Below are 144,179 nucleotides of genomic sequence, written 5' to 3' on the forward strand. Positions count from 1 at the left end.
TTCTGGAACATTTCATTTAAATTAGATGTTCAAACTTTATAAATGGTTTTAATCAATCAATCAAGAACATTAATGCAACAAAATAAATATTTTTAGAGTGGAAGGCACAAATGCCACTGGGGACACCCTGTAAAGGTCTACCCGGACTACCGGACACACAATAAGACATTAATAGTCTGAGCTCCCGCAGGCCCTAAAACCTACAAGCACATTGCCCGCATATATGCCTAACACCAACATTTAGAATGCATTATTAAAATGTCAGGTCTATTGGTTTTACTAATAGTATTGCCACATAATCAACTAACACAACTTTAACCCTTCAATGGCAAATCTTTCATCAAGATGAAAGACTTCAAGAGTGTGCCAAAAACATAATCTTTTTCTGACTTTCACTATTATCATATCATTACTATTTGGTTTGCCAATTCATCAATTACAAATAAGACAAAACTGTAACATTGAACGGAAATCCTTTTTTAGCCCCAAATAGGGAGAAACTGGCCTTGGGTTACGTATGTTGTGGTTCATGGAGAACCTGGCCTGACGGCTCGCGTTGGAGCAGAGTCGAGACTGATTTGCATATTGCTGTTACTAACTGAGGGAGCATGATAAGCAAAATAATGATGGCCTGTGATTGAGCACGAGTAATAACTGATAGCAGCGATTAATTCAAGCATTCCATCTATCATTTTTTGTATACTTCAGTGTTGTGGGATGGGGCATGGTGGTGGACCACACTGATTGAAAGTCATTGTAGAGAGTTACTTGGGGGAATATGGAACAGATGTGATGACTATTAAGCAGATTGTGCCACCCTTTGCCCTAAGTAGACCCCCACAGCAGTAGGAACAGTTTCTCACTTCTTTAAAATACTAATGATGTGGCCCTTATTTTTGAAACCAATAACAATCAGAGTCGGGAGTTCTTATAGTAAGCAACAGTGCACACTGCTACAAAAGTGAGGATTCTAGTGAGGAGAAGACAAAATAAAAAATTAATTACCTAAGTTAGTTTGAGCAGTTCAGAGAATGTCAGTGACCTATGTGCTTACACTCCTTCCAGTATTGTCTGTTGGTAAACTCACCCACAATCTGCAATTAAAACTGGATGGTGGGTATTAGTCTTAACTAGCAGCCCCAACCCCTGTCAATTCAACACATTTGACCAGGAATAGCCTTGAAGATGCAACAGTGGTAAGGTCCACTATTGCATCACTGACAGCTTTGTACTTAATGGACATCAAAGTGAGCTAAGAATACTTTGGGCATTAGGCTTTCCTAAACCCTTGCTCCCCTCCTCCCCCTGGGCCCTATCTTAGGACACCTGAGTGTCTCAGCTGGGAAAAAGCAAAAAGGCCCAGCAGATTCAGAGAACATATTTATTCATCATTTTCCATACTTCATGAAATGTTACTGCCCAAATGGGTGAACTATTACCACAAAGTCTCTCAAAGCTTGTAGAAGTTCCCACAATGACATCTTAGCTGAGCAGTCACAGGCCTAGATCTGTCTCCTCGGATAACTGCTCAAAGAATGAAAATTTAACAAATGTTACCTTCTGAAACAAAGGTTATCAAACACACAAATGAACAAACAAAGATTTCAAAAGATTGCTTTGACATAGTTGATGAAGATATAATACAGCCACCTTCATTGAGTTGTGGCTGTTAAAGATAGCATACTCAGTTAAGTGAAACTGCAGGAGCAAATCACGCCATTTACATGATGGTACATATATTCTGCATCTAACCATTTTTCCACTAGGCTTTGATGATGTTCTTATCATTTGGGACTGTAATGATGAAGACGCTTCAAACTTCATTCAATAGGTAAACAGGGAAGACCAGTCCCTTCCATTTACACACACTTACAGTTGATCCGAATTGGCCTTTCTAGACCTTAAATTCATTCCTAAAGATGGAGGTCTATCATAAACCAACCAAAAGATAAGGACTCCTCAGATTTGACAATTGCCATGCCTATTCATTAACAAAATACATGCAATATGGATTATTGCTCAAACTAAGATGGAATCGTTCTGAAATTTTAAAAACAGGCCCAGGAGTTACTCTAAAAGTTAATATCTATATCTATAAAATAAATTCACACAATCTCAGAAAAGAGCACATAAGAATCAGACAGCACTATTGGAAGATCCCAACCACTCAACCAATGAGTGACATACCTGTGTGATTACATTCTCCATATGTTCTAATTCCATCAAGAACAATGTACATGCACAATGCAGACATCTAACCCAGATAACATGGCCTAACAGGCAACACTTTCTCCTTTATATTGAGGTAGGAGTTTGAGACACATGATGGTTCATACAAGACTGTCACACAAAAGCATGTCAGCATTGTGGGGTCTATTCTAACGTTTTTAAGGATTTCCCAGACATATACCCAGTGTACTTGATCAAAAGCCTTTGCTGCGTCCACGGCCACTAACGTCAAAGCCAATTTCTGGGCGTCCTCCATATCAATAATCTCCATCAACAAATACGTAAGCTCATTAAGTTTCCTCCCCGGGATAAATCATCTTTGCTCAGAGTGCACAATACCCTTAATGACCTGTGCTACTCGTGAAGCTACTATACCTGAAAAGATCTTATAATCAGTATTCAAGAGCGATATTGGTCTATACAAATCAACTCTTAATGGGTCTTTGTTCGGTTTCAAAATTATTTCCACTCAGTGCAACATAATGGCGCTGCTCATTTTGTCATGTACTTTACCTGAAATGCATTGGTTTATGAAGTCAATCAATAAATATGCAAAATGCTGAATCTACTTGGCACTCTGAAGTGACTGAATCAGTACATTATTTGTAAAAAAAAAAAAAAACAATGCCAGGGCTCTCATCAGGATTCCACTGTAACTTGCACCACAGATTGCTCCAGCCATGGTGCCAATGATAGCAACAACACAATTAATAACCATCACACTGCTACAAGTGTGACAATTTAGACTATTCCAGGCCCTCAATGTTATAAGAATGGCCTAGGCGGCAGGTAATAGTAATTTTTAATGTTTACTGAATAAATAATTGACTGTTGTCATTGTCATCTCTAAATTAAACTGACAGCGACCTCTTGTGGCAGATTGTCGCGAACCCCCATGTTAACAATTATGTGCCGGTGCTGAGCACCGGAAACCACTGCATCAAATTAAGCACTGGACTGAATAGATCTGGAAGGGCTAGAAATGTGTGCAATGACAAGCTTGGTTCTAGGAGTATAGCTAAATCAACAGAATATCTGAGTAATGTATGCACAAGTTGATGTAACAGATGTTATTAATGTGTCTCAAAGTTTCATGCCCAAAAATGTTGAGTCAGTGACGAATGTTCTATCAATAGTTCTGTTCTTTGTTGGGAAAGGCACAATGGAAGTCATCAAGACAACGTTAAGAAGATCCCCACATGTCTCCAATGTGCAATTTAACTGTTAATGGATGACTTTTTTCATAAAATTGACAAACTATTTGAAAAACCCGATGCCATACCTGGGTATGGCTCTGTTGCTAATATGGTTTATAATGCAGGGTAAATTGTTTATAAATGCTGTAAGATGTGTGGTAAAATGAATGCCACTCACGAGAAGCTGGTGGGAGAAAGTTATATTAAATTGAATAAGAGCTTTGTTAAAAGCAGAACCTTTTAGTGTTATAGATAAAAAGTCATTTTGAAATATTTCAAGGAAATGTTTTAGAATAAATTAGGGCCCTGATTTGCAAACAGTTTGTAAAATGGGTTGGCCACTTTTGTATCTTTATTTCTCCTTGTTTTTGTCTCTTTGTATGTGTGTTACATTCCGCAGCACACATACATAACAGGGAATAATCCTGATGGAATTGTTTATCTGCAGCAAGATATGCCTTCCTGCACAAAAGCAATCATACCCAAAATGCAGGCATCCCTTGTAGGTGCAAGTGTAACTGTGTTGCCGCTAGGCAACTACAAGTGCACCATCACAGAGAGAGAGCTGAACAGGGCCATATCTATGTAGATTTCTCTCTCTCTTCTTTGTGTAATGCAGCACAATTCAGCAACTTTCCTTGCTACATTGCCTTGTGTGAAAGCTTAGTAATCTGTGCCTTGGTGATGCCAGTGGATGTGAACATGTGATCATACACAAATGTTGGCATGCCACAGTTAAAAGCTAAGTGCAGACTGTTTAAAGAGAATTATGGAATGGTTTGCCAAGCATGTTGAAACAAATGTGTATGAAACAAGTTACTGAACCAGTCAAATGTTCTCAATGATTTTCCTGGTAATCCCAGGAAATGAAAAATCTCTGATTTGAGAATTCGGACTGACATGAAGTCTTTGACTAAAAAAATCTTGGTAGAATGGCACCTCTACCGAAACTTTCAAGATATTTTTCATAAGGTCAGTAATGTTGTTTTCCCACATCCAAGTTGCTTGAAGCTTATGGCAAATTTGAACTGGTTTCACAATCATAGTCAGTGCTTTATTTGCAAATGAATGAGTGCTGGTGCATGAAGCTCTGCACACATGCCAGCAGCCAGTGGAATTCATTGTTGGTGCACTGAATACCAAGGCTGATTAGTCTTGATTCCACCTCATACCACTTTAGACTACTACCAGACACTCCCCACCCCTTTATTTCACATTTGCAGGATCCTACCTTTACCCTTTATAATGGGCTTTCCACTTGTCTCTTCTCCCGTCTTTCACCCTTAAGTGTTCTCCTCTCTCTTACTCTAGGTTAAAATAGATATGGTGCACAAAAATGAGTTTCGGAGGCCCCCAATGGCAACCACCGGCTCATGTTAATCACTGATCATAGTGCATGACCATGTTTGCCATTGTTGGGGGAGTATATGAATATTATCTTTTATCTGTTGACTTTTTGTATGCAGCAGCTTTCCTTCAAAAAATTATGCACATTTTCTTTAACCACTTCCACGCTAATGACAAATCCAGCTCGTCATGGGCGTTACCTGCGCTGCGCTCATGACGAGCTGGCTTTGTCATGTGAAGTGGGATTTATGAACATTCAGTGCACAGCGGGAAAACCCGCTAGCGCTGTAGTGGTTAAAGATGTTTTATGCCTACGAACATGCTTACCAAGATAAAATAACATATGTATTTGTAAAGCGCACGTTCACCCGTAGGTATCTTGGCACTGAGTAACAGATGTTTATTGTTACCCAACTCAATGGTACTCATTTTATCGACCTCAGATGGATGAAATCTGAGTGGACCCTCCGGGATTTGAACCTTTGCCCATGAGGTTGAACACAGGCCCCTGCAGTGGAAGCATTAGTCCACTGAGCTACCAGTCCCAGCTGATAAAGTTGTTCATGAACAATGTGGTGGAACAGAATTAGACAATTATATGTGGTTTGCTTGATTACTCGTTGGTGTGTGAAGGAGTGAAGCCTTAGAACTCTTTTTTAAGGCAAAGGCAGGACTGGGAACCCAAAGCAGCCCTTGCAAATTTGAGCAGAACAGCCCCATATAGTGAATAGCGATCAAGTTCAGCTAGCGTGCCTGACCACTATAATGGGATGTGGGGGCGTGCTTACTCCAAGAATAGTTGGGAAACATTGCAAAACAGTACATTTTACAACACATTTTTCATTATATATTCAATTGTATTATTTTTAAATAATAGTAGATGATAAACTTACAGTGCACCAGGATATCGCAATCCTTATTGGGGCTCTTCAATTATTTCCCTAACTATCCCCCTACAGCAGTGACTCTTGTCTCTCCAAAGCCCCTCTCTCACATGTATTTTATTTGTTTTACAGCTGATCTAATACAAGTGGAGAGTGTTGGGGCATTTTACAACACAAACACATACAGAAACAAAATCATATGAGTGTAAATCAGTGTATGGAAAATGTTACATAGGGCTACAAAGTGTAGGATTCATATGTTATCCATTCAAATTAGCATTTTTTTAAGAGTGCTTGGTCTAGGGAAGCACAGACTCAGAATGTAACACAAAGGTCAGGATTGACTTTAATAACAATAATTCATTTCTACTCAAACAAACCCTTTTTAGCAAAATTATTATATTTGGAAGACTGGGACAAAAACACTTATCTTTCTAACCTAGATTACAATTGTAACTTATTAACTGCACAGTAACTAAAGGATCTGTGTGACAAAAGCTGTAACACAATCAGGTATACACGTAAAATACTGTTCTGTGATCAGCACTGTACATGCTCTTTGCAGCAGGCATATTAACCCTCTGCATTACCTGAAGGTTAAAACTGCCACTAGACAAGACTCCAAACTCTGTACATTAATCACCAGCGTTAGCACTTTTATTGTTGCATGAAATCTGTTGGATCTAAAAGGAACTCCATAGTGGTTTTAAAATTGCTGCACTGCTACCAAACCAACCACTAGTAACAATAGTGGCCTCTCCACCCTTCCAGCCTCCCGAGGAACTGCCTGATACCCGCTACAGTGCATCTGGCCTTAGTTAGGGCTATTCAAAGCATAATTCATCCTTTTAATGGAGATAATTGATCCTGTTTCTTAATCCCTTTGAATATAATGACAGCTTTGTACCTGGGTTTTCTTTCTTACTGACCCACTTCGAAGTCCATTTAGTAAAACCAAAAGATACCGAGACCCCAATCCTCAAAAACATTTAGGAGTATGATAAGTAGTTCTATAGGAGTATATTTTTACTTACACTTGCATTCATTTACAAATCAACCCCAAACATGTAGCTACCTCTTAGAAAAAGTTAATATTCTGTGAATATTCCCATATTAGATATTTTAATGTCAATTCACAAAGACTTGAAGGTTACATCTACAAAACCTTTGATTCCCAACTTACCAAATTCAACTTCAACACCATCCTCACACCATGGACATCTGCTGCTTGATCACCACATGGAATCCTCTCACCACACAGACCACCACAACCATCATACCCTCCAGCCACTTCGAAGTACTCACGGACTCCTGCCCGCACCTCTTCTTCAACTTAAGAACTAAAGAAATCAGTGCAGAACTCGCCAATATCCTCAACACCACCACCAACACTGCAGCCTTCCCTGACAGATGGAAACATGCCGAAGTCAGGCCGCTCCTGAAGAAACCCTCTGCTGCCCCCAGCAAACTCAAAATCTACCACCCCTTCTTGCTGCTTCCGTTGCACTCAAAAAAGACTTGGAGAAGGCCATCAACCACTAGCTCACTGAACACCTTGAAAAAACCAACCTGCTTGACGACTTCCAATCTTGCTTCTGTGCCAACCACAGCACTGAGACAGGCCTCATAGTCACCACCATCATCTGATCCATCCTTGACCAGGGTGAAACAGCAGCCCTGGTCCTCCTTGACCTCTCACCTACATTCGACATCATAACTGACAACACCCTCATCAACAGGCTCACCGCATTGACATCCAGGGGGATTCTCTAAAATGGAGGGCATGCTTCCTCACAGGATGAACATAAAGAATCTGCCTACCAACCTTCACCTTGGAACCCAAGAGGTTAATCTGTGGAGTACGCCAAGGATCATCCATCAGCCCCACCCTGTTCGACACCCTCATGGCATCCCTCACTAACATTGTCAGAGCCCACAGACTCAACATCATATCCTGTGCAGATGACATCCAGCTCGCCTTCTCACTCACCGAAGACACCTCCTCCACTAAAACAACCTTCGGCAGTGCCATGAACAGTGCCGCCAACTGGGTGAGGACCAAGTGCCCAAAGCTCAACACAGACAAAATGGAAGTACTAATATTCAGGAAGAACACCTCCCCATGGGACAACACCTGGTGGGCCCAGAGCTTGGACCCACAACAACAGATCATACCTGCAACCTCAGCTTTGTCCTTGACTGAAAATTCACCATGCAGTGCCAAATCAATGCAGTTGAATCTCCCTGCTTCCACATCCTCCGTTTGCACCAAAAATTCTTCAGATGCATCCATGTCATCACCAAAGAGGCCATCAACCAGGCCTCGTCACCAGCTGGCTAGACTATGGAAAAGCGCTCTACATCAGTATTACCATGCAACTCCTCAAGAGACACCAGACCATACAGAACACTGCAGCTAGACTCACCCTCAACCTCCCCAACTGGAACCGCATCACCCACCACCTTGGAAAACTCCATTGGCTCCCCGTCCAGAAGAGATGCTGGTTCAAGATGCTGATATGCCTACATGGCAACACACAACCAGGAACCAACATACATCAACCACCGCCTGAACCTCCACCAACCCACCAGACACCTTCCCTCCACCTACCTAGTACTCTCACAGTCCCTCATTCTACTACCTCCCCACCGAGGCCTGGAACAACCTACCCCTCCACCTACGTACATCACACTTCCTGATGGAATTCAGAAGGGGACTCCAGACCTGGCTTTTTAACTGCTACCAGTGAAACCGCAGTGCCTGAATACCCTCTGGGGTGATGAGCAGCACTTTATAAATACTGATTGATTGTCCCCACAGTGGGTGGCCATTCAATTCTGGCTCTGCTTTATGCAGATAACACTGTTTTAATTGCTCGTACAACCAAGGAACTACAACAACTTCTTAATCCTTTTATCGATTGATCACACGTGATGAAGTTTGGACCACCTGAAATGAAAACTGTGACATTTATAGTAGATGGTCACCATATTAGTCAGGTGGACAAGTTTCGTTAGCTAGGGGTTTAGTTATTAATTGACATTCACTCAAAACCCATAACGTGATGGCTTTTAATAGAGCAATGATTAGCATAGGTGATTTCTCATGCCCGCCGGGGCGCACCCACATAAAATCAGCCTTGCAAATTTACAACGCTATTGTACCCCAGCTATGGTAGTGGAATTTGGGGTTATGGCTCTGTAGCCCCAAATCAAATTGCAGAAAAAACATTTTTAAGGGTGCTATTTGGAGTCCCACAAAGCTTACCCTATGAAATCTTGCATGAAGAATTGGGATTTTGGTTATATAAAGGACCAGCTTTCGGCTCTGTCCCTGAAAACTTTGGGCCATATTATCAAGAAAGGGCGTTACATTATCGTCGCTTTTATCGGCAGGAAACTGCCTCTAAAGCGGCGATAATGGGCTTGATAATATGCCCTTGTGAGTTCCCATAGCAGCCCAGTTTAACACCAGAACCTGGGCTGCTATGGGAATTCACAAGGACATATTATCAAGCCCATTAATGCTGCTTTAGCAGCAGTTTCCTGCCAATAAAAGCGGCGATAATATATCGCCCTTTCTTGATAATATGGCCCCCTGAGTCTTAATTTGGACAAATGAGGAGCTTGGTCTTAACAGAATAATTGTTTAAGACTGTTTGAACATGGATAAGCCTTCCTTGATTCCTTGGTTGGGTTATATCTACCTTAATATGAAATATTTAAGGAGACCTAAACTCTATACCAATCATAGTACTAACCAAACATTCTGTGCAACACGCGATACTTGTGGAAACTGTGAGTGGCCTGATACCCTATCTGACCTGGAACTTGTCCTGCCATCAGCGATGTCTATTGAAATTTTTTAGGCAAGATTTATTTTCGCGACTAGTGACTTTCGATCACAGCAGTTTTAAGGACTCGATGATGCCCTTATGTGATTGCAATGATTGCAATGATTTTTCAGTCAATGACACTTTACATATTGTCATGATTTGTGCGAAATGTAATCATTTGCAATTTAAATTTCTCTGTCAACTCCAAGCATTTTAATTTACCCGAATTAAACCTGCACTATCTTACTTACAGTTTTTAGACACACCCACAGTGTGTTTTTTCTCTCACATTATGTTTCTGGGGTTTTAACGCTAGTGTAATTTTTAACCTAAGTTGATGCTGATTCTTTACTCAGTTTTATGCTGTGTTTGTCTTTTATTATCTTTTTTTATCGAATAAAGAATGTATTGATTGATTGATTGATTGATTGATTGATACTGTAAGAGACACTTTATGTACTCCAAGATGCCATTTTTAAATAGGCCCCTTTGCTTTGAGGGGCAATTTGCACATTTGTTTTAACAAGGTCAAACATCTAAGCATTAAGGCCACCTTCTGGCACCCTCTTTAGAATCATTTGTATGCAATGCCAAGTCCATGCTGGTGTTAGAATTTTTAAGGTTTTGAGGTACCAGAGCATATTGTTCACAAACGACTTGTGAACCTAGATGTTAGCAGAACTTACTGGTAAAGCCTTCTGAAGGTTGGTTTGTTTGAGTCAGAAATTGTTTACAGCATCCATACAAGAGCTAAAGTTCCTTTGGGACAAATGCTCCTGAAAAAGCATCACAACACAGCAATGAAACAAGCACAGCACAGGCCCTAGGGAAAGCCAAATATGGGCCAACCAGGCAGGGTAATGAAGGATGTGCTGATAGCACCGCTGTACAGCAGTGGCTCATGGTGGGAGTGTTGCAGGGTGGTGAGGTGGATTACATTGCGCACGCTGCATCACCATTTAGCGTTGCAGCGTGCGCAGTAAAATGAGTTTTGTTTATTTATTGATGTACTTACCTCCATTCGGCCGTATTCCGTGGTTTACTACCCCCCAACCTGGTCCCTCCCCCGCCTACCTCCCCACCCCGCAACAGTCCTCAAGTAACTTTCAAGAAGTGAGAAAGGCTCAGGTACAAGGTATCCACCAAGAACCAAATATGGGGACAATGCCACATGATTTATTGGCACAAGGGAACTGTGATCAGCAAAATCAGTTTGTTAAACATTTAAAGAAAAACGCACCCAATGGCCAGCCTGCAAATTCTCTTCTTACTGTTTTTCTATTAGCCCAATGAAGGTATCTTCCTGCTAGGTACTTCCTCCTTGCCACCAGCAAGCCAAAAGGTGGTTCAGTTTGAGGAAGATGGGACCTTTAATCACTGGGATTTGTGAATAATCAACTGTGAAATGGCTGAGCAAATATAATGCATTGTAGAGTCATGACCCTTTCTTTACACGAGATTACCTTCCATTGTCTTTCTTAGACATTATTTATACAATTCAACAATGTTACAAAGCATATTTTGCAGTTTCAGTATTTTCATCCCCCATCCTAGGGCACCGGGAAAGAGGGTTATAAACTATGTTCTCCCTGCCCAAGCTGACAAGAGCTGCCATCACATATGCAATTCAAGGAATTCTGTGCGCATGATCAAGAGACAGGCAATCGGAGAGGATCCATCTGTTCAGCTTGAGTCCCTCCGCAGTGCAGAACTTAATCCAGTATTTCAAAGGTCCAAGAGCCACAATGTCACCTACATATTTTATTCCAAGCTTCTCATAGACAGAGATGGTAGGGGTACTTTTAGGGACCTGCACTAGGCCTCTTAAGAATGGATTTTCTTCAGTCTGACTTGTATTTATCCTTTGTGGGCCCTCATACCTCGCTGCCAAATAAGACCTTTGAGACACATTTAGCCTGATAGATCTCAAGTAGAGTACGTGGGTGGCGACCAGGAGCTCAGCCTCTGGGCAAAGCTAGCCACTGCTCCTAGAGTCCTAGCAGGTTCACACATCCTCCCCCTAATCAAGGGCATGCTATCTCTGTTCTGAAGCACCACTGCACTAACCCTTGGGCGCATATTGGCAAGTAAATGTCAATGTGCTCCCTGCATCCACCCTCTGGTGTTGAGCATAGAGGGATATTTTTACTAACATTTTACACCATGTTTGCATCTCAAAAGAGACACAAATCAATGCAAAATCTTTTTATACCTATTTACTTTTCAGTGCAATACCTGTTTTTGCACTGGAAATTCACTTGAAAGTAATGCAAAGCAGCACAACGCACTATTTTGCATTACTGAGCACCAATGATTGTTCCATGAGTGGTGCATGGGCATTCCCATGCAACCACCCAAGGTTTTACAGCAAAAAAGTGTGTCCATTTCAAATAGGCGCTTTGAAAGAGAAATGCTTTCAATTCTCCTTTCTTCTCTGACTTTGCATGTCTGCTGCGTTGTAACGCACACACACACAAAGTGGGAAAAGTTTTAAAGTTAGTGTAACCATGGTATTTTGAACTAGAAGGGGATCCTTTCAGTACAAAACCTATGCTAGACACCGTTGTACTATGGTGCAATGTTCTCTCCATGGTGCACAGCACTATATTCCTGCGATGGCACTAGTGAGAGGGGAGGAGAGGGCCATATTTCTCTAAATATGGCACATGCTCTCTCCTTCTCACGCAGCGCACCATTTGGAGCTGCTGCATTGAGTTTCAGGTAATTCTGAGTTGGGATTTAGAGCATAAGACAGTAGTGGGTATGCATGCAGTGTGTTTTCTCTATTGAGCCTAAATAGTAAGTAGGACAATGGATGCTGTCTGATCAGGCCTCCTCCTGAATATAGGTGCAAATTTTGAATCGAACGTGCAGCCTCTGGAACAGCGCTTATGCAAAGAAACCTTGGGGCATATTATAAAGACAGGCGATAAAATTATCGCCGTGCTTAAACGGCGATAATGGGCTTGATAATATGCTCTATGGAATTTCAATTGAAGCCCATGTTAAATGTGAAGGACAGCTAATATGGGCTTCAATTGGAATTCCATAGAGCATATTATCAAGCCCATTATCGCCATTTTAGCTGCAGTTTTCTGCCGCTAAAATGGCGATAATTTTATCGCCTGTCTTCATGATATGCCCCCTTATCCCTAGTAATTGTGAAAACTGTCTGTCAAGAATTGAACCCTGCGCTCTGAACTCTATTTTTTGGTCGGCTGGAGACAGCAAAATTCCCAAATAGTCTAAGGTGCGCCTAGGACTTCGCGTTAAATATTGAATAGGTTATTGTGGTCTGCACCATCTGAATGTGTCCCATAGATGTTATTGACACAGTAATTTTAAACATGAAAAAGATCATTACTTGGTGCCTATGAACTGGAATTTGGAAAACATACCAATAGCATGATCCTTTTTGCTCTGTGACAATATAATATATTCATGGTACGGTTTGAATTTTGCCGGTTTTAGGACGTAGGGTGGTAATCACAATGTCGTTCTTGCCAATAATCACTATTGAACTGCAATTACAATGTAAATGTCACTGTGTTTGCTTACAGTCCGTGATTATCAATCGACGGGGTGGTTTAAATTATTTACGCAGCAGTAAGTATTGAGTAACCATTTCACAGCGCTGTTCTTGTAAAGTGTGACCAGATAACAAAACTCGCAATTGACTTTGACACTTTTATAAGTGCCAATTAACTTTTTGTTCATTTTCTTTTTTATTGCATAACAGGGAAAACCTATAAATTTCTTATGAGCCTTGCATATTTTACTGCTTTTGTACTGTACAGCAGAGCGTCTCTGCTCAATCAATTATCCAAATACATGCCCCAGAAATCCATCTCATGCTCAGCCCTATGGGAGCGAATTAAAAACGTAAAACTAGCAAATCCTTTATCCAGAGGGCAGCAAGGGTAATTTGTGACTGTATTTAACTACCGAGGCTATTGGTGCTTTGCTTCTATATCCTGTTCCTCTAGCTTCTTTGTAATGTTTTGTAGGACCTTGTCAAGGGATATTAAATCATACAAAACGCTGTACTCTTTAGTTCAAAAATTCAAACATTGACTTTTTCACCCCCGAGTCTGGGCTGAAATCCAGAAATGCGACTGAGGCGCATTAACCCTGATTGCTGTAGAAAATTACATGTAAAATATTTTTTCTGTGGTTGCAGCATAAAGTCTGCACTACAGTATTTACGTACAGAGCTGCTGGATTTCTAGAATAAACACTTTTGGTTAAGGACACGTAGTTGTTGATTATCCCTCACAGCAGCCAATAAACACACACTAAAACAAAACTACATTTCCCATAAAACCATTGACCAATCAGTGGCCATCAGCACCTATAATACAGACAACTCACAATGACTCTTCCTCTTTTCTTTGCAAGTCAAAGGTTCACACACATTAAGCAAGAACCTGAACATTTCAACTTGGACAATGCGACAGTCAATCCACTAGTCCTTTGAGCATGATCCAATTGAATAAACTCTTCAAGCACCAGGAAAAATGTCGAAAACATCAGAAACAGGAAGATTTTGCACCTTCAGCACCAGATATGTTCAACTCTGCTTTTGGTCAGGACCTGAACAGTGAAAGGCGACAACTCTGTTTAGCTGAAAGAAACTGGAGACAAAAACCATTGGGATTCAATCTCTCAGTTCTCCGGGATGAACGCTAAAAATACAAAAACGCATCTTCAATGAAAAATCTGCCTTCTTCTGAGATCAACTGGTTGTGCTCAAATTACTCTCCAGCATGCAGCCGGCATCTCACATCTCTGACTCTCTGCTGTGATGGTGAAATATCTCATTATCTCACCAATTTGGATCAAAATCATCAACTCCTTGCTATCTAGAAGCTCTATGCCAGCTAACCTCAAACTCACCCAAGTCACCACCCCTCATCAAAAAAACAGGCATGGACTAGAACAACCTTAAATAACTACAGACCTATAACCAACCTCCCCCCTCCTCGCCAAATGTAGGCTTGTCCAACTCAACAACCATATTGAAAAATACAACCTGCTTGACACCTTCTAATCTGGATTCAGGAAAGGTTGCAGTACAGAGACTGCTATGCTAAACATAATGGACGACCTACAAAGATCTTTGGTCGGCTGCCAGGCATACCTCCTAATCATCTAGGCTGCCATTGGCACTATCAACCACATCATCCAGTTAAACACACTCTCAGAACAAGCAGGTATCAATGGGACTGTCCTTCGGTGGGTCTCCTCCTTTCTCAGCAAACTCGCAGCTAATGAGCCCAACAATTCAACCTCACAAACACTCCCAAGGAGTCCCTGAAGAATCAAACCTGTCTCCCATACTATTGAACCCATACATGGAACCCCTTGCAATGATCCTGTAGTAAGCTACAATAGACTACCATCTATATGCAGATGAAACCTAACTCTACATGAACATTTCATCAGTCAAAGACATCCAGCATCTTAATAATAATCTACTCACAATTAAAGCCTGGTTGACCAGCAACCGCCTCAAACTCAACCCGAGCAAAACTGGGGTTGAGTCCTCATCTATTCAAAAGAAAAATCCTTTCATGTAGAATTCTGGCCTGACAACCTCATGGCTTTAAATTGCAAACTGTCCAGCTGCAACTCAGTGAAATGCTTGGGGATTACATTCAACTTCCACCTAAACACGAAAGACCATATCAATGCCTCTGCAAAAAGTGCATTCTACATGCTAAAAATATCGAAAAAGTCAAACCTTTCATCCCAGTGAATACTTAAAGAGCGTGGTGCAATCCTCAGTCTTACCCAAGCTAGACTATAGCAATGCAATGGATACAGGTGCCCCAAAATCTTACCTAGCCGCCCTGAAAGCCACTCTCCATGCTGCGGCTAGACTTCTATGGGGTAAAGGCTCTTTGAACACATCACTCCTACCCTCAAACAACTCAACTGGATACCAATCAAGGCTATGGCCATGCTAAAAACTGCCTTCATAACCCACACAACACTCTACAGTGAAAAGCCAATCTACCTCACAAATAAATTATCAAAAGCCAGCCAAAAGAGACCACTATGAAGCTCAACCAGACTCTTGATCCCTCCAAAATGTAAGAGAGAGAAGTCGTGCTCCTGCTCCTTCTCTGGGAATGCTCTTCAACTATTTCCCTTACTATTCCCCTACAGCAGTGACTCTTGTCTCTCCAAAGCCTGGAACTTCCTGCCCTGGGACCTGTGGGAAAATCAACTCTTACCTCACTACAAGAAGAAACTAAAGCTTCTCCTCCTCAACAAATACCTAAGCCCACCTTAAAGCTCCAGCCTAGTATGCAGGCACCCTCCCAGCTCCCTCAAAATAAACCCTGGGGTAATCTGTGCCTCTAGTTCCCCCTCATCGATAAGAAGCCTTACCCCAGCTACCTCAGACCTACTTCTGTTCAGACTGTTTTGTTGCATTCATTTCTACTATGTGTTTTGCTGTTATTATTTTACTCCACTGGTAATTTTGTACAATTGCAGTTGTGCTCTGCAAAGCGATATGTATTTTGTATACTGTAACTACCTCAAAATTGTACCAGCATTCTTCCCACAATGTCCTTGTACACCTCGTCGCATAATGTCACTACATATCTATTTGTACCCCAAACGTATCTTACATATTTCAGGTTATGCAATTTCATACTTCGTATCGCTCATCACTTTCTATCACTATGTATCTGTGTTTACTCCAAATGTATCTCCAGCATGTGCTGCTAACTCTGTGAAGCGCTAAGATCTCCTTATATATATATTTTTAAATCATATGATGCTAAACAGATAATTTGCCTGGGAGAGATAATCCTTGCCACTGTATCCTTAATAGAATTGAAAATTCTTTATGTCAATGATTGAACACTTTTCATTCTCTTTCATATGTCTGGTCCGAAGGCTCTGATTAGCTTGTTTGAAGCTAATGCACCACCACAGATGCAACATTTACAATAGATTTAAAGTAAAAAAAAATAAAGTAGAGTCTGATGACCAATCAGCAGCTCTCATGATGCCCCCAAAACGAGAATCCAATGAAAATTATTTAGATGCAATAGCTCCATTTACTGAATATGCACCAAATATAGACACATCCACTCCCGCTTCAGCCAGCAATCATTTGACCCATCTTGCCAACGTGGTGGAGGCCAGTGGACTAAAGTTTTTCTGCAAAGCAATCAACAAATGCCGGAAGGATCATATCGAATTGATCAGGTGGCCATCACATAAACTTACATGCATTGAACAACACATAACTTTAGATTATCAGGAAAGCTGAGATGGGTAATACATTTAGAAAAGGTTTTTGTGTGCCTTGAACATTGGGAAGATACTCCATCTGAGGATCACATTCACCCTGTAATGTTGAGAGGTTTGGCATCTGAAACTGCGACAATAGACAAGCCAAAGAAGAGTAGGTGGTTTGGGTGACAACTGCTTACGTCATGGAATAGAGTTCGCTGGCCAGACTTGTATGAATCTAAGCACCAAATTGACACCCAATAGAAGAGAATGACGAGGCCTTGGGGGATTTAAGGTCTGGATGCCACACATTACCCTCCAAACTAAAGGATGCTCTCCAACAAGTTTACCATCCAGGGAATTTTGATCAAAAGAAATGACCGAACAAAAATTGTTCAGAGATCGATAAGCAATGCTGTCTGCTGCTAAAGAAGAAAAGAGGTTCATTACCTGAGATAAGACTGACCCCTGGGATCAATACCTTATGGATCACACAAACTGACACATCAGTGCCACACCAAAGCATATCGTTTTAGGTGCTGGAAGACCAAGAGTGGGCAATCCCCATTTCAGCCTGATGTGAAAGGCCCTGCAAGCTGAAGCATCTCTTGAAAGATGCCACACCATGAAACGAAGAGTCCTTTGCAGAACCAAGGAGTGAGAAGTTCCTGCATCAGAGGACTTTGCACTGGCAGATTACGTGAAAGATCCATCAGAGATGGGAACCAGGACTGAGAAAGTCAAAGAGGCATCACAAGGATCATATTCGTTATTTGAGCTGCCATTCTAGGAATCATTAGGAATGTAAGGAAGGCTTACAATTACCTGTGACTCCAGTACTGATGGAAGGCATTGGTCACTAAGGCCAAAGGGTACCATCTCCAACTGAAGAATTGGGGTAGTTGAGCCTTCATATGCCTACACTGCATGAGTACTAACTGGGTATTTAGAAGAGTGTATCAATAGTATGTAGCTAGTTAGAGGTTTGTTCAGATAGTGCACAAAATAGTATAGCTGTACTTGTGTTAGTAGCTAGACCATTCCATAAGTTCATGACTCTTAATTAGAATAATTACAGTATTAAAAAACAGAGTATATAGTGCTTAGGTATTGGTGGAGTTATAGGATAAGTAGATAGTGCTGGATGGGTGATTGGAGAAATGCATGGGACAGACAGGAGGATTCCTACAATGCATAGGTACTAACTGGGTATTTAGAAGAGCATATCAATAGTTTGTAGCTGGTTAGAGGTGTGCGTGCATACTGTACAAAATATTTTACCTGCACTTGTATTAGTGACTATGCCATTCCTTAAGTATACGACTAATAACTGGAGTAATTTTAGTGTTGTAAAGAAAGTGCGTGCTGAATGTATAAGTGCTTAGGTATTGGTGGAGTGATAGGATACGTAGATAGTGCTGGATGAGTCAATGGAGAAGTGCATGAGCCAGACAGAAGGATTCCTAGACTGCATAGGTACTAACTGGGTATTTAGAAGACGTTTCAATAGTATGTAGCTGGTTAGAGGTCTGCATGCATAGTGCACAGAATATTGTAGCTGTACTAGTATTGGTATGTCTATGGTTTCGAGAATGGTAGTCTGTATTTTAGGGTGTGAGGAGGTGCATCAGATAATCACGTGGATGATGTTATCAGTGATGTCATTTGAAATGTCATCAGTGATGTCAGCAGTGATGTCACTGAACATGGCAGGAGTGATGTAATATGTGACGTCATCAGCAGTGCATTGCGGGGGCACGAGTTATAGTTAGCACAACTAACTATAACGGCCGAAATTCTCTTGTTTTGTACGAGTGAAATGTCAAACTAACTATGACGTCCATGAAACCTGTGGTTTTTTCAGTGAATTTCTGATATACACACACTATCCCTAAATAAAGTTCTAGCTATTATAGTTCCATTCCATACACAGCTCATTTGAGATGTTGAGTGATGTCATGAGTGATGTAACTGACCATGTCATGAATGATGTAATGTCTGAGGTCATTAGCAGTACATTGCGGGGGCGTAAGTTATAGTTAGCTCAGGTAACAATAACTGCTGAATTTCACTGGTTGTGTATGAGTGAAATCTGAGTCTAACTATACTGTCCCTGTAATCTTAGGTTTTTTCAGCAATTTCTAGGTTTTCTTTACGTTCAGTAAGATGCATATCACAATGGATGGTGGGGGGTTGGAAGCAGGGCCTGGCATTGTGCTGCCCCCACACAAGCGTGCTGTTCCTGCCTTCTCTTCTCTTAGCCATCCATTGTCCAAGTCCATGTCCCTGCTTCCTTATTACAGCCCTGTGTGGCCATTCTTCTGCCACTGGCCTTCCCGCCTTCTCTGAATAGTTGGCTTGCTGCCCCATCCACCTCCTTCCTATCATCAGTTGTCTGAATCCATGGACATGGACTAACCTCCTCCCTCCTGCCATGCATGGTCTGATATGCTGCCACTGCACTCCATTTAGCATGATGTGCCAGTCCACTCCTCCTGCCCTCCATTGCCAATTCTATGTCCCATCATTGACCTCCTGCTTAGCTTCTGTGCTTAGCTTGCTGCCCCTATTCTCCTTCCCGTGCTCTCCGATGTCGTTGTGCATGTCCCTGCTCCATCCATTTTGCCCACCATGTTCCATGAACCTGCCACTCCTATCTAATCCCCTCCCACCTGCCTAGCATTGTCACATGACTGTAACCTGTCCCTGCCACCTCCACCCTGCAAGTCCACATTCCATGCCCCTATCCCCTTCCTCCTGTCCTCCATGGTCCATTTTACTGCCACACCCATTTGCCCTCCCTGGTCTGTTGTGCTGCAACTGCTCCTCCTGTCTGCCCTACATGGTCTGTTGTGAGGCCCCTTCCCCTGAACTCTCAGGTCCTGACCCTCCCTTCTATTCTCCATGGTCATTTGTGCATGCCCCTGCACCCTCCTTCTTGCCCATCATAGCCATTGTGCTGCCACTAACCCTCCCGCTTGCCATGCATGGTCTTCTGTGCTGCCACGGCCCCTCCCACCTTCCCTCCATGGTCTATGTGTATGCCATTATAGTCTCACTGTTGTTCTCCATGGTGTGTCTTGCTTCTAGTGCCCATCCTGCCTCAACTCCATGGTCATCTTGATGTTCCTGCCCTGCCCCTTGCCCTCAGCCCTTTGTTTCCATGTGTAGACCCCTATTCCCTCCCTCCTGGCTTGTCTGTTCCATTGTAATGCCCCTGATCCATACCTACTACCCTTTATGGTCCGTTATGCTGCAGTTTTCTCTCCGGTCTGTACATTATGGTCAGCTAGCTACCATTGCCTCTTTCCCCTCTGTTCTGTGTTGTACATGTGCATGGTCCTGTCCCCTTCCTATTGCTTTCTATGGATTGTTGTGCTGCACTCCTGTACCGCATGCCCTGTGTGGTGTATTGTGCTGCGGCAAACCCTGATGCCTGCCCTGTAGGATCAGTTTGGTGCACCTCTCCATGTCCCTTCTATCCTCTGTTATCCGAGTCTATGTCCCTACCCCAATTCCTCCTGCCTTCCATAATCCAATGTACCATACTCGCTAACATTTTGAACTTGGTAAGAGGGAGATTTTGACAAAAACTGGGGTATTGATTTTCCCCTTTGACTTACATTGAAAAAAAGGAGATTGTAGACAGGAGACAGATCAAATGAAGCCGATTTGGACTTAAAAACATTGGACGTTTCCTGGCTGAATCAGATCTGTTGGCATGTATGGTTGTACTACCACTGCTTCTTCCTTCTGCCCACAATGGTCTATTATATTGCCACAGCTGCTCTTCCCAGTCCTGCATTGTTGGTTTGTTGCCCCTGCTCATCGTTCCACTGCCCTCCATAGTCTGTTGTGTTGCCACTGCCCTTCCTGCCTGCCCAGTGTGGTCAAATTGTTGCCTCCACCCCCTCCTACCTGCCTTAAATTTTCAGAGTCCGTGCCACTGGCCTCTGCATCTCAACAGTATCCTAATGAACAACTAGATTGCTAACATTCTATATTTATTACAAAAGTGTGGAACGCCTGACATCATCTTGATGTATTCAAAACTGTAATACCTAGAGCATTTCCTTTACGTTAGTGCTCTAAAAAACTAAAATGAGGACATATTTACTGCTCACCAGGGAAGTCTGCTACTGGTATTGAAAGTGCACGTTTCAGTCTGCATCTCAGAATTGTTTTAATGAAATAGAAGAGGATTTGAGAAGTCACTCAAAAATGTGCCCTAATTTTTCTTTCTGCAGCACTAATCATACTTTCAATGGCAAAATGAACCCCCTCATTTTGTTCCTTTTTAAATTAAATGTTTTAAAAGTTACCACTTCATTCCAATCAAGTTGGCTTCAGGTGAGCAATACCTTTGTCATAAGTAGGACTGTTTGCGCTCTAGTTGTTCTTTAGAACACTCTGGGAAGCTGCAGTGGAGCACAAAGGAATCAACTGACATTCTCTGCACTTGTTGGATGTACATGTTTTACCGAGAATGTCAGACTTCATTCTCACATGACTGAGGAAGACAATGTGAATTTACGGAAAATATGCTCTCAGTTTAGCTTATAGATCACCTTCCAAACCTCTGTGGGAAAAGCATGAGGAAATAGTTTTCTCTCAAACACTATTCATGATATCCCAGCAGAAGGCTTTTACACATGGTAAAATCACCTAGAACACACCACAATTCCTAAAATAAGTATGGTACCATCAACAAATGATTTATAATGTAACAAAAGTCTTAAAACCTTCTGTTATCTGCAAGGCTTTTTAATGAGGTGCTATAATGTATATTGGTCCCAAGATGGCTGCCAACACGTCTTAGATGAAGTGCTGGCAGCCAATCAGATCTCACGATGAGATGTGTGGTTAGGCTCTGCCCAGATATATATATTGCTTTTTCCATTCATATTTTAAAAACTACTGAACGGATTTACACCATTTAACAAAAAGTGCTCTTTCTGAACCAAGGGCTACCTTTTTGCCAAATTTGGTGTAATTCCGTTCAGCAGTTCGGGCTGTAGCCGTGTCTAAAATTCCCTATGGAAAATTGCATGGAGAAAACACATTTTGGGCCCCCCTTTTTCTCGGCCCCCGTTTGCCGAACCACCCCAAAACTTTCAAGATAGGAGCAGACCGAAATGGCCCATAAGTTTTGAAAATTTTGCAAAGATTCATCAATCAGCGCAAACGTTATTGGCAATAGATAGGTGTGATTTTCCTATGGTAACTAGGTCCAAACTATAACTACCTACTCATTAGTGATGTCATCAGTGATGTCATTTGAGATATCATCTGTGATGTCATCAGTGATGTCACTGACCACGTCATGAATGATGTAATATGTGACATCATCAGCAGTGGAATGCGGGTGCGCGAGTTATAGTTAGTAGAACTAACTCTAACAGGGGAATTTCAAAGGTTTTGTATGAGTGGAATGTCTAGCTAACTATAACACCCCTAAAACCTATGGTTTTTTCAGTGACTTTCTAAAGTTTTTTAAATGCTAATTCCTAACTATAACATATCTCAAACCTATGTTTTTTTTAGTGGATTTCAAAGGTTTTTTAAAATGATCATTTTTATAAATATTTATAGTAGTTTTTGTTTTATATTCTTTTAACTACATTTCTTAAATTTTTTATTTTTAGAAACTTTATTTTTAAAATTACATTACACATTTTTTTTTTTAAATGTAAAAATTATTTTATATTGTTTGTAATATACTTAAATTATTTTTATTATTTTTTCCTTTTTTTTTTGGAGTCGCGCACCCAAAGCGCATCCTGCTCGTTTACTGCCCGCATCGTGTTCGCCATTTTAGGATTGCTGTATAGGATCCGTATAGGGTGTGTGACGGGTACGACTTTTCCAACGCGGTTGCTATGCGACATGTACACGACTTCTGGCGCATATGCAAGATATACGTATTACGTGACGTGACGGACGCGCGGTTGCGCATGATGTCATATCCATATCGGACACGGTGGGTGCGCGACTCCTGCAAAAATGTTTTAATGTTCAAAAAGTTATGTATATATTTAATATAAATATTAAGTCAAGACATTATCTGAGGTTATTATAAAAATAATATTCTTTAACTTTCTTAAAAAGTACATCACTTTTAAATGCAATTTTGCGAAGTCGCTCTGGGTGTGAGCACGGTGCGAGCAGGGTGCGTGCTGAGTGCGCGGATCCTACGCGTACCCCATGTGACCTCAAAAAAAGAGATTTGATTGGTTCATTAGACTTCCTATGAAGCTATTGAAGGACCCCACCCATTTCAATCACTCTTCTTAGATCTTTTCTTGGGGAAAGACATGCTAAGGAGAACTGCTGTTCCTTCTTGATTGGAGAATAGATTGACCTGATTCTATTATGGCTGCAAATCAACCACCTTGCCCTGAATCAGACCATTCTTCAGCAGAGGCCTTTGTTGCAGAACCCCGCCCCCTAAAGAGAGATACTCAAGTATTGTGTGGAAATTGTTCACATTTCTTCCAGGCCTGAAGAAAGTAAATGTTACTAAAGTTACTTGCCGCATTTGCAAGGCAGTGCTTTCTTGAGGAGACCCCACAAAGAAATACTTGTGTGGTATGCGGAAGCACCTGCAAACAAAACACCCTGTGAACTTTGCAAGGGAGGAATTATGAAGACTGAGGGAGAGTCCTGCTGATCCTTCGGCTGTTCCAAGTACCAGTAGAGCAACTCCATCAACTTCATCATCGCCTCCGACATCCGTCCCCCATTTAGGAAAGTCCTCTCATTGAGTATGGGGAGAAGTCGGTGGATCTGGTGTGTCGAGCCATTGACAACCACCGTTAGTTTTCTTTTTTTCTCTCCTCCCAGTTTTTAGTTCTGTTTCTCCAGTTCACATTTTCCCCCCTCTTTAAAAAAAAATACAGAATTGTTAAAAAAAAAAAAAAATACAAAACAACAAAAAGAAAAAAAAAGTTATTTTCAGTACTAACTACTCTGGTTAAAGAAAGAGCTAAACTAGTATGCTAGTGTGTGAAGGTTTAGATGAATGTATGTGTAGTGCATTATTGACTGTAAAAATACATTTGTGATGTGTGGTGAATGCATAAGTGCAGAATTATAAGGAAGTGCTGCAGCATGACACTATAAACTGTCCGAAGTACAGGGATGCAACATATGTATATATATATATATATATATATAAATATATATATATATATATATATATTCACTGAAAAAACCATAGGTTTCACACACATTATAGTTAAAAATTAGCATTTAAAAAACCTTAGAAATTCACTGAAAAACCATAGGTTTCACACATGTTATAGTTAGCTGGACATTTTACTCATACAAAACCATTGAAATTCCCCCGTTATAGTTAACTATAACTCGCGCGCCCGCAATGCACTGCTGATGACGTCACATATTACATCACTCATGACATGATCAGTGACATCACTCATGACATCACTGATGACTACTCAAATGACATCACTGATGACATCACTGATGACTTCATCCTGTGAATGTGTGTCTTTCTGAAAAATGAATATGTTTTATATATGTATATCTAAAGGTCGATGGAAGAATAAATGTGTAAATAAGTGTCTAAATGGATGTTTTTTTTGTAAAAATGATTGTATAACTGACTTATTAAGTGTATCTTAGTGAATACATGTATTAGCGAGTAATGTTTAAATATGTAAATATCTGTATCAGTGTCTCACTTTGTGTATAAGTGGCTGCATGGGTTGGAGACTAGCTACATGAGTGTCGATATGGGTTATTAGTTGGTTTTTAGAGTATCAGTATGAGTGTCTGTATGGTTTGGTGGGGGTATTACTTACCACATAGATGCAAGAATGGGTGACTCACTGTATGTGTTTCTGAAGACAGCATGTGTGCAGGACTGTATGGGTGGATGAGTGTGTGTATGGGTGTGTTAGTGAGTGAATCACTGTCTCAATAGTATCTTTATGAATAACTACATATGTTTTAAACTAGTATATGTGAGTATTGATGTATATAAGTGAAGTATATATGTGAGTATATGTTGGAGCGAGAGATTGTAAGAGTTCCTGTATAAATAAGTATGTGTTTCTATAACTGATTGTTTAGGAGAATAAGTCTGTGTACGATTCTGTAGAAGTAAGTGTAGTGGTGGGTGTATAGCTGTATATGCAAGTAAATGGATGTTTGATAGTTTATTTGCACATGTGAGTTTGTGTTTGAGTAACTCTGTAGATGAGTGTCGGTGTGTAATAAGATGTATAGGTGTATGAGTACATATGATTAATGAGTACATGTATGAGTGCCTATATAGAACTGTTAGTGAATGACTGGATGTGTATGTAGATTTTAGAATTACTGAATAGTTTGTTCTAACTAGAATTGGTATTTCCATTTTTTTTGAACATTTTAGTTTCTATTTTTGAATGTGTGTATCAAGGGTTATATTACGCTATACATATTGATAGTTGTGTAGCTACAAAATGTTTTATTAAAGTGTCCAATTTTCAATCGTCAGCTGTACAATGTTGCATCATTAAAATTATATTTTTTCCATATCTTTGTATAAATAATGTTGATAACATTTCTGATTTGCATTGGCTGCACTCCATGTTTTGATATGCAGCTTTAACTAATTTACTGAAAGACACTGATTTACAGTCCGGTAATGTCAAATATAGAAATCTTTCAGTATCTACATTAGTGCTACATGTATACATACAATTTTCACATTGATGTTCCCATTTATAACAAAGGCCAAAAATATTCTCTATGTCTACACCTTCATTTTCCAATACAGTAAGCATATACATTAGAAATTCCTGAGCATCTTGTTGGATATTTTGTGTAAATTGTGTAGAACCAGAACATGCATCCAAAAGATTACGAACATCAGAAACGCTTTGTATTTTACTTCTATCAGTTCTCAATTTTTCATGAACAGAATGCAACAAGGAACAAAGGGGCATATTATCAAGACAGGCGATAAAATTATCACTGTTTTAGCGGCAGAAAACTGCCGCTAAAATGGCGATAATTTGCTTGATAATATGCTCTATGAAATTCCAATGGAAGCTGATGTTAGATGTCCTTCACATTTAACATGGGCTTAAATTGGAATTCCATAGAGCATATTATCAAGCCCATTATCACCGTTTTAGAGGCAGTGTTCTGCTGCTAAAATGGCAATAATTTTATTGCCTGTCTTGATAATATGCCCCAAAATCTTTTTTCCCGATTCTCATAATTTGTTGTTGCAAACTTTTTTCTACGGGCATATAAATCTTTAACTAGCAAAAAACAAACAACCAATTTCTTTAACTTCTTCAATCTGATCAAATTTTATCTTTAAAAATTCAATACCATCTTTATTTTGATAATTAACAAAATGCACAATTTTGCCCATTGCTCCATTAACAAAATCTTTTTCTAGATCCAAGTTACGCCTTAAAATTATCCGACAGTTTCTACATGCATATAGATTATTTTCTAAACCAGCGGTGTTAGATATTAATTTTTCTAAAGAATCCAATGTTGTCTTACTTTTTTCGGTCAAAATAATAGGGATTCCTTTATGCTCTCTCTATCCATTTTTAATTTTTTCTTCATTTTCCAGTTTCAAAAGTTGTTCGTTGAATATAGAACACTCACGCAGTGTTAGCATTAGCAGATTACAGATTTGTTTTCTCCAATTTTCATGTATATTTTCTCAGGAACTACGTTTTCATTTGGAAACAAATTGGAAAGTAATCGAGCTGCAAAGCTTGTTTTCCATGTTCAGTCAGTAGTCCAATTCTTATATCTTGGAGAATAGTTCCATAATCAAAATCATTTGCCTGTCGCATATTTGTAATGGGTTCTAACTACTGACTGCTAACACTGACACAGCTACACTTTTGCACAATTTGAAATCTGGCTCCCCCTATGACCCCTGTCCTGTCAAAATAGCCAAAATGATTCCTTGTGTAATTACCTCAACACTGACTCCCCTTTTTAATAGGGTACTGGGGGAGGGCAGTTTCCCAGTAGATTGGAAGACGGCTTCCTTGATTCCGCTGCTAAAGAAACCAAATTTGGATTCTACAGATGTCCGCAACTTTAGGCCTATTTCTCGCCTACCTTTCCCAGCGAAAATGCTGGAAAAATGGAAAAATAGACATCTGAGCAGCTACCTGTATGAGGCTGAGGTACTTGACTGTACACAATATGGCTTTCGAGAGGGTCATAGTATGGAAACTGCTCTAATAAAATCTACTGATGAGATCAGGAAAACGCTGGATCAGGGGGGTAAAGCAGCAATGATTATGCTTGATCTCTCCGCAGCGTTTGACACGGTCCATCATGTTCTTTTGATGGACCGTTTGTCAGCCTGCGGAGTAAAAGATTCTGCCTGGGAGGTCTTAAATTCATTCCCTACGGCGCGTAGGCAGATAGTAGCCCTTGGAGACTTTTGCTCAACTCCTTTTTACTTGCCTTGTGGGGTCCCTCAGGGCTCATCACTAAGTCCAACCTTATTCAATGTGTATGTATCATCCCTCGCACCATTGATAAGATCTTATGGGTTCCAGCTTACATCTTACGCGGACAATACACAGATTATGGTATCCCTCCTTCCCGGACTAGAAGGGGCGGTTAGCCACAAGCTACACGATTGCAAGGAAGCAGTTGGACTTTGGATGGCCAGTAATTGTCTAAAATTAAACTCAGACAAAACTGAGGTCATCCTATTTGGTAATGACATTAATATTTGGACCCCAAAATGCTGGACAGTCTCCTTGGGACCCCTACGTGTTCCCTCCACACAGGTGAAAAACCTCGGTGTTTATCTGGATGAGAAACTTGACATTAGAAAACAAATTAATGCGGTGGTTTCCTCCACGATGTTTACCATTAGAACCACTAAAAAAATTCTCCCTTTCCTGCCCAAGGAGAGCCGACAGACGGTATTCACGGCACTGGTCATGTCAAGACTTGATTATTGCAACAGCCTCTATCTAAACATCCAAGAGAGGCTGTTGTGGAGGCTTCAGCTGCTGCAGAATACAGCTGCCAGGCTAATTTCCGGCCTGCCTAATTTTTCGCCCATCTCTAGTGAGATTTGTAAACTTCATTGGTTACCGGTGAGACAACGGATACATTTCAAATCATTGTGCCTTGTCTTCAGGTCACTTCATAATCAGGACCAATTTCAATGGTATTTACCATCTAGAACCCTCCACTCATCAGCTCATAAATTAACAAGAGTACCACCAGTGAAAAAGGCTCGGTGGGGTGGTAAGAGCTTTGTGGTAGGTGCAGAAAGACTTTGGAACCAGCGCCCCGTTCATCTGAGGAGCTGTACTGAATTACTCCCTTTCAGAAAAATGCTTAAAACCTGGTTGTTTTAGATCCACTTTCATCCAGCAACCCTTTTCTTCCAGTAGAGATAGCAGATAGCGCCAGGACACCTTCGGGTAACGGATGCGCTTTACAAATTAATTAACATAACATAACATAATATAACATTTAAAATATGATCAAATGTTCACTACCCAGAAACTTTCTGGTGTCTTCATGTGCAAATGTCTTAAATAGTGGTTGTCCTTTTACAGGAGTCAGTTGCAGTAGATCTCCAAAAACTATAACATTTTTTCCTCCAAATAACACGTTGTACTCTGTCTTAAGAATTTGCTGTATTTTTAACCACTTGGATGCTGAGCCCCTGGTACCACTTCGATGTAATTTCCATTGAAATCAATGGAAACTCCATGACGAGCTGAGCTCGTCATGAGCGTCGAAGGGGTTAAATGCACAAACACAAACATTAAGTTTGATACCATGCTTACCTCATCAATAATAAGAAGTTTAATTTTCTTCAAGACTCTTGAAACTTCACAACAAGCTTCCCCAGATAGCTTGTGGTATTCCAATTTGTTTTCATGCTCTACTGGTAGCATTAGTAAATGATGTGAGGTAATTCCTTTAATGTTGTGTGCTGCCAACCCAGTTGGATCAGTGACAACACAAGACAAATGCGACTCAGTTGTTTTTTGTAGATAACTTGTAATTACTTTAATTAAAAACGTTTTCCTGTTCCAGCTTGTCCACTCACGTACATTTGGATAGGTTGAAATGACGTGCATGACCACTCTTTCTTTTCATGAAGTAATCCATGGTCCATCTGTTGTCTCACTTGCTCATATATTTGTTTTTGCTCAACATTTAGTTGTTCTTCCAACTTTGCTAAGTTTGTTACATCTTCTTGAGCTTGATGCATTGCTGTTTCCATCCCATTCATGGCGATTGCTGCTTCATTTTCAACAATTGGTTGTCCTAGTGGATCTTGACTCAGCGCAGCAGAACTTTGACTGTCTTGAGAACTGTCTCTAGCAATCTCAGCTGCAATTGTAGCTTCTTGATCAATTTCATCGTTCAACATTTTCACATAATTTACCAAAGCACTGCATTGTATGCTATCTTTACAAGCATTAAACAAATCTTCATAGCTCTGGAAATCTCTAAGTAATTCCAGTTCCGAACGCCGTGGTTTGAATATTTGTAAAAGGGCTAAATAGTAAAATTCCCTTTTATCAGCAGTGTTGCAACTCAACTTTCTGTGATTAATCAAATTTCCTTTTGTTTGTTTCGCCAAACATCCTTCGGAACGTATGACTCCATATTTTCCATCATTGATGTTCTCTGTAGTATTCCATTTAAAAGTGTAGTTTTGCAGCACTTCATGGAGACACATGTTCTCAACATGATGACTTCTGTTTGGGTAATATGTGTCCAACATATTCGTTTTCAAAATATCTGTACTTTCTAGATCTTTTGCTGCTAAATATTCAATTTCAGTACTCGATTTCGAATTGCTGCAAGACCTGCAAGACCTAGACTCACATAAAGGATTCTTCTAGATTTGGAGTATAGACTTGCAGATGATAACCGATCTGAGCATTCATATTCGCCAAGATCTCGATGCAATAACATCTTCAAACTGAAACTGTATAATTTCTTACTTAGAGTCTTCTCGTGAGAAATCTCTTCCCACATTTCTTTTCAATTCCATCTTTTCTGATTTTAAAATGTATAGGACATTACATATTGAGCAACAGCAATGGAATTGTCCACAACATATTTATTTATTTATTTATTTATTTTATTTGCAAATTATATTGGGTACATCACATGTTGCATATTATTCAATAAAACTCAAAAGAGTATCATCCACATCTGTTCCAAATGTGGGAGCGTCCTTCATACATAACAGCATATGTATATAAAGTAAAGTAAAGTCCACATTTGTAAAGCGCACAATCACCCGTAAGGGTCTCTAGGCGCTGGGGGCCGTCGGGAAGATTAAGCGAGCTATTGCCCAGAGTCACATGGTGCTGGGCTAACCTGCCGCCGAAGCCGGGGATCGAACCGTGGTCCCCAGATTCCAGCGTCAGTCGCCCTGGCCGCGGCGCCACACCTCTCCCACAATATATGAGGAGCAGCTCTTGCTTGATACTCCTTTCTCCAAAAGAAATCTGCAAGAGGAGGATTTTTTAATTGCAGATAAATCATTGCCTCAAATCTAAGATTGAAATACCTGCATACATTAACAGTATCCAAATAACACAATTCTCCAGGTGTCTTGTAATCAATATTTTTTATATTGGAATTTGCCTCTTGAAGAAATTCTAGCAAATCATCCCAAGCATACTTTGCACAGCTTAGGGTAAAGAAGCATGTTGGAGTTCCTAAGTTCCATAGCATACATTTCAGTTCTCCATGACGACGGTACCAATATTCATTAGTCCCACGCTGACATGCCATTAAATTAATGAGCTGAGATTCTAGATGATCATCTCTCTGGTGCACTTTATCCATAAAATCTTTTGCAGATATATTTTGCAGATGTATTCCAGTTTTTAGAATATGATTGACTGCATATGAAAGTCCAGACAAATCACTTTCAAACAAAAGATGAAATATATAAGCGATACATTGTCAAAATCTTGGATCTTCTGCATATAATCTTGTTGTCTGATATTTAGATGCAGGAATCTGCACAGAACGTTCATCATATTGTCCTCCTTTTCCAGTTGGGAACAACTGTGGAAAACAACGAGCTTCCAAGCTCTCTTTCCATACACTCATGGAACTTCCTTTAGATTTTTTCATTTGGAACAAATCAACAGTGTTTCCCATCACTTCTTTTGAATGAAGTGGATGCACGCTGTAATGTTCATAGATTTCTTCACATCTTAACATATCCACCTTTTCAATGTGTCCAAATGACGTTTCAGTATCTTCTGCTAAAACTATTTCTTTTTCTCCCATATAAACATTCTTATAGTATGTATTGTTCTTTATCAAATACAATGTTGCCTTTTGCACTTTCCTAACATCCACTAACTCCTGCCAGATTTTCTTATTCTTAGTCGGCACACCATTAACAAGAATAACTAGTGGTTCACTTTCTACGCCAATTGTTTCAATATTTTCTTTAAATCTAACAATAAATACACAACTCTCCCTTTTAATCCTCTTTGTAAAACTGAAGGAGGCAATATACCTGTTTTAGGCTCCATACGAACAATAGCCTGAAACGGGTGCACACATTGAATGAGAATAGACTCATACGTGTTTAATGCAATCAGTTCTGGAGGAATAACAAGCAACTCTAGATTATTAATAACAGCTCTAGCGGGCATTTTATTCTCATCTAATTTGTTATAACAATATTTACAAATACGCTGATCAGAACCCAAATCAAAACAATTCTCTACCAACAAATAAGTTGCAAATTCTTTCCACTTATCATTATTTTATTTTTCACTTTTTAAATACAAATCAACACTCCTAGTCTGATTTTTGTAGTGAGTTGGCGACAACAAATACAAGAAAAATTTGGCCTTTCACCTGAAATCACCTTAAACTTTGTAATTTCATTTTCACATTATTTTGTACAACTATGTTTAACCTTCTCTACAACATTTTCTTCTATTAATGTCTGAGTTTCTTCACTCTCTTCTGCAGGACCAAAGTAACAAAACTCAATATCATCACAAACCTTTTTCACATCTGATACTGAGTCTCGCAAAAGAGCACTGTTCAACTCATTTAACTTTAGTGCTGGACTTTTTGCATAATACAACCTCCTCACTAACTTCCGCATTTGAGTATGATGTACTGCCAACATCCTTAAATGATAAAAAATACTTTGACATACTTTCCTAGAAAGACAAGCCAGAGAATGACCTTGCAAATGAGTATGTTTTCTCACTCTGCAAGGGCCTAGTCCTTGCAACACCTCAATCTTTTGTTGAACACTTTTTTTACAATATGCTTGTAAGAAATTTTGTAATTTATCAATAAATTCTAGTCGTACACTACAAATACTACTACAATCCCAAGTGTACACTGGGGCTTTAGGACGTCTGGATAGAACTTCATCAGCTATCACTTCTTCTGCATTTCTAGGAACCATTTGTTCTTTCTCAATTGGACAACCATTTCTAACCTCATAAGATCAACCACTGGTGTGAACTGCATGCAACAAATCATTGCCCTGTAAATAACTCTCTTCATTAAAAAAAGGCTCAGAACTTGAAGTGTGTTTCCATTCCCCTAAGAAAATATCACAAAAGTTACTTCTGTTAATTACTCTTTTCCTCTTACTTTTGGTCTTCCTTAAATGGATTGGTTTATCTAGTGATCAAATTCTCTTCAATACTAAAATGAATAGTTTCCTCTTTTTTTCAAAATCCTTTTCAACAATGGATTCAATATGCTTCTTCTTTTTATAAAATAGTGTTCTCTTTCTACTTTTTTTATGTTTCAGTAAATTATGGACTACTCTGTTGTAAAATATTTTTTTGCGTATTTGTTTATATTGATTTTTTCTTCTGTTACTATAAGTTGTATCCTTTGTATGTACATTGCCTTTTTTTCCTTTTTCTAATCTTTGCACTTTTTTTGTGTTTGGAACATTTTCACTGCTTTGCACATTTCCATTTATTTTTCGGAATCTAGTAATATTTTTTATGAAATCCTTTGTGGTTTTACCAGAAATCTTCCTCTTTTTAGATACATTATGTTGGTCTTCCAATACTTGTGGTTGAGTCTTTTTCAAGTCAGTATCCTTCTTCTGAGCTTTTCAATAATCATAAATAAGTACGTATTAATAACTTAAAAAATTAACTTTTTAATTACTATAAAAACACAATCCACATAAATTCTAACTAAGAAATATTAGGCCTGAAGCACAACTGTGAAGTTGGGAACAGCAGTACATACATAGCATGTACCAGTTTGAAGCACTCCATACACTAAAACCTGAAGCACATTATGAGTACATGCATATTAAAAAAATTATCACAATACTATAAGGAGAGCCACTGAGTGAATTCATAATTGGTTCACTTTTACTTTAGTAAATAGATTACTACATGGTACATAAACAGTCACTATTGTTTAGCAACAGTACAGATTTAGCGTTTAGAGTACTGCAGTGGTGTTTGTGTAGTGTAGGAGGTCGTTGTGGAGTACTGTTTTAGGGTAATGCCGTGGTGTTTGAGTAGTGTAGGAGGTCATGCCTAGGTAGTGTTTTAGCGTTTAGGTTAGTGCAGTGGTGAATGGGTAATGTAGGGAGTCTTTCTGGAGGTAGATTTAGTGTTTACGGTTGTACAATGGTTTTTATGTAGTATAAGGGATCCTGCTGAATTACTCTTTTAGGGTAGAACAGTGGTGTTTTGGTAGTGTAAAAGGTCATGCTGGGGTAGGTTTAAGGTTTAGGGAAGTGCAATGGTATTTGAGTAGTGTAGGGGGTCGTGCTGGAGTAGTGTTTTAGGGTTTAGCAGTGGTGAATGGGTACTGTAAGTGATCGTGCTGGAGGTAGATTAAGGGTTTAGGGTAGTCCACTGGTATTTGTGTAGTGTAGGAAATCGTGCTGGGGTAGTGTCACTGCAAGAGTACATGTATTTATATGTCTGAAAACACATAAACCAACAAAATCATTTTCTCTTAATTTTCCCAAATGGACATTGACTCACAGTTTGAATCTAGACAGATAACAATATTTCTTATAAATGGAGTACTAGGGTAGTATAGTGGTGTTTGGGTAGTGTAAGGGGTCATGCTGGGGTAGGTTTAGGTTTAGGGTAGTGCAATGGTGTTTGGGTAGTGTAGGAGGACGTACTGGGATAGTTTTCTAAGGTAGTACAGTGGTATTTGGGTAGTGTAAGAGGTCATGCTGTGATAGATTTAACATTTAGGGTAGTGGAATGTTGTTTGGAAAAAGTACAGGGGTGTTTGGGTAGTGTAGGCGGTTGTGCTGGGGTAGATTTAAGATTTAGGGTAGTGCAATGGTGTTTGAGTAGTGTAGGCTGTCGTGCTGCAGTAGTGTTTTAGGGTTTAGGGTACTGCAGTGGTGAATGGGTACTGTAGGTGATCGTGCTGGAGGTAGATTAAGGGTTTAGGGTAGTCTACTGGTCTTTGTGCATTATAGGAAATTGTGCTAGGGATAGTGTCACTGCAAGTGTTCATCTATTTATATGTCTGTAAACACATAAACCAACCAAATCATTGTCTCTCAATTTTCCCAAATGGACAGTGACTCACAGTGTGATTCTATAAAAAATAACAATATTACTTATAAATGGAGTACTAGGGTAGTATAGTGGTGTTTGTGTAGTCTAAGGGGTCGTGCTGGGGTAGGTTTAAGGTTTGGGGTAGTGTAATGGTGTTTGGGTAGTGTAGGAGGTCATACTGGGATAGAGTTCAAAGGTAGTACAGTGGTATTTGGATAGTGTAAGAGGTCATGCTGTGATAGATTTAACGTTATGGGGTAGTGGAATGGTGTTTGGGTAGTGTAGGAGGTTGAGCCGGCAGAGTGTTCTAAGGTAGTGCAGTGATGTTTATGTAGTATACACGATCATACTAGGGATAGTGTTTTAAAGGCCTGGATGGCAAATTCCGCGAGCGGAATTTGGATAATTTTGCGTACCGCGTAGAACACGAAATTGCCCAAAATGCTGCGTTACGCGATTTTGCAAAATGTTTTGCTTGTTCACGTTCTCAAATGCGTGTTCGCGAGATATTTCCCACGAGCACGCAAACAGCGATTGCGAACAGTAACATAGCATTGCAAACAAGCAATTCCGCGTGTTCGGGGACTTTCTGCGTGTTCGCGGAGATTTTTTGCTGTTTCGCAGACATTTGCGTAACGCGATTATGCAAATTCCGCCCACCCCTAGTGTTTTAGAGTTTAAGTTACTGCAGTGGTGTTTGTATAGTGTATGGAGTTGTGCTGGGGTAGTGTTCTAGGAAAGTACAGTGCATGGTGTTTGGGTGTTGTAGGAGGTCGTGCTGTGGTGGATTTAAGGTTTAGAGTAGTGCAATGGTGTCTTAGCAGTATAGGGGGTTGTGCTGGGGTACAGTTTTAGGGTTTAGGGTAGTACAGTGGTATTTGGATAGTGTAAGAGGTCGTGCTTTGATATATTTAAGCTTTAGGGTATTGCAATGGTGTTTGGGTAGTGTAGGGGGTCATGCTGGAGTAGTCTTCTAGCATAGTGCAGTGGTGTTTATGTAGTATACGGGGTCATGCTAGGGATAGTGTTTTAGTGTTTAAGATAGTGCAGTGCTGTTTCTATAGTGTAGGAGGTCGTGCTAAGGTAGTGTTCTAGGAAAGTACAGTGGTATTTGGGTAGTGTAGGAGGTTGCGCTGGGTAGATTTAAGGTTTAGGGTAGTGCAACAGTGTTTGAGTAGTGTAGGCAGTCATGCTGGAGTAGTGTTTTAGGGTTTAGGGTACTGCAGTTGTGAATGGGTTGTGTATGTGATCATGTTGGAGGTAGATTAAGCGTTTAGGGTAGTGAACTGGTCTTTGTGTAGGTTAGAAAATTGTGCTACGGATAGTGTCACTGCAAGAGTACATGTATTTATATGTCTGCAAACATATAAACCAACCAAATCATTGTCTCTCAATTTTCCCAAATGGACACTGACTCACAGTGTGATTCTAGACAAATAACAATATTTCTTATAAATGCAGTAGTAGGGTAGTATAGTGGTATTTGGGTAGTGTAAGGGGTCGTGCTGTGATAGATTTAAGCTTTAGGGTAGTCCAATGGTGTTTGGGTAGCATAGGGGTCATGCTGGGGTACTGTTCTAGCATAGGGCAGTGGTGTTTATGTACTGTATGGGATCATGCTAGGGATAGTGTTTTAGGGTTTAAGGTAGTGCAGTCATGTTTGTTTAGTGTAGGGGGTCGTCCTAGGGCAGTGTTCTAGGAAAGTACAGTGGTGTTTGGGTAGTGTAGGAAGTTGTGCTGGGGTAGTGTTCTAGCATAGTGCAATGGTGTTTATGTACTCTATTGGGTCATGCTAGGGATAGTGTTTTAGGGTTTAAGATAGTGCAGTGGTGTTTGTGTAGTGTAGGAGGTCGTGCTAGGGTAGTGTTCTAGGAACGTACAGTGGTGTTTGGGTAGTGTAGGAGGTTGTGCTGGGGTAGATTTAAGGTTTAGGGTAGTAAAGTGGTGAATGGGTAGTGTAGGTGGTCGTGCTGGAGGTAGATTAAGCGTTTACAGTAGTGCAGTGGTATTTATATAGTATAGGAAATCGTACTGGGGTAGTGTCACTGCACAATTACATGTACCTATTTGTCTGCAAAAACATCAAGCATCCATTCGATATATTTCAGAACTGCATTTTACTATTAAAGCTAAACTCATTTTTGAAACACATAACCAATGACTACTTTCTAATTTTACCAAAATGTGAGAACACAATACGTTTTTAATCAAGTACATGTCTTGCAAATGGGAAAGCAGTTGGCAATGATAGGGTGGGAGCTGCGAGGCTCCCGCCCTGTCATTGCAAACGGCAGTGTCCCGAGGGTGGGCACCACGGGACACTACAGGAGCCGGCCCTGGAGGGTGGCAGTGCCCAGGGCCATCTTGGGCTACAGAAGGGGGGGCCATGCAGCCCCCCTCTCACACATTCAAGAAGACCCAGGGTTGTGGCAGTCTGGGACCCCCTGAGCAGGCTTAGGGGGTCACATTGAGTCTAAACTGTACCCTTTTTGCGTCTTGCAAACATATTTCACAGACTTCTTCTGCCTCGCTTCTACCAAAGCATAAAATGGCTGCCAACAGGTCCTAGTTTAGAATTTTGACAACCACTTGACAGCCAATTAGCATTCAGCAAGTGATCGGGAGGGTGCGTTTATGGTGCGCATACGGTGCACGCAGGATGCGCAGATCCACCGTGCACATAGAAATATAAATGATTTTAACTGTATTTTTCTCAGGAACTACTGAAAGGATTTACACCAAATAAGCAAAAGGCATAAGTCTAAACCAAGGACTACCTCTCTGCCAAATTTGGTGTAATTTCGTTCAGCAGTTCGGGCTGTAGCTGCGGCTAAAGGTCCTATGGGAAATTGCAGGGGTAAAACACATTTTGGGACCCCCCTTTTTTCTCGGCCCCCGCTTGACGAATCATCCCGAGACTTTCAGGATAGGAGCGGACTGGAGCTGGCCAGAAGTTTGGAAAATTTCACAAAGATTCGTCAACCGGCGATAAAGTTATTCCAAATAGAATGTTGCGGATTTCCTATGGATAATAAGTCCTAACTATAACTACCTACTGGTGACCGCTGAAAAAACCACAGGTTTCAGGGACGTTATAGTTAGTTGGGCAATTCACTTATACAAAACCAGAGAAATTTGGCTGTTATAGTTAGTTGAGCTAAGTATAACTCGCGCCCCGCAATGACTGCTGATGACATTATATATTACATCACACATGACATGGTCAGTGACATCCTGTGGTTAATTCAGTTAATTTTTAAGGTTTTTTAAATGCTAATTCCTAACTTTAACTTCCCTGAAACCTATCATTTTGTCAGTGTTTTTCAAACTTTTTTTAAGTGCTAATTTTTAACTAAGCCTACAGAGGTAGGACATGTGCAGGAAGAGAAAGAAAAGTGCAGAAGGAAGCAAGAGCAATGCAGAAAGAGGCAACAGAAGTCCAGAAAGATGAAGAAGGGTACGGAAAGAAGCAAGAGATATATAGAAAGAACCAACAGAGGTGCAGAACAAGGCCTTGTTACAAATTCATCCTGTGCCCCCAACTTTTTGCTGACTGGTATTGGTGGTAACTGACTCTGACTAATCAGGCCCGGAGCCAGTGCTATGCTGAAAGACCCTTAGAATACAGTGAAACACCTTCATACACAAGGTACACTATGGGTTGGTGTAACCCCTGTGATTGGCATAAGCTCCCCTGTAAGGCCCTATTATGTAATAGGGCAAGGGGATTAAAACTACCTCTAAGTCAGAGGTGCAGAAAGAAGCAAGGGAAGTACAGAAAGAAGCAACATAGGTGCCAAAAGAGGCAAGAGAGGTGCAGAAAGAAGCAAGTGAAGTGCAGAAAGAGGCAATAGGGGTGTAGAGAGAATATATACAGATAGACAGATGGATAGATAGATAGATAGATAAATAGATAGATAGATAGATAGATAGATATATAGATAGATAGATAGATAGATAGATAGATAGATAGATAGATAGATAGATAGATAGATAGATAGATAGATAGATAGATAGATAAAATGTTATTATTTTGTTGCTGTTAGTAGTAGTAATAACAGCAACATGGTTACCGCAGTAAGAGTAATTTTACACTGCGCTTTCACTAGCGAAGGGCCTTCCCTGCTCGTGTTTTCACAAGCTATAGTGCACACAGATGTAACGATAGCCTAGGAAAGAAGCACCATATTAGGAGCTATTTAAAAATGTCTGTCAGTGCTTTACTCTTGATCCATGCAGATGCAGCAGAATTAGCAGGTCCTGGGCCCCCGACTGCCTTCATGGTGTTCAAACCATGGCGCAAACATCTCTCTGGTCCTAGCTAGTGCGCGTGAATAAAGTGTGTGAGTAAAATAAATCTGCACGTGCTTCAAGTGTGTGCTGGTTGTGGGGGCTGGAGGAGGGAGGGAAGATGTCTCTGCAAGGAGATATCGGTGCTGTGGATTCCTCTGATGGGCAAGCTGTGAAGCGGAGGTGTAACACAGACCACCTACTGTCCCTCAGCATCACAGTCTGCCTCTGCTGTCCTTCAGAACCACAGCCCCACTGCTGTCCTTCTACAACACATCCCATCTGCTGTTATTTCAGTACTTCTGTCCCCTACTGTCATTTGGCTCCACAGGTCTTCTGCTGTCATTCAGTAACACAGTCACTTCTTGGGGTATGTCTGTGTCTTTCCTCTCAGATACCCTCTCACCACCTACCATTGTGCAGTCTGTCCAGTACAGCCTCCTTCTTGTCCCATATCCCGTCACCACCTGTGGCCCCATTTCATTTAAAGACCCTCCCTGCTGCTTCTTCATTCCTCCAGCCTCTGCTGCTTCTCCCTCTCCACCCACTGCACTTTCAGATGCACTCAGTGTTTGCGCCCGCCATGGGAGGATGAAAGGCGTAGTCAGCAGGCACGGCCTGTGCAGGGCATTATGCCGGGGCGGTTATGTCAGGCGGGGGAGGGTCAGGGTGGGGGTTTATAAAATGCGGGATATGGACCATTACAGGTAATTACCCCAAAAAATAAATAAAACAAATTTTGTTACCTGCGCTGCATCGTCAAATGTGATGCAGCGCGGGCAACAAAATAATTTTTTTGGGTTTTCGGTACTTACCTGTAATGGTCCATATCCCACATTTTACAGCCCCCCCACCCTGACCCTCCCCTGCCTGATGTCACCGCCCGGTATAACGCCCTGCATGGGCCGTGCCTGGTAGTCAGCTACCCTGAAGTTAACAATGCTGCAAACTCTTGCTGCTCTGAAATGCATCTGCTTTAACGATCCATGCGGCACGGGAGCTTCAGCAAATTCCAGGCCCCAATTTTGACTCTCTGTACACTGAAAACAAACGTGGGTATGTTGAGGGGTATTGTGGGAGTCATGTGTGGGGGTGCATATCTGAGTACTTGACAGGGACTAGGGTGCTCAGGTCCACCAAAGCCCATGTGTGACACATCCCTGATTTAGCTTTAAAAGTGAGGACAAGTGACAAGGCCTTCTAAACAGTACCTGGAATGCTTACAAAAAGTGCTCCAAAGAGAAGGGCGGGGTGGATCAGCCACATCTGCTGGTGTAAGTACTAGACTCAGTGCGGTACTTCCCCTCTGACTGGTGTTGGCGCATGTGCATTCCATAGGGTGGGAAGATCATTCGCTCCTCCACTTCCAAAGTTTGTGTCCTCTTTTGGCTGCTCATTATGGAGTGGGTAAGGGGTGGGGGCCACGGACAGGGCAACAGCTGAAACGTAGGCATGTTTCCCTGAATATCCTTCCCAACCCCCACTGGCCTGTCAAAACTGCATACGTCCAACTCTCAAAACTTCAATACAGGAAACTTACGTCGAATAAGAGAAAATATCAAGATGTTAACGTACAAAAGTCAAAATACTCACCTGACACCGTTTGGGTGATAAACGACGCGCCTTGGCTCTTAAAACCTCACTTCCACATTCGAACTTCTTATACTTAAAAACCAAAAACACTTGTAGTCCGCACAATGAAGATGTAGGACCCGCGGAGGGGGTGGAATACTCAGGGTGGGAGTCACAGGCCTGAAACATGCAGTAGGTATGTCTCAGCCTTCTTGGACCCTTGGACAGACAAGAGCTGAGCCAGCCAGTGTCTGCGATAACACTGGCGGGCTTTTCACATCCCTTTCCTGTGAAGAATGTATGTGCTTTTTACTGGGGAAACTAGCATCTATAAACAGAGGCGTGTTGTCCAGTGCAATGCGGGAATGGATTTAGGCTCAAGGAAAGTCGAAAAAATCAACACAATAAAAAGGTGCCGATGTATAGTGTGATCCTTGACAGGTGTACTGGAGCACTGACAATGATGCACAGTGACAGTGGTAGGTGCACTGGCAGCTGAAATAAGAGCACCTTTTACGCCTCATGTTCCTTGTCTTTCACTGTACACTACCCTGCCAAGCAGGAAATTACTGCAAATAGGTCATTAATAATGGAAAGTGGCCCTGTAATAAAACTGAAAAAACCATAGGTTTCATGGGTGTTATAGTTAGCTGGACATTTCACTAGTACAAAACCATAGAAATTGATCTGTTACAGTTAGTTCTGCTAACTATAACTCGCGCCCCTGCAATGCACTGCTGATGACGTAACATAATACATCACTCATGACATGGTCAGTGACATCACATAACTCTTTCTATTCAGTGGCCATCTGCTGCCACGGAAGAAGAAGAGTTATTTTTTAAAAGACTTCTGGAGTGCAGCATATTTTCTTTGTAGATCAATATTGGCAGGACAAGGCTCCACCCTGCATGCCTGCACCCCTTTGAGAGAGCGCTGGGGTGAAAGGCTACAAACCCCATCAATATTTCTTTGAAAACAGGATAAGACACTGCACTCCCAGAGTCTTTAAGCAACATTCATTTATTTAAGCAACAGCTTGTTTAATCTCACAACGCGTTTCGACATTCGTCTTTCTCAAGTGGGTGTAGCCTTCAGTAGTACTAATTGCCAGGCTTAAGAATGCTCCCAAGCATTGTGAGAAATGTGGTGCTATAGTCTCACCATGTAAAGATTGTGTAAATGCAATACAGCAAGTTTTTCTCTCTTTTATTATCATTTTATGTATCCGCTGATCCACCGCAAATACCACAGGGTAGCCCGGTCGAGTACTTGCAAAATGTTTTGATATCATATACAGACCTCTCCAATTTTAACAATGACATTAGAGAAAAGCATTTCCATACATTAATATTTGGAACCCTATGTGTGTTTTACAACATATTTATTTATTTTAAGTAGGGGTGGGCGTAGTTCGCGAAGTAGCGCTACGCGAAGCTACGCGAAGTGCACTTCGCACTACGCGAACTTCACGTAGCACTACGCGAGCTGCGTAGTAGCATGTTTGCACTGTGCAAGATGCGTTTTCAATGATTGCACAGTGCGGACAAGCATCCGGCACTGTGCAAGCATTGAAAACGGCATCTTGCACAGTGCGAGCTGTAGTTTGCTGCTGCTCGAGGAGATTATTACTCGAGCGGCAGCTTTCTCAACGCGAACAGGTAGTTTCTCATTCAGAGCGGTCGCGAGCATGCGCAACCTCTCACAATGAGAAACCTGACCTCCTCGCGTTGAGAATCTCGCCGGGATGTCATTTTGCTTGCTCGCGGTCGCGAACATGACGTTCAGGACCGCGAACAAGCAAAAAATGAGCGCTGCACTACGCTACGCTGCACTACGCATGTTCGCACTGTGCTACGTGCCGCTCGCGTAGTGCGAAGTTGCAAAAACTTCGCAAACTCCACGAGCGGAGCGTAGTGCTTCGCCCAGGCCTAATTTTAAGAGTTCAGCGCATCTGCAGATCTGCTGCGAAGGCAAAGCTGATCTGCCAAAATGCAAGGAACCCACCTGTAGTGTTGCGCTAGGTGGGCGCGACCACTAGGGCCCCACCTAGTATTGTTGTGATGTTGTGTTTCCTCCCCTCAGGCGTGATGTAAATGGTCCGCCCGACGTAGACACGGAGGGCACGTTCGAGGGTCAATAAAAAGCCCAGGGCCCTGGGCGTGGCAGGCATTGTACTGACCACCAAGCCAACTACGTGTGGTCTCACGTCTATTTCTCAGTAGGCCTAATCACAACTTTACACTGGCGACGAGGTGGTCTCGCCACCCCATCGCGTGCCACACACTGCCCCTCTGCCAGTGGTGTGCCCGCTCCTGTGCCCCCCCTGCGGTGGGCACCCGCTCCGCGCGCTCGACGCCCCTGCCGGCAGAGTGTCCCCAGCCGCCCTGCCTCCTACCTCGACGAGCGGCGGCCCAGCCGCGCTGCTCCAGCACCCTGCCTCCGAGTCCCCCGCCGGCTCCGGAGGCCCCAAGCAGCGGAGACCCGACACGTGTGGCCCACCGGCGTGCGGCCCTGACACACGCGACTGACTGACTCGGCCCCACGGCCTCAGGTGCGTGCCCCGCCTCTGTGCCCAGCCGCACCTCTGCACACGCCGGCTCCCGGCCCCAGCACCGTGCCAGCCCGCCAGGCCCACCGCACGACTCCAGCGCACTCTGCAACACACCTCCTGCGTGCACCGCGGCTGTCCCTGCCATACCCCACGCATCTCGCGGGCGGACACCCTGCCGTCTACCACGCATCTCGCGTGCTACGCTGCCTGAACCATCGGCTACAGCCCGCACTCGCCTGAAGGTGCCCCGGCGCGCCCCTGGACGTCTGGCCCCTGGTGTCAGGGCACTCCCTGCTGAGCCCCGCCCTCCCCTATGGCCATGGCCGCCGTGCCGCCGCTGGAGCCCTTTGCGGTCACGGGCACGCCTCCTTCTCAAGCTGCTCGGTGGAGGAAGTGGGTAGAACGTCTGGAGAACTACTTTGTAGCGGCAGACGTTGCAGTCGAGCGGCGGCGGGTGATGCTCTTGCACCTGGGAGGGGAAGCTATACACGACATCTCGAAGGATGTGGTGGAAGGAGGTCCACCCCGGAACTATGCCACGCTACGCGACGCCATAACGGAATACTTCGAACCATTCGCCAGCGCGGATTACGAGAGGTTCCTACTCCGCCAGGCCCGACAGCTCCCAGAGGAGTCGGTGGATGTATTCTATGCAAGGCTTAAGAAGCTGGCTAGCACGTGCACCCTCCCGGACGCCGATGACGAGATTCGCGCCCAATTCATACAAGGCTGTGCGTCCTCAAAGCTGCGAGAAAGAGTTCTGGAAACGGACAACATGCCCATGCGCGACATCCTGGCGCTAGGACAATCTAAAGAGCTATCAAAAGCCAGAGCCGCGCATATGGAACCCAAACCTGCAGTCGCAGTCAAAGTGGAACCAGTGTGCGCCATAAAAACCGGCACCCCCGAAACAGCCCCGGCGAGGACGACAAGGCCCGCCTCCCTCATCCTACGACCGCGCCTGTGTATGGTGCGGAGGAGGGACACCCCACAATGGAGCATGCCCAGCACAAGGGAAGATCTGCAGCGCATGTGGGAAGGCCAACCATTTTGCGAGCGTATGCCTTTCAACTCAGCGAAAGAAGACCAGTGGCCTGTGATGTATTCCTATAGGTACTGTATCGATTCCCCTATTCCTGACCCTGGTTTGGTTAATAATTAACTAGCAGCCATCCAACGGTGCAGAATCCGTTATCTGATTAAGCCACACCACGGCACAGAAGCGCGTTATCTGATTAGGTCATAACGCATGCCATCTAATTAGACAAGCGATATTCCTCCAGCCCCTGATAAGGCATACGGAGTTCTCAAAACAAATCAAACCTACAGCGACCTGGGAAATTCCCATAGCCATTGTTTTGATTTCACCGAGAACTTCAGCAAAAGAATGTGCGAACGAGCCCGTTCATATGACATCCTTATTGACGTATATATGTCCATCCTTACGTCAATCTCGGCACCTTTCAGGTATAAATATTACCGACATTGCCTTAAGCAAACACATGCGGTGGTGACGAGATTGGAGCAGCGAGACGTGCCGAGGAGCCCAGCAGAGAGCGAAGCCCACAGGCGCTGCCCCGCCTTCCTGACGCGCTGAGAGCGAGACGCTGCCTTTCTCCTGCTGAGAAATCCAGCTCCGGCGCTTCCAAGCAGCCCTCGCAGGCAGCTGGAATATCAAGACCTGGGATAAGAGATACCAGCCCTCCATCATTCTAGATCTCAGGTACAGAACTGAATAACCCCTTGCAGAGAATTATTGAGTCAGTCCCTTGGCAAAACAAACTTAACTTAAACTGCTACTTATCTACTCCCGCCCACGTATTAGGCTTAGGTCAGGTACACTGGGGTAGGCGTGGTTAGAAGCACCAGTTGAGTACGATTAGTCAAATGTATATATGTATGTATCTATTTTATCCATTTTAAAGTATCATATGGCTCAGAAACCATATCAATGCTTTTACAGTATTATTTTATAATTCTGTCTTTACTGTATGCACTTTACTTAACTATAAGTATTACAATAATAGCGATTCATTTCTCTTGTATGAGAAAGGAGACTGATCAATAAATAACATCTTTTTATTGAACACGCCCGTCTCTTCCTTTTCTCTACAATCTGGTGAAACTAAGAATGCACTGAACTGACTGAGTAAAATAAGTTGTCTTTTGTTTTCACACGACTCTAGAGATACACTCTTGATTAGGGGAGAGCAAAGTTGTCATGTTCTATGGTTGTCAGAAACTAAATCCCTTCTTGTCTATCCAGGGAGGTTAAAATCCTCCTTGCCTATTCAAGAAAGTTTCTAGTGAACTCTGAGCTAGCTGGCAAACACAAAACTTTAAGTCTAATATCGTCGGTAGAAGACCTAGTTAACCTCTGCCCTAGGTCTATACTATTGAAGATATTATTCCAATGCGCAGAGCCTATTGGGATAATAGGAACTACACTACATGGCGCCCAACGTTTGGATAGGCGATAAAACTAACGCAAGACATTAGAGTAACTCAGTCGTGCTTTTTCACACAGAACCCCTTTTTTCCCATAATACTCCAAAGACGTCTGGAGTGGGTGAAAGGTCATATGCGCCAAACCTCGCAGGAGGAGACTCCTATGTATGGTTCTTGGTTTATTCAACGTTGAATGATATACTGTTCCAAAATATTGTGCAATCTAATCTTTGTTTCCATAGAAACCTGATCTGCAAACAAACAGAATAACCTTCCTGTCAGTAAAATGACAGAAAGTGAAGAAGAAAGGGAGACAGTTAGAATAGCAGCTGAACTCCTAGTAGCAGACAATACTCTGCTGCAAAATGACCCGGATATAATATTCATCCCGGTCAACATAAGGAAATCTATAACCCTAAAACTTATAGAAAATGGACTGACACCAAGAGGTGGTACAGTCATATTTGTAATTGAGGCACACGAATATCGGCAGACAGAGGTATTCTATTCATGGATAAACTTTCCAGCAGCAAACGCTGTAACAAAGGACTTCCACTATTACAAAATAGAGGAACCTCCTAATGAGTACACTCCTTTCGAGGAGGTGGAAATACCACTCAAATTCCAAGAGCACCAGCTCTTGTTTAATGGCACCCTAAAACATAATATTCACATCACCAGGCTCGGTCAACTAGGTAGACCAGGAGCAACGTGGCCGGTCCTAGCCGGATACACACCACATCCAGACATTGAAGAAATGCCTGCACCAGATCTTTTAGCACAGCTAAAACAATTAATAAAAATACATAGACAATTAGTCCAATATGTAATGCGGACTTCAACAATCCAACCAGCAATCAAAATTCCACAGCTGACCAGTCATCAGGGGAACACAAATAAAATTACACCTCAGAACATACAGTCCTGTCTAGGTAAAGTACCCGCAAAACGGGAACAAATTCCTTTCTGGCTAGCACAAAAAATCACTCAAATAGAGGCGGTGTTTCCAGATACCACCCCTGTTGAGAAACATAGGATTCTGACTATCTGCCTTCCAACGGGAAACGCACCACATGTGGAGGACTGTGACACTTGGGGAACAGTCTTTGCTTCCATTTACACAAAAACACATGGTGTACCATCCATGTCAGTAATACCAGATGTGCTAAAACAGATTCAAGATGAATACGGTCCAGAACCCGCTTTAACTCTCGGTATGAAATTACTGAAAGACTTCAAGCAGGTCTCTGCAATATTATTAGCCAACATAAAGGGAGAAGCAGCAAATGTGGCGATTCGCCAGAGGTTAAAAGAGACAAATATAGCAGACCAACCATCTGAAATTGCCAGAATCATAGAAAAATCCTATGAAGAACTAGGAAGAGATAGTTTGGGTGGAATACCAGTGAAACCCTAACTAGTTGAAAGTCCTGAAAAGGTATTTATTAAAAATAATTTAAACACTCAAAAAAAGAGCTGGGATGGAAATAAACAATCCAATCCTAAAGAAAAAAGATTCCAGTCCAGAGGAAGGTCTCCTCGGCGGAGAGAAAGATCTCCTGACCAAGGACGCAAGTCTCCCCAAAGGGAGCCCTCTGTGAAAAAATACAACCTTAGAAATAGGGATAATATAAAAAAAACTGATAGATATCAAGATATTGATACACGTCCCTCTCAGTCTTTTCAGACTTCCTCGCAGAGATCGGAAAGAAGAGGACGATCAGAACACAGGGAAGAGCACGTCAAGTCCAAAGACAAAGAACCTGCTCATCTGAATAAAAAATTACAATTTCCCAAAAAGAAGGTAGCCAGTATTAAAGTAATTAACAATGCCGAGAATACTGAGGACACAGCTGAAAAACGGAGAATGGGCTCAGACAATGCTAGACAGCGCAGCAGAGTGAGCATAGCTCGCAAAGTCCTTATGAATCATCTGGAGACAGTGGACACGAATGAATACATTCAGGTGGAAACTGCAGATACCAGAGTTAGCAAACCTCATAAAATATATGAAATAACATTGCGTATAGAGGGGGATAAGACTAGAAAAATAAGGGGTCTATTTTGGGATAATCTCTCCAAGGGCTATGACATCCTTCTAGCTGAACGAGACTGGCCTCCAGAGTTTGTCAGGGAGTGCCCACATGGCGAAGAAATAATTATGCCTGCCTTCTCAAACAATATTCCAATTCATAAAAAATATACACTTGCAAGAAAGTGGGCAGTAGCTCAAGCCCCTGCCTTATATAAAAATCATGTGGGATGGGATGAGGACTCTCCTCCTCACAAAATCCAGCTAAAATCACAACCTACTGCACAGAGGCAGTACCCGATTAAGCAAGAAGCTAAAAAACAGGTAAAAGAGATCCTAGATCAACTTGAATACCAGGGGGTGATTGAAACTTGCACATCACAAATGAACAACCCTTTGTTTCCTGTCTCCAAACCAGACAATTCATATCGTCTTGTTTTGGATTACAGACATCTTAACTCATGTTGCAAAACATTTGCAGTACAAAACTCGCATAGTGCTGCACTAATGAATAACATAGTGCGCAAAAAATACAAAACCACATTAGACATTTCTAATGGATTCTTTTGTCAAAATATAGCACCAGAGAGCAGATATTTGACGGCGTTCTCAATAAATGGCACGCAAAAAAATGTCTGTCGTTTGCCCCAGGGGTTCAAGAACAGCCCAGGATTATTCTCAGCGAGAGTAACAGAATTACTACAAACATATGATGACGAGGCATTATCTTATGTCGACAACATCTATCTAACAGATGATGACTTGGATACTCACTTGAAAAGAGTGAACACCATAATACTTGGGTTCGCAGCAGAGGGTTACAAATTCAACTTTAAAAAGTCAAGGATTGTCCATCTAACAGTCCTGTTTTTAGGATATGAACTATCAAGTGAAGGCAAAAGCCTGGCTGACAATTTCCTAGAGAAATGTGCTGTAATCCAAGCACCTAGAACACTGAAAAACTTACAATCAATTCTAGGCTTCCTAAATTTCGGAAGAACTTACATTATAAATTATGCAGAGAGAATTAAACCTCTCTATGATCTTATAATACCAGATTTTAAAAGAATCAATTGGACTCAAAAACACACAGAAATTTTGTGATCTTTACAAACAGATATGTTAGTTAAAACAAAATTACAAACACGTGACAATACACGCAACCTTGTGATTCGAGTCATCCCAGGAAGATGCGGATTCACATACCTGACCTCTAATGAGGGAGAGAAGGTACCAATAGCATACAAATCACATTTGTACACAGAAGCTGAAAAAAGGTTCAGCATTAAGGAAAACATTGTTCATGCGGTTCAAACAGCTGTAGCAAAAGAAAAATGCCAAGCAGACGGTAGACAGGTTACAGTCAGAACAGCAGAATCAGCTTTTGAGGCATTAACAACACCATGTAATTTACCGACAACGGCACTGAATCAAGAATGGATACAATGGGTAAATTCTGTTGCTACAGACAAAGTAAAATACTATTTTGACCCGGAAATGAAAGAATTAAAATTTTTAGAATATGAGAGAGAATACCCTCTGCCACTCGACATTCTGCTTTTAAGACAGTACGCCTGTGTAATATATACAGACGGACATGCTCAACCCTCAGTTTGGGGAGAGCTGGCTTACAACGCCACATGCGAAATTGTAAAAGAAGTGTGGCGCGGAGGTAAATTAAGACCTCTACTCACAAAAACACACTCAGTGGAAAATAATTCAGAACAATAAACTGAAATAATAGCGTTAAAGATGGCGCTAGAAAATGCTGATCGCGAATTCCCGACACTTATAGTGTGCGATTCGTATTACTGCGTCAAATCATACAGTAACGATTTGCAGACATGGATTCAAAACGGTTACAAAGATGAAACAGGTGCAACAATAAAGCAAAAATTGCATTGGGAACAAGTAGCTCTTTTACAGAAAAAACTACCAAAAACTCACGTGATACACTCACTGAGTCATCAGCGTGATGGCGTTCACGTTGCAGGGAATTCATTGGCTGAGACAGCCACAGCGGTAGCAACTAAATCGGATTCCGTAGCTACAAAAAAGCATGCAGTAAAACACATTGACGGTGAAACAGTGCTGGCAGTAAAAACGTCATCAAAAGGCGACTGTCCAGCGCTACCGATCAATTATCCACTCAATTATACATACATAATCAATGCAAACTCAGTCTCTTTTGCTCGAATCCCTGGAGTGGGGGATAGAGTAATTCCAAACACGGACAGGAGAGGCTTGTTAATAGCAGACGCACATATGGGTGAGGGTCTCAGACACCTTAAGCAAAAAGATTCTCTGGAAGAATTAGAATCAGTGTACTGGTGGCCAGGCATGAGCCTGCATCATCACATTTTGGTAAAAAACTGCCCAGACTGCAATAGAGATCGCAGTGGCGAGCGGGGAGGACTATTGCCATGGCATTTCACTCCAGATAAACAACAACAATAAGAAAGTACCCATCATGAAAAAAGCATTATATTAACATAAAAAGACTAATTTTCACTTATAATGTAGACCCCAGCGCTCGGCTGACGTCTGGACTGTTATAAAAGGATTTGCAAGTCTATAATGGCATATACGCTAGGAGCATGCTACGTTTTGACTAATGTATTCCCTTTAGCCCTCAAGCTTATGGGGAAGCATGGCCAAATGAGCATTGCATAGCGGGACTCTTCTCACTTCCTTCCTGAGGGATACAGGATGGTGTAAAGAAAAAACCAAGACATAAAGCAATCTATAACGGAAAAGGTATTAGGTTCGGGAGCTGGGTGGGTCAAACATTTAATAAGTGTCCAACGTAGTCTAAATAACCTGCCAAGGAATTCTCTGAAAGGGTTCAGTCCGTACGAACTATTGTTCGGGACTAGAATGCTGATCCAAGATCTTGATAGTCAGACTTCAGTGGTTAAAGACAAAAGCTTTGATATCAAAGATCGTTTGGCTATTTTGCAGGACTTAAATGAAACAAGAAAAGACCTGAGCAACATAAAGTTGAAACAACAGCCAACAACCACTGAAGAGAAACCACCTGTCCCAGCAAGGCCTGTCTGGATTCCAAAAGTCGGGGATCTAGTCAGAGAAAAGATCGCGGTAAAGAAGGAATTTGGGCCTTCTTACAGAAAAACAGTTCCTGTCTTGTCTATCAACGGGACAAGATCAGTAGTACTACCGCCCCTTGCTGGTAAAAAGGAGAACTGAGTCATATCCATCGACCTGGTTAAACCACAATCATGTGGCCGATAACAAATAGTAGGCCAAGTGGACTCCCAAGAAGTAGCAGAACACCAATGTTTGCTACGAATACAGAGGCTCAAACTGGAAGACTGATCACATTTGGAAAATCTACAGTGAATCAACAAGGACTATGCAACAAAGCAATGGAACTTGAACCTCTTAAAACCCAAATCAAAGCTTTTCATCAAGAAACAACAACCTATGATGATGTAACTGCAGACTTTGCTAATGAAACAAAGCAAAATCCAAAAGCAATTGGAACAATTGACAGAACAGCATCCGGCTACTTCATCAACTTCGATGATTCATCTGAAGACCTGAGTGAAGCAAATAAACAGCCATCAACAAAAACTTTTAAAGATAAAGCTAAGGAACTTTTTCAACAGCTGAAAGAAACCTATCTGATTTCTCCATGGATTGAATTTTGGGTGGCCTTAGGTGCATTTATCCTCATTCTTTGGCTCATCATGGTACTATGCTTGGGACATTTCATTGAAGGAAAATATGCGAAAATGGACACAGCAAGCCAGAAAATCAACTTGGTCCTTAAACCACACACATCTTCACACATCGAGAAAAGAGAACTTTCTTCAGTGAACTTCACAGCCAATCCTATACCAGGCGGTGTAGCATGGGACAAAACTGATTATGAAATCTATGGTCCGGTTGAAATCCTGAAGTATCCACACCAATTCAAGATCTCATTGAGCGACTTTGTAAAACCAAGCTCATTTGCTGATGATTGGGACTTTGAAAGTATTAATGATATGATGTCTGATCTTGTGATGTCTGCTAAATTCACAGAACATGATTATTTGCAGGGTTCGTCTAATTATGATCAGATGTTCTGCTACAACCACTATGGTAACCATTATCTACATAAATCTGCACAACCTAGAAATGTTTTAAATTATAACCAATGGGAACATTGTGCTACTCCTCCGAAAGATAGCTCGAAAACATTTTATGATAAATATTCATACTTTTCAGGGTTTAACACAAGTAATGCAGAAACATTTTATTTCAAATTGTCAAATAAGACAGGTATGAAGACCATGCTTACAAACACGAAATTAATATATTCTGATTCATTTTTTGAGCAAATGAATACATTTGGGTTTGATTTCTGGAACAATAATATTGAAGCAAAAACTGTTTGGGGTACAAGAGATTGGCAAGTACAAGGTATAGAATAATTTTTTAGAGCCTGCATGATCCCAGAACAAATTATCTTCTTGAATGACACTATTCAACAAACTACCTGTCTTGGCTTAGCAAAAATCAAAGATTTGAACACACCGTCTATTCCAAAGCCAACAGTGAACATTAATAGCTCTATAGATGTTGAGATAGACGTAAAACATATATTAAACCAAAACAGAACACATCCTGAATGGAAAAAATGGTTGATCTGGCCCACAGATACGAATAACTGTCAAGACAGATTCCTGAACAAAATACAGGGGTTCACATTGACTAGGCCAGACCCTAGATATTCCCAAAGACAACATCCAGGGATAGTAACCACCTACAGCGTGGGCAAGCTCTGCCTTCAATGGCTACAAACGTCCACACTGGCTGAAATTAAGCAACACCTAACTTTACTTACAGAAGGTGCTGACTTGCGTGATTTCATTATGAGACCACGCAAACAGCGTCAAAAACGTTTCATAGCGGCCTCTATATCTGCAGCTTATAACGAAGTTTGGAAAGTAACTCAAATTGAGACAGCAGAAAAAATAAGGGAAATTGACCGTATTAATTTGGAAAAATCACTTTCTGTGGTGGACAATGGGTTAATGACTCTGTCCTCCAGAATATATTTTCTGGACAGCATTGTGTCTTCAGCAATCGATATAATATCGCAAGACTTACTGATGTTACAACACGGTCAGTCCCAATTGCGTTCTATTGTACAGCTTGGCTGGACGTTACAAAATCTGCGTTCTGGCTATGTGCCTTGGTGTTTAATCAACACAACGTCATTATTTAATATCTTTAACCTTACTGATAAACAAATCAGTTTGGCGCAGAAGGGTGCTGACTATACAATTCTGAGCATTGTAAGACTTGAGAGATTACCATTGACAATGTCAGAACGACCTGTCATTGAATGGATAATACATGGAATAATAAATATTCCGATAACTACTTTCCAGTTTCAATTCTGCCAAAAATATATACAGGCAGGCCAGTATGAAAGGTTGGGTAAAGGGTACATTAAGTCAATATGGAACTTGCCCTATACACACGAATGTGTCAGTAATAAAGGCCATAAAGTGTTTCTCAGTGGCAATAATTGTGCAAAATCACTAAGCGGTACACTTCTGTGTCAGGGTATTAGCTTGCATGGAGCCTGTGAAGGGACTTCGAATAACCTTTCATGTTACCAGCTAGGCACACCTGCAACACAAATAGAACCATTCTTTAGGAGACTCTCGAACGGGAGTTACATTCTAATAGTAGATCGCAGATGTTGTAGTTTGCTGCCCGGAAAACCTTATCTCATAACCGTGACTAGGAAGGTCATGTGCTGTGAACGAGTACTGTTCCCGAACGATTCTCCAGACAGGGAGGCAAGGTTATGGCCCGATTTGAAAATTGCTTCTATTCGAATAGATACTTTAAGCAGAATGAAGACTGTGCTCCTGCAGACGCCGACCAGGCTCACGTCATCAAAAGAAACGTATGATCTCCAAGTTGCAAGGACAACAGCAGAGATTCATTCATTGTTATCAACTAATTCCCCCATACATTTCGCAGAAATACTGAACGAAATCTTAAATATTTCTGATGCCACTGGTGTCTCCAGTGTATTTAAAGCAGTGTTTTCGGGTGCTTTAACTCCATTCAAAGCCATCCTGGGTATTTTTCCAGACTTTGTCCATTCCATTTTTGGCGGACTTCCTCTCCTTTTGGGACTAGTAGCGGGTATTCTATTTTTGATCCTGTTATTTCGCTATGGCAAACCATGTCACAGACAAAACACCTGCGACAAGGGAAGAAATGATCCTAGCCATTGGCTACCGGGACCGGGTAACTAAAATCCTTGGACTATCCCGGCTTAGAGACCTACACATGACTTGGTCTCTTTCATTTAGACCAATGTGGCAAAGTTGTGTTATGCCTGTATTAAGGTGCTTGCTATGCGGCTAAGAATGCGTGTTGGACACCTGTCTGGCACTACAATCGGATGTGCCAATGGACGCAGATACCTTGTTGGGTCCGGTAACGGCTCATGCATTGTGCTGTCCCCAGCGGCTACCAATCCTGATGACGGCATTCGTGGAGACTTCACCACTACGATTGAGGGGTAGTGAAGTACAAGATGAAAGCAGCATCGACTAGGTACGACCTTCAGTCAGCTATGCTGATCGAAACATCAATGGAGGCAATCATGCTCAGGCTCATGAATGCATGGTAACAACTTTTTCCGAATTAGTGGAACTTACGCAAGAAGCTGTTGACAGTTTTTTCAACAGTCTAAATGATATGATGTTTTCACCAGAGCAGCAGGAATAACTTTGAGCAGATTAGCACTTGCTGAATTTGGCCTTCAACTTTTAAAAAGCGATATGAAAAAAATGTTCTCATCATTTTTTCAGACTGCAAGAGCTTTTTCCCCAATTCAAAAATATTTACGATTTTTTGGGACACTTATCTTCTGCTTAAAGTAGACATTATTCTTAGAGAACTAAATTTTTATTTTAGGTAGTCACGAGACATTCGCTATCCTCTAGCACTATTATACATAACTTTATGATTGTGATGAAATGGTCTCGCACCTTTTTTTTTCTGTATTAAGAGCCATTTCATGTGTATTTTTCGCATTTTTTCATGCAAAATTTAAAATATGCGTTATATGTTTAGCATTATTAGACTGCTTGTGCGTATAGTACATGTGATAGTACATGTGATTGTGTTTCGTATATTTCGTAGTTCCAATTTTTCAGGATACATATGAATGTATTTTGGGGTGGTACGGTATACACAAACGCTACTGGTTTCACTATGCCTAGATTTGTAAATATGGACATAGTCTACGTGGAGTGGGTGTGATGTATTCCTATAGGTACTGTATCGATTCCCCTATTCCTGACCCTGGTTTGGTTAATAATTAACTAGCAGCCATCCAACGGTGCAGAAACCGTTATCTGATTAAGCCACACCACGGCACAGAAGCGCGTTATCTGATTAGGTCATAACGCATGCCATCTAATTAGACAAGCGATATTCCTCCAGCCCCTGATAAGGCATACGGAGTTCTCAAAACAAATCAAACCTACAGCGACCTGGGAAATTCCCATAGCCATTGTTTTGATTTCACCGAGAACTTCAGCAAAAGAATGTGCGAACGAGCCCGTTCATATGACATCCTTATTGACGTATATATGTCCATCCTTACGTCAATCTCGGCACCTTTCAGGTATAAATATTACCGACATTGCCTTAAGCAAACACATGCGGTGGTGACGAGATTGGAGCAGCGAGACGTGCCGAGGAGCCCAGCAGAGAGCGAAGCCCACAGGCGCTGCCCCGCCTTCCTGACGTGCTGAGAACGAGACGCTGCCTTTCTCCTGCTGAGAAATCCAGCTCCGGCGCTACCAAGCAGCCCTCGCAGGCAGCTGGAATATCAAGACCTGGGATAAGAGATACCAGCCCTCCATCATTCTAGATCTCAGGTACAGAACTGAATAACCCCTTGCAGAGAATTCTTGAGTCAGTCCCTTGGCAAAACAAACTTAACTTAAACTGCTACTTATCTACTCCCGCCCACGTATTAGGCTTAGGTCAGGTACACTGGGGTAGGCGTGGTTAGAAGCACCAGTTGAGTACGATTAGTCAAATGTATATATGTATGTATCTATTTTATCCATTTTAAAGTATCATATGGCTCAGAAACCATATCAATGCTTTTACAGTATTATTTTATAATTCTGTCTTTACTGTATGCACTTTACTTAACTATAAGTATTACAATAATAGCGATTCATTTCTCTTGTATGAGAAAGGAGACTGATCAATAAATAACATCTTTTTATTGAACACGCCCGTCTCTTCCTTTTCTCTACAATCTGGTGAAACTAAGAATGCACTGAACTGACTGAGTAAAATAAGTTGTCTTTTGTTTTCACACGACTCTAGAGATACACTCTTGATTAGGGGAGAGCAAAGTTGTCATGTTCTATGGTTGTCAGAAACTAAATCCCTTCTTGTCTATCCAGGGAGGTTAAAATCCTCCTTGCCTATTCGAGAAAGTTTCTAGTGAACTCTGAGCTAGCTGGCAAACACAAAACTTTAAGTCTAATATCGTCGGTAGAAGACCTAGTTAACCTCTGCCCTAGGTCTATACTATTGAAGATATTATTCCAATGCGCAGAGGCTATTGGGATAATAGGAACTACACTACAGGCCCACCTCGGAGAGTGAGACAATTAGAACCACTACCTAACGCCGCCACCAACAGCGACATGGACGACGACGAAGCAGACGCAGCCTCCGTCCACGTGGTGCGAATGCTCAACACCCTAGCAGCCACGCCCTCCGCAGAACCCATGTGCACCGTGAATGTACAAGAACAAGTGATAGCAGCCCTCATCGACACGGGGGCGACAATCAATCTAATGGCGGCTAGCGTGTATTGGACACTAGACAACTCACCAGTGCTACACCCCACGAGAGTGCAGGTATACGCCTACGGCACCAGTCGGCCCCTGCGCCTATGCGGAGTCTTCCGAACAGAATTGTCACACGGCTCCAATCAACTGCTCACCAAAATCTACGTCTCTCAGGAGGGGTCTGGATTCCTACTCGGGTGTAGAACCGCCCAAGACCTGGGGCTAATACACTTTGCCTTCACAGTCCAGGCCCACAGCCTCGACCATCTAGTACTCCAACACACATCGCTGTTCGATGGGATCGGTTGTCTGAGAGGCCCCGCCGTTCATCTCCACATAGACCAATCAGTCGCCCCACTGGCCCTACGGCACAGACGCATTGCGGTCCACCTACGACCCAAAGTAGAAGCCGAACTGCGAGTGCTCGAAAGGGCCGGGATCATCGAAAGGGTGAGTGGGCCCACCTCATGGGTGTCGCCCATTGTCGTAGCCAAGAAACCGAAGCAACCGGACGCTGTGCGCATCTGCGTGGACATGCGCATCCCGAACCTCGCAATCAAGAGAGAACGCCATCTGACGCCAACAATAGACGACATCATCGGAGAGTTATCAGGCTCACGGTGGTTCTCGAAGATGGACCTGAGGTCAGGATACCACCAGATCCCGCTACACCCGGACTCGCGCCCGATAACGACCTTCTCCACTCACGCAGGCCTATGGAGATACACCAGACTCAACTTCGGGATATCCAGCGCAGCCGAAGTGTTTCAGAACATCATTCAGAACGTCCTCCAAGGGCTAGATGGTGTGCTAAATGTGAGTGACGATATCTTGGTCCATGCGGCGACCCTGGAAGAACACATCCGGCGCCTGCAAGCCGTATTTGCCGGGCTACAAGAAAAGGGTCTAACACTCCAGAGGGAAAAGTGCGAGTTCTTACGAAAGGACATCAGTTTCTTCGGATACAGGTTCTCCGACCAGGGCGTAGGTCCAGACCCTGACAAGGTCAAAGACATCCACGAAGCTCCCGCCCCAACCTCTGTGACGGCCGTCCGCAGTTTTCTCGGGATGGTCACTTACTGCGGCCGCTTCATAAGAGACCTCTCTGACCTCACCGGCCCCTCCGTGACCTCACGAAGTCCACAGCCACCTGGGAGTGGGGGCCTGAACAACAAGAAGCCTTCCAGAAGACCAAGGCGGCACTCTCGGCAGACACGACCCTGGCCTATTTCGACCCTCGCAACGAATCCCAGCTTGTGGTGGATGCCAGCCCGACGGGCCTAGGAGCTGTCCTGGCTCAACTACAACCATGCGGAGAATGGGCCCCCGTCGCGTACGCTAGCAGAACCCTGACAGCCACTGAGCAACGATACTCACAAATTGAGAGGGACGCCATCGCCATCCTGTGGGGGTGCCGGCATCTACACACATCTACTTATACGGGCACCCGTTTGTGGTGATCACAGACCACAAACCCTGCATCCCACTATTCCAAGGATCATCTTCTCGACCCTCCCCTCGCATCGAGAAGTGTGTGCTCCAGCTCCAGGAATTCCAGTTTACGGTGGAGTATCGGCCAGGCACCAGAAACCCAGCCGACTACCTGTCGAGGCATGCCAGGTCGGTCACAGAAGCAGAATCAGCGGAAGCCGACGCCACGGAAGAATACATCGAATGATCGTAGAGCGATCGAGACCTCTGCCGATTTCCCTCGAGGATGTAACACAGGCGACCAAGGACGATGACTGCCTGCAGATCGCCATCCAGGCTGTCCAGTCAGGAAACTGGAAATCACTCCAAAGCCCGGCATCCTTCCGCACCCCGGAGGCTCAGGCAACGCTAAGAGCACTCCACCAAGTTCGGAGCGAGCTGTCCATCTCCCCGGAGGGATGTCTTTTGAGAGGCCCCCGCCTGGTGCTGCCCGACAGCCTCACCCAGCAAGCCGTCCTGTTGGCCCATGGAGCACACCAGGGTATCGTAAAGTCCAAAAATCGCATCCGGAGCAAACTCTGGTTCCCAGGACTCGACAAGAAAGTGGAAGAGGTCATCCAACGATGTCCTGTGTGCCAAGCAACTAGCCTGCCGAACCCCCCAGCGCCTGTAATCACAGAAGAGGGGCCGACAGCGCCATGGGTGCGCGCCAGCGCAGATTTCGGCAGTCTTCCCGGAGGGAAATACATGTTCGTGGTAGTGGATGACTTTTCAAGATACCCCGAAATTGAGATCCTGCCCTCCACTGCAGCCTCCGAAGTGATCCCCAAGTTAGAAAAAAATCATTGCGACCCACGGACTCATAGGAGAATTACATACCGACAATGGACCTCCCTTCAACGGGTGTGAACTAGCTGAATACTTACAGTCACACCGCATCAAACACCGAAAGATAACCCCAAGATGGCCTCAAGCCAATGGAGAGGTCGAGAGACTGATGAGAACTCTAAACAAGACTATCCAGATTGCAATGGCCGATGGCCAGAACCTAGAGCTAGCCCTCTTCCAGTTCTTAAGAGAATACCGGTTGACACCTCACTGCACCACAGGGGTTCCGCCGAGCCGCTATGCTTCAATAGAGCAGTGGTAGACACTCTCCCACACCATCCCACGTGGGCGTCGGCTCCTACTCCAAGTAGCAGGTCCCTGGAGCAGCGAACGAAGTCCAACAGAGAAGCATCACGGAGGAGAAAAGCGATGGACAGCCCCATCCAAGTAGGTGACCGAGTGCAAGTAAAAGATCGCCACCCCGGGGGAAAGTTCCGCCTCCCTTTTGAACTAGACCCATGGACTGTCACCAACGTCAATGGCACCATGGTCACGGCGATGAAAGGGAGAGAAAAGGTCACCAGAAATGAATCATTCTTCAAAAGGATCTTGAATGGTGAAGATGATGGATTCCCCTACTCCGCAGAGCAGTGTACCAGACCGACCCAAAGCCTACGAGAAACCGAGGAGGGAGACGCCCATAGCGAAGAAGAAGTCCCGGACGCAGATTTCGCTACACCAGCCCAAAACAGACAGGAGTCGCAGGAGGGACAAAGCCACCCAGGAGCTGAGGAGGCGAAAGACTCTGAAGAACTGACTCCAACCCAATCAGGCGAGCGCAGCCAGAGCAGATACAATCTGCGCCCCTGTCCAAGGCCATCCCAGAGGTACCGTGACTTTGTGGCCCGTTGCAGACCTTGAGAGAGCCAGAGCAGCACCTCTGCCGTCGTGAAAGTAAGACTGTTCCTTTTTGCATTTGCAGTTCTCAGAGACTATGATCCAAAGTACTGATATATGATGTTATGTTTTCTTAGGTTTTTATTTCAGGGTAAAGGAAGAATGTAGTGTTACGCTAGGTGGGCGCGACCACTAGGGCCCCACCTAGTATTGTTGTGATGTTGTGTTTCCTCCCCTCAGGCGTGATGTAAATGGTCCGTAGACACGGAGGGCACGTTCGAGTGTCAATAAAAAGCACAGGGCCCTGGGCGTGGCAGGCATTGTACTGACCACCAAGCCAACTACGTGTGGTCTCACGTCTATTGCTCAGTAGGCCTAATCACAACTTTACAACACCCAAACTTCAACTTCTGATTTGCTACAGTAAGTCCCCAACCATGCATATTACAAATCACAACCTAAATCAGTCATTTAGCTTTCAGATCTCTGAGGAGAACACTGAAAACCAGCTCTCTACTGTGTGTGTTTGCATTCCTGCAACACTACATTGTTGGAATACACCCTGATCTCTTTTAACATGAAGAAAAACATATGCCAACTCCCAAAAATGAGTCTGAAGTGTGAAAAAACATTTTCCAGTGCATTATTTACAGAAAATAATTGTCACATGGTACAGCGAAAATAATTCCCATTTACATTTGTCTATGTGGAAGCATTTGAAAACTATTCATCACCCACATATGTCAGGATGATGTGAGAAAAGGAAGGAGGTGGAGCATCATCAGCAGCAGGACAATCTGCACAACCATTGGCACCTCAGGACATGATCACTATCCCTTGATTTTCGCTAAAATCTTTCCAAGATGGTGACTCATTACAGAAAATGGCACATGCCTGTGTGACTTAATATGACTTCTGTAGCTGAGTACATGAATGCAGTTAATAACCATAATTGTTAAGTTTCGACATTCCATTGTTTTGAAAGGCTGAAGCCAGCTGCTTCCTTCAAGTTTCCTTCCCTTACCTCTTTATCTAACTTTCTTTTTAACTTTTCCCAAACATAAATCCAAAACAATGTAAATCTGCGCCACAAGTGCATAGGACCACTATTTCTGGTCAAAGAAAGAGCTAACTTTGTGCAATTGGGTGTTTAGGTGTTTGTGAGTTTTTCCTTGTATACATGTATCATATCCCACATAAGTGATATTAAAGTAGTACATCTGACCACTTCAATATTCACCAAGGGAAAAAAAATGATAAAGTAATAAGGAAGACAATCGCAAATGTTTTGCAATGTCATCTAGAATACTTAAATGGAAATTAATGTGTAAGTGACTGTATGGGGAGGTTGGCAGAAAACTCCGCTACGCCGGTGGAGTTAATGGAGTTATGCCACTCCGCTTCGAGCGCAGAGTTCAGCAAAAATTCTGCCAACCGTTGCGTGGTGGAGTTGACCTTGGCTCACCCCTTAATGTACTGACCTACATACACACCGAAGGGAATACATCATTTTGTAGTTCAAAACAAGATCTTCCTCAAAGAAATCCAGACCCGGGGTAGATGTCTGCCTCTATTTTGTAAGTAAAGGAGAACATAAACCCACTGAAATTACGCAGTTATAAATATAACTTGTGCCCTAGGGTACATATAACTTGCACCCTCACCATGCACCACTAATACCCCCATATGTTACATCAGACAGGACAATCTTATATGACATCATTGATAATATCACTGCAACATTTGCAAACAAATAAATGATGAGAAAAGTGTGCAAAATAAAATCCAACACTCACTTCAGCTTCTGTCTGTGAAGTTTTGGGGTGGCCCATCAAGCAGGGACCGAGAAAAAGGGAGGGTCACAAATGAGTTTTCCTCATCTTCATACTGAAAGGAGTTTTTACTCGCCTAAAGCCCAAACTGCTGGACAGAACTACACCAAATTTGGCAGAAAGGTGGACTTTGATCCGTTTAGTAGTTTCAGAGATATTAACTGGAAAACAAATTTGTATATATAGGGAAACAGAGCCTCCACTGATCTATATGCAGGGGACCTGTGGAGCCACATGCCACAGCAAATTCCTGTTTGGCTCTCTGCACCTTTATAGAAAAGTTGTGGCTGCCATTTTGTTTCTTGGGGAAATGGTCCTCGCGGCTGAAAAGTTGTTTGCAAATTGAATGAGTAGGTCAGGTGAAAGGTTTCAAGACCCCTTTTACATGTTATAAAAAATGGTTGTGCATGTGTCCCAGTGTCAGAAACGCGATTTTTTTTAGTTTTGACCATTTGCTATATTCACAGATCCCTCGTGGGGATCAGCACAGCCCTCATATAACTCAGTGGGAGATCTGCCGATCTTGCGCAATTTCAAAACATATATATATTTCCAACAACAATGCTCCAAAAGGAACATTCAGGTGCACACAGCGGATTCCACAGCCCTTTGATTGTGCCAAGCAGACGTGTTTTGGTGAGAATTCACCTCTCGCAATGATTGTCTTCACAAGGGGTACCATGTTATCAGTTATTTTATTTATTTGGCAAAATGCACTCCCATTGGTTGCCAGATATTTTAATGCTTCCAATTAAAATGCCTGTGGATTTTTAAAAAATCACCTTTGGTAGGTAATGTCTCTCACAATGACGCAAAGTTTCACAACACATCTCAAGTTTCTACTATTATTTAATGAGCGGTTTTGCTTAAATTAATATGATACTTGTTGGAAATGGCCCTTTTTGCAGGGTTATCCCCAAACTTGTTGCTTCTTCCCCCTTTATTTTTTTTAACTGTGGTTGTTGGCAATATGACTCTGGGCACTTTACCACTGCTGATCAGTGCTAAAGTGCATATGCTCTCTGTGTAAATTGTTATTGTGATTGGTTATCCATGATTGGCATATTTGTTTTACCAGGAAGTCCCTAGCAAAGTGCACTGAGTGTGCCATAGCTGGTGATTCAAATGCTACTAGTGGGCTTGCAGAACTGATTGTGCCACCCACATGAGTAGCCCTAAAATGGTGTCTCAGGCCTGCCTGTGTGCAGTTGCTAACTGCCATGCTGACCTGACCAGTGTCCACCTTGACCAGGCCTAACTCTTCCCTTTCTGTACACATTGGACACCCCTAATGAAGGCCCTAGGTACCCCCGTGGGCAGGGTGCAGTGTATGTGAAAGGTTGAGCATGTACTAGTGTGGGTGACATGCTCTGGTAGTGAATTCCAGCCATTTTCGTTTTTCACTATTGAAAGTCTATCTTGCCCATAGGCTATAATGGGGAATGCTGTGTATAATGTTTACCTGCATATCTTCTCATAGGAGCAAGATAGAAAATTAAAGTCTGGTATCCCTGAACTCAGAATTTGATAACACATCTTTTAGGAAGGATGTTTTTTAAATCCTGTGTTTAAATACAGCACTTTTAGAAAGTGGCTGCTTTCTTGTCTGATCTTTCTGTGTGCCTTGGCCTGTTTGTGAATTCACTGTCTGGTTTGTGAGTGACAGGTCTGGGGGATTCGAGGAGACAGAATGAGTCCACCCAGTGGTGAATAGAGAGATCGGCATCTAGATGGGAGGGAGGAGTTGTACCTGGGACCTAAATAGGACTGTGCCTGCCCCCCACAGTGCTGGCTCGTCCCCCTGTGGTGTGTCTGATGACTCTGCCCTGCACTGTGAAAAGAGAGAAGGAATCATGTCAACAAAGTGCTCCAGGGCTGTGCTTTCCCTCCACAATGCTGGCTCCACCTCCTGTAGGGCGTCTGATGTTTTTGCTTTGCACTGTGAAAGGAAAGAAGGAGTCATTAAAACAGAGTGCTCCAGACTGGTTTTGGACCAGGCTCAGAGCCCTCCTGCACAAAGGGAACAAAGACTTTTGGGGTATAAGTACAGGACCCCAGACCACTGAACTTTAGATCATCCTGGAATCAAGAAGGAACCTCTGCCAAGGAGACAGCTGGAAGACTGAAGAGGAAAGACTGTACTGCTGTGTGTTTGTGGGCTGACCTGCAGTTGCTTTGTGCTGTGTCCCCTTGCTTGAAGAGATCTCCAAGGGCCTGAGTAGAGCTGGCTCCCTGTTAAGAAGTCGCAGGAACAAATGGACTTCACCACCAGCTTCCCCCCTGAACTCTATTGAGAGAGTTCTGTCCTTCCTTGAGTGCTTGGGCCAGTTGTGGTGCCTCTGGAAGTTGTACCGGTTGGCTGGGAAGCTGGACAAGAAGAAACTAAAGACAATCTGGAAAGTTACATGCATCTCTCACTTGCGGAGCCGCCTCAGTGCGAGGAAATTCCCACCGCCGCGAACATCGAGATCGTCGCAGAGCCTGTTGCCACTGAAAGAACCGACGCATCCTTTGCATGCGGAACGCATCTCTCCGGTGCGGGAAGTACCATCGCTGCTATTATTGTCGCAGAGCCTGTCGTCACTGGGTGAGATCATCACACCGCTTGCTGGGAGAGGTGTCGCAGAGCCATCGCATCGAAGGGGTCGTGAGAGGAGTAGATCGACGCTGCGCTGTGCATCGCCGCCGCACCTGAGATCATTCCCATCCCGAAGATCACCGCCTTGTACCTTTGCGAGACGCTTCCTACTAAACCTGCGCACCGGAATCCATACAAGGTATCACATCCCTCCCCATACAGACCGGAGTCACCGCTACACGCCTGCTGCGTCTAGTGGTATTGTCGCATCGCCTCCCCAGGGTCTCAGGAGTGACGCATCGCTTGTTTTTCATCGCAGCAGCTTTCACTTGGAACTTTTGTCGAATCGAAAGGTACTTTTGGCTAAAATGTGACTCAACTGTGGATTATTTTAACGCAACCTCAAGAACCCTTTTGAAACCATATTCTTGAACTGTGTATCTTGGATTTTTGTCGTTTTGGTCTTGTTTAGTTTAGATTAAATAACCCTATTTTTCTAAACTGGTGTGGAGTTCATGTGTGTTTTCACTGTGTTACTGTGAGTGTTGGTACAAATACTTTACACATTGCCTTTATTAAGCCTGTCTGCTCGTGCCAAGCTACCAATGGGGTGAGCAGGGGTAAATTCGGCCGTTTGCACTTCCTAAATACGTTTTTGGGATGCATCAAACACTTTTTCAGAATTTGCATTTTTTTGCATTTCTTAAAAATGCGAATGCATTTAATGAATTGCATTTGTGCGATTCCTTAAATGCAATGCATCATTTAAAAAAAAAATGCGAATTATGAAATAGGAAGTGCAAATTAACACGAGGTTGACCCTCGTGTTAATTTGCGAAAATCTGTCAAAAAGCAAAAAAATGCATTTTTTAAACTGTCATGTTACAGATACACATGTCCTTAGGACATGTGTGTGTGAAACATGTACTTTCAAATGCATTTCAGGGGTGCAGGGGGGTGTCCTTTGGACCACCCCTGCTCCCTTGGAATGCATCAACAAATTGTGAATTTGTAAATGCCTTCCCATTGACTCCTATGGGCCTTTTGGCCCATAGGAATCAATGGGATTTGCGAAAATGCACTTAGGAATTCGCTATTGATTTGGGATTCGGTAAAAATTGCTATTTTTACCGAATCCCAAATCAATAGCCAAAAAAATGATGCATAGCATTTTGCAATTCTTAATTTGCGAATCGGTAATTTTCGCTAATTAAGAATCGCAAAATCTATGAATGATGCATGTGCCCCTTAGTTTCATATACAAAACTAGAGGTGGAAATAATGTACGGACCTGGCTATCAGTGCAAAAGTGCATTCTAGATTACAACTTACAGTGCTAAAGCAAAAGTCTAAGTACATGAAGAACTGTAACCAAATTTATATAAATTTATGAGTGGTGTCTACTTCATGTCTTATGTTCCAGATACTTATCCATGACCACTAATTCTAATATATGACAATATATCAGTGCATTACAGATAATATTCTTAAAGTGCTAGAATATGAGGAACTGTACCCAAATTGTCATAAATATATAAACTGTACCCAAATTGTCATAAATATATAAACCCAGTGGCTACTTTCATGTCTTATGTTCTTATCCACAACCACCAATTCATATATATAACATAGTAGTTAGTTAAAGGAAATGTCAAGAATATAAACACAAACATATATATATATATATATATATATTCACTGAAAAAACCATAGGTTATAGACCATATATAGTTAGGAATTAGCATTTTAAAAACCTTTTTTTACTCACACAAAACCATTGAAATTCCATATATAGTTAGTAGTACTAACTATATATCGCGCACCCGCAATCCACTGCTGATCATGTCACATATTACATCATTCATGACATGGTCAGTGACATCACTGATGACATCCTTGATGACATCTCAAATGACATCACTGATGACATCACTGATGACATCTCAAATGACATCACTGATGACATCACTGATGACATCTCAAATGACATCACTGATGACATCACTGATGACATCACTGATGACATCTCAAATGACATCACTGATGACATCTCATTTGACATTACTGATCACATCACTGATGACATCACTCATGTGATAATACGATGAACCTCTTCAGACTCTAATATAACCTAAGATACACTCAGTGTAAACAGACACTCACAGACTGTCACTCATTCATGGAGTTACTCACACACCTAGTCAGTCATGCAAAGAATCAATCACACCTCCATTTCCTCAACTATACAGTTATACACACCTTACTTATTCAAACATATACTAACACATATCTACTCTCTTATACAATCCCTGATACAAGTTCACAATCATCCACACAGCCACTCACACATTCACTGGCTCTTATGCACAGTTATTTATATATGTCAACTCTCACATGTACTGTGTTTTACATATGTACTTACTTTCACATGTAGCACTGAGATATCCATTCACTCATTAATGCACTCAGTCAACCGCCCATACAGGTGTTTCCACATGCACTTTTGAACCCATACATCTAGTGAATCAACTGCTCACACATCGATGCACAGAGTTATACACCTCCCAGCCACCCACACACACACTCAGTCTCCCATACAAATACTTAGGCAATCAACCAATAACCCATATAGTTACTCATATAGGTACTGATCAACACATGCAGCAGTTTACAGAACAACAGACATAATGATGCACAAATTAAGACACTTTAGTCACTAACCCATGCACTCAGTGAGACACATTTAATCACTCACTCATACAGTCAGTCATGCACCTACTAAATCCTTCATCCAGACACTTCTACATCCACTCATTCTTCAATATGTAAGACATATTTTAACTTTACAGAAATACACAGTCACTGGATGTTGTCATCAGTGATGTCATTTGAGATGTCATCAGTGATGTCATCAGTGATGTCATTTGAGATGTCATCAGTGATGTCATCAGTGATGTCACTGACCATGTTATGAATGATGTAATATGTGACATGATCAGCAGTGGATTGCGGGTGCGCGATATATAGTTAGTACTACTAACTATATATGGAATTTCAATGGTTTTGTGTGAGTAAAAAAAGGTTTTTAAAATGCTAATTCCTAACTATATATGGTCTATAACCTATGGTTTTTTCAGTGAATTTTCAAGGTTTTGTAAATGCTAATTCCTAACTATATATGGTCTATAACCTATGGTTTTTTCAGTGAATTTCATTGGTTTTTTAAAAGCTAATATCTATAGCTGTAAAATGTATTTTTCTTTAAATCAAAAAATTTATTTTATATGTTTATTCATATTTTTTTTTATTATTATGCTTTGGTTCGCTCCCGGTTCGCGAACCGGGAAGCTTCCCGTTAGCTTAATTTGGTGCCGCGACCCGTTCCGCGAACCAGTAAACGTTCCGTTTGCGCAACTGCCGCGTTAGAAATCAACATCGTGACGCGTCGCGGAAGCGCGACGTATCACGTTGTCGCGTAAAGCTTCTTATGACGCGCCGCGTTAGCGCACCCAGAAGTGCTCCGGTACGCGAACTGAGACGCGGGGCGCGTCGCGAAAGCGCGATGTATCGCGTTGCCGCGTAATGCGTCTTATGACGCGCCGCGTTAGCGCACCCGGAAGTGCTCCAGTACGCGAAGCGAGGCGCGAAGCGCAGCTCCCCGGAAGCGATCCGGGGCGCGTTCCGCAGCGCGTAACATAAGCATAACAGGTCATGTGACTTGTTAATAAAACTTTTCATTGGTTCATTTCACTTTTGGTTTCCTAATGATGTAAGGCTAGGTCATGTGATCTAAAAATAACACTTTTCATTGGTTTAGACCTATTTTTTTTTCCAAAATGATGAAAACCCCTCCTTCTTTCCTCACTCTGACTTTCATCTTTGTGAGAGGAAGACCCTTTGTGATCACTGAGCAATGGCTTCATTGGTAGCTTCAGCTGGTGCACCCCCACCACCACCACCACCTCCTCATAGGAAGAGAGGACCACCGCCACAGTTCATTACCAACACAGAGGAGGAAGAGGATGAACAAGAGGAAGAGGAGATACAGGCACCACAGTTTTTACAAGAGGAGCCCCGGGTTTCTCATCATAAAACTAGTTTCATTTGGCAGTTTTTTTCAATCCCTGAAGGGCAGAAAAAAGTTAATGCTCGATATGTGACGTGCCTGATATGTAAAGAGGACTTATCTAGAGGCACCTTAAAGAAGTATAGCTTCGGCAACTACACCATGCACCGTCACATGCAGAGGTGGCATCCACTAAACTACAGCCGGGCAGAGATGCGTGACCTTCAGGACAATCCACGAACTCCTGTGGCCAGGACATCGGCACAGGTATCTTTGTCAGGGCCAGAAACACGGGAAACCGTGCCAAACATTCAGGACAACTTTGTCCATATGAAGATTACCTGTTTATATTGCGGTACATTACTCTCATGTGCCAATATGAGCATTAACTTAATCAACAGAGCATTTGAAAACCACAAGTGCTCTAAACGCCCCAGAAAGTAACATTTTTTTTTGCTCCTGTTGAGCCCTTTCCAATGCCTGTTTTTTGTTGTTTCCCCTCCAAAAAAACAAAAAAAACATAAAACTGTTCAGAACATACAAAAAAAACAAAAAATGTTCTGAAAAATAAAAAAAAATATAAAACAACAAAAACATTAAAAAAAAGTTCGTTTCAGAACTACCTCCCCTTTCAAAAAAAATTGCTAGAATGTTTAGCACTCTGGCAAGCTGTATTTCTTTTGGTTCGCTTCCTGGTTCGCTCGCCGGTACGCGAACCGGGAGCGAACCAAAAAAATTTTTAAAAAAAAGAAGAAGAGTAAGTATAAGGGAAGTAAACAGAGAGTAATGTTAAAACAAAGACAGCTATAGGGTCTAAACCAGAGATACTGTTTAATAGATTTATTTACCAAAGAAAAGAGGGAAGAGGATATAATTGTGAAAAACAAAATAGATAAGGAAGTGAAAAAAAAAAAGGAGAGTAGAAGAATAACAAACAAGAGTTTCTTAGAGAATATGAGTGAATGTTCAAAATAAGATTAAAACATGTGGAATAACAGAGAGAAAAAACAGAAAGCAGAAAAGAAGAAGTAACAGAAAAAGAATAATTGAAACAGCAAAGAAATGTAAATAACATAGGGCCATATTATCAACATAGGCAATAAAAGTTTTGCAGCTTTTATCGGCAGAAATGTGTCGCTAAAGCCGCTTTTGCGGCAGAAAACTGCAGCTGAAACCACTTTTGCAGCAGTTTTCTGCCGATAAAAACAGCAATAATTTTATTGGCTGTGTTCATAATATGCACCTTAGTGTGCTTCAACTACACAGAAAAAGCATAATGAACAAGTAGTGAAAGAGTGATCAGTCAAAGACACTAAGAGTAATAGAGATGGAGTGAGTGAACAAGAGTGAGGAACTATGAGAAGAGAGGGACTGAGAAAAGGAGTGGAAGGAGTTGTTAGGGGTGCTACCGGTCGTCTCACATAATTCCTGAAGTATTTCTGTAAATAGTGTAAATGTTCTGAGTACTCTTGAAGAGTCCATTAAGGGCTAGGAATATTTTAATCAAAAAGGTTTTGAAAGTGTAATCAGATCTACAATTTAGCTCAATGTAAAATAAGGAGATGTTAAGTTTTACATTTGACAATGCTTGTTTATTAATGTAAATATTGAGCAACTGTTTAGACTGTGCGCTTTATGGAGAGAGGCGCGTGTCTGCTCATGCGTTTAGTGACATCTAAAACGAGCTCGCGCAAAGGCTCGTGGCAGAGTCTATAAAAGGGTTTCCCTGCCAACGGTTGACGCTTCGTCTCATGTTGCCGTTTTGACGAGCGCAACTGATTTCGTGATGGTGTCGTCGTCGTTGGACTAATCTAGTCAAACCCTGTCCCTCTGGTCAAGACTTCCTTTCCGTCATCTTTCCCTTTTGAGTTTAAAAGCAATTCTTAGTTTAAACGGGAAGCTCTGAAAGCCCCGCTGTTTCCCGACCCTGATTGAGATAAAAAGCCCCGTTCCTGTTTCCTGTCAACCGGGAACCCGCGTTGACTTTTCCTCGTCGGCTGTCGGCCGAGATTCTTCCGAAGGTCTGGACTCCTCGCCTCATCGGTCTGACAGTAAGATTTACTTAAGCAATTACCTTAGCGCTGAAATAGACTGCTTCGCGCTAAGGAAGGCATCCGTCTTCAGAGAGCCCTGTGATCTTTAAAGGCTGCTTAGTTCAAAGGCTATCGGCGCAAGACAAAAAGCAAGCATTGGCTAAAGCAAGCATTCTGAAAGGTTTAAAGAACTTCAATGCGGCGCTTTGGACAGTAGGACATCGCGCTTCCAGAGTAACAACTGTTAAAAAGAATTCAATGCCTAAATAGTTTAGAGGAAAAGACTCATAGTTTAAAGAAACAAGACTTGGCAAAGGCAAAGGTTTTTTGTTAAGGAAAAGATTCTTCTTAATAGAGAATCAGAACTGTTTGCGAACTGGTGTAAATTCTTGAATCGAATTATAACCTGGCAGTTATTGGGAAAGCTTTAAATCTCAAATGTATTAGGAGTAGGATGTTGTTTTTACTGTCTTCCCAATACAGGTTCTCCAGTTTAGATCAAAGCTGAAGCTGTAAGGTATGAATACGTTTGCAAGTTATAAGTTCTTCACTAAAACTTATTAACTAACTAACCAATTGATAAGAGGTGTTAAACTGATTTAATATTTTATTTCTGAAGTCAAGAGATTGAGTCATTGCAAGACCAGCTTCAAAAGAGTGTGAACAAGGGCCTACAAAGTTAATGGTCAGTAATTGTGAATGTTAAACATTCTTTAGTGATTTAAGAAGTCAAGCTGATGAGTAAAATGTTGGTAAATATTGTTCTGCAGAGTTGCAAAGGTTTCTGAGTTTTCATCAAAAGAAGGAGCCTAGGCCTGGAACACTCCCTAGAGAGACTACAACGGAAGCTCTTGTTTCTTTACGTGTTGTGAGTCTTCTCTGTCCACTTCCCCTTTCCCTGAGGGAGAAGTTAACTCAGTCAGCGTTGTTGACTCCTGATTGAGTTGGTTGATCCTTGAGGGAGTTGGGAGTTTGCAGCTTAAGAGGAAACGTCAGAAGTGTCTCTCAAGACTTTCCAACAGTAGACGAAGCCCAAAATATATATATATATTAAAAAATCGTTTCCTCTTGGGCTTGTAAACTCATCCCCATGGATACTTCTCAGTTGTCGCAATTGGTTCAGAAATTGAGTGCAGAAATGGAAAATCTCTGTTTGGAGAATCTATCACTGCGTCAGGAGTTAGATGAAACTAGAGCTAGTTTTTCAGCTTGGAGAGATCCAACTAAGGAAAGAAAACCAGTTTTAGCACCAACTAGATTTGGTTCTGATGTTCATTTGCCACATTCTTCAGGTGAACAGTCTGAAACTCAACCAGTTCAAGTCACTGTAGTTACCCCATCTCCTGTCCCATTAGCAAATCCTGAAAGATTTACCGGAGATTGTATTAGATTTGCCACTTTTCTTAGTCAATGTCAGCTACATTTTATGTGTAAGCCTCAGATTTTTTCTTCTGATACGGCTAAGGTAGCTTTTATAATTTCCTATCTTGGGGGGGTTGCAGCAAATTGGGCAATGCCTTTGGTGGATAGTAATGATCCCTTGCTTCATAATTTGCAAAATTTTAAACTAGCCATGTCTAAATTATTTGCGAAGCATACCTTGGTTCAAGCTTCGGATAATGAATTGTTGAATCTTCGTCAAGGATCTAAGGATCTGATTTCCTACATGACCACCTTTAATAGACTTTTGACTGAGACACATTGGCCCGAGGAGAAAAGAATTTCTTTATTTTATAGAGGTCTTAAGGATGACTTGAAAGATTCTCTAGCTCATATTGTTAATCTGCCTGAGGATTTTAAGGAGTTTCAGGATTTAGTGGTTAAGCTTGAACATAGGTTAGGTGAACGTAGAAATGAGAAAACAAGAAGCGATTTTAGAAGTTCACATTTTAAAATTGAGAAAAAAGAGCCTGATATTAAGAATTCATTAGTTGAATCTGTTCAGTTGGGAGGGTTCAAGGGACCATTAACCCCGGAGGAGAAGGAACGTAGACGTAAGGGGAATTTATGTTTATATTGTGGCAAACCAGGACACTTTGCTAAAGATTGTTCTGTTAAACCTACCAAGAAAAAGGTCTTGGTGATTGAGACTCCTTCACTAGATCAGTCGGAAAACTAGGTTTCTCGAAGAAAGTGGAGATCGTTTCTTCGAGAAATTTTTCCGCTAAGGTCTCTCAATTTGTTACCAATGTAACTACCCTCATTCCTAAGCATTTTACTATCCGGATGGTTTTTATTTTAACCTCTCTTCAGAGACATAGTATTCCGGTGCTTCTAGATTCTGGTGCCACTGGGAATTTTTTTGATATTGAATTTGCACATAAATTAAATTTAAAATTTATCACTAAGGAGGAACCAGAACCTGTAAGAGCTGTGGATGGTTCTGTTCTATCTTCTGGTATGATTCGACATAATACAGAACCATTGACCTTAGTGGCAGACAACGGGCATACTGAAAGAGTGATTTTTGATCTCATTGATGCCCCGACCTTTGGAGTGATTTTAGGTATTCCTTGGTTGGAAACACATAATCCAAAGATAGATTGGGTTAAATGAACTGTAACTCTAGAGTCATCTTTTTGTAAATTACATTGTTATCAAGAGACCAGGGATCCTGTAATGCCTCTTTTTTGTGCTGCCATGAATCCTGAGATCAATAGACTCCCAAATGAGTATAAAAGTTTTTCCAAGGTTTTTGATCCTGTTGAAGCAACTAAATTACCACCGCATAGGATTTTTGATTGCAGGATAGATTTAGTACCTGGTGCTATTCTACCCTGCAGTAGAATTTACGCTTTAACTGAACCAGAAAATGAGTACTTGAAAAAGTATCTAGATGAACTCTTAGAATTGGGTTTTATCCGTCACTCCACTTCGCCAGTCTCGTCTCCTCTTTTCTTTGTTGCTAAAAAGACTGGTGATTTGAGGGCCTGTATTGACTATAGAGCGGTAAACAAAGCAACAATTAAAAATAGATATCCTTTACCTTTGATACCTGTACTCTTAAATCAAATTAAAGGTTCCAGTATTTATACCAAATTGGACCTAAGGGGGGCATATCATTTGATTAGAGTCAAAGAAGGTGATGAGTGGAAAACCGCTTTTCGTACGAAATTTGGTCTTTATGAATACACTGTCATGCCTTTTGGTCTGTGCAACGCCCCTGCGGCTTTTCAGTATTTCATCAATGAAGTCTTGCATGATCTCTTGGATGTATGTTGCATAGTTTATATAGATGACATTTTAATTTATTCTAAGAATATGGAAGAACATGTACAACATGTTCAATCTGTTTTGCAGAGATTGAGAGATCATTCGCTTTTTGCGAAATTGGAAAAATGTGTCTTTAATGCCTCTGAAGTAGAGTTTCTGGGCTATTGTTTATCACCCGAGGGAATTTATATGGATCCTAAGAAGGTTGAAGCAATCTTAACCTGGCCAACTCCTGCTTCTATTAAAGACATACAAAGAATACTTGGATTTGCAAATTTCTATAGGCGATTCATCTCGAAATTTTCTGAAATTGTTACCCCTATTACTCAGTTATTAAAAAAGGGGAAAGTTTTCTCTTGGACTGAGGAGGCTGATCAAGCTTTTTCTTTATTGAAAAGGGCTTTTACTTCTGCTCCAATATTGGTTCATCCGGATCCAGATAGGCCGTTTTTTGTGGAAGCAGACGCTTCGCAGACAGCTATTGGTGGTGTGTTGCTTCAAAAGGATTCAAATTCTGGTCACTTACATCCCATCGCTTTTTTTTCTAGGAAGTTGATATTGGCTGAGCAGAATTATACAATTGCAGAAAGAGAACTATTAGCAATCAAGGATGTGTTTCAGGAATGGAGACATCATCTTTTGGGGGCTAAACATACTGTCACTGTATATTCTGACCATAAAAATTTACAATTCTATTCTACTGTTAAAGCTTTTACTCCTAGACAGATGAGATGGTTGCAATTTTTTAGTGAATTTGATTTTTTGATTATGTATCGGCCTGGTAATAAGCAATTGCTATCTGATACACTTTCACGATTGGTTTGTGAAAAGGAATCCAGTTCTGTTAAAGAACCGCCCAGTATTTTGCCTACGGAAAAAATTTGTGCTGAGATCCATTCCGAAACCTTTTTGAATTCCATTAAGGAGGAGTTGAAATCCTTTAATGTTCATGATTGGCTGTCCAAGAAGGGGAATTCTATCAGAGAGGGTCTTTTCTATCACTACCATAAATTGTTCGTTCCCACAAAAGAGTTACAAGATCAGGTTATACATTGGAATCATGATTTGGCAATGGCTGCACATCCGGGTATTAATAAAACCTTGGAGTTATGTCAACGTCATTTTTGGTGGGAAAAGATGATTCCTATAATTCAGAATTTTGTTAAAACCTGTCCAGTCTGTTCACGACAAAAAGCCTTACATGCAGCTCCTATGGGTTTGTTACATCCTATGTCTATACCTCCTCAACCTTGGCATACTATTAGTTTAGATTTTATTACTGATCTTCCAAAATCTAATGGTTACACAGCAGTTCTTGTAGTGGTAGACTTGTTATCTAAAATGGGACATTTTATTCCTTTACACAAGATTCCTACTGCAGTAGAATTCAGTACTGTGTTTTTAGCTAATATTGTCAAACTTCATGGTCTTCCATCAAAGATTATTTCAGATAGGGGTCCTCAATTTATATCTAAATTTTGGTCACAACTTAGTAAACAGTTAGGAATTGAGTTAGCATTGTCTTCTTCTTTTCATCCTCAGACTGATGGTCAAACTGAAAAGGTTAATCAACATTTAGAACAGGAGCTAAGATGTTTGTTATCTACTTCCTCTAGTCCTTGGGATGAAGTTTTACCTTGGGCAGAATTTTCTTATAATAACACCACTCATTCGGCCTTGGGTTGTTCTCCTTTTTATTTTCTCATGGGTCTACATCCTAGGTCTCTTCCCATTCTTTTACCTGAGGAGCAACAATCCATGCCAGCAGTCACTGACAGATTGACCTTTTTGATGGGTCTTCAGGAGAAAGCTAGGAAGCTTTGGATGAAAAGTAAGATGACGATGAAAAGAACAGCTGATTCTCATCGTAAACCTTCTCCTGAATACCAGGAAGGTCAGTTTGTTTGCTTATCTACTAGAAACATTCAGTTAGAGGGTCCTAGGAAGTTGAAACCTAGATTTATTGGACCTTTTCAGATTAAGAAAATTCTGAATCCAGTATCTGTGAAATTGATTCTGCCTGCTGAATATGACATCCACCCTGTATTTCATGTATCCCTTTTGAAACCTTTTGAGCCTGGTACTCGATTGGATAATCCACCTCCACCTGTGGTTATTGGAGATCATATTGAATATGAGGTCAAATCTATCCTTGATTCTAAAAGGGTGCGGGGTGCCTTGTTTTATTTGGTTGACTGGAAGGGTTATGATCCCTCTGAGAGATCTTGGGAGCCTGAAAGGAATGTTCATGCTCCCAGGCTTGTTAGATCTTTTCATGCCTTACATCCTGATAAACCTAGACCTGTGAGACGACCTTTGGGGGGAGGAACTGTTAGGGGTGCTACCGGTCGTCTCACATAATTCCTGAAGTATTTCTGTAAATAGTGTAAATGTTCTGAGTACTCTTGAAGAGTCCATTAAGGGCTAGGAATATTTTAATCAAAAAGGTTTTGAAAGTGTAATCAGATCTACAATTTAGCTCAATGTAAAATAAGGAGATGTTAAGTTTTACATTTGACAATGCTTGTTTATTAATGTAAATATTGAGCAACTGTTTAGACTGTGCGCTTTATGGAGAGAGGCGCGTGTCTGCTCATGCGTTTAGTGACATCTAAAACGAGCTCGCGCAAAGGCTCGTGGCAGAGTCTATAAAAGGGTTTCCCTGCCAACGGTTGACGCTTCGTCTCATGTTGCCGTTTTGACGAGCGCAACTGATTTCGTGATGGTGTCGTCGTCGTTGGACTAATCTAGTCAAACCCTGTCCCTCTGGTCAAGACTTCCTTTCCGTCATCTTTCCCTTTTGAGTTTAAAAGCAATTCTTAGTTTAAACGGGAAGCTCTGAAAGCCCCATTGTTTCCCGACCCTGATTGAGATAAAAAGCCCCGTTCCTGTTTCCTGTCAACCGGGAACCCGCGTTGACTTTTCCTCGTCGGCTGTCGGCCGAGATTCTTCCGAAGGTCTGGACTCCTCGCCTCATCGGTCTGACAGTAAGATTTACTTAAGCAATTACCTTAGCGCTGAAATAGACTGCTTCGCGCTAAGGAAGGCATCCGTCTTCAGAGAGCCCTGTGATCTTTAAAGGCTGCTTAGTTCAAAGGCTATCGGCGCAAGACAAAAAGCAAGCATTGGCTAAAGCAAGCATTCTGAAAGGTTTAAAGAACTTCAATGCGGCGCTTTGGACAGTAGGACATCGCGCTTCCAGAGTAACAACTGTTAAAAAGAATTCAATGCCTAAATAGTTTAGAGGAAAAGACTCATAGTTTAAAGAAACAAGACTTGGCAAAGGCAAAGGTTTTTTGTTAAGGAAAAGATTCTTCTTAATAGAGAATCAGAACTGTTTGCGAACTGGTGTAAATTCTTGAATCGAATTATAACCTGGCAGTTATTGGGAAAGCTTTAAATCTCAAATGTATTAGGAGTAGGATGTTGTTTTTACTGTCTTCCCAATACAGGTTCTCCAGTTTAGATCAAAGCTGAAGCTGTAAGGTATGAATACGTTTGCAAGTTATAAGTTCTTCACTAAAACTTATTAACTAACTAACCAATTGATAAGAGGTGTTAAACTGATTTAATATTTTATTTCTGAAGTCAAGAGATTGAGTCATTGCAAGACCAGCTTCAAAAGAGTGTGAACAAGGGCCTACAAAGTTAATGGTCAGTAATTGTGAATGTTAAACATTCTTTAGTGATTTAAGAAGTCAAGCTGATGAGTAAAATGTTGGTAAATATTGTTCTGCAGAGTTGCAAAGGTTTCTGAGTTTTCATCAAAAGAAGGAGCCTAGGCCTGGAACACTCCCTAGAGAGACTACAACGGAAGCTCTTGTTTCTTTACGTGTTGTGAGTCTTCTCTGTCCACTTCCCCTTTCCCTGAGGGAGAAGTTAACTCAGTCAGCGTTGTTGACTCCTGATTGAGTTGGTTGATCCTTGAGGGAGTTGGGAGTTTGCAGCTTAAGAGGAAACGTCAGAAGTGTCTCTCAAGACTTTCCAACAGGAGTAGAGTAAGTAGGTAATAGAGAAAGTAATGAGGGAAGTAGCAAAGGCAGGAAACTGAGGGTTAAAGAAATGAAGCTGTGGAACTAATAGTAGGTGAATGTGATAGAAATGTAACGAAAAGAGTACAAAACATTTACCTTATAATTGTCGTTAACTTACTCACTTGTTATTTTTATACTTTCAATCTGTGAAAGAGATAACAAACATTTGAAAAATATTAAAACATGTATTTAAAAATTAGAAAAGACAAGGGAAAAGATTGAAGGACAAACAGTTTTTCAACAACTTTGACACTTACAGAAGCTTCTGCTTCTCCAGGCCCCCTACACAGTCCTAAAGATATACATTTTAAACTAACAGTATCTTGATGCAGATGAAGTGAGGCTTATCTTGGAACATGGTGCATCTTTTGCACTGCTGTTGTCTCACAAAAGTGACGCAATGGCAGCGCAAAAGAGGTGCACAATCATCATAAAACTGTTCCTAACATTTTAAATGATTGTTTCATGATGGCAATAAGGTGTGTCCTATCCAGACGTTTGTTTCAGGGGAGGCCTACTCAGGGTTGCAGATCAAATTTAGCCTTGTTGAAGAGTACAGAGGAGATAATACATGTGCAGGCCGACCAGTAAAGTTCAGACTTCCTCTGTTTCCCTGGACAGGCCTAAACTTCATCTGCACAATGTGATTCGTAATGTTAGGAAACACAGGAAATGTATTTGAAAAACGTGCAATTTCTTTTGCTCATTTCACAATCACATCACTTGTGTTTCCTTTGGTTAGGTATCTCTTTGTGCAGATGTAGTCCAGCATATGAAAGAGTACGCACTGCATGCAACAACTTTGACACTTACTGAAGCCTCAGCTTCTCCATACCCCCTACACAGTCCTAATTATATACATTTTAAACTGACGGTATCTTGCTGGAAATGAACTGAGGCCTATCTTGCAACATGGTGCATCTTTTACACAAAAGTGACGGAACAGCGGCGTAAAAGAGGCACACAGCCTTCATAAAACTGCCCTTAACATTTTAAGTGATTGTTTCTAGATGCTGATAAGGTGTAACCTATCCACATATTTCTTTCAGGTAAGTCCTACTAAGGGTTGCAGATGAAATGTAGGCTTGATGTAGAGTATGTAGAAGATAATACATGTGCAGGCCTACTAACGAAGTGAGTCATGCCCACTGCACTCTTTAACAAATGTCAGACCTCCTCTGTCTCCTGGAACAGGCCTAAACCTCATCTACACAATGTGATGTGTAATGTTAGGAAACACAGGTAATATAATAGGAAAACGTGCAATTTTTTTTGCTCATTCCACAATCACATCACCTGTGTTTCCTTTGCTTAGGTATCTCATTGTGGAAATGTAGTCTATCATATGAAAGACTACGTAGAATGTGAGCACTGTATGCAACAACTTTGACACTTACAGAAGCCTCGCCTTTACCATGCCTCCTACACAGTTCTAAATGTACATCATAAATACAAAGAGTACAGAATTAATTATACATGTTAAATGGTTTATTTTTGCTGTTCTCAGAATGTATCAAATTTCACTAAAAAAAGTGACTTGAAGGTATTCATCATATAACAGCGGGGAAAAAAACACAATCAAAATGATTGTGTTTAAAAAACCCATACAACATGACAAATCAGAAATCAGAACTCCTTAAAATGAACTTACTTTCCATGACGTCGAATGATGTCCTATGAACAGCTTACACTCTGTTGTGGTGCTATTATTTTCTGCCCGCCACTTTCTGAAAGAAAACCTCCATCGTTTTGACAAATATGTTACATACAATAAATGACTTCTCGCTCTCTACCACACGTTTCCACAAGGCCAAATCATGTAAGAGCCATTTATAACTCTTGGAATTCTTGTAAGCAAATCCCGTCATTTTGTATTTCCGCAACTTTCAGAAAGAAAACGTTCAAGATCACTTTCACAATCCTGGACTAGTAATATCTTACCCTTCTTGCTCACTCATGTTCTACATTTCCTATGACACTGATACTGCTTACTATGAAGCAGACTTACACTACCTCTATGACTACTACAATTATTTAATTCTCTACATCACTTTTAATCACAAAGCAATATAAAACAGTAGACAGCATTGCAGACTTACATTCCCTCTACTCCATGTTTTGATTGACTGCTTGAATTAGCTTATAAAAAGAAAAAGTTTTTCTGAACTCATTCAAAGTGCAGTTATTTTCCATGACGTCAAGTGTTATGGTAAGAACTTATGTCTCTGTGCTACACTTATCCTCAAGGCCAAATCGTGTAGGAGCCATTAGAACCTCTTGAAATTCCTCAGAGCACATCCCGAGATTCTTTCCCTAAAATTTTCGTTTTAAAAACACCAGGTAAGAATTTTTAAGGTCATACGGCAATTTTTTTTTGAAAATTAAAACAGAATCGTTGCAGAATGACCAGCCATTTCTAGACTTTAAATAAGCTGTGTAATGTCCTGATGTTATTGAAGGACCGTCATGATATATAATTGCTGCAGTTACAAAAGTCCTTCCTGATATTGACAACTGCGAAGCCACAAATTTTTTTATTAAAGTTGTCAATTTTGTTCCATCAGGCCTACATCGTTGGAACATTAAAATGACATACTGGCCATATGTTCGTATAAATAATGTTGACATCATTTCAGATTTACATTGGCTACACTCCATGTTGTGATCAGCTGCTTTTACTAGCTTATTAAAGGACACTGATTTACTGTCTGGCAAAGTTAAATATATAAATCTTTCTGAGTCTACACTAGTAGTACTTGATACCCTACAGTTCTCGCAGTCATGCTGCCATTGATAAGAAAGCCCAAACAGGTGATCTACATCTACACCTTCAGCATACAATACATCAAGCATATACAATAAAAACTCCTGACAATCTTGCTGAATATTTTGAGAGAATTGTGTTTGACCTGAACATCTGTCTAACAGATTTCGAATTTCAGACACACTTTCTATTTTTGTTCTATCACTGCTACATTTCTCTAACACAGAATTTAACAAACTGCAAAATCTTTGATCCGAATTGACCACAATCTCTTCTTTTACATTTTCTAGAGAAAACAAAACATTAACCACTACATTAGCATAGCAGTTGACACCAGAACTGTTTTCAAATTGAAAACCAACAACATCTTCAACAGAATCCTTTTTGTTTCTGCTTATAATTTCAGGTTCATCGACTTTTCGCCTTTTTGCTACAACCTCCCTAGTATTGGTCACATTTCTTCGTTTCCGGCCTACCACACGTTTCTCAAACAAAGGATATTGAGGCAAATGTGGCGCATACTCTCTTCTTAACCTATTGTATTCCTTAACAAATCTAGATCCGCACAAATGTTTGTGACATCACACTCAATCAAGTACAATCCCGATAAAGTTCTAACTCGTGACAATGCCACATATGCCATACCCTCCTTGAAGACAGAACTGCCAATATTCACCAATGCACTGTCTACACTTAAACCTTGCGATTTATGGATTGTCACCGCATATGCCAAGCAAACAGGAAACTGCTTACGGCGAACATATAAGTCTTTCACAAGCAAAAATCTAGCAGAACAACGACCAATTAGCTGTACTTCCTCAATGCCATCACATTTAATTTTTAAAAATTCAATTCCATCTCTATTTCTGTATTTCACAAAATCAACAACATTACCCATTGATCCATTTACCAGACCTCTTTCAACATGTAAATTCCTTCTTAAAATTATACGGCAATTTAAGCACACATTTAAAGTCTTTTCAAAACCAGCAGTTTTAGATATAGTCTTCTCTAATGAATCCAATTTAGATTTCAAATTCTCAGACAAAATAATTGTTGCTCCCATATGCTCTACTCTGTCAATAGCTTCCAGTTTCACAATCTCTTGGTTTTCTAAATTCAACATTTTGTTGTTGAAGATGGCACATTCTGCAAGAGTTGGCATCAAACATATTCCAGATTTCTTCTCAGTAATTTTCTGAAAAATATTCTCAGGCACAACGTCTTGTTCTGGATATAAATTTGACAGTAATCGTGCATGTAAAGCTTCTTTCCCATGCTCGGTCACTTTTCCAATTCTAACATCTTGTAGAATATTCTTGTAAACTTCATCCTTCGCCTGACGCATATTTTCATGCAGTTCAGCATAATTGAAGTTTAACCATATATTGACGTTGCCAATGCTCCCTAGGCACTTCCTGGTATCTTCATGCGTGAGCATTTTTAACACAGGTTGTCCTTTCACTGGTGTCAGCTGCAGAAGATCTCCGAAAACAATGATGTGTTTGCCACCAAATAACACATCATACTCTGTTTTGAGAACTTCTTGCATTCTCAAATGCACAAAGGCAAGCATGACATTGGAAACCATGCTTACTTCGTCAATGATAAGAAGTTTCATTTTCCTCAAAACTCTTGAAACTTCACAACAAGCATCTCCAGATAACTTGTGGTATTGTAATTTGTTGTCATGCTCCACTGGCAGCATCAGTAGATGATGCAAAGTAATACCTTTAATGTTATGTGCTGCCAGTCCAGTTGGAGCGGTGACAACACAAGACAGCGATGACTCAGTCCTTTCCTTCAAATAACATGAAATTGCTTTAATGAGGAAACTTTTTCCAGTTCCCGCTTCTCCACTCACGTACAGTCGGACAGGCTTCCACGACGTACATGAGCACTCTTTCTTCTCATGACTTAATCTATGATCAATTTGGTTGGTAACTTCGTCATATATTTTCCTCTGCTCAACGTTGAGTTGTCTTTCCAAGTCTACTAAGTTAACCGCATCCTCCTGAGCATGTGCCATGGCTCTTTCCACTTCATTCATGGCAGTGGCAGCTTCATTTTCGATAACAGGTCCTCCTAGTGGATCCTGACTCAATGAAACAGAACTCTGACTGTCCTGAGAACTATCTCTGGCAATCTCGGCTGCAATCGTTGCTTCCTGCTCGATTTCCGCATTCAACATTTCTACATATTTGGGAAAAGCAGGACATTCTATGGTCTCCTTGGCGGCAGTGAAAGAGTCTTCGTAACAGAGGAAATCTCCAAGCAGTTCCTCTTCTGCACGCCAAGGCTTGAAAAGTTGCAAAAGTGCTAAATAGAAAAACTCCTTTTTTTCAGGAGATTCGCCACTCAATTTTCGATGGTTTACCAAGTGGCATTTTCTTTGCTTGACCAGACATCCCTCACTTCCAATTACAGCATACACTCCTTTATCAATATCTTCTTTGATGTTCCTCTTGAATATGTAATTTTGTAGAACCTCATACAGACAAACATTCTCGAGGTGACTGCTTCGATTTGGATAATATGTATCCAACATGTTGGTCTTCAAAATATCGGTACTGTTTGGCTCCTTTTCCGCCAAATACTCAATTTCCCGCACAGGTTTCAGAACTCGATTACGCGTTGCAGCAAGACCAAGACTCGCCCAAACGATACTCCTGGATTTGGCATAGAGACTTGCTGAAGACAACCGGTCAGAACATTCGTAAGCTCCGATTTCTCGATGTGACAACATCTTCAGACTGAAACTGTACAACTTCTTGCTGAGGCTCTTTTCATGGGAAATGTCCTCCCACATATCCTTCAATTCTGGCTTTTCTTTTTTGTTGATGTAAGATGTCACATACCGAGCCACAGCCATACAGTTATCAGCCACAAACTGTATATCCATGTTAGCATTCCACATGGACAAAATCACTGGGTTGTAGTCGTTGATGTACTTGGACTCTTCGTTCCTCTTCAAATTGTGTGTGTTTTTAGGTGATTTCATCATCACATTATGTCGCAGCGAAGACATCAAAATGTTTACTCTTCCTTTAGAAATCACCGGTCGTGGAAAGCCGAAACGACATTTGGTGTAGAACTTGTCCTTGTTTCGGAATTTACGACGACAGTACTTTCCACAACGATGGCTTTGGAAACGTAGAACTTGTTCTCTTAGGCTTTTCTTCTCCTTTGCGTTTGGAACAGCACACGTAGAATACTGTTGTATAAAACTCATCACTGAGTCTTCTGGATCCGTTCCAAATTTAGGTGCATCCTTGATCCACAGCAGCATATGTATATGAGGAGCACCTCTTGCTTGGTACTCCTTTCTCCAGAAGAAATCCAACACCTCTCCAAGAGGTGGATTCTTCTTATTCATGATGAAAGACATCATAGCTTCAAATCTATGATTGAAGTACCTGCATACATTGACTGGATCCAAAGAGCACAGTTCTCCGGGTGTCTTGAATTCGATGTTTTCAATGTTTCCATTTGCCTCTCGTAGAAATTCAAGTAAGTCTTCCCAGCCATACTCGGCACAGCTCAGAGTGAGGAACCATGTGGGAGTTCCTAAGTTCCTCAGCATACATTTTAAATCACCATGACGACGGTACCAGTACTCATTAGTACCACGCTGACACGCCATGAGATTAATCAGGTGACAATCCCAAATACTGTCTTGGACATTGACTTTATCCATAAAGTCACTTGCCGAGATGTTTTGCATGTGTATACCACTTTTCAATATGTGGTTCACTGCATATGACAGTCCAGATAGATCGCTTTCAAACAGGAGATGAAACAAATAGGGAATGCATTGTCGAAACCTAGCATCTCCTGCATACAATCGTAAAGTCCGGTATTCAGAGGCAGGAATTTGATGAGGTCGCTCATCATATCTTCCTCCCTGACCTGTTGGAAATAGCTGTGGGAAACACCGAGCTTCCAAACTTTCCTCCCAAACACTAATGGGACTCCCTTTGGCTTGTTTCATTTGAAACAACTCAATAGCATTCCCCATGACTTCCTTGGAATGCAAAGGATGAACACTATAATGTTCATATATTTCTTCACTTTTAGAGGGTTCTACTTTCTCAATTTGACCAGCACACAAATCGCTATCCTCTTCCTCACTTACTTCCTCTTCTGCAACATATACATTCTTATAGTACTTATTATTTTTTTTCAAATACACTGTTGTCTTTTTGACTTTCCTAACATCCACTAAATCTTGCCATATTTTTTTATTCTTTGTCGGAACCCCATTAACTAAGATAACCAGAGGTTCCTCTTCCACTTTTTCTACTCCAATTGTGTTAATGTTTTTCTTCAAATCTAGAGACAAATAAACAACTCTTCCCTTTAATCCTCTCTGTAAATCTGATGGAGGCAATTTCCCTGTCTTTGGCTCCATTCTTACAATAGCCTGAAAGGGATGGATACTTTGAATCAAAATAGATTCATAAGTATTTAAATCCTTCAATTCAGAAGGAATCTCAACCAATTCCAGATTATTATGAACCGCTCTAGCAGGCATCTGGTTTTGATTTAATTTGTTACAACAATAAGTACACACACGTTGATCCGATCCCAAATCAAAACAATTTTCTACCATCAAGTATGTTGCGAAATCCTTCCATTCACTGTTATTTTCCCTTTCACTTTTTGCATATAAATCCACTAACTTAGTCTGATTCTTATAATAAGTGCGTCGACAACACACACAAGTGAAATTAGGCCTCTCACTTGATTTAACCTGAAACGTGGCAATTTCCTTCTGAAAATTATCTGTACTGGAAACCTGTACACTGTCTTCCACATTACCCTCTTCTTCTGGGTCAATTTCAACATTCTCCTCTTTACTTCCAAAGTAACAAAACTCAATTTCTTCACACTTATTCTTCACATCTATTTCAGAACCATGCAAAAGAGCATCGCATAATTGTTTAAGCATAACTGCTGGACTCTTAGCATAATACAACATTCTAACTAATTTCCTCACTTTATTATGATGCACTGCAAGCATCCTGAAATGATGAAAAACACTCTGGCATACTCTCCTGGAAAGACAAGCCAGTGAATGACCATGCAAACCTGTCACTTCTCTCACTCTGCAAGGATCTAATTCTTGCAACAACGTCATTTTCTGCTTCAAACTTTTCTTATTAAATGTCCGTACAAAATCACAAAGCAAATTGATGGAATCCTGTCGCACACTGCAAATACTACTACACTTCCAGGTGTACACAGGTCCCTTAGGACGTCTTCCTAAAACCTCATTACCCAACACCTCTTCTGCCTCTGTTGTCACAAGTTTTTCTTTTTCAACTGGACAACCATCTTTCACCTCATAAGCTCGACCACTGGTGTCAACTGCATGCACCAAATCATTATCCTGGAAATAACTCTCCTCATTGAAAAATGCCTCACAACTTGAACTATGCATCCATTCTCCGGAAAAAACTTCACAAAAATTACTACGATTAACTATTCTCTTCCATCTACTATTTCTTTTGAAATCATAAATTGCCTTGTTTAGCTTCCTAATTCTATTGATTATCAAAAAAAATAACCTTCGCTTTATTTCAAATGCCTGATCAATAACTTTCTCAATTTTTTTTTCTCTTATAAAAAACCACTTTCTGTTGACCTTTCTTAATATTTTTTAACAAATTGCCAATTATCCTGTTGCGGAACATTCGTCTACGAATGTCCCTAAACTGTTGTTTCCTTCTACTATCATGCACAGAGTTATCTCTTGCTCTAGCAGTAACATTTTTGATTGGCCTTTCCTTTCCGTTTAAATTGCTTCTCTTTTTCTGGACAAAAACATTTTCTGTAGTACTACTTTTTTTTCTAGAAATGTTTCTTATGAATGTTTTCGTGGTCTTACCCGGTGCTTTCTTGGTGACTTGACAATTTTTTTTTGTAGAGGACTGCTGCAGTAAATGATGGACCTACTGTCTTTGACGTTTTGTAGCCTTTCTCATTCTATCCTTAGTTGGCATTCTCAAAATTTGAAATGATCTGCAGTTGAATCTGTGGTAAAATATAATAAAAAATGTTATTAACCACTATTACCAAACAGTAAATCAATAACAGTCATCAAAAACTTAACACACTACTTGACATTTTTACATAGAATATTTTTTAGTGGTTTGGCAAATTTAGAATACACAAATAGCAGAAAAGAAATGGAATTCTTCTTCATTTACCTGTCCTGTTTTATATGTGAATCTGATCTAATTTTATGAGCATATTTTAATATTCTATTGAATACACTACACATAACCTGTTTTTGAAGGTGTGTTTAATTTAAAATTAAACAGTTTACATTTTTACTTTTCATTTATTGTAAATTTTAAAAATAAATGTTTATAGTTCCATAGGCTCAAGCAGGTCAGCTTCCCACCCTATGTCATACAATTCTGACAAATCTGCATCCTCATCATGTTCTTCTTCATCCTCAGGATTTAAATCATCCAAGGGATCTACTTCCACTGACGTTTCAATTACGAGTTCAATGATGAGGTCAAGATCAACTGATTGCTGATTGTCGCTCATGTTGATGTTGTTGTTATCTTTAAAGAAAGATAACAACAATGAGATGTTGCAGAGTAAGAGACAAATCTCAGAGATTATAATAGTAAAATTGTTTAACAAGAGTAACATTTTGCAGCTATTATTTAGCCATGTCCAGCGATGCTGAGGAGGTGAGGCCTATGTCCAAGTTTTCAGTGAACAGGACTCATCTCTTCTTAACATTGGATAAGCCTCACCGACTCTGTGTCCCCTGCTCATACTTAAATGTACAGGGGCAGATTTATGCTAAGTGGCGCATCCCGACGGATGCACCAGTTAATGTGCACCGCTGCTCTGCCACCCATAGTGTGCCGCATTTACAATGTGGAGCACCATTGAGCAAAAACAGCACAGATGCGTCACGCATCTGTGCCGCAAAAGCAGCACATTGCAGGAATCACGTCATAAGCGCGACATGTCTACTGCAATGCACAGGAGGAACCCTCACATTGCATGGTGCATCACTTCTTATGCCTGTTTCAAACAGGCGTAAGGATTTGATTCAGCAATGCTATAAAGCTGACTCAGTGAAATCTTCTAAATTTCACTGTGTTAGTTTTACAGGGCTTTCATGCAAATTAATGCATACCTTGTAACAAAACACCTATATGAAAACTGACGCAGGTTTCATGTGGCACAGGACTTTACAGCATGACACATCTGCCTAGATGCATCAAGTTGTAAATATGTCGCCACATAGCAAATCTTTTGCACCGCCGCTGCGTCACAAAAGTGACGCACAGTGACGCAAAAGAGACATACACCTATCATAAATCTGTCCCTAACATGTTAAATGATTGATTCAGGATGACATTAAGGTGTGGCCTATCCAGAGGTTTCTTTAAGGTGAGGCCTACTCATGGTTGCAGATTAAATTTACGCTTGTTGAAGAGTACAGAGGAGATAATACATGTGAAGACCTACCAATGAAGTAAGTCATGTCCACTTCACTCTTGAACAAAGGCCAGACCTCTTCTGTGTCCGTGGACAGACCTAAACCTCATCTGCACAATGTGATTCGTAAACTTAGGAAACACAGGTGATGTAATTGAAAAATGTGGAGTTTCTTTTCCTCATTTCACAATCACATCACCTGTGTTTCCTTTGCTTAGGTATCTCATAGTGCAGATGGACTCTAGCATATGAAAGAGTACACATAAGCTGAGCAGTGTATACAACAATTTTGACATTTACAGAAGATTCAGCTTCTTATCTTGTTGGAGATGAAATGAGGCCTGTCTTGCAACATGGTGCATGTTTTACATCACTGCTGCATCGGTTTCATGTAGCACGGGATTTTACAGCATGACACATCTACCTAGATGCATCAAGTTGTAAATATGTCGCCACATAGCAAATCTTTTGCACCGCCGCTGCGTCACAAAAGTGACGCACAGTGGCGCAAAAGAGTCATACACCTATCATAAATCTGTCCCTAACATGTTAAATGATTGATTCAGGATGACATTAAGGTGTGGGCTATCCAGAGGTTTCTTTAAGGTGAGGCCTACTCAGGGTTGCAGATTAAATTTACGCTTGTTGAAGAGTATAGAGGAGATAATACATGTGAAGTCCTACCAATGAAGTAAGTCATGTCCACTTCACTCTTGAACAAAGGCCAGACCTCTTCTGTGTCCGTGGACAGACCTAAACCTCATCTGCACAATGTCATTCGTAAACTTAGGAAACACAGGTGATGTAATTGAAAAATGTGGAGTTTCTTTTCCTCATTTCACAATCACATCACCTGTGTTTCCTTTGCTTAGGTATCTCATAGTGCAGATGGACTCTAGCATATCAAACAGTACACATAAGTTGAGCAGTGTATACAACAATTTTGACATTTACAGAAGATTCAGCTTCTTATCTTGTTGTAGATGAAATGAGGCCTGTCTTGCAACATGGTGCATGTTTTACATCACTGCTGCATCGGTTTCATGTGGCACGGGACTTTACAGCATGACACATCTGCCTAGATGCATCAAGTTGTAAATATGTCGCCACGTAGCAAATCTTTTGCACCGCCGCTGCGTCACAAAAGTGACGCACAGTGGCGCAAAATAGTCATACACCTATCATAAATCTGTCCCTAACATGTTAAATGATTGATTCAGGATGACATTAAGGTGTGGCCTATCCAGAGGTTTGTTTAAGGTGAGGCCTACTCAGGGTTGCAGATTAAATTTACGCTTGTTGAAGAGTATAGAGGAGATAATACATGTGAAGACCTACCAATGAAGTAAGTCATGTCCACTTCACTGTTGAACAAAGGCCAGACCTCTTCTGTGTCCGTGGACAGACCTAAACCTCATCTGCACAATGTCATTCGTAAACTTAGGAAACACAGGTGATGTAATTGAAAAATCTGGAGTTTCTTTTCCTCATTTCACAATCACATCACCTGTGTTTCCTTTGCTTAGGTATCTCATAGTGCAGATGGACTCTAGCATATCAAACAGTACACATAAGTTGAGCAGTGTATACAACAATTTTTACATTTACAGAAGATTCAGCTTCTTATCTTGTTGGAGATGAAATGAGGCCTGTCTTGCAACATGGTGCATGTTTTACATCACTGCTGCATCGGTTTCATGTGGCACGGGACTTTACAGCATGACACATCTGCCTAGATGCATCAAGTTGTAAATATGTCGCCACATAGCAAATCTTTTGCACCGCCGCTGCGTCACAAAAGTGACGCACAGTGGCGCAAAAGAGTCATACACCTATCATAAATCTGTCCCTAACATGTTAAATGATTGATTCAGGATGACATTAAGGTGTGGCCTATCCAGAGGTTTGTTTAAGGTGAGGCCTACTCAGGGTTGGAGATTAAATTTACGCTTGTTGAAGAGTACGGAGGAGATAATACATGTGAAGACCTACCAATGAAGTAAGTCATGTCCACTTCACTCTTGAACAAAGGCCAGACCTCTTCTGTGTCCGTGGACAGACCTAAACTTCATCTGCACAATGTCATTCGTAAACTTAGGAAACAAGGGTGATGTAATTGAAAAAATTGGAGTTTCTTTTCCTCATTTCACAATCACATTACCTGTGTTTCCTTTGCTTAGGTATCTCATAGTGCAGATGGACTCTAGCATATCAAAGAGTACACATAAGTTGAGCAGTGTATACAACAATTTTGACATTTACAGAAGATTCAGCTTCTTATCTTGTTGGAGATGAAATGAGGCCTGTCTTGCAACATGGTGCATCTTTTGCATCACTGCTGCATCGGTTTCATGTGGCACGGGACTTTACAGGATGACACATCTGCCTAGATGCATCAATTTTTAAATATGTCGCCACATAGCAAATCTTTTGCACCGCCGCTGCGTCACAAAAGTGACGCACAGTGACACAAAAGAGTCATACACCTATCATAAATCTGTCCCTAACATGTTAAATGATTGATTCAGGATGACATTAAGGTGTGGCCTATCCAGAGGTTTGTTTAAGGTGAGGCCTACTCAGGGTTGCAGATTAAATTTACGCTTGTTGAAGAGTATAGAGGAGATAATACATGTGAAGACCTACCAATGAAGTAAGTCATGTCCACTTCACTCTTGAACAAAGGCCAGACCTCTTCTGTGTCCGTGGACAGACCTAAACCTCATCTGCACAATGTCATTCGTAAACTTAGGAAACACAGGTGATGTAATTGAAAAATGGGGAGTTTCTTTTCCTCATTTCACAATCACATCACCTGTGTTTCCTTTGCTTAGGTATCTCATAGTGCAGATGGACTCTAGCATATCAAAAAGTACACAGAAGTTCAGCAGTGTATACAACAATTTTGACATTTACAGAAGATTCAGCTTCTTATCTTGTTGGAGATGAAATGAGGCCTGTCTTGCAACATGGTGCATGTTTTACATCACTGCTGCATCGGTTTCATGTGGCACGGGACTTTACAGCATGACACATCTGCCTAGATGCATCAAGTTGTAAATATGTCGCCACATAGCAAATCTTTTGCACCGCCACTGCGTCACAAAAGTGATGCACAGTGATGCAAAAGAGGCATACATGGCTGTGTAAGTTAAATAATCAAAATCTAAATTTGCCAAGCACACATGGGTGTGTATTTACAAGGACCTTCCACCACGAGGAAATGTCTTTAATTAAAATGGGAGAAATAACATCAAAGGGACTCAAATGACTTTTAAATGTACCCCAAGCAACCTATGAAACTCTAGCAGTACATATCAAGAAACTTAAATGACTTCAATAAACGTTTTTAAACACATCAAGTAAAGCAGTTATTCAAATACATTCAAGGGGAAATGACTTAAAATGGCCTAAGACACATGAAAGCGTTTTTTTAAGGTCCTTGCACCATTTTTGGGTCACTTTTAACATGGCTATGTTAGTCAAAGAATTAAAATCTAAATTTGCCAAGCACAGATGGGGGCGTATTTACAAGGACCTTGCACCACGGGGAAAGGTCTTTAATTAAAATGAGAAAAATAACATCAGAGAGACTCAAATGCCTTTTAAATATACCCCAAGCAACCTATGAAACTCTAGCACTACATATCAAGTAAACTAATTGATTTCAAAAATCGTTTTTAAACACATCATCTAAATCAATTATATACCTACATTCAAGGGGAAATGACTTAAAATGGCCTAAGACACATGAAAGCGTTTTTTTAAGGCCCTTGCACAATTTCTGGGTCACTTTTAACATGGCTATGTTAGTCAAAGAATTAAAATCTAAATTTGCCAAGCACAGATGGGGGCATATTTACAAGGACCTTGCTCCACGAGGAAAGGTCTTAAATTAAAATGGGAAAAATAACATCAGAGAGACTCAAATGCCTTACAAATATGCCCCAAGCAACCTATGAAGCTCTAGCAGTACATATCAAGAAACCTAATATTTTTCAAAAAACGATTTTAAACACATCATATAAATCATTTATATACCTACATTCATCGGGAAATGACTTACAATGCCCTAAGACACATGAAAGCATTTTTTTAAGGGTCACTTTTAACATGGCTATGTAACTCAAAGAAACAAAATCTATTTGTAAAACACTTGACACAAAGCAACATTTTAAATACAGAACTTTCTTCATAATTTTCTCCCTAAAGCATACTATTGTCTATCTAAATTAAATGAATCTTTTCTCACTTTAGCAAATACTTTATGAGTTTCAAAACAGTCTCAGAAACACACCAATTTGTCTTCAGCAGAGCAAAAGGTATGCACTCCAGAGTCTGCAGCTATCAAAAGCACAGAAATGCTGTAATTCATCACACATATCTCTCATGTCACCCAATCAAAACTCTTCCCTCACTTTTTTCAAATCAACACCCTTCCCCCCTCTGCCCTCTCTGCCTTTTTTGCATAGCAACCACCTCCTGAAAGACCTCTCATGTTTGCAAGTTCACACAACAATGTTTCAATTGATCTCTGAACTCTCAGTACACCTGCATATCCAGTGCAATCTTTCATAAAATGATTTTTTTTGACCATTCAAATTACATCTTTCAAAGAACTCATCCATGCACCCTAACTTTCTGTTTTCAGCAATCAAAATCCACCAATCACTGCTACTGCTTCATTAACACAGAAACTCCACAGTTTTTTCCATTTTAAACTCTTATTTTTTCAACTCCCATTTCATTGCCACACTTCATCTGACTGCAGCAGAACCTCCTCTCACCATGTTTTCTGTCTGGATTGTTGGACATAGTTACATCTACTGGGCTCAGAGGTATGCTGATAACAGAAATTTACCTAACCTCAATTTACAAGATGTGGAAATTAAGTGGTTTGGCCACAGAGGATTAAAATGTCACCAATTGATACCATTGGTGAAAACCTTTATGCATTTGCCTAAACCTGACCTGTTAATTTTGCACTGTGGAGGTAATGACTTGGGCACTTTGACTGGTGTAGGTCTGGAAATGCTTTTAAAGGACACCTTTGAGCAATTGATGGCACTTTTTCCTCAAACTGCCTTGGTATATTCAAATATATGCCAAAGACAGAAATGGAGATGGTCGAACCAATTTTGTCCACAAATTGAGAAATCGAGGAAGCATGTAAACAAATCTGTTTCAGCTTACATGAGAGACCATGGAATGGGCTGCATCTACAACAATAACTTGCGTTACTACATGCAAGATATCTACAGAGGAGATGGAGTTCACTTCTCAGATGAAGGGAACAGAGTTTTCATCCTGAATTTAAGACTATGCATTGGTACCTACTTATAAGTACCTAAATGTACCATAAACCCAAAAGCTCTTCTCAGAGCTACCCCACATCTGATCACTCACAATTATTATTTTACTCTAACTTTTTTCACTAATTTTCAACAAAGTACGCTCCCCGGAGCGCTACCCGGTACGCGAACCGGAAGCTAACCGCGCGAAATTCTTTTAAAAAATGGGGGTTTTTTCGCACATATGTGCCTCCTCAGCCATCCTCAGAAAACCTAGGGGGTCAAAATACGTCTACCGTGTCCCCTTCTACCCATTCTGAACATTATTTGCCGTCCATCTTGTATCTTAATTCGACCGAAACACAAAATGGTGGACTCCCGTAACGCTGCCGGTTCGCGTACCGGGGCGCTCCCCGGGAAGCGCTCCATTAAAAAAGGTGGGAAAGTAATTTACAGAAGAAACCCTAGAGACACTTTCACCAAATATAGATTTGCTCATACTACATACCAATCCCTACCATTTTCACAAATTTGGTTGGAATTCCATTTTGCCATTTAGCCTGTAGACCTCTCTAAATACCCTGAGGTAAATTACTTCACAAAACACATCTGAAGTGTTGGAATTGACAACCAATTAAAATGTTACTTTCATTTTTTTTTTTTTTTACCTGACATTTGATTGGTTATGTACCTGAATATATATAAAGGAAGAGAAGGAAACATAGCCATTTTGACTACTACTTCCTGGTGTACATTTCAATAGGATTTTCACTAATAACTTCAACTTCTTTTTAAAGGTAAGTTGTTATTTTAAAAACTGAAGTATATTGTGCACTTTAAGTTAATATGGTAAACTTTTTCTGATAGTTATATACTATCCCTCTGTAGTAGTTATAGATTTAGATAGACTTCTCTGTTATAGTTATGGATGGAGTTAGGCTTCTCTTGTATAATTATGAATTTACTTACGTTAAATCACATACACTTTTTTATATTCCTACTTCCACTCTGATACTATACACTGCCCAAAGATAAATTCACTGTTAAAAACTGCCTATCTAAAATTAATCCCAACAGTGCCCTATCTCTACTAATATATATTTTTTTTATGCAAATTTCAGGCAAAATGGAAGGCGAACAGAAAGTTTCATTTGAAATTGTCCTTGCAGAGACCAACCAAGAAATCATTGATCCAAATGACATTGAATTTATGGATAAAACTTGGGACCAAGAACTACTGCAATGTGTGCAATCAGTAGATGTCCTCCTTGAAAATGAGGACATTTTACACACTCAAACATTACAAGCTATGTTCAATGAAAATAACGACATTTCAGACAGTGAAATGTTAGACATTTTATTAAGTTTTGAAACACAATCACAATAATAAATAATTGCTTAAAAAATAAAGAAATAAAAAAAATCAACAAAACAAACAATCAATTAACATACAATATTTGAAAAATCTATCATTCTTTTTTCCTTATAGTACGCTCCCCGTACCGCTTCCCGGTTCGCGAACCGGGCGCTCCCCACGCAAAAAAAAAAAGAAAATTCTTTTTTTTCTTTTTTGCCCCACGGGGCCCTTTTAAAGCCTCCACATCAAACCTAGGGGGTCAGGGAGGATCTACTATGCCCCCTTATGGTCATTTCCCCCTTTGTTTTGGCCTCCTCTTGTCTCTCGATCCTACCGAGAGACAAGATGGCGGCCGCTCCGGACTGTTTAGAATGTTGACAGACACCGGAGAGCCAATCAGCTTCGCTTCGCGAAGTTCCGTTACGTGTCAAATACGCGAACCGGGGCGCTGCCCGGAGCGCGCTTACAGATATATATCTTTTTTTGAACGTTAATTTCTCAAAATCCACTGGAGCACATATATTGAGACCTAGCAAAGGCACATCGGGCTAACAGTCCCTACAATTTTGCCAAGTTTCGTGCAAATCCATTCAGCCGTTCGGGCTAAAAGTGAGGCCAACCGCCCTATGGAAATTAACATGGGAAAAACACGTTTTGGGACCCCCCTTTTTTCTCAGCCCCCCCTTGACAACCCCCCCCCAAATTTTCAATGGCTGCTCAGAAACAAAATGTTCCATTTTCCTGAATATTTCAGCCAATTCCGTCCACAAACGCCAAAGTTATTAGACATAGAATTTTCAAAAATCCCATAGAGAAAAAATCCTAACTATATGTACCTACTGGCGACCGCCAGTAGGTAATATATGGTGCACAGACATAATATCGACTCCACAATATCGAATGGACAGAATATCGAGTTTTAAATATCGTTTGGAGAAAATATCGGCAGGACAGAATATCGACAGCCAAAATATCGTTTTTAAGGTAAGTGAAGTAATATCGACTGTAAATAATATAGACAGTGAAAATATCCAAGTATATAATCTAGATAGTAAAAAATATCGTTTTTTAAATAATATTTAAATATTTATAGTGTTTTTATGTTATAATATGTGTGAAAAGTGTCATTTTATGTTATAATTATTTTTAATTAATGATTTTTTTTAAATATTGTGTAATTTTATTCTGTAGCGGGTTGTGGGTTTATAGGGGAATAGGGTGGGAAGCAATTTAATTATAATTAATTAAATATGTAAATTTATTAATTGGTAGTAATAATTAATTAATTGGTAATTAAATAATATATGTTAATTATTTAAAATTTAATTGGTAATTAATTTAATTTAATTGATTAATTGCTAATTATGTAAATTAAAATAATGTATTTTCTGTAGCGGGTTGTGGGTTTATAGGGGAATAGGGTGGAAAGTAATTTAATTAAAATTAATTAAATATGTAAATTTAATAATTGGTAGTAATATTTAATTAATTGTTAATTAAAAAATATTTGTTAATTAATTAAAATGTAATTGGTAATTAATTTAATGTAATTGATTAATTGCTAATTATGTTAAATTAAAGGGGTATTTTTAGGGTTCAGGGTCAGTTTTTAGTTTTTGGGTAAAGGGGTATTTTTAGGGTTCAGGGTCAGTTTTTAGTTTTTGGGTAAAGGGGTATTTTTAGGGTTCAGGGTCAGTTTTTAGTTTTTGGGTAAAGGGGTATTTTTAGGGTTCAGGGTCAGTTTTGGGTTTTTGGGTAAAGGGGTATTTTTAGGGTTCAGGGTCAGTTTTTAGTTTTTGGGTAAAGGGGTATTTTTAGGGTTCAGGGTCAGTTTTTAGTTTTTGAGTAAAGGGGTATTTTTAGGGTTCAGGGTCAGTTTTTAGTTTTTGGGTAAAGGGGTATTTTTAGGGTTCAGGGTCAGTTTTTAGTTTTTGGGTAAAGGGGTATTTTTAGGGTTCAGGGTCAGTTTTTGGTTTTTGGGTAAAGGGGTATTTTTAGGGTTCAGGGTCAGTTTTTGGTTTTTGGGTAAAGGGGTATTTTTAGGGTTCAGGGCCAGTTTTTAGTTTTTGGGTAAAGGGGTATTTTTAGGCTTCAGGGTCAGTTTTGGGTTTTTGGGTAAAGGGGTATTTTTAGGGTTCAGGGACAGTTTTTAGTTTTTGGGTAAAGGGGTATTTTTAGGGTTCAGGGTCAGTTTTGGGTTTTTGGGTAAAGGGGTATTTTTAGGGTTCAGGGTCAGTTTTTATTTTTTGGGTAAAGGGGTATTTTTAGGGTTCAGGGTCAGTTTTGGGTTTTTGGGGTACATATACAATATTGGCTATTATTTAATTAAATTTTGTTACTATATATATATATATGTTTTAAGAAATATGATTAAAAAAATATTATTTTTTTACTTTCATTAATTATTTTATTATTAAAAGTTATTTTAAGTATTGTTAATTATATTTTAGTAATTAATTTTTTATATTAATGTAATTAAACATTGTTTTTAGTAAAGTCGATATTTTTGTAAACGATATTTTGTACTCGATATTTTTGTACTTACCTGTTTGTACATACAAACTCGATATTTTGGTTGTAGATATTTTTTCCTCGATATTTTGGGTAGTCGATATTTTGGTAGTCGATATTATTTCAGTGATCCTATATATATATATATATGTACACAAATAGAAAATCATCTATAAGGTACTCTATAAAACATTTTAGAATCCTGCATATCAAGGACATAGCAACAGTTTTTCTAAATCAATCATAACATGTTATCATTCCAAAAGAGGTATGGGACCTGGTATGCCAGAGGGCTTGTACAAGATAGTCGAATTCCTAAATGACCAAATTGTCTAGAACTAAAATATTCAGATTCAAATATGGATATATAATTCTGCATCCATCTTCAGTCCAGTGGGGATCTCCCTTCCCAATAGTATCATCATTTAGATTCTCCTTGACATAATTCCAGTTCGAGATTCCCCCCTCGTGGTTTTCCTTGTACCATACTACTTCACATATACTGCTTTACCATCATGTGTTTCCCAGGTATCTGGACATGGCATACTGATAGTCCTTGTTTGTTATGGCTCTCAAATGTTGTAGTATGCAGAGCTTGAGTTTGTTGATTGCACTTCCGACATACTTTATCCTGCATTGACATTCAAGAACATATACTACGCATTCTGTTTCACAAGTAATTTTTTCTTTTATCTGATTCTTCCTTCCATATCTGGTCTTATACTCTGTTTTGTTAATACCATATCTGCAAGCTATACACTCGCATATTTGAAAAAAACACTGGTTGAAACTGAGAGCAATTGTAGTCACATTAGTTTGTGCATCGGTGGGTGTCATATAGGTACTGGTTAGGAGAGCCCTTAAAGAAGTATTGTTTGGAGTTATAGGAAGTATTTTCTTTAAATCTTCATCCAAGAGTAAGACCTTCCAATTTTCTTTGAGTATCTTTCTCACCTTCCCATATGATGTATTGTATTCAGTTACGAATCTTGGTTTTTGTTCGCATCTTCCACATTCAATACCTCTTTTGGTCTTAACACTATTTCTCGTTTTTGCCATGCTTGCTCTTTCAAAGAAACTGTTTCCAGGTAGCCTCTTATTAAAAAATCTTCTGTACATTTCCTTTGCTTGTTGTTTAAAGTCAGTATCTTATGTACCGCATTGTCTTGTTCTTAAAAACTCCCCATATGGGACACTCCATTTCATATGTATGCGGTGTCCGCTATTGGTATGGAATATAATGTTATTACTGGTCGGTTTTCTGTACATTTGAGTGCAAATCCTCTCTCTTTCGATATAAATCATAGTGTCCAAGAAATTGAATTGATTTCTTCATCCTGGATATCAAATGTAAATTGTAAGTTCAGATTGTTGTGATTCGAGGATTTTCAAAAAGCACTTGATCTGATTTAGATTAGAAAGAGGTTGTCGATATAACATACCCATAAAATCATTTTTGCATCTTTTCTTTGTTTTCTTCACTCCAGGCTGCTTCTGCATCCCAGCGACCCATACATAAATTAGCATATGTTATGGTTAAGACAGAAATCTAGCATGTTAACGAGCATATCTGATTATTCTAATAGGGAGATTGAACAGGTTCGCACATAGTATTTGCATGCCTCAATTCCATCTTGAATGTTTGCAGTAACACCACGTCTACAGTTGCCATATAGTAGTTAGATTTCCATTGTGAGCCTCTTAAATATGAAGGAAGGTTCATAACATATGGAGAGAAATTAATCTGGAGGTATTCTGCAACAAGGCACCAACTGAACTCACTATTGGTCCGCCCAGCGGGTTATTCAGATCTTTGTGCACTTTTGGCAGAAAGTAAATAGTTGGCACAATTGCGTGTGTTGTCTTTAGATATTTATATTCTTCTATATACAAAAGACCCCTCCTCTGCCAATCTGTAAGTTTCTCCAAAAATTGTTCCATATGTTCTTTAATTGGATTATCTTGAAGTTTTAAGTAGCCGTTTTTATTGCTTAGCTGTATGTTGGCTTCTACTAGGTATTTTTGCACACTCATAAAAACAATGTTCCCTCCCTTATCACTGGGTTTGATAGTGATTCTCTTATCCTTTTGCAGATTTCTGAGAGCTCCCCATTCTTTACCTTTAGGTTAGTTTTTGTGGCTTGATTTATTCTAACCAGCTTGCCAGTCTCCGTGGGTACCATTAGCTCATCTGTTACAAATTCATAAAATAGATCGATTTTGTTTCCAACAGGTAGTTATGGACAAAATTTAGATTTTGGTTTACAACCACTACTTGATGTCATATCATTAGGAATTTCTAAGTATTCACATTAGGGGTGGGCGGAATTTGGTAATCGCGTTACGCAAATCTCCGCAAAACGGTAAAAAATCTCCACGAACACGCGGAATTGCTTGTTTGTGATGCTTTTTTACTGTTCACAATCGCTGTTTGCGTGCTCGGGGGGAAATATCTCGTGAACACGCATTTGAGAATGCGAACAAGCAAAAACATTCGTGAAGTCGCGGAATGCAGAATTTTGGGCAATTTTGCGTTCTCTGCGGAATGCAAAATTACCCAAATTCCGCAAATTCCAAGGGCGGAACGGAATTTACCGCACAACCTAATTCACATAGGTACTTTTCTGTTAGGAGTTCAATTGGTTGGACTTCTAACCCAGATGCTTCTATTTCAAGACTCGTTAAAGATCTATGTGTTGTCAGATAATTTGTTGCAAATATGAATAATGGCTGATTTGACTTGTCTTGTTTATTCCACTCCTTTCTCTTTTGAGTGTAATATTTTTGTAACTTCACTTTACTTGTGAATCTACTCCTTTTCCAACAAAGTCAAATCTAGTATTAGGACAAAAGCTTCGCCCCTTGTTTATAATGGTCCTTAGATTTTCAGTGATGATTTTCTGTGAGAGTTAGTAATTAGATTGTTGTGTTGCATCCTTTCTTTGACTAGCACTTTTTGTTTAGCATTCCTCTTCCTCTTTTGGCTCCTCCCCTTTTATCTTCTTGTTGTTCAGGGCTTTCTTGAGCTGGGTTAATTTTTCCCCTTCCCTTTTCTCTCATCGTCATTTGGTAAAGTCTCATTTTGCCTGAAAAATCCAACTGGGAGATTAATGTTGTAGGTTTTCCGTCCCCTGAACCAACTTCTGAGCTTTCAACACCAGAGGCAACTGATGTTGGGTCGGTTGCGTTAATGGTTGCTATTTGTTTCACATATAGATAATCAAATCTTCTAGCAAATGAATATATTCTGCCTGCAGCATAATCTCTTTTATATCTGTTAAATGTTTAGCTTTTTTCTGCTCGACTTCCACCTCATGTTGCTCTAGTTTCTTTTTAATTTTCAACAGTGCATTTTTGACATCCTCCCTCTCCTGCATGGTTTCTAAAACCTGCTTTAATTCATATATATTCAAAGTGCAGACTACATTCACAGGGGCCTCCAACCCTGCAGGGCAGCCGGGACAAACTGGCAAGGAGCTTACCATGCAATTTTTCACAGCACCTGGTACACTTCTTATCAGTAGATGGTGCGGTTTTAATTTAGTTTTGTTCTTAACTGCAAAACCAACAAAACACTGGTGGAAAACAAAACAAAACAAAACTAACCAGGACACAAAGCAACAAGCTTTCTAACTACAAAATACTGTAGAAAATCTGCAATAGTACATCTAGAAACATTTAACATGAATGATTGCTGATTGCATCCAAGTATTCTTTAGCAGGCATGCGGCATAGCAAGCAGTGAGCAGTCATGTGTCCTAGATTAAGACAAATAGCAGGTATAGTTATGTGACTGAGGTGGACGGGGTAGCCACAGTAGTTGCAGAAGTAGATGTACTACTACCTGTTTCCCTTTCACAAACCATCCTCTGGTATATTCGGTCATGAATACTTTTTAGATATTTCCACATCAAGCTTGCTCTATGACTGTACTTCTTGCTTGTGCCTCGTGATAACTCCACCATAGATGCATTTTGACAGTGACTTTTTTTCTAAGGGGATAGTAAAAACTGCCACACCTCACTTTGTTTCTTCATGGCGATTTATCTTTTCCGCAGCTCTCTGGAGCCACAAAGAAATCCACAAAGTCTAATGATGACACCTTGTCTTATGATTAACCTGTTAACTGCCACATCCTTTTTGTCACAGAACTACACCCTAAATTCTGTTATTTCTAACTAAACAGTACACACAGCTACACTGGTTAGTGTAAGGCTCTTTGTTTTCAAGCTTCCAGGTTGTTAGAAGCCTCAATTTCCAACATCATTGCTGCATCTGCTCAAGAAGAGAATCCTGTCCTGCTGCAGGAAGATGAGGAGGAGCAGAGTCGACCAATGTCGTTAGTGATATAATATGTGAGACCATAAGCAGTTCATTGCGGAACGCTCAGCTAACTATAACTGCTGAATTTCACTAGTTTTGCACCAGTGAATCCTGAGCCTAACTATTACCTCTCTGCAACCTTTGTTTTTGCCAGTAAATTTCTCAGGTTTTTTAAATGTGAAATTCTGCCTAGAACATCCCTGTAACCTTTGTTTTTTATCAGTCCAATTCAGGTTTTCTTTTAGATTTTATTTCCTATCTATACTGTCCCTATAACCTTAGTTTTTTCAGTGAATTTCTAAGATTTTTCAAATTCTATTTCCCAACTATAATGTCCATGAATCCTATGAATTTTTCCTTGAATTTTTAAGGTTTTTAAATTGTATTTTTTATCTGAAATGGCTTTGTAACATGTAAGTAATCTTTATTGCTTGATTTATTAAAATATTAGCAGTCTGTACAATAAAACAGATAATTAGCATTATTTCGTATTCCCTTAAAAGCTGAGACTCTGTATTCTAAAAAACTAGAATTTTACTAGTTAAAATTACATGTACTAAAATTGTGTTACACTTCATTAGTTCAGGCAGAGTCGGTATACAAGTCTGAGTGTTAAAAGCTAAGACACTATATTCTAAAAAAGAAAAAAAAAACTTGAATTTGACTAGTTAAAATTACATGTCCTAAAATTGTGTTGAACTTCATTAGTTCAGGCAGAGTCTGTGTACAAATCCTGAGCTTACGTCTTCTCCTGGGCCCATGGGTCTTAGTTGGGATCATAGGTGAGCACCTGGCAGGGAACCTCAGGCGCAGTTGAATATACTCGAGTTTCTTTGCCTAGTTTTGCCTGTGCTTCTTCCATAAAACTGACAAAGCTGCAGAGTAGCCTGACGTTGGCCCCTTCGAAACACACCTTCACTGCCTGTCTGTAGGACCAAATATGCAGTGCGTTTATATGTGGTTTTAACAGTTCTCTCCTCTCCAGGTAGAGAGCCTTACAGATACACAGAAGGTGCAACACATCTTCCTTGGTTTCTCCACATAGTCTGCAGAGGGTGGCTATTGGTGGTCGTTTCCAAGGGGGCATATGAGTTTGGGCAGGTAGAATCCCCATCCTCATTGCCAAAAAGCGTTCCTTCCACGTTCTAGAGAAGCTGGTGCCTAGATACGATTGTGGTAAGCATTTTCAGTAGCTTTGAATTACGAACCAGCTGTGTGCCCTCTTGTTTAGGTCTGCTCTATCGTTTTGAGTAGAGACGAGGTTTATTGACTTGTTAACCAGGGTTTTCACGTTATTGTAAGGGATACCAGATTCCCAGATGTTCTGAAGGGCTAACTCTCTGATCCCTAGTTGAAGATAGGCCTGGCCGGGGAGTTGTTTTTCCATACAATTTCTTTCCAAAGAAATGAATTCAGTGATCCGGCCGTGGAGCTCTTTATTTTGTACCAGGTTTTAAAGTACGCACCTTTCCGGTTTATTGCCTGGTTTGGGAATCCGAATTCCAGTCTTAGTTGCGCTGGAGAGGTATATTTTGGCAGCTTGAATATTATTCTCAGCGCTTTGGAGACAGTTTTGTCTAAGATTGTTTCGTCCGTCCCTCTCATGGCTTGCTGCCGTAAGTTATCATTGGGAGGAGCTTGGCTCGTAGTACTTCGAGCAACGGGAGCAGGTTTGGACCAGTTATTTTGTTTTTAAGGTTTTTCAAGGTGATAGCTAGGAGGGTCCCTCGCCTTTGTATTGCCTCTTTTTGTTGCTTGAATAAACCTTTGTTATCAATAATTATCCCTAGATATTTATACTCATTGACCACTTCGAGATTAGAATCTCCCAGCTGCCATTTTGATCGTCTTTTTACACGTCGCTCGTTTAGTACCATCATTTTTGATTTGTCTAAGTTGATTTCCAGCCCATTCCTTGTGGCAAAGTCGTTTGTGGTGTTGAGTAAATGCTGTAAGCCTACTTGGGTTTGGCTGATTAAGACCAGATCATCGACATACAGTAGGTTTGAAAGTGAAAGGCCACCCAGATTTGGCGCGTGGTGGTTGCAATTGTCCAATTCCGTCGAGAGATCAGCTATGAAAAGGTTAAATAAAGTTGGAGCAAGAACGCAGCCCTGTTTTAGGCCTCTGGTCGTTGAAATCCGCCTGGACACGATGGTGCCACTCCCCAGCTTTCTTTGAACCCATGTCTCAGTGTGTAATAAAATGAGTTGGCCCTCCGCCTGGGACGACTCCTGGTGGCCCCCAGCCCTGGGCACCACACCCAAGCCAACCGACCACGCACGCAACCTGGGCTTCATCCTGGACTCCTCCCTCTCGATGACCAGACAAGTCAACGCCGTCTCCTCATCGTGCTTCAACACCCTGCGTATGCTCCGCAAGATCTTCCGCTGGATCCCGACCGAGACCAGGAAGACTGTCACCCAAGCACTCGTCACCAGCCGACTGGACTACGGAAACGCCCTCTACGCCGGAACCACAGCCAAGCTACAGAAAAGACTCCAGCGCATCCAGAACGCCTCCGCCCGACTCATCCTGGATGTCCCCCGATGCAGCCACATCTCCAGCCACCTGAGGAACCTGCACTGGCTCCCCGTCGACAAGAGGATCACGTTCCGGCTCCTCACCCACGCACACAAGTCTCTCCACGACCTGGGCCTCAAGTACCTCAACGACCGCCTGACCTTCTACACGCCCACCCGCCAGCTACGGTCCACCAGCCTCGCCCTCGCAGCCGTACCACGCATCCGAAGAGCCACCGCCGGAGGAAGATCCTTCTCTTACCTGGCTGCCAAGACATGGAACTCCCTCCCCATCCACCTTCGGCTGACGCAGGACCATCTCCTCTTCAGGAAACAACTCAAGACCTGGCTATTCGAGCAGTAGCATACCCCTTCCCCAAGCACCTTGAGACCCACCCGGGTGAGTAGTGCGCTATACAAATGGTATGATTGATTGATTGATTTGACCATCATTTTCCTCTATCGATACTATCAAAGGCGGCTTTGTAATCAATGAAGCAAACAAATAGTGATTGTCTGATTGCTTTTGCAGAGTCGGCTAGCAGAGAGAGGGCCAGAATATTTGTGGTGGTCCCCAGGTTTTCCTGGAACCCTATTTGGTTAATTGGGATTAGTGTTTTTTCCCTGGCCCAATCCTGTAGTTCGGCCAATATAAGGCCTGCATAGTATTTGGCCTCGATATCAATAAGAGCAATAAGCCTATAGTTTTTTGGGTTGATCTTGCAGCCTTTTTTATAGATGGGGGATATGATAGAACCTTTCCATGATTCTGGATTGTTCTTGTGTTGGTGATTGCTCTCAAATAGTGGTTTTAGTGCCGTGGACTAATATTTAGGGTCTTGCTTGTATAAAATCGGGGGTAAACCATTTGGACCTGGTGCTCCCTCACGTCGGCTTTGGTTAATCCTGCTCTCGACCATTCTGGCAGGGAAGCGCGATGGCAAGACGTTCCCTTGGAGGTCGCGAGATGGTTGAGCACCATAAAGCTCAGCTTGATTTAGCCTTTTGCTGTGTGGTTCAGGGTTGAAGTAAGTTTGTAAATGGTTTGCCCAAACGTCCTCCGTTATATGCGAGTTGATCCCTGGTGCTTGTGGGTTCTCAATGCTCTTGGCCATAGCCGTTGTTCCTTTTTGCGTCATGCAGTAATTTTGCCCATAATGATTCTTTGTGCGCCAAATGATTTTTTTTTCCCTGGTCCGGAGCTTCCTTAGTTCTTCTGCAGCTCCGTCGATCAAGTCGGTTTGGCGGAGGGTGCCAATTGCTCGATTTATGTCTTCCCTTATTAGTCTTAGTTTGGCGTGTTGGATTGAAAAGAGGTGGAAGCGGTGTTTTTTTGCTGCCCTCTCTCCTTGTTTTCGATGATGCTCACTTGTAACTACGTGCGAAGCTGCTGAGGAGGCAGGGAAACCTAGGGCTTTGGTAAGAGTTTCTCAGGCAAGAATGATGTTTGCTTGTAGGGGTTTGATATCCTCCCACAAGGTTTTTGCTGCAGTTGATAGTTTTTCAGGTTCGCAAATTTTGCATTTGATTCTTCTATGTTGATATCTTGTTGTTAGGTGAGGGACCGGATTTGCGTTTGTTAAAGCGGTACCCTGAACGCTTAGGGTGAATTCTTGCGGTTGGTGGTCGGTGTGGTCTGACACGCCGATTCTAAAGTCCTTGGTTAGGGCAAAATGTGGTAAGGCAACAAAGGTGTAATCAATTGCTGTATTAACTAGTTGTCTGTGAAATGTTGGGGCTTGGTGCCTGTCCCCTAGCGTGCGGCCATTTACCGCCACCAGCGATAGACTTTCCAGCTCTCTCAGTAAATTCTTCGAAGTCTTAGTTGGTTTGCCCCACTTGTGTTTATCCTGGGAGGGGATCCCCCATGCTCATTGGTTATCATCTTCTTGGCTGTCTTGGTTTTGGTCCTCGGTGAGAATCATATTGAAGTCACCAGTTATAATGTAACTCGATTGATCCATCTCCGTGATTAGCTTGGTTAGTTTGGTTATTAACTGCTTTGCTCCATTCCTCTTGCTCTGTGGGTGTATATAAATGTTTACCAAAATTAGGAGCTGTAGGTTTCTCTGTCTTTGCATTTGGAACCGAATTGCCATTATTTAGAGGGATGCAGTTTTCTTGCTAATTGGTTCTTTTGTTGTAGATATGGCTTTATTCGAGGCGTAGATGAGTAGTCCGCCTTTGCAGTGGCCGTAGTTAGAGTTTCGAACTGCGGGGAGGTGGTGGGTCTTGAAGCCTTCGAGATGGAGGGGATCCTCTAGCCAAGTTTCCTGTAGGAGTACCAGGTCACATTTTTGAAGATATAACTAAAATGAGTGGTCATTGATTTTGGTCCCAAGGCCGTTTATGTTCCATGAACAAAATTTTAAGACTCCCTCCTTAATCCCCTGTTCGCTGTTGGGTCATGGGTTCTCTGATCTAAGATTTATGGTTTTAGCTAACCAAGACCAGTCGGTTAAGAGATGGTTTTCTTGTTGGCTTCTGCGTCCCCCATTTGAGGGTTTTGGTGTGTCTGGGCCTGCTGGCGAGGTACTGCGGGCTCCTTTAAGGACTGAAGTGACTTGACAGCACCCTCTCGAGTTGGTGGATGGCCTCCTAGGGGAAACAAAATGAAGTTGAATCAGTGGGTCAGGGTAACCAACTGGTCGATGATGTTGCACTCGGATCCCCCAAGCTTCTAGTTGTAATTCCTCACTAAGAATTTTCTCCGCTAATTCTGATGTTGCCCATTCAGTCCTAGTTACCTCTTGGTCGGATAGATGTTTAGAGTTTTCGAATTTTACTGACAGCAAATCTTGGGTTCTGATCCCTGACAAGCTGCCAATTGCATTTAAAATTTGAAGAATATTCCCATGGTTTAAGATATCCCTTTGTCCTTTTGATATATACTCTGGGATGAACAGGATTGTTTTTGAGGTTGCTGGATGACAATTATTCAGTGCACTTCTGCTGTATAAACAATTTCAGTTTTGCTCTTTGCTTGCGGATGTTATTTGTGATTTTTCTACTTCTTTGCCTTTGCTTGGGCTTGGCTCTTTAGGGATCGGATTTTCCCTGATACTCGATTGGGTGGGGAGAGGTCATTTTGGTTTCTAAGTTTGGTTTGACGGCCCAGGACGCGTGCTGGTTGGTAGCGCAAGTTGTTGAATGGCCATCCGTTATGGGATCATTACTTCCTTTTATCTTTAATTGGAGGTTACTGATTTCTTTTTCTTGTTGGTTAAGCTGATATTGGTTGGGCTCCTTGAGCAGGGTCCCAGCTGCTTCTGCTGAATTTATTGGCGCCTGATCGTTGGTTGGAGACTGATCTAATTGTTCGCTTTTTGACGCGCTGGCTCCTATGTGCTCCTGCTGAGAGCCAGTCTGGAGATTTGGTGTAATTTGGAAGTAGGATTTTATTGGTGAGTTCTTATGCCTCCCTTTTCTCCTTTGTTTCCTTCGTTGCTTGGAGTTTTGCCCGCTGCTCTGTACAGCCTTTTCTTCTTTGATGGATGCTTCTTGTATTTTGTGGCTGCTGATAGTTGCTGCTTTTCGTTCAAGATTCATAGTCTCTGCGCAACCTGCGGGTATAAGGAGTGATTGAGTGAATGGTGTTAACGGGCCATTGGGTCCTGCTTCTGCCTCTCGTCCTACCTCGTCAGGGTTTGGGATCGTGCATTGACTTGCTTCTTGGTGTGTTATTTTAACCGGCCATTTGCCTATCCTTATTGAGTTAGAGGTGGTAATTGGACTGGGGTCTTGAGCGACCGATTCTTGCGTCTCTTTGTGTGCTCTTCTGATGGGGGAAGTTGGCCTGTCGGATTCGGGACCTCCGTTGCTGGAATTTACGTAGACATTGTCTAATTTAGAGCTCGAACCTATATTTTTAAGATTGTTTAGAAGATCGCTCATCACAGTTGGTAGTGTTGCAATCTTTTCCACTATTAAATGGCAGGTACAGCTTGGAGGAAGTATGGATGATTCACGTTGGGCTTTTTCTATGAAGTTGTTCAGGTCTGAAAGCTTGCTGTCGATGCTGGTTATGTGTAGCGCGAGGCAGTTAAGCAGGGTGAGCTGGATGTCCATTTTGTCGGAATGGTATTCCAGAGCTTTAGTAGAAATTTGCATGGTATTTAAGAGGGAGACCCATATTCCCGTTTCGGTTTGCAAAATACTTGCGTCTGACTTTTTGGGGGTGTTGCCTAGTCCTTGGGGGACCGTTTCTTTTTTCCCCCCAGATGTATATGTAGTAACCAGGTTTTCCCATTCATCCTTCGTAAGACCGGAGTGATGGTTACCTGCAAGGGTTGATTCCTCGGAGTCTCCTTCTGTCGTCTTTGCTATGTTGGTTGAATTGAGTGGGGAGACTACTGAAAGAAATTCTGACAGAGTTTGCTTTAGAGGCTTATGGTTTATGATGTTCTTGACCACTATATCGTCTTTTATCGTCTCAGTTGCTACATGTTCCTTCTTACTGTCTTTGCAGTCCAGTTTATTGGGCTCAGTATGGCAATCAATAGAATTAAGATTCGGTTGAGGCAAAGTGGGTATTGCTCTTTGCGGGTTTAAGACTGTTAGGTTTTGAGGAGGAGTAGGTGGGATCATAGAGCCTGTAAAGTGGAAAACCTTTGACGTTAAGGCAGAAGCACTAGGGGGTGCCGGAGTTAGAGGAACGTGAGACAGTACTGTGATTTTAGGCTCCAGGGGAATCGTAGATGGTCCGTTGGTGGTTCCGTTGGCTCTTCCTGAGGAGAAGGCAGGGCTTGAGAGAGCGCGGTTTCATGGTGCATTGGACTCAGTTCAAGTGCATCCCCGAAGTCACTTTCGGGGCAGGTTATGGGGGTTACTGTGGCCGCCGGTGGTCCTGTATTTTCTTTTTCTTTTTCTTTGTGGGGCCCTGGGTGGCTTGACCCCCCTGGTTTTGTTGAGTAGATGATTGAGCCGAGGGCCAATAGTGGAAGAACATTTTCCAAGTGCTCAGGGTGTAATGGCGAAGGGAGATTCAGTTGGTTGTTAGGATTGAGATTTAATAACGCTCCTGCGTCTTTAATGAAGGAGAATTTGGAGTAGATTTTGGGTTGGTATTATTTTTTCCCTTGAGTTGTTAGTTGCTTCTGAGCATATTGTGCTCCTGGGGCTTGGGCTTGGTCTTGGTCTAGGTCTAAGTCTACAAGCATAATTCCTGGTTCTGCGCGGGGGCTGTAAGTCGCCCTATCCCTTACTATCAGAGGAATTAATGTTTGAGGATTACTCCTGGTCGATGTATTTGTATCCTTGTTATTTTTACTCTTCTTTTTCCTGGTGTTGGCGGCGACAGTTGTGGCTCGCCTCTCCTTGTCAGACCTCATTGCTGGGTTGCCAACCTACGTAGGAACGTGCTGAATTGGTCAGCGAGTTGAATCCTTCACAAAAATGTATTTTTTTTTTTTTTGGTGTTTGTTAGGTTAGGTTGCTAGGTTATTTTTGTGCGGTGAATTATTAGGTATATGTTAGGTATATGTTTGTTTGCCTGGGGTTTCCTTCCCCACAGCCTTGCGAGATTCTGGTTTGCTCTGCTCTGCTTGCCTTGCCTTGCTGGGTGCTGTTTTTGTTTCTTTTTCTTTTATTTTCCTTCTGGCGGAGCCCAGTCCTCATCTAGGCTGTCCTTATTGCCTCGAATTGGCTGGTTGTACTGGTTATACTGGTCCTGCCCCCCCCCCAGTCCCGACACTCCTCTGTCTCTCCTCTTTTGCACTTCAGGGAGGTCTGTAGGGGGGGGTCTGTTTGCTGTACTATGGCTCCCCCTGCTCAGGCTCCCCACACACTGTGGTGTTGGGTTCAATCAGGCCTACATATTCTGCTAAACTCTCGAACACCTTAGTATAGAAGTTGGCACGGACACTGAAAAATGCAAAAGACAAGTTTATTAAGACCCCATGGGGTGGTGGTACATTCCTACAGCACCCTTCGGCAATGTAAGAAGTAGCACACCGAACATCGGTGCGCGACCTCTTTTATACAGTTTAATGACAATAAAAAAATAGGCGGTTACAAGTTACACACTTTAGGTACATATAAGGTCATTTTTGGAACACAGCCAGCATGTGGGAGGAGTTTAATGGCACTGGTCAGTTTGTGCTAACATTCCTAAATAATGACCAGTTAATGTATAGTGCGCATGTGCGCTTGACCAGTACTAAAAATAGCCCGTTGCCGAGCAGAATAAATGACCATGGGTATCGAGAAAGGACAAAGGGGCACGCTGACCACGAGGCAGCGTGTTCATACAAAATGGAAGTCGGAAGGATTCAAAATGGCCCCCGTACATTTTGGTCAAGTTAACGGAAAAGATCGTGTAGCTGAGCTAAACGCTAACTCAGGAGCTGCCAAAACACGACAGACGGCCCTTTTAGCGTTTAGCAAAAGCTACCTCATAACGGACGTAATCAGGATTCTCGTCATCAATGTTGATGGCCATTATTTTCAGCACTTCATCGTTGACCAATTTCTCCTGCTTAATAATAGCTCGTTTGGACGGGATACAGGCTGTGATGCATACAGTACATAAGGCTGGGCCACATTGAATACATAAACAAAGAGAAAACAATACTCCAATGAAAATACATAGAATGGTTAATAATTTCCAACCCCAAGTACTAAATAGGGTCCAGAACCAACCAGAAAGGGTCCAAGTTCCATTTTCTGGGTGGATCTCAGCAGCTATCTTATGTAATTTCGTAATCGAATCATACACGGAAGGTGAATTATCTGGCACATATACACAGCAACTACTACCGATAATTCGGCATGCTCCACCACGGTCAGCTAGTATCACGTCTAGAACCATTCGGTTCTGGAGCGTCACAATTCTGGTAATTTTCAATTCTTCAGTTATATTCCCTAAGGCAGAGGCAGTTTCATTAGCAACGGCTTCCACCACACGTGTAAGCCTTCTTATCTTTCGGCTATTCAACGCAGCTCCTACAAAGGAAAATAAACCTAGATTGAAATCTACATATTGCTGTAAAGTAGTATCAGTTTGATCTATCCCATCAAGATCTAATGTTCTTTTAACTCTGTTTAGTACGAAGTCATGGTACAAAACATAATCATTGTGATACATAGGAGGAGCAATGAATACAGGCGGCAGTACAAAAGCTATGTAACATATTCCTAACCATCCCAGTGGCAGACGATGGTATCCCTTGTTCCCACAAATGAAATATGTATTACGTGAGGCTACAAATGCAATTCCGTTTGGCATATCAAAAGCAAGCGTAACATTACATTCGCTGCGGCCTACAGGGATTGTACCTTTATTTCTAATACAAAGATCTGCTTTTGTGTCAATAACCGTTATCTCGTGTAAATTCGTTACATTTATAAGTCTTTGATTCGTATAAACACGAGGTGCAGATACATTGTCCGGACGATATTCTTCCCATTCAAATTTAGTTCCTTCAGCTTGTGGATAACCATCTTTGTCATTAAAACATATCTTGTTCAATCGAAAGAGTAGTCCACCTTTCGTTTCGTAAAGTAAAAAGAAGAGTGTACCAAGCATTACAAGAACCATTATGAGAAAACGGGAGAGGAATAAGTGGCGTTCCTCCCCTCTTCTGATGTCCAGGTAACATTCCACATACCCAACAGTTTGATGTGTTGGTCATGTTGTGGGTGTGATGCAAAATCTGAATAAAACTGTTATTCAAATAGGTCTGTCTATGTCTCTCTTCATGATAAGGCAAAGTAAAATGAAAATGTTCAGACGGGCTTGGAGTGGTAGGCAGTAAGTGTTCTCGTGCAGGAAACAATTGTTCTATAGTCCAAGCTACCACTGCAATCGCTACTATAGTCAAAACAAACAATACAGCACCAAAAATTCTCCCTTTTCGTGTCGAAGGAGATGCCATAGTTCGCAAAACAATGATCTTCAAGAGCAACACTAAGAGAAAAAGTAAAACGATGGTTCTGGACTGAGGCTGCCGTTGGTTTGTTCTCCGAGATTCAAGACGGGTGTCACTACACTGGGCAGAACTGATCCCCCCCCCTTGATATTCCCGGCTTCCGTTTCACAAACCTCAGAGCGGTTACCAACCAGTTTCAAAAATGCAAAAAAAAGAAATTATTTCCTGGGACGTAGATTGTACTTCACTCCATCAGAAACAGTGTGGTCCGGGAAGGCTCCCTCCAATTCGTTAGACGTAACAGCTGGGCTCTTTTCTGCATCCAAAATTTCCCTGTAGTCGGACAGCACCACAGGGCTCACCAGATCCGGGGAAACACGACGGCAATGGGTGGAATGAATCCACTGTTTCTTGTTGGTCACTCGTACTGCTGTTCGGGTGGCAAGCAGCACCTGCTCAGGACCATGCCATCTCGGTTCCAAACTGCTGGATCTCTCAAACACTTTGACCATCACGTGGTCCCCAGGGCGAAGATCGTGAGCCTCACCGGTGGAGTTATCAGGGAGCGCTTCTCGAACCTGCTGATGAATAGAAAGTAAATCATTTGTTAATCATGCCAGATAGTCATTCATCATTATACAAGGCACATCATGTATCAAACGAGGCTTAGGAACTCCCCAAATATTTATCGGCCTTCCGAACACCACTTCATATGGTGTCAGGCCAGATCGAGAATGTGGCACTGATCGGATAGACAGCAATGCCAAAGGCAAAGCGTCCGGCCATTTCAAGGATGTGGATGCCACGATCTTTGCTAGCTTCAGCTTCAGAGTTGCATTGTATCTTTCTACCAAACCTGCTGATTGCGGATGAAAGACAGCGTGGAATCGTTGCTTGATTCCCAATCCTTTCAGGACGTACTCCACTACTTTCCCAATGAAATGAGGACCATTATCATTCCACATAAATTTACAAACACCATAGCGCGGGAAGTACTCTTTGAGTAACACCTTAGCTGTTGTCAATGCTGTATTATCTTTCGTAAGGTAAGCCTCAATCCATTTACTGAAGGCACACACCACCACTAAGACATACTTGAGGTTATTAGAGCGCTCCAGCTGAATGTAATCCATTTGTAGTACTTCGAATGGTGCAGTAGGTGGAACAAACCCTCCTTTAGGAGTATGAGTCCCTTGTCCAGGATTGTGCTGCAAACATATCAGACAGGTCTGCACTACTCTCTTAGCCGTACTAGCAATTTCAGGATTTTCCCAAACCCGTGTAAGCAATTTAGTAATTGCGAGAGCTCCAATATGTGCCAGCCCATGTGTCATTTGCACCATTGTTTGTAAATAGGCCATAGGTAATTTCCATCTTTCCATATCTTTACTTCGCCAGCAACCCTCATCGTCCAACACTCCTTCAGTGGCCCATTTCATAAGTTCTGCTTCAGATGCCGACCTCTGTATATCTAATATTTCTTCTCTAGCATCCTGCCACCGCTCGGCTTGTGATTTCACCACGTACATGGGGGAATTATTTTGTAGCATAGCGGTCTCTCTCGCAATGCGATCTGCGAAAGCATTGCCTTGTCCTATTTTATCCGTCACCTTTTTGTGTGCACTGCATTTGACTATTGCTACCTTCTTTGGACACAATAATGCATTCAGGAGATCGCGCACCAATTCTCCGTGCATAATGTGTACCCCATGTGAAGTCAAAAATCCTCGTTCCTTCCAGAGTAGGCCAAAATCATGCACTACTCCAAAAGCGTAACGACTATCCGTGTAAATGTTCACACATAGTCCAGCACTTAACTCACATGCTTTCGTTAAGGCTATCAATTCAGCTGCTTGGGCCGATTTCTGGGGTATCCGTGCTGCTTCTACCACTGTCTTAAGTGTCGTGATCGCATAAGCTGCGGAAGTCGTACCATCTGGTAACTTCACACACGATCCATCGACCCACAGTTCCCCATCTACATCTGGAAATGGTGTATCCTGCAAATCGATACGACCCTTCGTTTGTTCCTCAGTCAGAAAAACACAGTCATGTTGTTCTTCCTTCTGAGTCTCAGCAACAGGATCCGGCAATAAAGTAGCAGGGTTTAGTGTCGCACATCGCTTTAGTGTGATGTGCGGCGCCAACAACGTTAGCTCATATCCTGTTAGGCGGGCACTGGTTAGATGCTGTGTTTTCGTTTGATTCAACAAAGCATCTACTGCATGGGGAACTAACACCAACAATTTGTGTGACAAAACTATTCCCTCACTTTGTCGTATAGCTACTGCTGTTGCTGCAACTGCTCGAAAACATCCAGGCAACCCTCGCGCCACAGGGTCGAGTACTGCCGAGAAATATGCACAAGGTCTCTGTTTGTCTCCGTGTACCTGCACTAAGACTGACAATGCGCACCCATCCTTCTCATGTACATACAATGTAAAAATCTTCGTATAATCAGGTGTACCTAACACTGGTGCAGAACAAAGAGCTTGTCTCAATTGTTCAAAAGCATTCTGACATTCATCTGTCCATTCAATGGGAATCGGTATATCTTTGGACAACAATGCTAACAAAGGCTTAACAATGTGTGAAAAACCCAATATCCATTGCCTACAAAAAGACGTCAGACCTATGAAGGCACGAACATCTTTCTGAGTGCGAGGGACTGGTGTATCTAAAACTGCTTGGATTCGATCTGGTGTTAATGCACGGCCCTCCTTAGACAAAAGATGACCGAGGTAGGTCACCTTGGATCTACAATACTGTAACTTCTTCTTCGAAACCTTATGATTATTTTTAGCTAAGAAAGAAAGCAAGGAAAGGGTACTTTTCTCACATTGTTCCTGCGTGTCTGCTGCAAGCAAGATGTCATCCACATACTGTATAAGAGCCACTGCATCTTGTAATTCAAAGGAATCAAGCTGTCTCTTTAAAGCCTGACTATAGATGCTAGGACTTTCAGTATAGCCTTGAGGAACTCGACAGAATCTATACGATTTATTATTTAATGTAAATCCAAAGAGATATCGACTATCAGGATGTACAGGAATCGAGAAAAATGCGTTTTTCAAATCGATAACTGTAAAAGTTGTTGCCGTCGGTGGAACCAACGTAAGCAACGTGGTGATGTCAGACACCACCGGGTACTGGGGTACTACTATCTTGTTGATTTCCCGCAAATCAATAATAAAACGGTAAACCTTAGCATCTGTATCTCTTTTAAGGATCGGTAGAATTGGGCTGTTGCAAACATTGTAGGGAACCTCCTCAACTACTCCTGCCAGAATTAAATCATTCACAATATGTATCAATGCAATTTTGCCCTCCCTCGAAATTTTATATTGTGGGACACGTGGCAGAGATACTCCCTCCTTTACCGTAATACGTACTGGAGGAATACTCATCTGCCCTACGTCAGTATCAGAAGTGGCCCACAATGTTTTTGGAAGGGAGGCTAATACTTCAGATTCATGGAGAAGACACACTCGCTCAACTTCTGGATAATTTTCATTCAACACAACCCGCACCCCTTCCGGGGCACAGCGAATAGTAGCTCGAAAATATTTTAACATATCGAGTCCCATAATATTATCTGGTGTATTCGGAGACAGCAAAAAGGGACAAGGGGCAGCAAATTTATCAACATGAAATGCAACAGGTTGAGACAGTGGGCTAGAAGTAGGTGTTCCATCGAACCCTATAGCTGTAATTACCTCGCCAGACAGGGGAGCCCTTGGAACCAAGTGTTTGGACAAAGCGCTACGAGTAGCTCCTGTATCGACCAGAAATTGACCAGTGGAACCCAAAACATATGCTTCTATGTATGGACCCCTTTGATCAACCGGTACCTCAACCGATTCCACACCCCATCCTACGCAATCCTATGCATAGCGCTCTTCGCGTGGCTCAACAGAGCCACCCTCATTTATCTGATATTGATTACGATTATCGAACGTATTATAATCTGTCTGACCACGACCCCTTGCTCCATATCCTCCACGATCATTTGTCCCATAACCTCCTCGATCATTTGTCCCATAGCCTCTCGGCCCTCCATAATTACCTCTAGACCTTCCACTTCCTCGTCCCCGCAAATTACACTGTTCTTGAAACAACGGACAATCTGCAATCCAATGTCCAAACTGTCTACAGTATGCACACTGATTCACAGATATGTCGGAACGAGGAGGAGGAGCATTGTTATACGATCCTCGTCCCCCTCGATAGTTTCCCCTTGTAGCCTGAACCTGAGCCAACATTACCTTCGTCTTCAAAACCTTCGCTTTCTTATCACTACTTTCCTTTGCCTCCAATTCCTGTCGTTCATAATATTGAGCCATAGTCAATAAAGAAGCAGGGGTTGCCGTGGTCCACGAACTTTCACTCGCTATTAATCGTTTTGCAATCTCCGTTAGGAGATTAGCCACATACTTGTCAACAAATAAATGTCTGCCTGTATCTTCTGTTAATGATTGTCCACTGTAGTCATGGAACGCTTCCTCAAAACGAGAAAAGAAATCTGGAACCGATTCATCCGTTTTCTGTTTACAAGAGGCTAATATGGTCCAATCAATCTTTTTAGCGGGAACAAGCGTTTTTAACTTATTTAGTATAGCACCTGGAAGATCCAATATTAATTGACAAGGCTTACATGCTGGTTCCCTGTCTAAGTCAGCTTGAACTATATCTTTCCAACCTGCCCCAAGAGTCGTGGGATCATCAAACTTACGAATCGCTCTCCACATATCAGGGGGCAATATTAGCCCAAAAAACAGATCAATATCAACTAACGTCATAATACATGAGGAAATTGCACTCTCAACACTTTCATAGAAAGCCGCTGGATTTTTACGAGGATCAGGCAAAGAATTCTTAAGCGCCATGAAATCTGTTCTATTCCAGGGCGTATAAACCCAGTTATATATAAAATACCCCTTCGCGTCTTTAGACGTTCTATCATCATCTGTGCCATCCCCTTTATGAGGGACATACAAAGGCGCAGCTTCTCGCATAGGTCTAATATTAATCGCGGCGATCTTATCTGTTCCAAAGATAGAGCATTCTTTGGATATCTCCGTCGATCCGGACGCAGGCGGACCCTTTGACTTTTCCAACTCCCGTAGTCGTGTCGCCTCATTCCGTAGCTGAACCAAACGTTTGAAAAATTCATCCGCATCTGAAAGAACAAAGAGACCTTTACGACAGTTATCGCGACCCTTGGATATATCCTCGGGTTCTAACTCTGGAGAATATTTTCTAAAGCGTTCAACAACCTCATCTCCAAAATGATCTAAGAAATACATTCGCTCTTGATCAGACCATTTTTCCATTTGCTTACTAATTTCAGAAACAGTGATAGTATTAATATTTAGCTTTCGTGCAAACGAACGCAATTCCGCAGTTCGTTCCGCATGTAACCTTGTACGCTGTGTATGCTGGTCGTCCTCATCCGCATCCTTGTTCGGAGCTGTAGGCGCGACGTACGGAGGCGGACAACGATCTAGTAATGAAAAATCATGTGTTTCATTAGTAAGGACCGGATAAAGAGGACGCCTAATAGGGAACTGTCCATTAACCTGCAAATTACGTTCTCGAGTCTCCCTCTCTTTCTGTTCCTGGAACTCCTTCTCCTGTAGCTGTAAAGCTTTGTCACGTGCAGCCTTTCGCTGCACCTTCTCCGCCAAGGCTTCCTCACGCGTCATTCGCTCACGCACCTCTTTCTCCCACATACGCACACAATCAAACATATCTTGTCTAGACCTTCGCTGAAACAAACACTGCTCCACATATTGAACCTTTCGTAAATCAAATGACCCATGTAGTGGCCACTGTAATTCACGATCGGCTTTACTATATTTGTGTCATAATGTGCTGTACATTATTGGCGGAATGCCAAATTTTACATACATCTCACGATTAGGAGTCCCCTCTGGGGGAGCCGGCTGTGATTTATTTAATCGATAATTGGTACCATTTTCAAAGCAGCACATCCCTCGGAGCGTGCTGAAAACAGGCATGTTCAAAAGTACCACGGAAACGCGATACTACATAAAATGGCCATTTAATGTGCTTCATACACGGTGTGCCGTTCAAATCAAATAAGTCAGAGAAATATCCCTACATGCCTGCCTATGTGAGGTGCACTCCACATATAAATCAAATTCAAATTCAACAACTCTAACGTTAGCTAACTTCAACAAATTCAAATTCAAATTCAGATTCAAAAAGCCATAGTAAGTGTCAGTAGACTACCTCACCAATCAGAAGCTTACCGAATATCTTCAAACGTCCAAGATCCATCTGCCAAGTTCTGTGATCGATTCAGCCAAAACAGCAATACACGACAATCCAAGATCGGAATCTCAGTCGAGGACCGGCGCCACCTGGAAGGTCAGATCAGAAGGAAGGAAAGAAACACCGTGGATGCCAAGACTCGGGTCACTCAAATGGCAGCGATCGCTTCCATGGCGAGTTTCCAAACCTTCGTCGCGACCTCTCCTTCGGGCATCCGAGTCGCCGATGAGTCCCTTCGTGGTCGCCAATTGCGGTGTTGGGTTCAATCAGGCCTACATATTCTGCTAAACTCTCGAACACCTTAGTATAGAAGTTGGCACGGACACTGGAAAATGCAAAAGACAAGTTTATTAAGACCCCATGGGGTGGTGGTACATTCCTACAGCACCCTTCGGCAATGTAAGAAGTAGCACACCGAACATCGGTGCGCGACCTCTTTTATACAGTTTAATGACAATAAAAAAAATAGGCGGTTACAAGTTACACACTTTAGGTACATATAAGGTCATTTTTGGAACACAGCCAGCATGTGGGAGGAGTTTAATGGCACTGGTCAGTTTGTGCTAACATTCCTAAAGAATGACCAGTTAATGTATAGTGCGCATGTGCGCTTGACCAGTACTAAAAAATAGCCCGTTGCCGAGCAGAATAAATGACCATGGGTATCGAGAAAGGACAAAGGGGCACGCTGACCACGAGGCAGCGTGTTCATACAAAATGGAAGTCGGAAGGATTCAAAATGGCCCCCGTACATTTTGGTCAAGTTAACGGAAAAGATCGTGTAGCTGAGCTACACGCTAACTCAGGAGCTGCCAAAACACGACAACACGGCTGTGAGGAGAAGCAGGAACCAGAAGGGTAGAGGGGTCCGGTTTGCCCGTATGTAGAATGGTGAGCAAGTGAGCACGTGAGCAAATGAGCAGGGAGGGGGTGAGGCAGCACGAACCACTATAGCTGCAGAAATCCCTGAGTCCTCAAACCTTCTTGCTGGAGCGGAGGCAGGCGACCCCCCAGCAGGGTGAGGTGCTGGGAGGCACAGACGAACAGATGAACTGAGGGACAGCACCGCACCCTCAATCGCGCCCACAAAGTCACTAGAGACACAAAAGCTGAAGCTCGAAGTTGAGTGCCCAAAAACACTGGCGGCGCACTCGAAAGCACAGCTTGCAGCTTACAGCGCGGTGCGGCTCAACACTCGCCTGGTCGTCGTCTGTCCGCCGTCGCCTTGTCGATGCTGCCGGTGTTTGCTGCCTCGAAATTCCGTGATGGCTGGGACCCGGGTGGTCGGCAGACTGATCGGGCAGGTCGCGGCTCATGAAATCGCGGCCCGTGGAGTCCGTGAACAAAGCAACAGGGGTGAGGACCGCGGTGATGGCTGATCGCCAAACAGCAACAGCAGCGCAACTCCTCCTCACAACAGCGGTACGTAGCCACAAGATGGTGCTGTACTCACTTGTGAATGGATGTAACATGTATTTTTATAACCTAGTACTGTTTTCTTTACATTTTTTATGTTTGTGATGACGGTACCATACCTGCTGTGACGTAGCAAAAGGCTCATGTTTTTGTGGAAGTCTTAAAGATATATATAGACAGATTTGATTTACTAGAAAGAATTAGTTCTTTATTAATGTAGAGTTTATATTTGAGTTTGTGTGATGGTTTTGTGAAAAAAAACTCTTAATTGTGGTGTTTTACATATTCGCAGTGACTCTGTATCCCCCGGCGTCTTCGGTAGGGGTGAAGTGCAATTGTTTTTTAAAACTCAGGAACACATACTAACACATATTTTAATTAATATTTGACACACATTGTTTATTGATATACTCTTTAAACCCAACTTTTGGAAGAATTTTTTAATTAAAAGACTTTTACTTGGTATTTTGTGTGATCGCAGTGATGCTGGAAGTCATGATTATATCGGGAACCGCGATGAACGTATGTTTTTGGTTAAGGGTATAACACATAATTACACGTATTACTTTGTATGATCCACATGTGGGGTTTAATATCAGTTGATGATCATGATCACATTGCGAAATCGCAAAGCAAATGCAAACATTCAATGACCACCAATTTTAACTTAAAAAATTCATTCTAATTTTACAATACACACATTATTAACATAAAGAACATATTTGTACACATATAGTTGTAGTAACTTTTCTAAAAGCTGTGTATAAACCCTACTTCCTATTTTTATGATTACGCATTACGATGACTTTGGTAGCCACGATGATTGTGATTCTCTTAAGAGGTGAAAAACACATATATGAACATATTTTACAGTATTTTAGACACTAGGGATTTAGTACTGCACTGTTTAAAGTAATATTTGTGTAGGGAGTTTGTATAAAACAATCATGGAAACTGATTTTCAGTTTTCGCAATGACACTGGGTGCCGCGATGATATCGGTAGCCGCAATCACTACGAAGACACTGCGAAAACAGAAAGACAAAACAGGAATTCAATAGCCACTATTACATTCAAACCTTATCACTGCAAAATGGATTATAACTAACAGACTAAACACATTACTATCTAATTGACTGAATAATAACATGTACAACACCCTTAATATCTCTATAATTTAGTGAATAATTTTTCAGTGTAATCTATAACTGCCTGAATCACTGTATCAGTAAGCCTTTATTTCACTGTTTAAATATTTGAGTGAATCTGTATGATGGTGCATCCGTTTATTAATGCTTCTGTAACAAACTGTGTGACTGCCTCTGTGCATCTATGAGTGTGTGCATCAGTATCGCAATGGGTCTGTGATTGGGTTCATGAGTACAACTGTGAGTGGTTACATGAGTATCTGAGTGTATACCTAACTGGGTGCATAAGTCTCTGACTGGGTCTATGAGTTGGTGTCTTAGTGACTGTATGAGTCTGTGAGTGCCTGAGTGGGTCCGTGATTGGGTGTATGTCTGTCTGAATGGATCTGTGAGTGGGTGTTTGAGTGTCTCAATAAGTCTGTGAGTGAGAGCATAAGTCTCTGAGTGGGTAAGGGACTGGGTGCATACATGAGTGTCTGAGTGGGTCTGTGACTTGGAGGGTGAATGTCTGGGTGGGTCTGTGATTAGATGCATGAGCCTTAGCTGGGTGAGTGAGTGTGTGAGTGGGTGTATGAGTGTCTGAGAAGGTCTGTGAGTACATACATGAGTGTGTGAGTGGGTCTGTGAGTAAATACATGAGTGTGTGAGTGGGTCTGTAAGTGGGTGTGTAAGTCTCTGAATGGGTCTGTACATGTGTGCAAGAATCTCTGAGTGAGTCCCTAAATGGTAGCATGAGTATCAGAGTGGGTCTGTGAGTGGGTGCATAAGTATCTGAGTGGGTATGAGCCTGTATACATGAGTCTATGAGTGGGTCTATAAGTAGGTACATGAGTCTCTGTGTGGGTCTATATATGGGTTAATCACTCTTCAAGTGAGTCTGTAAGTGGGTGCATGAGCACTTGAATGGGTTTGTGAGTGGGTGCATAAGTATCTGAGTGGGTATGTGACTGAATATCTAAGTGTGTGAGTGAGTATGTAAATGGATGTTTAAGTGCCTGAGTGAGTTTGTGAGTGCATACATGATTGTGTGACAGTGACTGGTGAGTGAGTTCTAATACATAAATATTTTCTTTATACATTTTAACGAACATTTGTGAATATCACGCTAGATTGATCAAATCTATTTTGGACACATCATTTGTGTCACTAAAACCCCTATTTCTCAGGGGGTCAGAGGAAATCCACCCTGACCCCTTATGTTAGCTTTCATAGAAGCTTTCAGCCCCAGTAACTGGTCTGGAGTTTGCAAATGAGGTTCTTGTCAAATCCCCGCATAGAGTGCATTGCCGTAGTCAGGTCTGCTGCTAATGAGGGCATGGGTGATGGTTTTCCTGTGCTCTGGAGGAATCCAGATGAAGGTCTTGTGTAGGAGACAGAGGGTGTGGAAACAGGAAGAGTAGACACCATTGATTTGGTGGTTCATTTTGAGTTCGGAGTCCATGATGATTCCGAGGCTGCATGCGTGGTCAGTGGGAAACATCCTTTACAACAAAACTTTTACCACGCAGTGCTGTTACAAAGCAAGTATTACAACGAAAACCTTTACAACGCATTACACTGGGGGGCGCTCTAGGATAGGGAATAGTTTTAATTTACTATCCAACACCTTCCCTAGTGTCCACGGGGACTGGAGTTGGAATAGTAAATTAAACTATTCACTATCCAGCACTCCCAAGTGTAATGCGTTGTAAAGGTTTGCGTTGTAATACTTGCGTTGTAACAGCATGCGTGGTAAAAGCATGCCTTGTAACGTCATACATCCGTGGTCAGTGGGGGAGGGTGGATTCCTGAGGGGGGGGTGACCAACAGGTGTCATTCCAGGCATCGGGGGAAGGCCCATGATAAATAGTTAGGTTTTGTCCTGTTGAGTTGTTAACAGATATTCTTCGTTCACCAGGTGACGCTTCCATTCCTTCTTAAAAGTTGTGTTTGGAGATGGTGGGTTTGTTAGATAGGGAGAGAATGAGTTGGGTGTCGTCTGCATAGGATACATGTCGAGTCTGTGGGATCTGATGATGGGTGCAAGCGGGGCCATGTCTACGTTCAACAGGGTGAGGCTTATAGGGAATGTTTAGGGAACTACGCAGGTGGTCGGTATGGAATCCGACAGGAAGGGTGGGAGTCTGACCCACCTGGTTCTGTCAGATAGGAATGAGTGGATCCAGTTGAGGGTCTTGTTCCGGATCCCTACATCATTTAGTCTGACGACTAGGGTGCAGTGAGATACTGTGTCAAAAGCTGCGGAGAGGCTTACGATTATGAGGGCCACAGCCTCTCCTCTGCTGAGGTGGGTGCAGATGTCATCTGTCACTGCGAGGAGGGCGATTTCTGTGCTGTAGTTTTCCTGAAACCGGATTGGGAGGAGTTGAGGATGTTGTTTTCTTCTATGAAGGAGGCAAGCTGTCTGTTGGCGGGAAACAACCTTTACAATGCAACTTTTACAACGCACTACCATTACAACGAAACTTTTACAACGCAACATCCAATACATCGCATGCCATTACAACACAACCATTACAACGCATGACACTACAACGCATACCACTACAACGCATATCATTACAACGCATACCATTACAACGCATAACATTACAACGTATAGTACCCTTACACTATCCAACACTTACCCTACTGTTGCACCCCCTGGAGTTAGAATAGTAATTTTTACCCCTACATGATTCAACACTTACCCTACTGTTGCACCCCCCTGGAGTTAGCATAGTAATTTTTACCCCTACACTATCCAACACTTATCCTACTGTTGCACCCCCCTGGAGTAAGAATAGTAATTTTTACCCCTACACTATCCAATACTTACCAAGTTTCCAGCTGTCAAGAGTAGGCTGCGTGGTGTGGGGAGTAGGTTCTGCATGTTGGTTGTTGTCTTTGAAGTTGTCATAGGTGGTCTTGATTTTGTGATGGAAGAAGGCGCTGAGTCTGTCACAGGGGCTCTGGGATGGGGATGTCAGCTGTCTCACAAAATGGTGGCCACAACTTTCTGTTCAGGTTACGCCCAGCCAATTGGTGCATTCATTTGGTGTGGGCATTTGTGATTAATCACGCTGCAAAATATCTGTGGCCAGAGATATTTGCAGAAAGTACTGGACAAATATCCACCAAATAACCATAAGTGCAATATGCGTAACAACAGCTACCTTTCTGCCAAGGTTTGTGCAATTCTGTCCAGCGGTTCGAGCTGTAGGTTCGACAATGCGTTCCTATGAGAATTAACATTACACATGTACCCTTATTTTGCCCCCCTATTTTGCTCCTTGGAAAATTTCATGCAGATTAGTCAAATGACACCAAGGTTATAGGCAAGCCAAAACATTTTTTTCATTTGGAAACTAGGTCCTTACTATAACTACCTACTGGCGACCACCAGAAGTATCTATCTATCTATCTATCTATCTATCTATCTATCTATCTATCTATCTATCTATCTATCTATCTATCTATCTATCTATCTATCTATCTATCTATCTATCTATCTATCTATCTATCTATCTATCTATCTATCTATCTATCTATCTATCTATCTATCTATCTATCTATCTATCTATCTATCTATCTATCTATCTATCTATCTATCTATCTATCTATCTATCTATCTATCTATCTATCTATCCTATCTATCTATCTATCTATCTATCTATCTATCTATCTATCTATCTATCTATCTATCTATCTATCTATCTATCTATCTATCTATCTATCTATCTATCTGTCCATCCATCCATCCATCCATCCATCTAGCCATCCAGAGGTACCTATATGTATATATAGGTACCCCTCTCTCTCGTCTCTGGCTCTCTCAATCACTAGCTCTCTCTCTCTCTCTCTACAAATACATATTACCTATTGGTGGTTGTTGTTATTGGTAGCTATATTTAGGACGTAGTTATAGTTAGGACCAACATTTCCATAGGAAAAGGGCTTTTTTTGCTAATAACTTAGGCGCCGCTTGACAAATCTCCATGTAACTTTCACAAAACTTTCCTTTTATGGCTCAGTTGTTGTGGTGAAAGTTGCAGGGTGATCCGTCAAGCAGCATATAAAAAAAGGGGGTTCTTAAAAAACGTGTTTTCCCCTTTTTAAGTCAATTAGGATTTTCCAATATTTAAACATTATTATAGCCCGAAATGCTGAATGGAATTACACCACATTTGGCAGAAAGCTAGATTTTGGCCTAGTAAGCATGCTTTTAGTGATTTGTTGTAAATCTGTTTAGAGGTTTTGGAGATATCTAACTTGAAAAAAATATAGATATCTGGGGACACAAGTCCTTGCAGTGGACTCATGATTCCTACTAAATTATATTGGCGGTCACCATTTCAACAAGGAAGTGTTGGCAGCATTAAAAAAAGTTAAAAACAAAGAAAATGGAACTAGGTAGGAATGCCTTGACCACCCAAATATGTTGGGGAGGACTTGAGGGTGGATCCGCAAATCTGTGGCAAATTGTTTTTCAAAAGCAAGCCTTGCTCCTGTGATTGCTTTAGAATAACTTCCGGGTGGGCCACGTACTGGGTCATCTGCTAAATATAGGAGGGAGACACACGGGCCCCCGCATATGGCTTATCAAAGCCCCGGGTACTGTCAACTACCTGGGACATTTTAAATTATGAATGCAGGTGGGCCAATGGGCCCACCTGCAGCCTCAGGGATCACCACCATGGCTACTTCCAAGGGGCTAAATACCATTTTGTGGGAAGGTATTGTGGACTCCTCCTGCCCAGGTGACTGCCAACACCCCAGGGTACATCTATATATATAAAAAACAAAGCATGTCCGTTTGTCCTTTGTGCATTACTACACCATTCATCCGATCAGCATGAAACTTTGGAAAGTTGTTGAGTACACTCCCGCGAAGGTATCTGGCAAATAAAAAAGAAAAGAAAAATGTGTTAAATATCGGCCCCCCACCACCCAGGGCCCTCATAATCTTTCCAATACTAACCGTTTACAGTTTACGGTGCGACTCGCTTTTGCAATGACCATCAACAAAGCACAAAGACAATCGCTGCAAGTGTGTGGACTAGGTTTGGAGAATCCGTGCATCTCACATGGACAACTGTATGAGGTCAGCTAACGCGTCGGAAAACCTTCTGATTTATTTGTGTACTCAACGTTTACAGTTTCCGGGGCGACTCGCTTTTGCAATGACCATCAATAAAAGCACAAGGACAATCGCTGCAAGTGTGTGGACTACAATTGGAGAATCCGTGCTTCTCACATGGACAACTGTATGTGGCCAGCTCACGCGTCAGAAAACCTTCTGATTTATTTGTGTACGCACCAGACGGAAAAACTAAAAATACCGTGTATCCACAAGCACTCGAATGAATAAACAGAATTAAAAGAACACTTTCAAATGTTTTCCATATTAGAATTAATAAGTTTCAATAAAAATGACACAATGTAAATTGAATGTTATCATAACAAGTTTCCTTAAATTTCCTTTCTTCTGAGATCGCAGCAACGCGCGACAGGTAAGACAGTACTTAATTAAAAAAAAAGAATTGGGGAGGCCCTATGTCCTAACCTACAGCCCTGCTGACCGTCACCTTCCCGGGGGTAAAATAGAATTATTAAGGGGGTCTATGGCACTGTACAACATTCCACTCTACACTGCCCCACTTTACCACACTCTACTCCACTCTAAGCACTCCACTCTGCAAGACCCTACTACACTCTGTGCAACTATACAACACTAAACTCTACTCTACAACACTTTTGAACAATCTTCAACACATCACTCCACTGTACTATAGAAGACAAACCTCCAATTGTAAGACGATCTGCAACTCTACACTACGCCTGTTCACTCAAGCACTCAACGCAACTGTCAATCAATAAATCAAACACTTGTAGAGCGTGCTACATACCCGTGAGGGTCTCAAGGCGCTGGGGGGGGCTGCTGCTACTCAAAGAGCCAGGTCTTGAGCAGTCACCTGAAGGCCAGCAGGTCCTGGGTCTGACGTAGGCCGGTAGGGAGAGTGTTTCAGGTCTTGGCGGGGAGGTAGGAGAAGGATCTGCCGCCGGCGGTGGTTTTCCGGATGCGTGGAACTGTGGCGAGGGCGAGGTTGGCTGAGCGGAGGCTGCGGGTGGGGGTGTAGAAGCTGATTCGACCGTTAAGGTATGCTGGTTCGGCGTTGTGTAGGGCTTTGTGTGCGTGGATGTGGAGTTTGAAGGTGATACTCTTGTGTACGGGGAGCCAATGCAGGTCTCTCAGGTGGGGTGTGATGTGGTTGCGTCGAGGGACGTCGAGGACCAGTCGTGCCGAGGCGTTCTGGATGCGTTGGAGCTGTCTCAGGAGCTTGGTTGTTGTTCCTGCATGGAGGGCATTCCCGTAATCCAGTATGCTGGTGACGAGGGCCTGAGTGAAGGTCTTCCTCGTGTCGGAGGGGATCCACTTGAAAATCCTGCGGCGCATACGGAGGGTATTGAAGCAGGAAGCGGAGACGGCGTTGACCTGCTTGAACATGGAGAGGGCAGAGTCGAGGATGACCCCCAGACTGTGTGCATGGTCGGTGGGTTCTGGGGGTGTTCCTAGCAATGTTGGCCACCAGGAGTCATCCCAGGCTGAGGGGGTGGAGCCGAGGATGAGGACCTCCTTCTTGTCTGAATTTAGCTTCAGTCTGCTCTCCTTCATCCATTTGGCGTAGGCCTTCATTCCTCTGTGGAGGTTGGTTTTGGCGGTGCGGGGGTCTTCGTTGAGGGAGATGATCAGCTGTGTGTCGTCGGTGTAGGAGATGATGTTGAGGCTGTGCTGTTGGGCGACGTGGGTGAGTGGTGCCATGCAGATATTGAACAGTGTCGGGTTGAGGGATGATCCCTGTGGAATGCCGCAGATGATCTTGGTGGTCTTGGAGCGGAAGGGTGGGAGGCAGATGCTCTGGGATCTGCCGGAGAGGAAGGATGTGGTCCAGGCCATGGCCTGCTCTTGGATTCCGGCATCGTGGAGGCGTGCTGTTAGGGTGCGGTGGCAGACTGTGTCGAAGGCGGCTGATAAGTCCAGAAGGATGAGGGCGGCTGTTTCTTCTTTGTCCATGAGGATCTTGATGTCGTCTGTGGCGGCGAAGAGGGCGGTCTCGGTGCTGTGGTTGCTCCGGAAGCCGGATTGGGAAGGGTCCAGGATTTTGTTATCTTCGAGGTAGCGGATCAGCAATCTGTTGATGATCTTCTCTGTGACTTTCGCCAGGAAAGGGAGCAGGGAGATGGGACGGATGTTTTTGAGGTCCTTGGGGTCCACCTAGTGTTTCTTCAGGAGGGCGTTGATCTCTGCATGCTTCCAGCTCGCCGGGAAGGTTGCTGTCTCGAAGGAGATGTTGATTGATTTCCAGAGATGGGGTGCGATGGCTGTGCTGGCTTTGTTGAAAACGTGGTGTGGGCATGGGTCAGATCTGGAGTGGATGGAGTTCATGGTCATGGTGGTGTCTTCGTCGCTGATGTTGGACCAGGCGGTGAGGTGGCTGGTGGGGGTGGTGGTTGCAGGGGTGTAGTATGCACCAACCCTTTTCACTGTATACCAAATGACTCCACTGTGTACCATACCACTCCACTCTACACCACTCCGCTCTACCTTACTCTGCTCTGCAACATTCCACTCCACTTAATGACACTCCACTCAACAACAGTAAACTCTATGATTTGCAACACATTTTTTATTAAAAAATTATAAATTATTGAAATAAAAAATAATAAAAATCAAAGGTTAAACCTTCATTATAGTTAGGGCATTTTTACGTGTTCTTTCTATATAGACCAAGCTTAAAATACAAAAACATTACAAATTCTAAAGTGATATTTATACCCAAACTTTATAAATTACACACCACCTTTAGTATAACTTTATTTATTCTTTAACCACAAAGCACAAATTATTACTTATACTTTTATTGAATAATTTACACAACACCTTTAAATTATCAGTCACATACCTCTATACACAGTGTATTCAACTCAGTAGCCACACTATATTAACTCTAACTTGCCACTCTACCATGCACTCACAAAAGATGTGATTTGCAATATCAGAATTATTATTATAAGTATTATTCTTTTAGATGGTATAAGTGGTATAAGAGGGTATAATCAGTGCACAGGGAAGGTGTGAGTTATCAGTAAATTTAAGCAACACCTTCAAAATAGTATACTTTGCATAGCTCCATACACAATGTATTCAACTCAATAGCCACACTCCATTTCCTATAACTCAGAAGTTAAAGGTATACGTATACATTAACCATTTCAAATATTTGTGTAGTTTAAGTTTGGTTTGCAGTTAAAAGTAAATAGTAATTTAAAGGTGGTGTGTAATTTAAGGTATGACTATAACTTTATAATTTGTGCTGTTCGTGTATTTTAATTTTGGTCTGTATAGAAAAAATATGTAACTTTTTCTACCTATAAAAAAGGTTAAGAATATGGGTTACTGGTTGAGGGGGATGAAACCCTTCTCAAACAGAAACCCCAATCTATGTTGGAGTAAAACACAAACAACCCCTAAATTAACCTTTGCTTATCCCTCTCGTAGCTTGACACAAAGGAAGCCAGACTTACCTTATAGGCAAAGTAAAGTATTTATGCAACACTTCAAATAGTAATAAAGTGAAAAAGCAGCACAAGAAAATTCCCACACGAATTTAGAAAACTTCAGAAATTACTTGAGATCAAAATATAAAAATCCAATCAGTGACCTGAGCATATACAATTTCAAAGTTTTTAGTAAAAAGTATGACTAGAAGCACTAAGCTGACGATGGAGCAAGGACCAGTAAGGGGACACAGTCAGGCCAACTAAACAAAGTATCCTATATCCTTGCAGGTTCACACATTGAGGATGCATTGCAAAGCATTGATTCTGAGGACCTGTGAGGCTGCAATGCAAGGTCCTGCATTGTCATCAAGGATGCCTCCGACAAGGGGCTTGTGATGTGTAGACCTGTGATTGTGAAGAAGACGTGATGCTGCTCTGTAGAGTCCTTCATCATCGTGGGGGCGTACAAAGCACCCTAGTCGTGATATATGTATTAAAAAGTGAGTTTTAGTCTTGGCAAAAGGTTAATTTTGCCAGATTAAAATGGCAGTCTACATCTGCCCACAAAGGTTGTAATGGCAGACCTGTGACATGTTTAAAGGGATGCTTAAGTGGGTGGCACAATAAGTAGCAGTTACTTTACAGGCCCTGGGTATCTCTAGTACCACTCTCAAGTAAATTAAATATGCCAATTGGTTAGAGCCCAATGCTTTTATGTTTAAAGGAGAGAACCCAAGCACTTTAGCATTGGCACTAGTAAAGTGCACATAGTCCTAAAGCCAGAAAAAATGAAGTCAGCAAAAACAGGGGTAATTAAGGCAAAACGTTTGAGGAAAACCCATGCCAAGGATGTCAGGTCCTATCTTGTAGCCCCAGCACCAGACATCTACATTTAAAACATTCCTTCAAATTATTTTTCGTTTTTATTGGGCAGAGTAGATGTTGATGTATATGCATTTTACACCTGGACACAACTATTACTGTTACTCTACTTTTTGACAATAATTTGAAATTCAAAGAAGTGACCTGCATTCATTGATGTTTTAGTACTCTGAGATTCAGAGGCATATGTACAAGGACTGGCCATAACTACCGCTAACGCTAGTGAGCAGCAGTTTTCTGTCCGCTGTGTACTGCTGAATACTATTGCCTTGTTAGCAAAGCATTCACAAGACGTCGCAACATGGTGATAGCTTCAGAGATCAACATTCAGGATGACCAGCCAGAGCCCCAGGGAGAGAGGAAATGCAGGGCTACATCCATGAAAAGAGGCGCATTGTGGTGCAACACCAGTGATGTATCACTTCGCATTAAGCAGTCTTCTCAACACCATGGCATCCAATACCTTGAAGGCACGGACAGTCCTTGGGGCCCGGAAGCCTTGCTGGTCCTGCACCTGGAGACTGAATACCTCGATGGACCTGCATCTGAAGCCTTTGAGTGATATGCGGGGGTGCTGTGGAGTCAATGAGCCGGGGTAGTAGACATTGAGGCACGGCAATCGCCCTTACCTGGTGGTGAAGCCTAGCAGGGCACACGGAGACATGTTGCTGACCTGTGTGAGAAGACTGCCTTGAGCCCCTGTAGTGTAGTTCCTATATTCCCAATAGGCTCTGCACATTGGAATAATATATCCTATTGATTTGACGTAGGACTTATGTCTGCTAGGTCTCTATCGAATACACTAAACTTAATTGTGAGTGCCAGCTAGCTCAGAGGTCACTAGAAACTTTCTCGAATTCACAAGAAGTGATTAGCTTCTGACAACCGCATAAACATGACAACTTTGTTTCCCAAGATTAAGAAATATATCTCTAGAGTTGTGGAAACAATAGATAAATATTTTACTCAGTCAATCGTGCATACTTCGTTTCAACAGAGGTGCAGAGAAATAGAGAGACGGGCGTTTTCAATGAAAAGGATTTATTGAACAGTCTTCTTTCTCATGGCAGTAAAGTGAACTGCTACAATTGTAATGTAGGCTGAAAAGTATAATGCGTACAGCAAGAATAGAATTACAAAATAATACTGTAAAAGCATTGTATGGTTTTTAAACCATTTAAAAGTACATACATAAATAGCAATGGCTAAAAGTACTCAACTGGTGCTTCTAAAATACGTCTACCCTAATGTACATGACCTAAGTCTAGGGAGGGAGTAAGTATTTGTGTAGCATAGGTTTGGTCTTCTTTGCCAAGAATCTATCCAAGATTTCTCCTAGGGTCTAATCAGCTCCATACCTTAGTTTAGAATGAAGGAGGTCTGGTATCTCTGTCTCGGGACTCTATTCCCCAACACCCCGCGAGGGGAGCTTGGAAACACTGAGCTGGATTCTCAGCGAGAGAAAGGACAGCTTCTCGATCAGTGTGTCAGCTGGAGGGTCAGCTTCCTTCGACACTTGCTGTAGCGAGCTGCGTCGGGCAAGTAGATAGTCAAACTGCTCTGAACCACCGTGTCTCACTAGAGCAAGTGAAAGCATAATTATACCTTGAAGCTGCCTAGTTTGAAGTAAAGTCGGCATAATAACGTCAGTAAAGAACCCCAAGGGAATAGTAGTTCTTTGTAAACTCCATGAGTTCTTGGACAAACCAATATTCAAGCAAGGGCCGGTCCCTGACTGCTTAAGCCGATTTTCCAAGAAATCGCTGTGACCTTTTGGTACGGGTGGAAGTAGCCATGCCTATATTTGGACTGCATGGGAAATGTTTAAATAAGGGTATGAATTCTATGCCTATATTAGGGCAATGTGAATTGTACCTATATAAGGGCATGAATCCGGGAAATTCCCTCAGGGGCTGAGAATGGTAGAGGCGCTCATGCGCACCAATCTCGGGATGTCTGCATTGCATACTATGATCCACCGCTTCACCGAGGTGCACACATAGGATTACCAATGGTGGGGGGCTCCTCTCTGCATCACCAGCCGAATAAATTTGAGCTGACCGGATGCTGTGGTGGGTGAGGCCCCTGAGCTGCGCCAAACTTGTGTGGTGGAAGCACTGCAAAATTATACCTAAGGGGGCCCTGCTGCATCACCTGCATTGGGAGGTTTCCCAGTGGACTTGGCAGTAACTGCTGTACTCACGCTTGTGAAATCCCTAATATAACAGAACTGCGGACAGTGGACCACTCCTGTTCCAAGCACCAATCCTAATATCACCAATATAATTTGTGTTACTGATTTCTAAAGTACTGGCGTGCAATTTTCAAATGCCCCCCGTCCCCAAGGGCATATCCAAAAAGGTTGGAAATAGTCTATATTTTTTATAAATGAAAAAGCACCGCTGCAAAGTTAAATGTCCAATAATTCGTTGAAGAGTATTAACTCGTTAGGCCGTTCACATTCATACAGACGCTGAATCGTGAGCAATGATGAAAAGGTATATGGAATTTAATGTTCCTTTAATAGTCCATACAAACACCAGCCAACGCGTTTCGTTCCGTTACCGGAACTTCTTCAGGGCTGTAAATCACAAAAGACATACAAAAACCACCATAAGTGCCACAACAGAAAACCAACATGTATGCGTACATACATACAATAGTGTCTAAAAACAATGCAATTCTACACAAACAGCGACTATGGGTAACCTTTATAACTTTTATAAAAAATCTCTCTTCTAACTGGAAAGAGGATCATTTCTTATGTCCCAATTATTTTTCAACGTATTTACATATCCCATATCGCATATTGTTGACTGTATTCTTAAATTCGCATTAAAATTCATACTTTGATTGTGTGTATCAGCGTCATTCATTTCTATTAGCTTATTCTGTCATTATCAGTTGTGGGAATTTAGCATAAAATACATTAATTTATAAGAAAAAATCAAGTCACTTTGCGGGAAATGGCTTCTCCCCAAGCACATTGCAATTCAAACTTGAAGGTCACGGAAGGACAATTCCTACATGAAGTTATCAATATCGTCATATCAACATTAATATCTGCAAGAGTAGTAGAAGTACACACTCCAGCACAATTCGTTATCACATAACATTTCTCTAATAGTTTTCACCAAAATAGTTCGTCAGACTGGGAACCCACTGAAAGGAATTAGTTTATATATGTGAACTCAAGCCCACAAAAGACACACACAATGTCTGGCTCATAGCCCAACCCATTCCAATGCTACATATCCTGTATGCTAATCAATAGAGTAGCAACTTGTACTGTGTCTATACATTTTTAACACACGCGAAACACCAAATATTTTGAGTCATTCGACAAGAGTCCTACCTAAATAATTTTCCAGACGCTAGGTGTTTCTGATCCGAAATCCTCGTCCATAAGTATATATATATTTTTCTGGGTTCGGATTACCTCGCTATGTTGGACTCATCTTAATGGTCCTATTCCATTCCATTAGGAGAACATATATATCCGATATTGTACCAGGTATTAACCTAAGAGTTGGGATAAAAACAGAAGAAATAGTGGGATATGGGGGATGGGTCTCCACAATTTTATAGGTACATGTCCAGACCAATATCATTGGTATATATGGACAGACGGCCCCACCCGGACATTGGTTGTTTCCAGTGGCATTAGCTGCCCATATTAAAAACGCCTACCTTTTCAATATGTGCAGGGTCCCTTGTCTTCAATTAAGAATGTCTCCCCTTAGCTCAATATTCAATTTTGAAAGGTAATATAGATTTATGGTAGTTGCCTATAAAAAACAGAAATATATGAAAAGAGTGTGTAAATATAATCTTTATATATCCAAAAGAAAAACTAGGATATTAATATGTTACTAAGTCCACATGTAATTCGTGCAACCTGGTTGTTGGTCTGCACGCATAAACACATCCCCTATGCTTCGAAAAAGATAAAGGGGGTAGTTATACGGATGCACGATTTAATTAATAAAATAAAACGTGTCAAGAATCTAAAACTTGCACTCCTTATCGATTTTAACCATAGAGAGACAATGGACATGGACCCCACCGCCATAGAGCACTTATGCGAGGTGTCTAGTAAGTTGCTCGTTTGGCATGCAGATACAATCCCCTCCAGCAAAGCAAATGCGTATAGATAATTAACGCTTAGCAAAAACGGGGATAAACGAGAGGAAAGGCGAGGTGGGGGAAAGAGTCTCGTCATGCACGAGAAACTATGTTATGGATAATCAAAAATAAAAATTAGCACGTACCCGTATGGTCAATAAACCATCCTCGATGGTAACTTCTCGGATCACCGGCGTCAGTAACAATCCAACTAAGGATAGGCGGCCCGATCGCCCGCCATGAAGTTTAAGCGTGATTCGCGTCGATCACGTGTGTGGGGCCGCAATCGTAGCGTATTCTACCTCGGAGGAAGCCACAAACGTGACCGCCATCTTAGCCTAGTCTTTAGTTAGCAGTTTGAAACCCACGAATACGTTATCAAACCAGCTTATGTCACTTAGTGTAAGGTAGTAGTTGAAAGGATGACATCCTCACTAAACGGTGAATTAGTAAACATTCCACTCGAATAAAAATCATTTGATGGTTAATTTTTTGACAAACAAAGGGAAAAACGGCAACTGATTTGTGCGTGTTGCTAATTAGCCCCAATGAAAATCTATCAACGAAAAACCCAATGAATGTGAGTGCATCGATGGGTCAAAGAAATAATATAGCATGTCAAGTTGTTTTAAAGTTGCATCCCTTTGAACAAAACACATTTGGAACAACAACCATTCAAGTGCCTTGGCAGAGGGGCGGACCATGTTGTATAACCTCAGTAGAGACAAAGTAAGCCTCTCAACATTTGACACATGTTATGCAGGTGGCAACGAAGACTAAACATTGTATCTAAATTCGAGCCAGTTCAAGAGCGCAAAAAGTTCAACAGTTAATTTGTGATCATATTACCACAATAACAAATGTGTAAATTATAAAAATTATAATGAAATACTTGTCATAGATAATATCATTAAAAACTCGTTGCATGAGCAACTCATGACTATGGGTTCCAAATAATTTGGGAGAAGGAAGCCAGTAGGGAGGCCCCAACAACATTGTGTGGTGCACATCAAACATATACAATACCTTTCAGTGTGTATTCATGAAACAGTTGGCGACATAGATAAGACATAGCAGATCATTGTAAGTAGTAGTGCATCTCATCTTCGGTATTGTGTCCTTTTTCCAGACACCTCAAACGACAAATCCAGGATGCTTCCTTCCTCCTCAGGGTAAGTTCGCGGTCGCCACCTCTAGGGTGTGGAGGCACATGATCAATACCCTGTACCCATATCTTGCAATTATCTTTATGGTGTTCTCTCATATGATATATCATTGGGTATCTTAGGTCGAAGTTTTTGATGGCCCGTACATGTTCTTGGATCCTCATTTTCAAAGGTCGTATCGTACTACCGACATATATCTTGTCACATCCACAACCAATCACATAAACTACATAGCTGGTATTGCAGTTTATGTAATGCCTTATCTCATATTCACAACTGGTGTTATATTGGAATTTTTTAGATTTATTTTTTCCCAGAGGGCAAATGTTACATCCCCCACAGGTGAAGAAACCCTTAGGCTTGGTAGACATCCAGGTACTAGGTTTTCTAGTTACAGGGTAACTCGGACATAGGACATCCCGTAGAGTCTTACCTCTCCTAAAAGTGACCTTAGGAGTCTTATTGACCTCATTGTTCAAACTGGGTACCTCTGTGAGGAGACTCCAATGACGTCTGAGTACCCTGAAAACTTCAGTGCTATGTTGCGTGTACTGAGTGACAAATGCCAACTGCGATTTCTGAGTTTTTTTAGAGAGCTTAGCTTTCTTGATCAAGGTATTTTTGCGAGTCACAGTGAGTATTCGTTTCTCCGCTTTCTCCAGGACCTTAGTATCATACCCTCTATTGGTGAATCTAACCTTCGTGTCGTTGAGATTTTCTCTGAATGACTTGTCAGTGCTGCAATTCCGTCTAATGCGCACCATTTCTCCATATGGTATGTTGTTAATAGTGGAGCTAGGGTGTGCACTTGAGGCGTGCAGTAAGCTATTGCAAGAAGTACTCTTGCGGTACAGGTTGCTATGGATCGTGTTGTTTTCTATATGGAAGAGTATATCCAAAAACTCGATCTGATGGCGATTCGATTTCATAGTCAATTGTACATTAAAGGGGCTATCGTTCAGGTAGGAGAAGTAGTCCATCAATTGTGATTCGCTCCCTTTCCACAACAATATGATGTCGTCAATATACCTCCCCCAGAAAATGATTAGATCCATCCAGGGGGAGGCATATCGACCCCAAGCGTGTTCCTTCTCCCACCATCCCATAAACAATCCCGCGTATGAAGGAGCAAATTTGCTCCCCATCGCGGTACCCCTTATTTGGTGGTACCAAGTTTCACCATGTAGAAAAAAAATTCTTGAAAGAATTAACTCAGTCATTTCAAGCAACATCTCGTTGTGTTCAATATGGTCAGCCGTTCTTAAAGACAAGAAAGAGGAAAGTGCCCTGATGCCAAAATGTTGGGGTATACATGTATATAACCCTGTTACGTCCAATGTGACGAACATAAGGTCAGGTGACCACTGTAGGCCATCAAATTTATTCAGTATGTCCCCCGAATCCTGAATGTATGAGGGTAAATTTACAACCAATGGTTGCAAAAACCCGTCCACATACTGGGACAATCGTTCCGTTGGGGAGTTAATCCCCGAAATGATCGGGCGTCCTGGTGGAAAGGTACCCCCCTTGTGTATCTTGGGGAGTAGGTAAATACATGGGGCCATAGGTTTGGCCACTTTCAGGTATCGACATTCCTCCTCGGAGAGGAGACCAACTTCACCCCAGTCCTGTATCCTTGTATTAATGTGAGCGACAAGGGAGGAAATGGGACTAGCATGCAATTTTTTGTAGCATGTTGTATCTGCTAGCTGTCTTCTTATCTCACCGTCATAGTCAATGGTGTTCATGACAACCACATTTCCTCCCTTGTCTGCTTCTTTGATAGTAATACTATTGTCCCCAGCCAATCCGGCCAGAGCCAAATTAATGTATTTTATGCTAAATTCCCACAACTGATAATGACAGAATAAGCTAATAGAAATGAATGACGCTGATACACACAATCAAAGTATGAATTTTAATGCGAATTTAAGAATACAGTCAACAATATGCGATATGGGATATGTAAATACGTTGAAAAATAATTGGGACATAAGAAATGATCCTCTTTCCAGTTAGAAGAGAGATTTTTTATAAAAGTTATAAAGGTTACCCATAGTCGCTGTTTGTGTAGAATTGCATTGTTTTTAGACACTATTGTATGTATGTACGCATACATGTTGGTTTTCTGTTGTGGCACTTATGGTGGTTTTTGTATGTCTTTTGTGATTTACAGCCCTGAAGAAGTTCCGGTAACGGAACGAAACGCGTTGGCTGGTGTTTGTATGGACTATTAAAGGAACATTAAATTCCATATACCTTTTCATCATTGCTCACGATTCAGCGTCTGTATGCTTGTGAAATCCCACCTGGCTGAGGCTCCTGATGGCTGAGTCACAGATTTGGAGAGAGCGCAGCTGATTGTGCCACAGTATCAATGTCCAGGTAAGGAGAAGGTTGGACACGTAGCAGAGGAGGACAGGGGTTCAAGTCGCCCAGACCAACACCTGGTGTGACCCACCCCTAGTGGCGGCTCATCCACAATGATGGAAGACATTACCCCACTGCTTTCAAGCATACTCAGGCGAGCAGGAGCAGCGAAGACGCGGGACCTAGCCTCGAGGTGAGATGTCCTTCATTTAAATATTGCCAACATCCGCTCACACACACAACCCTGCGTCCCTGTCCCATCCAGTGTTCTTACTGGCATTTCCCACCTCCCAGCTGTCCAGCCCCTCCCCCGCAGCTCTTCTCTATGGCGGGCGCTGTGCACCCTGTTCAGTGGGTGTACCACTGGTGTGCCAAAGGTATATATAGGCTTTCCTGTTTTCAGTTCTATATTTGGTAAATTCTGGTGCTTTTTTCAGTGTTTTCAAGTGATTTCAATACCTTAAAAAACAGTTGTTATCAGTGGTTACATATCCCAATTATTAGGTAAGTTGGCACCATCCTTGGCAGGACTGTTGATACTGGGAGGAGATTTTAATTCTATCACAGATGTTGACATGGATAGGTCTCACCTCCCATTGCTGGAGTCGCCCATTCATAGACTCGCGAAGGTCAGATGAAATTGGCAAGACTGATGGGGTCTTACTGACACGTGGCGTGCGCAGCACCCAAGGGAACGTGATTACTACATCTTTTCTGCGTTACATGAGTTACACGTGCGAATAGACACGGTATTATGCTCTCTGGATGTATATGCAATGGTGGCCCATAGTGAATATCTTACAACAACAATCTCTGATCATAAACAATTGTTACTCAGGATTCAGTGGGTCCAGGAAAGACCTGTGATTCCTACCTAAACGCTACGGCCAGAAGCATTGGAAGACCCTGTCTTTCGCAAGGAAGTTGGAGCTGTTATTACACAATATTTCCCTGATAATGATGGTACGGCGTCGTCAACGGCCCTTGAATGGGATGCCTTTAAGCCAGTGGTGAGGGGCAGTGCATCACTAAAATGCTGGGAGTGTATAAGACATTGTTACGGGACATTGAACAGGTGGAGCGGAGCTTGAGGATGGCCGGGAGGGCACGTCCTGAGAATCCAGCGGGGCAGGGGGAGGTCCAGGATGCAAAAGAAGCAATGGCAGTGCAGCTAGTGATACTGCAGTGCTTTTATTACAAGCAATATGTGGCACATGCACATTCAGAGCGGGATAAGGTGGGCACGCTACTTGTCTGGTTGGCTAACCCTACTCCCCGGGGCACACCCATACTAATCCTGACCTCGCAGACGGGGATGCCGGTTTATTCCCAACAAGGGAATAATGGGCTGTTCTAAGAGTACTATAACAAGTTACATGGGAGCAAATTGAGGCTTGCTGATAGTGCCATAGAGCCTTTCCTGCCCGATGTCACGCTACCACAATTAGATAAGGAGCAGGGTAATGTGCTGGAACAGGAGATTACACTAGGAGAGATTGGGTGTGCGGTTAAGCACATGGTGCATAATAAAACACCAGTTATAGATGGTCTACCCATAGAGTTTTACTCGGCCTACATTGATATATTGGCCCCTAGGTTGCAGGTGTTTTTTTAAGGAGGACACTGGAAATGTACCAGCCTCCACACATGAGGCGATTATTATCCCACTGTTGAAACCCGGGAAAAACGCATCAGATACAACTGCTTATCGCCCCTTATCCATGCTTACGTTTGATTATAAGATTTTAGGCCGGATTCTTGAGACTCGGCCCCTTCCCTACATGGTGCAGCTGGTTCACCGTGATGAAGCGGGATTTATACAGACTGGGAACATGGCCACCAGTGTGTGACACCTGCTTAGAATAATGAGGGAAGATCATAGTACGGCAGCAACAGCGACCATGCTGTCGATGGATATTGAGAAGGCGTTTGACAGTCTGGAATAGCCGTACTTATTCCACATTATGCAACAGTTTGGCATTGGGGATGCGTTCGTGAGGTGGACTGGGATTCTTTATGATTCGGCAACTGCCCGGGTTCGGACAGGGAATGTGGTTTCCTCCTCCTGCTCAGTGGGATGAGGGACGTGACAAGGATGCCCGCTATCACTTTTGCTATTCGCATTGGCGATTGAGCCACTAGCAGCAAATTTTAGAACAGGGCAGAGTTATTCTGGGCTGGGCCTCCACAGAGAAGAGCAGCATATATCAGTATATGCTGATGATTTACTCATGTTTTTAGCTAACACAGGGGAAGCTCTGGAGGGAGCAACGTCACTGCTCCCTGAATTTGGCAAGGTTTCAGGGCTTGGAGTGAACTGGATAAAGACGTGCATGTTCCCGGTGATCCCGGGGGTGGATGGCATTCCCATGTACAGGATATTCATTGGGAATCTATCTGTTTACCATATCTTGAAACTAACATATATCATTCACCCGATAATATGTTGGAGGGGAACATAGGAAGGGTTGTACAAGGACTCAAGGGTAGTTTTGCGTTTGGAGCACTTTGCCCCTCTCAGTGGCAGGACGGGTAGCCTCATTGAATATGGTGGCGCTCCCCCAGTTGCTGTATTACTTTCATACACTACAGATATGGATCCCGGAATCAGTGTTCTGACAGATCCGTTCAATGGTTGGGGGGTTTCTGTGGGGAGCTGGTAGGAGAAGGGTGGCGCTAAAGATAATGATGCGCCTGAGAGCTGAAGGAGGACTGGCAGCACCAGACTTCGAGCTCTATTATTTGGCGGCTCAATTGCAATGGCTTACACAAGTGGTTGTACTGGAGTTCAGGGGCCCTGTTGGTATCTGTGGTGCTGGATGCCGTGGCATGTATTGTCTTTCATAGTACTTCATCAGCGGCTTTGCCTTGGTGCGCTTACTACTGAAGAGAGGACGTTAAGGTTATTTTGGAACCGGAGTCAGCATGGAATGAGGGCTGCTCGCCCTTATGTTCCGGAGATACCACTGGGTAGACTGGACAGCGCTGGTGGAGTGGCAGGCATTGGGTGTACAAGTGCTGGGTGATTTGTATGAAGATGGAGTCCTATTGCCACATTAGGCCTTGCAAGATAGGTATGGTCTCCCTCATGGTGACTAGCTATTACACTCTGCCCTGGTGACGGCAGTGCAGAAACATTGGGGAGAGGGGCTCTTGGAACCATGGACCAACACGGTATGCCAATATGTAGTGATGGCAGCAGGGTCCTTCAAGGCGGTAACATGTCTATGGTAGGAGAGGGGATAGAGCCACTAGGGGACCTGCAAAGGAAATGAGAGGCAGACCTGAGCAAAGAGATTCCTGAGACGGCATGGGCACATATAGTTAGGAGAGCATGGAAGAGCACCAGAAATGCCAGATCTCAGTTGGTACACTTTTTTGTATTACACAGGTACTTTAGAGCAATTAAGGTTCAGTGTCCACTGTGTACATTGGAGGGGACGGAGATTCCGCACATGTGGTGGAGTTGTCCTCAACTCGGAACATTCCGGGAAGAGGTAGTAGACCTACTGTACGATGTCACAGACTGATGAATACCTACTGACATGGGCAAGTGTTTGCTGCATTGGTTCCTGCACACTCCTAAAACACAGGTAACAAGTAAATTCCTAACCATGGGGCTGCTCTTAGCGAAGAGTGATATTACAGCTCACTGGAAGTCGAGGGGAGGACCCAGCTTTGTGAGGTGGAAGGCTGATCTAGTTAAATGGGCAGCAAGTGAAAGTACGGTTCGACTCCAGCAGGCTAGACGCGCGTGTAACGACAAGGCGCTGGAGGCTGCGAGGGCATGGGAGGCCTTGGTACAGGCCCTGCGGGATCGTGAGTAGGAGATAGAAACAATGCAGCCTTGAAGGCATAAAAAGAACCGTCCAGAGGAATAGAACTAGTGGAAGCCACCATTGTAGACATGTTAGATGGCCATTGTGGCAAATTGTATACAGGTTAAAGCATACAATATAGGTGCTACCATACATAGCGTTAGCGAGAAGGGGCTGACCCAGAATGTATGGAAGCTTGATGATTAAGACACACCAGAGGCAGCAGGTGGGATGGGAGGGGGGTGGGCATTATGATAATTGTTATTTTACTTAGGTCGGAGGACAAATATAGTCTGATGAATACTAGGACTTAGCATCCTGTTGATGCGTTGCAAGCTGTAAGGGAATGGACTTATTATGATACAGCCTGGAATATGTAAATGAGAAATGTATGGAACTATACTTATAATCATGCTCTGACGATTAAGTGTAGAAGAACAGCTGCAGTGCGCATAGTTATATACAAGTACTATTGTAAATATTGAATGTAGATGTGTGTGCTTTGAAAGCAATAAAAACACATCTAGAAATAAAAATAAGTGGTTATACATTTTTGCGCCATTAACAACAACAGAAACAGTGTTTTTCCGGTGCTTATGGGACTTTTTGCTTTTAACACCTTCCATGCTCATGACGAGCTGTACTTGTCATGAGGCACGGCGCTCTGGTGCTCATGACGAGCTCAGTTCGTCATGAGCTGTGGAACGCTCACACGCGGGGATAATTCCCCTGCTGTGCTGAGCATTCCACGGGATCGGGTGCAGCTGTGATGAGCTCAGCTCGTCATGAGCACCGGAGCGCTGTGCCTCATAAAAAGCTGAGCTCGTCATGAGCATGGGGTCACTGTGCGCGCCCCCGGCCTGGCAGCACAGCGGGGGAATTACCCTCCGCAGCTAAGGGGTTAATATTGCTTGCTTTCTGCACGGATTGTGAACAGTATATAGACAGTGTACGTACAGTGTACATGAGGTCCACATACATTTTTACAAATCAAACTTATTGTAGTAGACCATACAATATTTTTTCAGTGAGTCTTTGGTCATGCACGGCTGCTCTTTTCTTCCCATGTAAACTTTTATCTGTGAAAAGACCCTTTACACAGTGGCACCTGAGACAGGCATCGCCAAAATAGCCAGTACACAATTTGCTAACTCTGACCACTGGCAAAGGTTTCCATGTCAAAACTGGTGCACCTGAAGATTGCGATTCTCTGCGCCAGGTTCTGCAACATTTGGGTTAAAATGGGCGCATATGGCCTCAGAGTTACTGAAGCGGTCAAAAATGAGGCAGCACTTTTGAAACACTGGAGAAGATTTTTCTTTACGAAGAGATCTAAAAAATTGTGAAGAGTACCACAGTGAGGCTTCATTGACTTAAAACTGCATGGGTGGGGAAGGGCTATTTCTCATACATTGTAAATTAAAGTTACTGAATTGCTCTTCAACATTTCTTTGCTTACCAAGTGGCCAGAACTCTAACATGGAACATGTTGCAGTGCCAAAATCACTAAAAGTGTCGTCCAGCTTACTCTCAAGGACATGTTGCACATCTACACAAATTATGCTGATCACTTGGTAGACAAGGGTGTTTTTAGACTATAGTATTTTTTACTACAGTAGTCATGCTGTCATGTAAAAATCTAAGAATGCAGTAGAGTGTACTTTTTTTCCTATCACTATCAATATGTGACCAACTAGCCTCACATTTCTTGCCGTTTGCATCATCACTCAACAAAATTTCTGTAAACGGTTGCCACATGGATAATATAGCATACATGGCCTCTAGGACTGAGAACCACCACCCAAGTGACACAGTTGGGATGACTCTTTCTTTGATGCCACACAAAGCACAGAATGAGAAATATTTCTATTTTAGTTTCTGGGCATAACAAAACAGTGCAACTGAAGGGACTAAAAAGTCAATAGCATTCTTCATTAACTCTGAAGATTGTAAAGAGGCTTTCAGCATACCATCTAACAAGCAGGAAGGATATCTTACAGGGATCGATTTTGATAGGTCATCACACAGCTTTGTCATATACTTAGCTGAATCACTGCAAATTCAAACAATATCCCTCCAATCTTGTTGAACTTGGTAAGAACTTTTTGCAGCAGCATTCCAAGTGACACTGCATTCATGTTTCCAAAAGTCTGGTGTCATGTTTTCACCAGTAAACCAGATGCTTTGTGACTACACTCTTTTCACATATATCTGTCACTATACCTTGCATTGAATGTTTAAAGCCTATCGATACTGACTCACTAGAAAAGGGGCTGGTGTTAAGAGTTTTTACCCATTCTCTGTGGATACATGTGATGGTACGTATTGAAAAAGATTCTTATGAAACCTTCATTTTTCCTATTAGTCAAAGACTCAAACGTAGCCAAAAAATCACTTATGATTTAGATATTTCCTGATTCTCTACAGTTTATAAAATAAATAACCAAACACCTAAAACATGGTTCTAACCCATTTATCTTTTGATCAAAGACTATGAAACCCAAAAAAGGAAGAAGAAACAATGTATTAGTGGCATCCCTAAACAACAAAACTCAATCAATCAATCAATCAATCAATCAGGACATTTGTAAAGCGCACTACTTACCCGTGAGGGTCTCAAAGGCGCTGGGGGGGTGCTGCTACTGCTCTAAAAGCCAGGTCTTGAGAAGTCTTCTGAAGTTTAGCAGGTCCTGGGTCTACCGTAGATGGATAGGGAGAGTGTTCCAGGTCTTGGCGGTGAGGTGAAAGAACGATCTGCCGCCGGAGGTCGAACTTCAGATGTGGGGGACTGTTGGGAGGGCGAGGTCGGCGGAGCGGAGCTGCCGGTTTGGGGTGTAGAAGCTGAGTCGTCTGTTGAGGTATGCTGGTCCGGAGTTGTGGAGTGCCTCGTGTGCGAGGGTGAGGAGCTTGTAGGTGATCCTCTTGTTGACGGGGAGCCAAGCAGAATAATGTTAGCACAGTCTTTCTTACTGCTACCTGATATAACAAAGTTACATTGTATTGACCCATTCAGGGAGAATAAAAAATGACTCTTTCACTCTACTTTTCCTTTCTTTGAATGGCAGTTAGTTTGTGGTTGTGCAGGGTTTGTTTCCAGTGTTTATATGTTTACACTGGTGAGGGCTATTTCTCTTCCGGTGGGGTATTATCAGTTATTATAGGTTTAAACATAAAACCGGACAGCCTAGGTATATATGACATTACAACGCATACCATTACATCGCATTCCATCACAATGCATTTTAATACTACGCATATTGCAACAGTAGGGAAAGTGCTGGATGGCGGAGATGAAAAAATTACTATTCCCACTTCTGTGAGTGCAACCATAAACCTAACCCTTTTACTCC

At 41.8% G+C, this 144,179-nt stretch overlaps 1 long non-coding RNA gene across 1 annotated transcript; it reads right to left on the bottom strand.

Annotated features, from left to right (window-relative positions):
- Nucleotides 1-132,752: 132,752 nt before the first annotated feature.
- Nucleotides 132,753-133,688, bottom strand: LOC144821875 (uncharacterized). The gene is made up of 3 exons (XR_013608486.1): nt 133,622-133,688; nt 133,041-133,138; nt 132,753-132,872 (listed from the first exon to the last, which is right to left on the bottom strand). It is a non-coding gene; the product is annotated as an uncharacterized LOC144821875 (long non-coding RNA).
- Nucleotides 133,689-144,179: the final 10,491 nt, after the last annotated feature.

This window comes from Lissotriton helveticus, chromosome 2_2, assembly GCF_964261635.1.
Source record: "Lissotriton helveticus chromosome 2_2, aLisHel1.1, whole genome shotgun sequence".
Lineage (NCBI taxonomy): Eukaryota > Metazoa > Chordata > Amphibia > Caudata > Salamandridae > Lissotriton > Lissotriton helveticus.